The 144,179-nt window shown below is 39.7% G+C and overlaps 2 protein-coding genes, 1 non-coding gene and 1 pseudogene across 14 annotated transcripts; 1 reads left to right on the top strand and 3 right to left on the bottom strand.

Moving 5' to 3' along the window:
• Nucleotides 1-398: 398 nt before the first annotated feature.
• Nucleotides 399-1,802, bottom strand: KCNE5 (potassium voltage-gated channel subfamily E regulatory subunit 5). The gene has a single exon (XM_066249688.1). The coding sequence runs from the start codon at nt 1,677-1,679 to the stop codon at nt 1,266-1,268; it is 414 nt and encodes a 137-aa protein (XP_066105785.1). The 5' UTR covers nt 1,680-1,802; the 3' UTR covers nt 399-1,265.
• Nucleotides 1,803-18,683: 16,881 nt separating this feature from the next.
• TRNAS-GGA (transfer RNA serine (anticodon GGA)) lies at nt 18,684-18,759 on the top strand. Its single transcript has one exon. It is a non-coding gene; the product is annotated as a tRNA-Ser (tRNA).
• A 9,645-nt stretch (nt 18,760-28,404) lies between these two features.
• Nucleotides 28,405-134,336, bottom strand: ACSL4 (acyl-CoA synthetase long chain family member 4). Of its 12 annotated transcripts, none has more exons than XM_066248672.1 (17): nt 133,641-133,779; nt 85,749-85,798; nt 80,982-81,089; nt 69,734-69,973; nt 68,902-69,079; nt 66,250-66,359; nt 65,991-66,129; nt 60,216-60,366; nt 59,938-60,061; nt 56,088-56,159; nt 49,434-49,573; nt 45,401-45,573; nt 42,949-43,023; nt 40,636-40,827; nt 38,609-38,723; nt 38,081-38,238; nt 28,405-31,276 (listed from the first exon to the last, which is right to left on the bottom strand). In XM_066248672.1, exons 4-17 carry the CDS (start codon nt 69,959-69,961, stop codon nt 31,119-31,121), a joined length of 2,013 nt encoding a protein of 670 aa, XP_066104769.1. In that variant the 5' UTR covers nt 69,962-69,973; nt 80,982-81,089; nt 85,749-85,798; nt 133,641-133,779; the 3' UTR covers nt 28,405-31,118. The 12 variants fall into 12 exon arrangements, with proteins under 12 accessions (XP_066104769.1, XP_066104771.1, XP_066104772.1 ...); XM_066248674.1 differs by having other exon boundaries at nt 69,734-69,970; XM_066248675.1 differs by lacking the exons at nt 80,982-81,089; nt 133,641-133,779 and adding an exon at nt 134,280-134,336.
• Nucleotides 126,461-126,573, bottom strand: LOC136318010 (small nucleolar RNA SNORA28; annotated as a pseudogene).
• Nucleotides 134,337-144,179: the final 9,843 nt, after the last annotated feature.

The following is a 144,179-nucleotide window of genomic DNA, read 5'->3' as shown; positions in this document are numbered from 1 at the left end:
TTCTAACAATTAACTGGGATAATAGATATGATAGGTATGAGAGGTGTTTTATTTTTTTTTAAGTGTATCCTGAAAAAATGCAGAAGAAAAGTGGGAAATCCTTACTTCACATTTTGAAAATGTTTCAACATTAAGGAAAAAGAAGAAGAGAAGTAATAAAGTTGTTTTAACTTTTGAAACACTTGGGAAAAAAACCCACTTAGACATAAAAACCTTTTCTTCACCTATAATCACATCTATCCTATTGGAACTAGATATGTAGATCTAAATATCACCACAATCCAAACCCCAAATTTGAACATTATTTTCAAAACAAAACAAAACAAAATTCCTTTTCTAAATAGTACTGGGTCTCAAGGTTGTGATGTTTAAGAGAAGAGTCTTAGGTTATTGTTTAAACAACCTTTATTACCTGCCTCTCACATTCCCCAGGTTACAGAGCAGGGAACTTCTGAACTTTGTGTTCCATGGATGAAGCCGACAGCTGCCATAACAACTGAATCAACAGAGAAGCTTTTGGAGGTACTAAGGTGAAGCACCCAGCAATGATTACTTGTATCAGAAGATGGATGACAAAGCTATTAAAAATCAGGCAAGTTACCTACGGGGTGACAATTGGGTGCAAGAAAATCATACAGTTGGGTCATAGGTCTTCTTTTCCCCCTCTCTCTTCCTTCAGCCCCATTATGTCCATTCTACCCCACAGATTGGTCCTAGTGTCCTGCTAGCTCCCTGCTTAAAGAGGGAGAGAGGGAAATGATGTCCGAGAACTCTTCATTTTCTTGGTCTCTGCCCCTAAAGTCAGCGGGAAGCTGGAGCTGCTGCAGTTGGTCTGGCAGTGAGGGCAAGTCCATTGACTGCAGAGTGAGGGCCCCTGGCAGCCCCTGGCAGCCCCTGGAGCAGCTGCCTGTTGCACGGCCCAGAGTTCCGATAGACTTCACTGTTTCAGTTCAATGTCAAGTGTTGGACGTACTGGATTCAATCCCCAGAGGGCTGGAAAGTGGCCTGTCTTAAGACAAGAGAGCAGAGGCATTTTAATGCAGTTGGATGTGCAGGGTGGGGGTGGAAGCATAGGGAAGAGGAGGGAGAAGATGGAGAAACCGGCCTGGAGTGGGTAGGTGCTTCTTCCAGACAAGGCCTCCTCATCACTGTCTGGGCCTCGGGTGAGGCGTACCCTGGAAGGGGAAGAAAGGAAAAGACAGGAGTCCTGCATCCAGGAGCAAGAGAGATAACGAAGAGGGCGCGAGCGAACTGTGGCTGTGGTTCTAGACGCCCTCGGTGCCCTGAGCGAGGGCGAGCTGGCGGGGGCCCTCAGCCGGCGAGCCCGCTGCAGTCTCGGCGTCGGCGGCGGTCAGGGCGCCTCCCGCGGCCCACTGGTGATCCGGGCAGGCTTGGGACAGCTCATCCTTGGCCTCGACGAGCTTGTGGAAGCGAGTGTAGGCCAGGATGAGGCCTCCCGCCAAGCAGGCATAAAAGATCATGATGAGCAGAATGTAGAGATAGGCGTCGTCGCCCTTGGCACTGGTCACCTCGCGGTCCAGGAAGGGGTCAGGCACAGCCCCCATGCCTATGCTGGGGCCGGGGCCGGTACCCAAGCCACTGGCGTTGCCCCGGTGATGCAGATCCAGCAGCAAGCGGCTCAGGAGGGTTCGCAGCCTCTGGCTCTCGCTGCAGTTCATGGCTGTCAAGGACTGACCCAGCGGCCCCAGGACGCTGCGGACCTTTCCCTCTGGACGAGGGGAAGAAGCAAGCGAGCGACGGTGAAAGCACCCAGCTCTCCCTCAGGCTACGCAGTGGCTGGGGACGCCAGCCTCCCGGGCCTCCTTATCCCCGCACCCCCGCTCCTCCCCCCTTTCCCCACCACGCCCCCTCCCGCCCCAGGCCGCCTCTTCCTAGGCTCCGGCTGTCTCGCCGTTCTGGGGGAAGGGGACAGCTGGTCCAGGGAGGAGAAGGGGGCAGGGAGGGGGCGAGGCTGGGAGAGGGGCGGAGGGGGCGGAGGGGGCGGCTGTTCGGAATGCGCGAGGCCCCAGGCAGCAGAGGCTGTCAGGGCAGCTTGCTGGGGCCCAGCCTGGACCCTAGGCTTCGGAAGAAACTTCTCCTCAAGTTCTGCTCACCTGCCCTGCAGGCCCGGTTTTGCCTCGATACAGAATCTGGCCCCCCAAGGCACGCCTTGCCCCAGGTTTCATCACCTCTCCAGTGAAACGTTAGCCCAGACCACTTGTCCCCATCTTATGGAAATAATGCTCATAGACAAGGACCCTGGCCTAATTTTTTAGCTCTCATTCTTTCCCCCAGGAGAAGAGAGAATTATATTGAGAAGATGCTCAGACCAAATTCAGTGACTGAATGGTCAGGCAGTTGTAAGACCAAAGCAGAGTCTTTTGAGAAAGGTTTCTGATAATGTACCAACTTCCTTGGAAGGACCCCTGCTCTGGTCTCTTGTCACATTCTTAGAGGTGCCCACACATCTTCGCATGTGAGTGCACCATCCATGATTTGATCCTCTTTTCCCAAGCTAAGCCAACATCTCAGAAAGGAAACCGATTTTTCCATCAAAAGGAGCAAGGACAGCCTGATGAGGCGGTGGTACAGTGGATAGAGCGTCAGCCTGGGATGCTGAGGACCCAGGTTTGAAACCTTGAGGTCACCAGCATGGGTGCAGGCTCACTGGCTTGAGCATGAGATCATTGACATGACCCCATGGTCACTGGCTTGAGCCCAAAGGTCACACTGATTTGAAGCCCAGAGTAGCTGATTTGAGCCTAAGGTCATTGGTTTGAGCAAGGGGGTCACTGGCTCAGCTGCAGCCCCCTGGTAAAGGCACATATGAGAAAGCAATCAATGAACAACTAAGGTTCTGCAATAAAAAATTGATGCTTCACATCTCTCTCCCTTCCTGTGTGTCTGTCCCTGTCTGTCCCTCTCTCTCTCTTTCTACCTCTCTCTCTGTCTCTTGCTTAAAAAAAAAAAGAGCAAGACATTAAACGTGCCCTTTACTACACTCTCTAGATGTTTCAGGGTCTGAAAATGCCAGTTCTAGAAAATATACTTACTTGCCTATCCCTATTCAGTTAGGCCAGCATCCAGCTTTGTGCTTCTCTAGTGCCTGGCAATGGGTCTAGGCCCTGCTGGCTTGTGTGGCAGCCATTTTTATTCTCAGAGGGAATCTTCTTTTAGGGGGAAGCAAGGCATTAAAACAGCAAATCTACAGTATGTCAAACTGAAAACAGACTCAGCTTCACAAAGAAAAAGTGCTCAAAGAATTGATTTGTAGACAGTAGGAAAAAAATGAGGCATTTTTTTTGTCAGATCTGTTTGCAAGTGGTTGCCAAGTGAGAAAGAACGAAAGAAAAGTATACACCCTTCTGCACACCTTGAAAATCAAGCTGCCTGTGCCAGACCATGCAGTACAGGGGCCATTCAATCTGCAGATGCCGTGGTTTAAAAAGAAAGGTTTTCTAGTGCCTTTGCCTACCATCCTCTCATGCGCTACAGCCTTCCATTACTAGTGTGTGGGGTTGGTACAAACTATATTCAGGGTCTGAGACGGAGCCTTTCTTGCCTGACAGCCTCTCCACAGGTCTCAGAGACATTCCATATGACTCTGACCACTGGCTCCCTCCTAACCACTTTGCCTCAACGTCCTCTCGTTGGAGGAGCTCATGGAAGAATTGTTAAAGTGATTTGACATGACAAATGCCACAGGACACAGACAAGAAATTCTCAAAACAGTACCAACCTAGGGACAGAACTTTTAAGCTACCAGACTCCTCTTTGTGTGTTAAAACATGCCCAGAAATCTCTAGGGAATTATTTTGGCAGGTGTGAAGGAAGAAGCCCTTTCACTATAACAGAAAAATAATCACAGAAACTTCCATTAAACTTTTTTTGTGTGTGTGACAGAGAAAGAGAGAGAGGCAGAGAGAGGGACAGATAGGACAACAGACAGACAGGAAGGAGCGAGATGAGAAGCAACAATTCTTCACTGCAGCTCCTTAGTCTCCTTAGTTGTTCATTGATTGCTTTCTCATATGTGCCTTGACCGGGGAGCTGCAGCAGAGCAAGTGACCCCTTGCTCAAGCCAGTGACCCTGGGCTCAAGCGAGTGACCATGGGTCATGTCTATGATCCTACACTCAAGCTAGTGACCCTAGGCTCAGGCTGGTGAGCCCACGCTCAAGCCGGCGACCTTGAAGTTTCAAACCTGGGTCCTTCCATGTCCCAGTCCAACGCTCTATCCATTGTGTCACCACCTGGTCAGGCTGCATTATACTGTCAACAGTTTATGAGCTAGTGACATTGTTCCCATTTTCAGGAGTGTAAACCAGTTCAAATGCTTAAGTAGCAAGCAGGAATTGAATGATAAAGTTTGACCTTGTTCTTCTCAGCATTAGCACATTACTCACATCACATGGCTGGTATTCATGAGCTGCCTCTATTTCCCCACCTCTCTCTTCCCTGGAACCTTCTAGAGTTCAGAACTTTCTGGCAAAAATGCTCTAAGTAAGTTCAGTAATAGCCTCCTGGCCAAATTCAAGGATCTTTGCTCAGTTTGCATCTTTGACCTCAAGGATAAATTTGATACCATCAACCACCTACTCCTTCCTGTAACTGTCCTGCCCTTGGCTCTCATGCCATTGCATTCTCACTTTTCTCTTCTTATCTCTAACCCATCATTCTCTGTCTTCTTTGCTGGCTCATTTTCTTTCCTCCTCCCATTAACTATTGGCATCCCTGAAGACTAAACCCTCAGCTATTCTCTCTTAATGTCCATTTCCTTGGAAAGTGTCTCCTTACATGGTTTCCACTATCACCTGGCGTATATTTAAGTAAATTTGGATCTCTAGCTCTGATTCTTCCTTGGTAACATCTCTCAGATCCCTCTGCTCCTTCCTTTCTGGTTTTATTGCTACAAGTTTAATCCAAGCTTTCATTACCTCAGGTCAAATATGCAAACTGAGAGTCTCCTGGCAGATCTCCCTACCTACAACCTGATGCACGCTGCTATGGCTAGAATAATACTCTTCCAACTCCACTTCCATCAATTTGCCTGTTGTTCAGAAACTCAGAGTTGCTTTGCATTGCTTCTTTAGTGAAATACATTTTCTTTGGTGGGCCTTAAATCCTCACTACCAATAGATACCATCTTCTCTCCTTTGCACTTGAAAAACAGCATATTCCTGGCGTTCCTCTCCAATGCTCTTTGCCATTAACCTTCAAATTTCACTGGCTGAAGGAAGCCTTGCTTGAAATCTTTGTGCTCACAGAGTCTTCACTCTTCTTTGTAGTGTCCCAGTTTAGACTACAGCATTCAATGCACAAAATTTGGAAAATACAGAAAAATAGCAACAAAAAAACCCACCAATATGACACCCATATCCTGCATGCATGGACACACAAACACACACAGAGCCCACACATAATTTCATAGCCTATATTTTCACTTAATGAGTATTATGAATTTTTTTCTCTCAGTTACTATTTTTTATAATATAATTTATTGTCTAAACAGTATCCCAGACTATGGTTCTACCACTGTTTATTTAAATTACCTCATAATGTAAGACTTTGGGTTATATCTGGGATCTTGCTGTTAAAGATCATGTTGAAATGAACATATACAAGGATTAATTCTAATTCTAATTAAATAAATAATTACTAGAAAGAAAGCACATTACTAATTCACAGAAGACTGGCATCAGAGATGGGAGATATATAAAAGGGGGTAGAAACAGGAATGGAGAATAGTTATAAAATTTAAAAAGACCCAACCCAAAAAACAATAGATGTGCATGTGGGTATTCTGGTTTTGCTGCTGGGTGTCCATTCAATTCCCAGCCGTAGGCCAGCCCTGAATGGCTAAGATGCCAAATCCCTTATCTCCAGCACACTTAATGTAACTGCATATCATCAGACAAGGATTAAGTCTCATTCCCCTCTACCCTTCGATTCCCCTTCTACACCTGTCCTGTACCTGTTGAATAGTAACGTTTACCTATTTTCAGAACTCATTTATTTCTTAAATGGTGATCAAGTGTATTGACAAAGGGAAGTAATTTATAACTATGTATTTAGACTTTCAAAATGTCTCAGGAAAAGTTTTGTTATATGCCAATTTTGTTTTCAAAATACAATTGAGGCGCCACAGGCTAGGAAATGTTTTCATCATTCCTTGAGACTGTGAGTGCTTCCTGCCAATAGTGCAGCTCCATGGAAGTTGGTTGAGTTGAACTGAGTTGAATTTGGCTGGTTGCTAAAAGACAGGCGCAGATGGTAAGCACTGTTAGAGTCCAGGAGGCTGGCAAAGTCACAATGGACTCTGAAAGAGGGGAGGAAAGAGGCTTCAAGAAGCATCAATTAAAGACTGAGAGAAAGAGTAATTCATTCTTTCATTCACTTAAATATTTATTGCATGTTACACTGGGCAAAGCACTGTGCTGGGTCCTAGAGACACACTGGTGAACAAGTCAGATTGGTGAACTCTCTGAATCTTCATAACTCTCACAGTCACTTCCTTGTGACCTGGAGAAAAGCAGGGAGTGCCAGGCTCTGCAACAGGATGAGCAGTGAGTACAGAAGCCAATGAGAATTTTCATTTGGAGAAAATTTTGACCCTGGACTCAAGCTTTAAGCACTAGAGTTTAAAGTCCTGTTTGAAAAAAAAAAAAGCTCCCAAGTAGTCTGACCTCATTGCTGTTGCAACCCACGCTACTTGCACCCAACAGCACCATCTTGAAGGTGTGGTCTGCCAGAAGCCACCATAATAAGTCCATTCTCAAAAGCGGATCAAGAATAAATGGGACAGTTCCTGGGTCCAACTGGGGCTTCTCAGTCATCCCATGGGAATATGTGCAGTATTTTGAGGGATCTGGAGTTTGACAAAGATCATAATATTTGTGGTTGGAATGAACTTGAGGGGCTTTAAATACCTACCTTTCAGACTTCTTGGGGGTCTTGGTGGGCCTGAGATGAAGTCACCCTATATCCAGGCCACATACTAAAGAATCAAGTATGGTCCTTGATCTCATTTATCAAATACCTAGCATGTGCCAGGCATATTATGTGCATTATAATAATTAACCTTATGACAACCTTATGAGGTGAGTAGAGTTGATATAAAATATTTAACAGCAGTATGTCTTGGACATGGACCAGTCAGAACAAACTAACAATCAGAATAGATGTTGGCTATAAACAACCTGTATAGCTTTACAGAGACACAACATCATGGCGCAAAGAAGTAGGAAAGCAGCCTAGACTAAATAGCTTCTTCTTTCCTAGAAAGTGAACCCAAGATCTTATCTCCTTGAGCTTCTGAGCTCTCTTGAATCATTCGGAACCACTCTCCCCTTATGGACGCTTCTACCTGCTCCCTATGCTCATTACATTTAAGTGAAGTGCTCCTTTTGCCTGGCAATCCTTATAAAGCAATTATACTGCAGCCACACTTTTCTCCCAGCAATTTCTTAAGGCTTCCACTTGTTGGCTCAAAAATTCTCAAATGGGCGAGCAGAGTGTGGCCTTCAAAACAGAGTGCTCTCACTTAAAGATGCCTCCTGATTACATTTGGCCTAACTTGGCAGTGACGCAGTGGATAGAGTGTCAGACTGGGACGCAGAGGACCCAGGTTCAAAACCCCAAGGTCACCTGCTTGAGCATGGGTTCATCTGGCTTGAGTGAGGGCTCACCAACTTGAGCATGGGGTCGCTGGCTTGAGTGCGGAGTCATACACATGATACCATGGTCGCTGGCTTGAGCCCAAAGGTTGCGGGCTTAAAGCCCAAGGTCACTGTCTTGCAGCCCAAGGTTGCTGGCTTGAGCCCAAGGTTGCTGGCTTGAGCAAGGGGCCACTTGCTTTGCTGTAGTCCCCCCCCCCCGTCAAGGCACAGATGAGAAATGAGAAAACAATCAATGGACAACTAAGGTGCCACAATGAAGAATTGTAGCTTCTCATCTCTCTTCCTCCTTGTTTGTCTCTCCCTGCCTGTTCCTCTCTCTGTCTCTGTCAAAAATAAAATTTAAAAAATAATTTAAAAATAAAAGTAAATTTGCTATAAATGTTCTCATGCAGATCCTTTTGCAGGCATAGGTTTTCCTTTTTCTTGAATAAATACCCAGGAATGGGAATGCTGGATCACTGGGAAGACGTAGTTTGCTTTTATAAGAAGCTGCCAGACCATTTCCCAAAGTAGCTGTATCTTTGTATATACTTCCACCATCAATGCCTGAGGTTTCCAGCTGTTTGTTGTTATTTTTGAAACTCTCTAGTTCAACTGCATACTTAGCCTTGTGTTGTACCCATGAAATATTTACTCTTATACTTATGAAAGAGCCAAGCTTGAATGGCTATGGTTTATTATTTAAAATCCCCCTCCTATTTTGCTGATGACTAAATGTACACCCAAACTCTAGATAAAGTTGTCAAAATGTGAGCAGCAGCTCTATGTGATAATAGCTTTGACTGAAAGCTTGTATGCCAAGCACTGTTAGCACTACATATGCATTAGCTCACTTAATCCTTACAAGAACCCTGTGAAGTAGGTACAATATGATTTTTATTATACAGATAAGAAAACTGAGGCTCAGAGTGGTTAAGGAACTTGCCCACAGTTAAATAGTTTGTAGGTGCCCAAGTTGACACTTGAACAAGAGTCCGTAATCTTTATTACCATCACTCTATAATATCCTTTATAATATAATGTCCTTCTGTATAATGTCCTTTGTAGAAATGCAACCAGAAAAACAACGAATAGCTTTTGCATTGTAAGGCTCACTTTGACCCCTTTATTTTTCAGCTGAGGATACGGAGGTCCAGAAAAAAGGATCTCACCTGAAGTCCCCTATTAACAAATAACAGAGCCATCAGAATCCAAGTGTCCAAGCTCCCAGTTAGGAAACCTTTCCATTCCAATATACAGGCTTCGTTAATGCTTTGGGCATTCAGATTTTTTTCTAGCTTTTAAATGGCGACAAGAATCTGAGTATCACTTTGAGATCTTTGAAAGAAGTGCATGAATCTAAAAGGGTTCTGGGCCAAAACATAAGATCATAAATTAAATGGTCGAATATGAGTCAATTCATGCCTAAATATTATCTTGAAAATGTTTCTTCAAACCAATCAATCTTCTCTGGAAAGTGAAAGAAAACAATATGGATACAGTGGTCCCATGTCTATTGCAGGGGTTACCACGATAGGCAAAAATCCGCGAAGTAGCGACCTTATAGTTATTTTATTATTTATATATATTTTAAGGCTTTATAAACCCTCCCCACACTGTTATTAACCTCTCCCACATTCTTATAAATAGTTCCTATGCATTTTCTACACTCTTAAACCTACGTAATTTTAACAACATATAAAATTCTATATAGTACTCACCAGTGGATATACACTAATATTCCGTCAATATGTTTTAATATTTTTATATTGTTTCCAATTTTTTAGGCTAGAAAATGCTTTTATACTGCAAAAATAATTAAAATAATAAATATATAAAAATAACTATATACTGCAAAATCCCACAATATAGCAAAAAATCCACAACACAAAATTAGATATATACAATTTTTTTATAAATAAATTTTTATTATTTTTAATAGGGTGACATCAATAAATCAGGGTACATATATTCAAAGAAAATATGTCCAGGTTATCTTGCCATTCAATTATGTTGCATACTCATCACCCAAAGTCAGATTGTCCTCCGTCACCTTCTATCTAGTTCTTTTTGTGCCCCTCCCCCTCCCTTCCACCTCTACCTCCTTCCCTCCATGCCCTGTAACCACCACACTCTTGTCCATGTCTCTTAGTCTCATTTTTATGTCCCACCAATGTATGGAATCATGCAGTTCTTGGTTTTTTCTGATTTACTTATTTCACTTCGTATAATGTTATCAAGATCCCACCATTTTGTTGTAAATGATCCGATGTCATCATTTCTTATGGCTGAGTAGTATACCATAGTGTATATGTGCCAATCTTCTTTATCCAGTCTTCTATTTTTTTTACAGTGATTAAAGCGTTTAAGCAAACTCTTGGCCAATACAGCAAGAATACATAAAAGAGTAGTGTCCTTAACATGTTCACCAAGTCCAAGTAGGCACCAACACCATTCCAAATCCCTTCAAATGCAACCCAACCCCAATTCAGTCCATTAGGAGCTGTCACAAAGAGCAGGAGTCCAGGAAAAGTCCACATTCAGGAAAAGTCCACATGGCACTGGAACTGTTGTCACAATTCTATACTTTGCAGATCAGGTCCAAGTCCCAAAGACTGCTGCTTCTAGCTGGTAATGATTCAGGTAGACTGGAAAAGCCATCTGCACCATGTGTGGAGATGGAGCTTCTGTTCTCCTCTGCCTGAAGAAATGAGACCAGGTTGCTTTTCTGTGGGGTTCTGTGACTGTGGCATGGTAAAGAGAACCTTGGGATACACTAAGCTGGGTGGCAAAGGTAAATTCATAATAGAAGTTGGCAAAAGAGGGAAAGAGAGCAGAGAGCTCTAAATTAGTAGTAAGTTCCAGCCTGAAATATGAGTGGGGCATTGAGGTAGGAGGAATAAAGGAAACACAATATATTAAACAAAGCAGCAGAAAATAGAACTATCAACACCCACAACAGAGATCTTTGAAGGAAGAATAAAAAACCTGACTATTCAGGCAAGACATAGTTAAGTGGCCCTTGTGCAAACGAGATCAGTTTACCTGCTTCCTGGAAGAAATACCCTAGGCTTGTCCACAGTGTCGTAGATGGGGCCGAAGGTCCTGGGCATCTTCAGCCTTCAGTGGCAAACCCCAGCATTCTGGGCAAGGTTAGGTCATAGGTGGCTGGAGCAGGGCTGGAAGAGACTGAACCCTCCCTTAGAGGAGCGAGGGGGAAGCCTACCTTCCAGTGTCCCTTTTTCCTCACAGCAAAGGCATGTAAGCCTGGCAGGCTTTAGCTCAATGACCTTATTCACTATTGAAGCAGGAACCAGATGGAATCCTATGAGACCCCTTTGGGGCGTTGGAGCCTTTAAGGGCGTATCCTAAAAGCTAGTAGTTCACCTGATCTCTATTGGGCTTTTTCTGCCTCTTGGTACCTTAAAAGCCATGCTCAAAAGATCTCGCTGAGGGGTTTGAGGATCCCCATCCGCCTATATAAACCTTTTCCGTATATCTGGAGCTATTTGGAAAGATACAAAACAGTGGCATTAGCTGGATCAAATAAAAGAGGGTAGAAGTTTGCAGAAGAAAAAGATTTGGCATCTCTTGTTCATCAGCATTCAAAAGAAATTTAAAAATTTTAAAGTAAAAAACATGATATTGTAGACCCATCGGAGTTCCAGGATATGACTCCCCCCTTTTAATTTTTTTAAATTGACTTTAAAATATTTGCTGGGTACACTTTAATAATGCCTTAACTTTAAAGATTGTAAGAAATACCCATAATTCGAAAGGTTTGACAAAATACAGTAAATGCTTTTGCTACACATGCAGGAGCATTGTCAGTTTAACCAGTTTAGGAAATCCAATAATAGAACAATGCATACAAACAATGAGCTATAACATGCTTAGCAGCCTCTCCTGTTCTGACAGAGGTTACTATAAATCCAGAATAGGTATCCACTGTAACGTGAACATAGGACTGTTTGCCAAATGAAGGTATATGAGTAACATCCATTCACCAAAGTTGTCCTGGTCGGGGTCCTTGAGGGTTAACTCCAAATGAACGCAGAGATTGTAGTATAGGACCCCTTGGACAGGATTTACCAATCTGCCGTGATGCTTCCCGAGAAAGTTGAAACTGTTTACACAGGGCTGCAGCGTTCTGGTGATGAATAGTATGAGACTGAATTGCTCGATCTGTCATGGTTGCTCCAAATAATTTTCTTTTGGGTAGCTTGATCAACAAGGGCATTCCCTTGTGCTAAAGCTCCATGGAGCATGGAGTGACCTCAAGCATGTTCTATAAAACATGGAGCTCTATGTTGACATACAAGTCTTTGAAGAAGGAGAAACTGCTGAAATAGTTCATCAGCAGTTGTCCCTAAGACAGCAGTCTTTATAGTGGAAACAACCATAAGTAAATATTTGTTGTCTGTATATAGATTAAAGGAGGAATATGGCAAATGCTGAAAATCCATGATAATGGCATATAATTCTAGTCTTTGAGCTGATTTTAAGTTGACTGTTTCAGTATAAAGTTGTCCATTGATTTGCAAGAGCGATTTGCCATTTAGTGGAAGTTTCCCAGAGCCATTGTTGTTGATCCTTTGAAAAAAGGAACAACAATAATTTTAAGGCTCAAAACCTATAAACTGTAAGGGTCGTCTATGTCCCTTGATAATCCAGGAGGTGACAAGATCAAAATATGGAAGTGTATTCCATGGGCTATTAGATGGCTCAATGTGCCCAAGCTGTAGCTGCTCTTGTACCAATTGAGCAGCTGCCCTAAGTTTCTCCTGAGAAAGGGGCCATTGGTCTACCCATACAGGATTATCTGATTTCCAAGTAATTGGGTCTGCACAATGCATTGTTGGGGTAGCAGGAGCTACCAAGGCCCCTATGCTAAATTTTGATATCCTAATCCACACCTTCTGGTATTGGGAGCCACTTCTATGGGGGTGAGAATTCCTCGCTGTTCTTTCCCTAGTCCCTTAGTGGGCAAAAATCCCCGATCAAGCATCTGACTACTGACTAAACCATTAGGACTGACAAGCATCGCTCCCGTATTTTTCAAAACATCTCTACCCCACAAATTAACTGGTCATCCAGGGAATACATAAGGCTTAAAAAATCCAGAATGAGCCCTGGCCGGTTGGCTCAGTGGTAGAGCGTCAGCCTGGCCTGCCGGGTTCGATTCCTGGCCAGGGCACACAGGAGAGGCGCCCATCTGATTCTCCACCCCTCCCCCTCTCCTTCCTCTCTGTCTCTCTCTTCCCCTCCCGCAGCCAAGGCTCCATTGGAGCAAAGTTGGCCCAGGTGCTGAGGATGGCTCAATGGCCTCTGCCTCAGGCCCTAGAATGGCCCTGGTGGCAACAGAGCAATGCCCCATATGGGCAGAGTGTTACATCCCGGCGAGATAGGCCACAGCAGACACAAAGTGAATTTTATAAGTTTTATTGCAGACCTGTGCAGGGACTGCAGGTAACCCATGCAAGGGAGCACTGCAGCCCTCCAAACCTGCACAGGGATGCAGGTAACCCACACAGGGGAACACTGCAGCCCCCCAAACCTGCGCAGGGACTGCAGGCAACCCACGCCTCCGAAGAGACTGGAGCACTGCAGTCAACTAAACCTGCGCAGCCAACAAACTGTGCAGGGACTGCAGCCCCCCAAACCTGCACAGGGACTGCAGCTCCGAGCTTCTAAAATGGCTCCTTTTTATAGGGTGGCTGTCTAGGATGAGCAAGCATCATACAGAAGCTGATGTGGCTGTTAGTCATTGGCTAGGGAGGTCGTGCGCAGTTACGGGGGGAGGGGTATTACTCAGTGGAGAATTTCAAACATAAACTTCTGATAAGGGTCTCTTAACCAATAGAATGCAAACATTTGTCTCTTTTTCCTTTTTTTTTTCTCTCTCTTTCTTTCAGCCTCCCAGAGTCCCTATCTGTCTCTGCTTCTTGAACGACCTTGGGCATGTTATTCCTAACAGAACAGGAGCAGGACCTGCCTGTAACCCTTAAGTTTCCTGTTCCATTAGTGCCCTGCTTATTTTCTGATCTTCTCTTGGTCCTTACACAGAGCATCGCCCCCTGGTGGGCATGCCGGGTGGATCCCCGGTCGGGCACATGTGGGAGTCTGTCTGACTGCCTCCCCGTTTCCAACTTCAGAAAAATAAAAAATAAAATTAAAAAAAAATCCAGAATGACTTTCTTAATCTTCCCAATGTAAAAAACTAGAACTTTGTTGAGGGGATTTACTCTGCCCTATACCTTGTAATTCTGTGACTGCTGCATGAGTGGGCCAGGAAGGAGGCCAATGTAGCTTAGCAATAACATATACATCTGCTCCAGTATCTAAACGTCCTTTAAATTTATGCCCATGTATTGTTAGTTCCATTTCAGGGCGTTCCTGACCTATTTTTTTTAAAACCAATTGGCAAAATCAGAGAAGCCAAATCACCAATTTTCTTGGGGCCCCTTTTGCAGGATGTGGCCTGAGCAGCAGGATTACCATGCTTATACTATTCTTCTAACTGCCTGAATTTGCCGTAAGACAAATTCTTTCTTTTTTTTGATTAATTTTAATGGGGTGACATTGATAAATCAGGGTACATATGTTCAGAGAAAACATCTCTAGGTTATTTTGACATTTGATTATGCTGCATTCCCATCACCCAAAATCCAATTGTCTTCCATCACCTTCTAACTGGTTTTCTTTGAGCCCCTACCCTCCACCAACCCCCTCCCTCTCCTCCCCCTCCCCCTGAAACCTCCACACTCTTGTCCATGTCTCTGAGTCTCATTTTTATGTCCCAACTATGTATGGAATTATATAGTTCTTAGTTTTTTCTGATTTACTTATTTCACTCAGTATAATGTTAACAAGGTCCATCCACGTTGTTGTAAATGATCCAATGTCATCATTTCATATGGCTGAGTAGTATTCCACAGTATATATGTACCAAAGCTTTTTAATCCACTCATCCACTGACGGACACTTGGGCTGTTTCCAGATCTTCGCTATTGTGAACAATGCTGCCATAAACATGGGGGTGCATTTCTTCTTTTCAAACAGTGCTATGGTGTTCTTGGGGTATGTTCCTAACAGTGGGATAGCTGGATCAAAAGGCAGTTTGATTTTTAATTTCTTGAGGAATCTCCATACTGTTTTCCACAGTGGCTGCACCAGTCTGCATTCCTACCAGCAGTGCAGGAGGGTTCCCTTTCTCCACATCCTCGCCAGCACTTATTCTGTGTTGTTTTGTTGATGAGTGCCATTCTGACTGGTGTGAAGTGATATCTCATTGTAGTTTAATTTGCATTTCTCGAATGATTAGTGATGTTGGGCATTTTTTCATATGCCTATTGGCCATCTGTATGTCCTCTTTGGAGATGTGTCTATTCATTTCTTTTGCCCATTTTTGGATTGGATTGTTTGTCTCCCTGGTATTAAGTTTTACAAGTTCTTTATAAATTTTGGTTATTAACCCCTTATCAGATGCATTGTCAAATATATTCTCCCATTATGTAGTTTGTCTTTTTATTCTGTTCTTATTGTCTTTAGCTGTGCAGAAGATTTTTAGTTTGATAAAGTTCCATTTGTTTATCTTGTCTTTTATTTAACTTGCCTGTGGAGACAAATCGGCAAGTATATTGCTGCAAGAGATGTCAGAGAGCTTACTGCCTATGTTTTCTTCTAAAATGCTTATGGTTTTATGGCTTACAATTAAGTCTTTTATCCATTTTGAGTTTATTTTTGTGAATGGTGTAAGTTGGTGGTCTAGTTTCAATTTTTTGCAGGTAGCTGTCCAATTTTCCCAACACCATTTGTTGATGAGACTGTCTTTACTCTATTGTATGCTCTTATCTCCTTTGTCAAATATCAGTTGCCCATAAAGCTGTGGGTTTATTTCTGGGTTCTCAGTTCTGTTCCATTGATCTATATGCCTGTTCTTTTGCCAGTACCAGGCTGTTTTGAGTACAACAGCTTTATAGTATAACTTGATATCTGGAACTATGATACCTCCCACTGTATTCTTCCTTTTCAAGATTGCTGAGGCTCTTCGTGTTCTCTTTTGGTTCCATATAAATTTTTGGAATATGTGTTCTATATCTTTTAAGTAAGTCATTGGTATTTTAATCAATATTGCATTGAATTTATAAATTGCTTTGGGTAATATAGACATTTTAATGATGTTTATTCTCCCTAACATGAACACAGTATATGCTTCCACTTGTTTGTATCTTCCCTGATTTCTTTTATCAATGTTTTATAATTTTCTGAGTACAAGTCTTTAATCTCCCTGGTTAAATTTATTCCTAGGTACTTTATTTTTTTGGTTGCAATGGTAAAGGGGATTGATTCCTTAATTTCTCTTTCTGACAGTGCATTGTTAGTGTATAAAAATGCCTCTGATTTCTGAGTATTAATTTTATATCCTGTCACCTTGCTGAATTCATCTACCAGGTCTAGTAGTTTTTTGACTGAGACTTTAGGGTTTTCTATATACAATATCATATCATCTGCAAATAATGATAGTTTTACTTCTCCTTTTCCAATTTGTATGCCTTTTATTTCTTTTTCTTGTCTGATTGCTGTGGCTAGGACTTCCAGACTATGTTGAATAAGAGTGTTGAAAGGGGGCACCACTGCCTTGTTCCTGATCTTAAGGGGATTGCTTTTAATTTTTGCCCATTGAGTATGATGTTGGCTGTGGGTTTGTCATAGATGGCCTTTATCATGTTGAGGTATGTTCCCTGTATTCCCACTTTGCTGAGAGTTTTGATCATGAATGGGTGCTGGATGTTATCAAATGCTTTTTCTGCATCTATTGAAATTATCATGTGGTTTTTCTCCTTCCTTTTGTTTATGTGATGAATCACATTGATTGATTGGCGAATATTGTACCAGCCTTGCCTCCCCAGAATAAATCCCACTTGATCATGGTGTATGATTTTTTTCATATATTGCTGGATCCAGTTTGCTAATATTTTGTTGAGGATTTTAGCATCTAAATTCATCAGGGATATTGGCCTATAATTTTCTTTCTTTGTGTTGTCTTTGCCTGGTTTTGGAATCAGAATTATGCTCAGCTCATAAAAGGAGCTTGGAAGTCTTCTTTCCTCTTGAATTTTTTGAAATAGCTTGAGAAGGATAGGAGTTAGTTCTTCTTTGAATATTTGGTAGAATTCACTTGTGAAGCCATCAGGCTTAGGGCTTTTTTTTGGGGTGGGGGAGTTTTTTGATTACTGTTTCAATCTCATTTGTTGTAATTGGTCTGTTTAGGTTTTCTGATTCTTCCAGATTAATTTCTGGGAGATTATATGTTTCAAGGAATTTGTCCATTTCATCTAGGTTGTCTAGTTTTTTGGCATACAGTTCTTCATAGTATTTTCTTACAATATTTTGTATTTCTGTTGTGTCAGTTTTTATTTCTCCACTCTCATTTCTAATTTCTTTATTTGAGTCTTCTCTCTTTTTTTCTTGGTGAGTGTGGTTAAAAGTTCATTGATCTTGTTTACCTTTTCAAAGAACCAGCTCCTGGTTTTATTGATCCTCTGTATTGTTTCTTTAGCTTCTATGTCATTTATTTCTGCTCTGATCTTAATTATTTCCTTCCTTCTACTAGCTCTGGGCTTTGCTAGCTGTTCTTTTTCTAGTGCTTTTAGATGTAGGGTCAGGTTGTTTATTTGAGCTTTTTCTAGCTTCTTGAGGTATGCCTGTAAAGTTATGAAATTCCATCTCAGGACTGCTTTTGCTGTGTCCCATAAATTTTGAGTTGATGTATGCTCATTATCGTTCTTTCCTAGGAATTTTTAAATTTCTTCTTTAATCTCATTGTTTACCCATTTGTTATTAATAACATGCTATTTAGTTTCCAAGTGTTTGAGTATTTTTCCATTTTCCTGTTGTGGTTGATTTCTAGTTTCATGCCATTGTGATCAGAGAAAGTGCTCGATATGATTTCAATCTTCTTAGATGTGTTGAGACTGCTTTTGTGCCCTAACATGTGGTCTATTCTAGAGAATGTACCATGAGCACTTGAAAAGAATGTATATTCTGCTGTTTTAGGGTGAAAGGTTCTCAAGATATCTATTAAATCGAGTTGATCTATTATATCCTTTAAGTCTGCTGTTTCTTTGTTAATGTTCTTTCTTGAGGATCTATCTAGTGATGTTAGCGGGGTATTGAAATTCCCTACTATTATAGTATTGCTGTTGATCTCGCCCTTTATTTTATTTTATTTTTTTTATTTTTCCAAAGTGGAAACGGGGTGAGACAGCCAGACAGACTCCCACATGCACCCAACCAGGATCCACCCGGCACGCCCACCAGGGGGCAACGCTCCTCCCCTCTGGGGCGTCGCTCTGTCATGACCAGAGCCACTCCAGCACCTGGGGCAGAGGCCAAGGAGCCATTCTGAGCACCCGGGCCATCCTCACTCCAATGGAGCCTCGCTGCGGGAGGGGAAGAGAGAGACAGAGAGGAAGGAGATGGGGAAGGGTGGAGAAGCAGATGGGCACTTCTTCTGTGTGCCCTGGCCAGGAATCGAACCCGGGACTTCTGCACACCAGGCCGACGCTCTACCACTGAGCCAACAGGCCAGGGCCGATCTCGCCCTTTAAATCCATCAAAGTCTGCTTTATATATTTAGGTGCTCCTATATTAGGTGCATAGATATTTATAATGGTTTTATCTTCCTGTTGGATTGCTCTCTTTATCATTATGTAGTGACCTTCTTTATCTCTTACTATAGTCTTTGTTTTAAAGTCCATTTTGTCTGATATAAGTATTGCTACCCCAACTTTTTTTTAATTTCCATTTGAGTGAAATATTTTTTCCATCCTTTTATCTTCAGTCTATGTGCATCTTTTGTTTTAAGGTTTGTCTTTTGTAGAAAGCATATGGGTCCTGTTTCCTTATCCACGCAGCTACCCTATGTCTTTTGATTGGATCATTTAATCCATTTACATTTAAGGTTATTATTGATATGTAATTGTTTATTGCCATTTTACTCTTTAAAACTATATTCCTCTTTGCCCTGGCCGGTTGGCTCAGTGGTAGAGCGTCGGCCTGGAGTGCAGAGGTCCCGGGTTCAATTCCCGGCCAGGGCACACAAGAGAAGTGCCAATCTGCTTCTCCACCTCTCCCTCTCTCCTTCCTCTCTGTCTCTCTCTTCCCCTCCTGCAGCCGAGGCTCCATTGGAGCAAAGATGGCCCGGGCACTGGGGATGGCTCCTCGGCCTCTGCCCCAGGTGCTAGAGTGGCTCTGGTCATGGCAGAGCGACACCCCAGAGGGGTAGAGCATCGCCCCCTGGTGGGTGTGCCGGGTGGATCCCGGTCAGGTGCATGCGGGAGTCTGTCTGACTATCTCTCCCCATTTCCAGCTTTGGAAAAATACAAAAAAAAAAAAAAAAAACTATATTCCTCTTTTGCTATATTCTTTTTCTCCTTTGATCTGTTTACAACAGGCCCCTTAGCATTTCTTGCAGCCTTGGTTTGGTTGTAGTGAATTCCTTGAGTTTTTATTGTCTAACAAGCTTTTTATTTCTCCTTCAGTTTTAAATGATAGTGTTGCTGGATAAAGTAGTCTTGGTTGTTGGCTCTTGTTCTGCATTACTTTAAATATTTCTTGCCATTCCCTTCTGGCCTCAAGTGTTTCTGTTGAGAAGTCAGAAGTCATCCTTATGGGGGCTCCTTTGTAGGTGATAGTTTTTTTTCTCCAACAGCTTTTAATATTTTCTCTTTATCACTTAGCTTTGGTATTTTAATTATGATGTGTCTTGGTGTTTATTTCTTTGGGTTTCTCTTTAATGGAGTTCTCTGTGCTTCCTGAACATGTGAGATGTTTTCCTGCCTTAACTGAAGGAAGTTTTTAGCTATAATATGCTTGAACAAAGTCTCTATCCCTTGTTTTTTCTCTTCTTCTTCAGGAACCCCTATGATGCAGATGTTATTTTTCTTCATGTTGTCACAGAGCTCTCTTAGAGTTTCCTCAGACTTTTTGAGTCTTTTTTCTTTTTTCTGCTCTGCTTTCGTGCCTTTATCTATCTTATCCTCTAACTCGCTGATTTGATTTTCACCTTCATCCATCCTGCTTTTAATTTCTTCCATTGTGTTCTTCATTTCTGATATTGTATTTGTCATTTCTGACTGATTTTTTTTTATTATTTCAATGTCCTTTTTTATATTTGCTATCTCTTTATTTAGGTGTTCGTAATGACCATCTATTGTTCTAATATCTTTGAGCATCTTAACAATCATTATTTTAAATTATGCATCTGGTAATTTGGTTATATCTGATTCATTCAGGTCCTTTTCTGGGGATTTCTCTTGATTCATTTGTGTTCCATTTCTCTTCCTTCTCATTTTCTCTGTGTAAAGGAAGTTTTTGGCCCCTAGAGTCCACAGGTGTGGCGTCTGTTCCCTAGGTATGGTCTGTGTGCAGGCCCACCACCCCCTCTGCTGTTGCTGCCTAGGGCATTTGTGTATAGGCGCTGCTGGTGTCTGCCCACTGGGGCTGTTGCTGTGGTTTCCATCTCTCCTTCACGGGAGTGCCTGTGATCACGTGCTCGGGTGTACAAGCCTTGGTGGCCTTGGCCTTTGCCCCACCCCTGTGGGTGGCATTATGCTTGGCCCTGAGGGCAGTGGCGAGCACCTTTGCTCAGCTGCTGGTCTCCGCCTGTTTCCGAGCTTTCACCCCATCGTTCAGGAGGAGCCTGCTGATGGGACAGCTGCAAGCCTTGACTCCACAGGCCAGGTGGGACTGCGTGCCCATGCTCAGTAGTGGGACTTTGCCTGTTCTGGGTTTTTGGCTCACCCCTGCAGGAGGAGCCGGCTCCCAAGTCAGGCCACAAGCCTTGGTTCCACAGGCAGGATAAGGCTGTGCTCCTGCACCCTTGCTCAAAGGCTGGTCTCCACCCCTTCTGGGGTTTCCACCATTCTCCCGCAGGCTGTATTACAAGCTGCCCATGGCTGGGCTTGACTGCTTTTGCACGCCACCTTCTCCCCAGCCAGGAAAGACTGAGCTCACACCTGGGCCCAGTGGTGGCCAGCCAGCTTCCACCCTTGCCGACAGAACCACACTTCCGCGTCCCACCACCACCCACCCTCCAGTGCACCCTCAGCCCTGTGGGGTGCGGGTGCTGCAGCTCAGACTCTAAGGCTCACTACTGTAGTCACGAAAGCTCCCTCCCTCTAAGAGACTCTGCTCTGAGTGCCGCAGCAGAGCTTGTTTGGCTGGTGTCCTGCTTCCCTTTGCTGATATTGCTGTTTCCAGGGGAAATATTCACTTCAGATTTGGGGAGTGACTCGTCCCAGGGGTTAGGCTGGCTGTCTCTCTAAATGTTTCTCCCTGTGCTTCCTAGATTACACTCTCTTCCTGCTACTCAGATACTCTCCTCTCTCCCTGTCCCCCAGAGCTCTGGGTGAGTGGTTGTGAGAGAGGTGTTCTGCAACGTCCCTTTAAGAAGAATCCTGGGTTTGAGAAATCAGACTCTTTCTCACAAACAGTATCCTGACTTGTTTCCAGCTAAATACTGTTCATACGCCTCTTCTAGGCTCTCGGGCTGCAGGCTGGGGCTTTGTTCCTGGGACTCAGGACCCTCCCCTCTCTGCTAAACTCACTTCCCACCACATGACTCTCTCCCGGCTGCTGTTCACTCCGGGGAGTTGGGCAGCCCTCTCCACATTTCCACTTTTTGTACCAGTCTCGGTGTGGCTTCTTCAGTGTTCCGTGGTTGAAGAGTCCTCTTAGTTTAGCCCAAAGTTGGTTTTTCCAGATGATAGTTCTTAAAATTAGTTTGTAATCTACTTTGGTTTTGGGAGGTAGATGTTGGTACGCCTGCGTACTCCAGCGCCATCTTGTCTTCTCGATATATACAATTTTAAAATCCGCAATACATTGAGACCACAAAAAGTGAACCACAATATGGCCAGGGACGACTGTACTTGGGATGTTCTATAGGAAAGGAGTTGGAAAGAAAAAGACCTGAGGGAACTTTTCTCTTGGCCTCCCACAGTGCCATCTGGTGGAAGTCTGGGGATTTTGTTTCTTTTCATTCAGAATGCTTTTCTAGGTTGGGGAAGCTGTTAAAGGTCCTATTAAAGACACATTGTAAAGCATGGTGCTTACAAGCAGCAGGCCCAGCCTCAAACAGACCTGCATTTTAGCTCTGCCTTGGCTATCTGCTCGCTGTGTTACCTTGAGCAAAGTCACCCCACTTCTCTGCACTCCAGTTCCTTCTTCTTTAACAGGAAGTAATAATAAAAATACTCATTACAGGATTTCTGAGGCAAGGATTGAAAGAGTGAATGCTTGTAAAGCACCTAGCATAATGCTTTGAACACATTAATTGCTTTATAATGTCAGCTATGGTTATCTCATCACTAACAATAAGCAGATAGTGTTAGGGGAGCCAGAAGAGTGGCATTTACCTCAACCTTAGACCAGAGCAGCTGTTCCTGAGGATGTGACACTTAAGATATTTTGGAAGTAGACACTTGGGCCCTACTTCCATGTGGAAAGCAGTATCAGCAAAATAAGACAACAGGGTTGTCTGACCTATGGTGGCGCAGTGGATAAAGTGTTGACCTGGAATGTTGGGGTCGCTGGTTTAAAACCCTGGACTTGCCCGTTCATTTTATGAATAAAGGAATAATAATAAAAATACCTTAGTTGTGAGCATGGCCCCAGATGGGCGTTGCTGGTGAATCACATGCTGGAATCTATCTCTCTATCTCCCCCCTCCTCTCACTTGGAAAAGAAGAAAAAGAAAGGGAGGGAGGAAAGAGAAAAACAAAAAGAGAAAGAAAGACAAGAAATAACAAGTGTTAGGAAAGATATGGAGAAAAAAGAAACTGGTGCGCTGTTGGTGGGAATATAACTTGGTACAACCACAATGGAAAACAGTAGAAAGCTGACTCAAAAATTACAAATAGAACTATCATATGATCCAGTTATTTTCACTTCTGAGTAGTGGTCATCCAAAGAAGTGAGAACATTAATGTGAAAAGATGTATACACCTCCGTGCTCATTGCAGCATTTACAATAGCCGAGATAACACACACACACACACACACACACACACACACACACTGGAATAATTAACCATAAAAGCGAAATCTTTCCATTTGCAGCAACATGGATGGACCTTGAATGTATTATGATAAATTAAATAAATCACACACAGAAAGAGAAATTACCATGCAATCTCACTTGCATATGGAATCTAAAAATGAAGATGAACTCATAGATACAGAGAACAGATTGGTAGCAGGGATGTGGGGTTGGCAAAATGGGTAAAGGGGGTGAAAAAGTACAACCTTCCAGTTATAAAGTAAGTCATTTGGATGTAATGTTATGGTGCCTATAGTCTCTAATACTGTATTCCATATTTAAAACTTGATCAGAGAGTAAATCTTAAAAGTTTTTATCATGAGAAAAACCGAACTCTGCATGATAGACATTAGCCAGACTTATGGTGGTTGTTTCACAATATATACAAATCTCATAATATTGTATGCCAGAAACTAATACAAGTCGATTATACTTCATTTATAAAAATCATGAATAAATAAATCAAATGAATAAGAAAGTCTAAACCTTGAAGGATAAGTAAAATTTGGATAATGTGGGTTAAACATTTTCAAGGAAGAATAATATGGAGTCAAATACAGTCATGGCCTGTGCCAGGCACAGTTTGGAGAGCAGCCGACAGGCCCAGAACTGTTCATGTTTTTTTAAAACCATTTTTGATTCATCAATTATAGTTGACATACAATATTATATTAGTTTCAAGTGTACACCCTGATGAGTAGGTATTATTTAACTTTCTAAGTGATCATCCCCATAAATCTCATACCCATCTGACACCACACATAGTTATTAGAATATTACTGACTATATTCCCTATGCTGTACTTTACATCCCCATGACTATTCTGTAACTACCAATTTATACTTCTTAACTCTTCACCTTTGTTACCCATCTTCCTAACCCCTCCCATCTGGCAACTGTCAAAATGTTCTTTGTATCTCTGAGTCTGTTTCTGTTCTGCTTGTTGATTTATTTCGTTTTGCGGCAATGGGAAATTAGCAGGTCCCATACTTCCTATTTCACATAATGTGGATGAATGAAGAGCCACTGAAACATTATTGTCCCCAAAGTCATGATAAAAACAAACACGTGATAGTTGTTGACACCCTGGTTTGATTTTACTCTTTGTATCTAATTTCAAGTCAGCCTCAGCTTAACCACTGTGGCAACCATTTTCTCACTTGGTCTGGGTCCCAATTCCAGTAATTCCTTAAAATTTCCTCATCATTTTTCAGCTAGGGTCCTCACCATACTCATGGCACCCCAAAGTCAAAGGATGCTGGGCCATCCCTCATGATGTAGGGGTAAGGGTAGGTAAACTCTCTTGTTTAACTTTTTTTTTGTATTTTTCTGAAGTTGGAAATGGGGAGGCAGTCAGACAGACTCCTGCATGCGCCCGACCAGGATCCACCTGGCATGCCCACCAGGGGGCGATGCTCTGCCCATCTGGGGCGTCGCTCTGTTGCAACCAGAGCCATTCTAGTGCCTGAGGGAGAGGCCACAGAGCCATCTTCAGCACCTGGGCCAACCTTGCTCCAATGGAGCCCTGGCTGTGGGAGGGGGAAGAGAGAGACAAAGAGGAAGGAGAGGGGGAGGGGTGGAGAAACAGATGGGTGCTTCTCCTGTGTGCCCTGGCCAGGAATCAAACCGAGACTCCTGCACTCCAGGCCGATGCTCTACCATTGAGCCAACTGGCCAGGGCTAACATTTTATTTTATTGATTTTTTTAGAGAGAAGAGAGAGAAGGAGGAAGAGATAAAGACAGTGGTGGGCAGGAGCGAGGAGCATCAATTCATAGTTGCTTTTCATGTGTGCCTTGACAGGGCAAGCCCAGGGTTTTGAACCAGCGACCCCAACATTCCAGGTCAACACTTTATCCACTGCCTCATCACAGGTCAGGCAACCTTCTTGTCTTATTTCGCTGATACTGCTTTCCACATGGAAATAGGGCCCAAGTGTCTACTTCCAAAGTATCTCAAGTGTCACATCCTCAGGAACAGCTGCTCTGGTCTAAGGTTGAGGAAAATGCCCCTCTTCTGAGTCCCCTAACACTGTCTTCTTACTGTTAATGACGAGATAACCATAGCTGACATTATAAATAAAGCATTTAATGTGTTCAAAGCATTATGCTAGGTGCTTTATAAGCATTATCTCTTTCAATCCTTGCCACAGAAATCCTGTAATAAGCATTTTTATTATTACCTCCTTTTACAGAAGAAGGAACTGAAGCACCTAGAAGTTGGGCAACTATGCTCAAGGTAACACAGTTGGTAGATGGTTGGTCAGGCAGAATTGAAATGCAAGTTTGAGGAGCGGGAAGCATCAACTCGTAGCAGTTGCTTTTCATGTGTGCCTCTGCCTAAGGTGAAAGATCTAGAGAGCCATCCTCAGCACCTGGTGGCGCTGATGCGCTTGAACCAACAGAGCCATGGCTGTGGGAGAGGAGGAGCAGGAGACGGGTGGGGGGGGAGGATAGGAGAAGAGGGAAAGAGGTGGAGAAGCAGACAGTTGCATCTCCTGTGTGCCCTGACTAGAATTGAACACAGGACATCCACATGCCAGGCTGATGATCTACCACTAAGCGAAGTGGCCAAAGCTTCTTGTCTTTTTTATAATAGCTATCTTACATGCATGGAGTGATGGTACTCACTGAAGTTGTGACTTTCTTGAAGTATTTTCTGCAAATGTACTATGTTCCAGGCACACTGGCAGGCACTAGAGATTTAGCAGTGAATGAGAAAGACACAGTCTGGGACTATAGACATGAAAACAAAGCATTGTGACCATGTGTTAACAATACTTTTGAAGAAGAGGGATATATTTAGAATAGTGCTTTCCAATAGCTTTCACCACATAGCACATATATAGATAATATGTATGACTTCCTGGAATAAATGAATAAGAAAGCAACCTGCCAGGGAGCTCTGGCCACCCCAAAGGCAGAGGGCATTAATAATATCTCAGCACCCTGGCCAGTTGGCTCAGCAGTAGAGCGTTGGCCTGGTGTGTGGAAGTCCCAGGTTTGATTCCTGTCCAGGGCACACAAGAGAAGCGCCCATCTGCTTCTCCTCTCCTCCCCCTCTCCTTCCTCTCTATTTCTCTCTTCCCCTCCCACAGCCAGGGTTCCATGGGAGCAAAGTTGTTCCAGGCACTGAGGATGGCTCCATGGCCTCTGCCTCAGGCATTCGAATGGCTCAGATTGCAGCAGAGCAACACCCCAGAGGGGATGAGCATCGCTCCCTGGTGGGCATGACGGGTGGATCCCGGTCTGGGGCATGCGGGAGTCTGTCTGTCTGTCTGTCTGCCCGCCCTCCCCTGCCTCCCCCTCCCCCACTTCACTTCAGAAAAAGAAATCTCAGGCGCACCTACAACTTTTGAAGATCTCTCATCTAGAATTTCAAACCATGGCCCATGATATTGCTGCTGCTCTCAACCCATTTTGTCCTTGCAGACTGGTGGATCCTGGTCAGGGAACATGTGGGAGTCCAGCTCTTTATCTCCCCTCCTCTCACTTGGGAAAAAAAGGGTGTCATGTCTCAAAAAGTAAGCTCAATGGAGACTCTAAGTGGGTGTGAACACTGAAATATACTGAACTAAATTTGGATATTTTAAGTTCACCCAAGTTGTCTGGGCCTCTTTCTTCTTTTTTTTTATTTTGAAATTAAATTTAATGGGGTGATGCTGATCAGTAAGAGTACACTGTTACAATTCTTGCTATCTGCAAGTGTGGAGGTAGATATACACAATTGGTAGAGAATCTGAGGTTGAATTCTTGTTGACAAGTACATAGACTTTGTAGAATAGTAACTTTAAACCTGTCCATTCCAAACTGTGACTGGCCAGCTCTCTGGAGCTGTGCTGTCCAACATGGAAATGAAACTTAAAATTTAGTACCTCGGTACAATAACATTTCAAATGCTCAAGAGCCACATGTGGCCTGACTAGGTGGTGTTGCAGTGGACAGAGTGGCGGACTGGGATGCAGAGGACCCAGGTTCAAAACTTCGAGGTTGCTGGCTTGAGCACAGGCTCATCCCACTTGAGTGTGGGCTCACCAGCTTGAGCATGGCATCCTAGAGATGACCCCATGCTTGCTGGCTTAAAGCCCAAGGTCGCTGGCTCGAGCAAGGGGTCAGTTGCTCTGCTGTAGCCTGGTGAAGGCACATATGAGAAAGCAATCAACGAACAACTCAAGTGCCACAACGAAGAACTGATGCTTCTCATCTCTTTCCCTGTTCCTCTCTCTGACTCTGTCTCTGTCAAAAATTTTTTTAAAAAAGCCACATGTAGCTAATGGCTACTGTGATGGATAGCACAGACACAGAATAGTTCCAACTTCACAGAAAGTTCTATTGGACAACATTATTTTGTGAGGGCACGAACCAAACTGAGTTACAAAGAGCAATTAAATAAATAAAAAATAGAAAGTCAGTGAGCATTACATTCATTTTTCCACATAAACACTGTCTCAAAATATTTATATAAGCATCTGTGCACAGCATGATGAATCACAGCAAAAAAAAGTTTGAAAGAACTGCTTTAAATCATGTGTGCACAACCATGTTTTTTGTTTTTTTAAAGAGAGAGAACATGGGAATGACAGGGACTCCTTGTACTTAGTCGAGTTCTCACTTTTTGTGATGAAATCATCCACAGCCTCGTATTCCTACAGAAAACCTGGGGCCCAGATCATCATTACCAAAGTAACAACCTTGGGACAGCAAAATTACAATATGAAAGCTAATCATGATGGACCTTAGGGACTATTACTATATTCCTCATATCTTGTCATTCATCTTTCTCTTTTTGCAAAAGGTATCTTTTTTAAAGTACAGTTTGTTTTTTTCCTTAAATAAAAGGGAAGAAGAAACTAAGGTTAGGAGGGTGAGAGGGTGTTAATGAGATTTGTACATGGTTACAAAAAGAAAGTGATAGAATGAGCCCAGGCCTCCTCATTTCTAACACCAGAATTATTTCTACACAGTCCTCAGGGGCAAGCAATCATCCTTTATGGCCCAGAATGTGCTAGCCAATACATTAAACAATCTGACTGATGAATACTGCCTAGATATGATGATAATGGTGGTGATAGCTAACATCAGCTTGCTATGTTTTAAACACTTTATATGGATTAACTCATGTTACCTCACAGCCATCCTATGAGCTAGATCCTATCATCAGTCAAGCCTACTTTTGAGATGGAGAAATGCAGCTGAGGATGCTAAGTCATTTGCCCAAAGTCACAAAGCTAGTGAATAGCAAAGCCAGGAAATAGACTGAGGAAGTCTGGTTCTAGAGCTCTAACACCAATTAATATCCACCCTCATATAACTCAGATAAATTAATTTCTCCATAAACTTTAATTAAGAGTATACATGACAGGTATCATTTATTATCACCCACTAAGAGTCCACACAATATGATTATGTTCTGTCCCACAATATCAGCATTAAAGGGGATCTACTCTATTAATTGCATCAAAGTAACAGCTTTGGGTTCAAATACTACAAACTGGAATATGGCTGGGCCTTATACAAGCCAGGTTAACTGCTTAATGCAATTCCAAAAGCTTAAAGACGAGTCCTTTAAATATATGTATTTAAAAGTTTGACTAATGTTCTTCAAACCTGTAGATTTTATCTTGGCATATAATAAAACACAAATTTGCTTGATAACATGGGTGAATTTATTTCTTAAGATTCGAGTACAAACTTAAAAACAAGAACAGAGCTTTTCATCAGGAATAAACACAAAAATCTCAGTCACAATACTGTAATCGTGCACTTAAACAGAAATTACAAATATGAATACATTCTAATTTATAACTACATTTGAAAATTAAAATATTTCTTTCCAAACCCCAAATACCACACAAGTCTTTAACCTGTTTTTTATCTTAAGTCAGAAACATTTGTCCTATGCTATCAAGAAAATATAGGTGAGGATTATTAATCAATCTTTATGACCAAAGAAGCATTTACTTTCCTGAACTTTTGACTTTTTAAATCATTCACCTGTACCTCAGTTCTGAAAAACCACACAATTAACCTCCACTCTAGAAAAAAAAAAAAAAATGAATACAAAAATCAAGGAGGCAGGAGACTTTCATGTAATTAAAGCAAAGGTCACAAGTGTTCGACTAAGAAATGTACATAACTAGTAAATTTTTTAAAGTACACTTTATTTGAATGGCTGACATGTAGTAACAACAGTGAATGATTTAAACAGGTATAAAAATGTAGAATCAAAATTTTTAGGCTCAAGTACTTGAAAAGTCACTATGAATATGGAAATATCTGTTTACATAAATATGTATATTTCATAATGAAAAATCAGGGGGTAGTGGCATCTCCCTGGTCCCTTAACAATATTTGGATTTTCGCAAAGAATTAGCAGCACCCAACCTTAAGTGTTGATTACGTGTCTCTAAGGACCTATGCAACAGATTAGTTGGCAGTGTTCTAGCTTTCGGGGAGATGGAAGTGGGTGGGGTGCAAATATCTGAATATGCATGCACTCACACATTTAAAATCATCATTCCAAATGGGGGGGAGTCACATATTGAAAAAATCTAAGGAAATCATTCCTGAAGGATCAAGAGTGGGCCTGGAACAGTAGAAGCTGAATAGTAGTATACTTGATAATAATGGTTCGTCACTCTTCAAAGGCAAGTTGGGAAGAAAGAGAATACTCACATATACATAACTGCAGGGAGAACTTGCCTCGAATTTTACACTGCAGAACACTGAACAGAAATCTTTACAAAAACCTTCATTCTTGCTTATAATAACACCAGATGATTTTTTCCTTTGTACCACCATATACAAACATTTAAATAGTTTCCTTATAAATATTTTAGAGCAAAAAGAATGTATTTTGTTGCAGTGGTGGTGGCCCACATCTGTACAAACAATATAGGCAACATATATATACACATATGTATGTATATATATATATATATATAATGATTCAGAAACAAAGTGCAAAGAATAACAGTATTAAGAATTTTTGCTGTTTATAGTAACCATGGTTCAAGTGTGAATATCTATCGGGGATATAAAATCCCTGATTTTAATTAAATATTCAAAAGGAGCCCACGCGTCAAGTTACTGCACAAATATCACTCACTCCCTTATTAAGTAACTTCCCTTCTCCCAAATCCAGCATTTTCCAGTTTCTAAGCTCTTTCCACAAACAGGGAAAAAGTAGTAACAGTGTGTTCTTCCCTTGACTTCCCCAAACATCCAAGTTAATCAATCATTCATAGATTCAAAGAAAATATTGGGAAGTCTTTCATCATAACCCGCTTTGCTAAAATTAAAGCAAAATGAAAGGCTTCTGAAATATGAACTATTGCTCAAGAATCTAACCAGCAACCGCAAATAGACCTTAAATCCTAGTGTAATTTAACATGAGCACATGTAAAAAGCCATCCTGCTACTGAAGAGAAATTCAGAGTCTAAATCCTTTCCAGGTTCAGCGCTGTGTAAAGGGGCTTAACTCGAAACATGACTTCCTCATCTTTTCTAACAGAGAAAACGCTGCCTGTGAACATTTTATTAACTTCCTATCATTTCACTCTTGCCCTCAGTATATTTTGAACAGAGAAAGGCAATTTTCAACATTTTTTTCAAATGTATTTAAGTATTCTTAAGTCATTCGAATAATTAACAGTTACTGACTTTAGACTTCCAAGTTTCAAAAAAAGCAGTTCAATTTCCCTTTAAATATATGACTGGATATTTTTGGTGTATTTATGTTGTTTAATTCTTACTTCAGGCACTGCAATTATTCACAATATACAACAATTCTATGTCTAACCTAGGCAACAATTATCAATCCTAAAATGGTTTCCAAGGTGTTCTTTGATTCTCTGTTATATTATGATTGAATTTTCCCTTCAGGATAAATGCTTGGAAAAGAATTTTAAAGGACTGTAACATTTCTGCTTTGAGTAGTGTTAATACATATTTTTTGTCATGCTTAATATTTTTAAGCTTCTTCTGAACTAGGAAGACAACAGACATTGGAAGATGCAAATTTCCTCAAACTACATTCTACTCCAACTCTAATTTATTTTGTTCAACATTTAATATTTTCTCATAAAAAGTATCAGGCTAATTTTTAAAAACAGAGTATTTCCTCTAAAATTCATAACACAGCTAAAGAGAAACAACATTTCAATTTTAGCTTTACTAGAACTATGCAAAACTAAGTTAAAGTTTACTCAACAATTACTTGAATCACTTTTTTTTAATTACCATGTCTTTAGAATGATATGATATACTTTACATTCTAACACACAGCTCAAAAAGGTGTAAAACTCTAGAACTGAAGAACCGCCAGCCACCTCCTGCACAACTGGAAAGAGAGCGCTTTATTTGCCCCCATACATTCGCTCAATGTCTTTGAGGTAATGGTTCTTCAGTTCCTTCCTTTTCAGTTTGAAAGCATCAGTGACCAAACCAGTCTCAGGGGTCCATGGCTCTGGGCTTAATCGAACCTTGATTGGAATTTCAAAGCGCTCCAACTTCACTGAAATGAAAAGGGGTCAGGAGCAGGGGGTAGGATTTGGGAAAATGGGGGCAGAGTGGGAGAGAAACAATTAATCAAACAAGAAGTTTGCAGGATTTACCTAGATGATGAAGGCGAGGAGACAAACATGTAATTGTGTGTTAATAACCGATACCACTATCTAAAAATTTCCTTTCATATTTCTCAGAGTATATATAAATTGCTTCAGTTGGATTGTTTTGGTCTATGCAATTCTTATTCAAATATATATGCAGACACCCTCCCTATTCAGAGTCTTTCTACTTCCTCTGCCTGGAGTGTCCTCCCCATTGCAGATGCACAGCGCCCTTCCTTACTTCTGCCCGTGCCTGCTGGAATGCCCCTCCTCGGAGAGGACTTCCCTGAACAATCACAACAAAACAGAAGTTTCTCTGTCTCTCTGTATCAGGAGTCAGGAACCTATGACTCATGAGCCAGATGTGGCTTTTGATGGCTGCATCTGGCTGGCAGACAAATCTTTAATAAAAAAAATAATGTTAAAATTATAAAACATTCTCATGTATTACAATCCATTCATTTCCTACCACTCATGTTCATGGTTGCAGGTGGCTGGAGCCAATCACAGCTGTCCTCCGGGACAACACCAACTTTGTATTGGATAATGCATATGGTACACGGGTCGTTGTATGGCTCTCATGGAATTACATTTTAAAATATGTGGCGTTCACGGCTCTCTCAGCCAAAAAGGTTCCCGATCCCTGCTCTATATCCTCTTATACTATGTTTTCCTCAAAAAATACTTAACATCTAACATATTATATATTTGCTTCACCCAGTGGTGGGATTCAAATAATTGAACAAACGGTTCTCTGTCCTAATGAACATTTCCAGTATAAAAACAATATACCAAAAGGCAGTTTATTCTTTCATGCATTTAATACTTAAATAAGAATAGAAGAGATATACAAACCTAGATTATGTTATAAGAGTTTTAAAATATTAATGAAAAATAGTAAATAATACCTGACCAAACACAATAAAACTGTTATTTAAGATATTTCCATATTGTTTCTTGATTGGCATCCTCACTTGCAATATTTTCCCTCTATGGACGGAATGGACATTACTACGAAAGCTTTAAACAGGGGTCCCCAAAGTACGGCCCGCGGGCCACATGCGGCCCTCTGAGGCCATTTATCCGGCCCCCGCCGCACTTCTCAAAGGGGCACCTCTTTCATTGGTGGTCAGTGAGAGAAGCATAGTTCCCTTCGAAATACTGGTCAGTTTGTTGATTTAAATTTACTTGTTCTTTATTTAAATATTGTATTTGTTCCCATTTTGTTTTTTTTTTACTTTAAAATAAGATATGTGCAGTGTGCATAGGGATTTATTCATAGTTCTTTTTATAGTCCGGCCCTCCAACGGTCTGAGGCACAGTGAACTGGCCCCCTGTGTAAAAAGTTTAGGGACCCCTGGCTTAAAATATGCTGTTGCACAGATGAACGTTAAACAAGAGTAAGGAATGTCAATTTGTGATTTTGACATGGGCTACTGCACAGGCACCCACTTTAGAGAGAACCCTGATGACAAGTGACATTTTAACCAGTTTGCCGAACTCAACAAAAAATTAGGCATTGGTTCTGTCGAACTGGTGCGAACCAGCTGAATCCCACCACTAGTTTCATCTACTGGAATGTAAGCTCTATGAAAGCAGTTTTTCTTTTGCTCACTGCCATCCACAGGGCTACAATGAGAGCCCTCAATAAATATCTATACATTTATGCATTCATTCTACAAAAAATTAAGCCTCTAGACAACTGTTCTTCACAAGCTTTATTATATATCCAAATCAGAAACAAAAAGGGTATTGTGAATTTCATACTTTTAAATAGTATAAGGTGCATCATATATATTATTTGAGAGACAACTCAACATACTGAAAGAAATTAACAAAATAAGGACACAGAAGCAATTGATACAGTATTCCATAATTTTAAATTCAATAAATTTACATGTCACCAAGTTATTTATTATTAATACTAGCAAATTCTGAAGGCCCATTAATAATAATGTGAATCTACACTTGAGCTTTATTTTATACACAATTACTTAAAATGGCAATTTTGAAGCAACAGATATCTGCATGTTAAGAAAGTACTGCTAACAGTCCAGGTGACTTTATTATTTTGTTTTGTTTTGTTTTTTTATAGAGACAGAGTCAGAGAGAGGGATAGACAGGAATGGAGAGAGATGAGAAGCATCAATCATCAGTTTTTCGTTGTGAAACCTTAGTTGTTCATTGATTGCTTTCTCATATGTGCCTTGACCGCGGGCCTTCAGCAGACCGAGTAAATCCCTTGCTCGAGCCAGCGACCTTGGGTCCAAGCTGGCGAGCCTTGCTCAAACCAGATGAGTCCGTGCTCAAGCTGGCAACCTCTGGGTCTCGAACTTGGGCCCTCCACATCCCAGTCCGACGCTCTATCCACTGCGCCACCACCTGGTCAGGCCAGTCCAGGTGACTTTAAAAACAACTTGGTTTCAGTGACAAGTATAGAAGAAAACAAATTTATGGAAGTTTTTGTTCTAGTCTGTGTTTTACCAAAGCTTGGTTGAATTAGTGAGTTTCGTATTAAAATGAAGAAAATTGTAAAGCTGAGTGTGAAAAATAAACACACACACACACACACACACACACACACACACAAAGCCTTGCTCACATTAACCATGTCTACGCTGTTGACATATGACAGCTCATTACACAGGAGTTCCTGATATAAGCTTATCTACTCCCACGGTCACATTTAGATCTTAAGGAAATAGTTAAATTCTCAACTATGGATTTGGCTCAACATTTTATTTCATATTATTGCCCCTACTTACACAGGTTCTGTTCCAGAAACACTAACAAAATTGGGACAAATCAGGCACATTACTTCAATTGCACACAAGAAAATTCAGCATATTTATTTTAAAAAACTCCTATATTTAATCTTTATTATTTAAATTCCTCTTCAACGCCAAAAAGAATGCATCAGAGGTTTCATTTTGGGAAATCCTAAACATTACCTAAATCCTAACCATAGACTATAGAGAGCAAAGAGCAATCACACAGTTTCCTATCAACAGAATAAACTGCCATGCCAACAAGTAGGAAAGATTAGGGGAAAGAAAAAAACAAAAATTATTTTATCAATGCTTGTGTCATTTTCATCTGAATTACCCAGAACACTATGAAATGTGATCGGTAGGTGGCAGCAAAGGGCAATGTTTCTAGCCATTTGTAGCTGTCAGATCATCCCAAAACATTTCGTGATACTACATATACTTCACATTTATATTTAAAATATGAAAAGGACTGCTATGAAATATGTATAATTTCATACCGATATACTGAATACAATCCAGACTATTTTATACTTTTTGGCATAAGTGTTGAAATTATTATTTCAAAAACAGTTGGCAAGAGAAATCTTTGTGGCATAGAAAAGCTTATGATTTATACATTTAGCTCATATTTAGTTCATTATCTAATCCTGAGTTGTTCAATTTCACTCCTTATTCCAGCACAGAAAAGTTACAGGGACCTAGCAGGCCCTAGAATTTTATTCAATTTCTACCTGATGGTGGTACAGCTTGATTTTTCCCAATGATTGCTTTTCACACATATGCAATGACAAACTATTCCAGTATTATTCTACTTCATTAGCACATTCAGAGAGTGACTAAGAATAATAGTGTACTGGCCAAAATACTTTACGAATTGCTACATTTAAAGGAAAGAATCAGAATTTGTATCAATAAAACTTTAGGTATCCTGGTAAAATCAATATAAAAAGTGTGCTATACCAATAATACCATCATTAACAAAATCATCAATTGGCCACTTTCTTTACAATAATAAAAGGCAACTGTTACTTAAATAACTGTAGAATATCCCGAGTTGACTGTAAGAATGTTCTTCTTGAGGAAAAATAGTTTTTCAACTTCAACCTTATAACTTATATAACTACCTATATTTTGAAACCAAAATGAAACTTAAATAGTTAATTTAAAAAATAAATATATATATATATATATCCTTTGATTCAGAAATTCCATTTTAGGGATTTGCACTAAGACAATCATTACATAAGAAAATAACTGCATATACCAGATGTGTGTTATATTTGTTTACAGTCGGGAAAAACAACAAGAACTGAAATGGATATGCTTATACTGGGATACTCTTTAGTTATTAAAATTATAATGCAATTCTTCTCTATCGACTGACACAGAAAAATATCAATGAAGTTGCTAGGTAAATATACATACAAGAATGCAGTGTTACCAACCAAAAATAACTACTATCAAGTTATTTTTACATCCTCCTTTATAATTTTCTGTATTGTCCAATATTTATAATGAATACAGATAACCTACAATCAAAAAATGATACTTTGCCTAACTGGTGATGGTATAGTGGATAGAGAGTCGACCTAGGATGCTGAAGTCCCAGGTTCGAAACTCTGAGGTTGCCAGCTTGAGAAAGGGCTTGCTCAGCCAACTGAGCAGACTCAACAGCTTGGGTGCGGGGTCACCAGCTTGGCTTGAGGCCCCTGGTCAAGGCCCATATGAAAAAGCAATCAATGAATAACTAAGGAGCTGCAACTATGAGTTGATGCTTCTAATCTCTCTCAAGAAAAAAAAGAAAAGAATAGAAAAGAAAAGAAATAAAAGAAAGAAAGAAAAAAGAAAAGAAGAGAAAAGAAAAGAAAGAAAAGAAAGAAATATCATTATTTTTAGGAGGGAAATTCAACAGTTTAAAACTAGGTTAACAGCCTTTAACTAAACATGAAAGTGACACACAGTTCAACTCCGCTTCCCCTGGAGAATAATAATTTAAACAGTTAAAATACTTTTAAAATTAAAAAGACATTAACCCCAAGGAAAGATAAACTAAAACAAAAGAAAGAGGACACTGGGTTAGAGAGTTCAACTGAATTTAGAAGACCGAAAACAAATGGACTAGCAGTCACTGAGTGGGAGCCAAGAGAGCTAAAAGCTCACTGCAAACTAGGAGCCCAAGAAGGAAACCAACCTCCCGAGACAGAAGCTCGGAAGACAGAGCTGAGCAGTACACTGTTTGGAGAACAGTCCTCTTCATCCTGCTCTTCCCCAACGAGGCTGGAGACAGGTCTACTGTTTGGAAAACTATGAACTTGAGACTTTCGACTCAAGGACATAGGTGCAACAGAGAGAGGGAATAAAGATGGGGATAGAAGAATTCAGGGAGGTTAAGGCTCACTCATCTCACCCCCGCCCTTTCCCAATTTCCTCTATTTGGCAACCAGAATACTGGCAGTCAGGCTAATAACTGATCCCAGGCAAGAGAATGGAGAAGTCATCTTTTGAGAAATGGAATGACCCAAGACGCTAACATTTAAATAACTTTTCAGTGAAGCCCAGTAAAATTTACAAACAGGTTTTCAATACCTCATTCTCAAATGTGAATGGACAGACAGGGTCAGCAGATATGTGAGAGGCCATGACCAAAGCAAGCAGACAGCGGAACTTAGAGAAACTGCCAATGACAGAAGAAAACATGAAAGGAATCCTTTCAACGTTCTCAGAGGAATAAGAGATAACACAATGACTAAATTCATGGAAAAGCAACCGGATGTTATTGAAAAAACAGTGCAAAAGCAGGAAAGAGATGAAAGAACAGTGCAAAAGCAGGAAAGAGACCTGGAAAAGAAAACTATGATGATGGAATTCAAAAGATGTAAGATGATGGCGGAGGACGCTGCCAGAATATAAACAAAAAGGATGATATAGAAAACCAAAGAAAAAAGAATAAAATGAGAGGATTAAGGCAGGAGTCCAGCCTCCATGTCAAATGTCCCAGATGAAAACACAAACACAGAATATGAAGGGGAAAACTGAAAGAGCAGCCAACAAAGGATACACGGTATTTCCAGAACTGAAGGGCAGAGACCTCCACAATAAAGAGCCCACACACTCATCACACACAGTGCTAAACAGTAAAAGACCCAAAGAAGGATACATCATTCTGAACTATGAGAACAAAGCTGGACCATTCCGAACACAAGCTAGATGACCACTTTATTTATTTAGCAGGGATGTTGTAACATGCAAATAATTAGATAGGTTATTCTACTAATGTAACACTTAAAAATTCTTCCAACATTGAGACCAGGTGGTGGCGCAGTGGATAGAGGACTGGGATACCGAGGACCCAGGTTTGAGACCCCAAGGTCGCCAGCTTGAGCGTGGGCTCATCTGGTTTGAGCAAAAATTCACCAGCTTGGACCCAAGGTTGCTGGCTCAAGCAAGGGGTTACTCGGTCTGCTGAAGGCCCACGGTCAAGGCACATATGGGAAAGCAATCAATGAACAACTAAGGCAGCGGTTCTCAACCTATGGGTCACGACCCCGGCGGGGGTCGAACGACCAAAACACAGGGGTCGCCTAAAGCCATCGGAAAATACATATTTATTTATGTATGTCGCGACCCACAGGTTGAGAACCGCTGAACTAAGGTGTCGCAATGTGCAACGAAGAACTGATGATTGATGCTTCTCATCTCTCCATTCCTGTCTGTCTGTCCCTGTCTATCCCTCACTCTGACTCTCTCTCTGTCTCTGTAAAAAAATAAAATAAAAATTCTTCCAACATCGAAATTCATTATACATATTTAAGAGGTAGGTTTTTAAAATTATCCATTTTATTAAAACAAAACAAATAAACAGACATCTTGAAGAACCTCATGCACAAGACACAATGAAATGAATCTAATGAGCTTAAAGTCAAGCAATTTCTTACTTACTGGCATTTGCAGCTTCTCTAATTTCTTTCAGTATTTCAGCCTCCATGGCAGGGTTATTGCAGATGTCAACCCAAGTTCCTTCCACACCTTTCTGTTGTGCCAAAAGGGTCAACCTTTTCTGATTAGGAACCACAAAACTAATCACATAGGACTGGTCACTAGAAAATTAGAAAATAAAACAAAAATAGAAATGAAAGCACTGAGAACAACTATTCTTAATTTTTAAAATAAAATAATACATTACAAAGTAATTGCAAAGACACATTTCTTTTTATTACAGTTTCATTAAGAAGTAATAAAGCCCACACTACCGGCATAAAGACAGATAATATAGACCAGTGAAACAGAATAGAGAGCCCAGAGAGAAACCCTGCATGTATGGTCAAATGTTCTTCAACAAGGGTGCCTCGACCAGTCAATGGGTAAAGGACAGTTCAAATGCTATACAGATGTTTACTGGAAACCTTTGCATTCTTATTGACCAATGTCACACCATTAAACTTAATTTCTAAATTAAAAAAAAATTACCTTTTGGCAAAAGCACAGATGTTGTCAATAAGCGGACAGTTCTTCAATGCCGCTTCCACCTTCCCCAGGGATACATACTCTCCAGCTTGTAACTTCACCAGATCTTTCTTACGATCTGTAAGTCATGAAGAATGTTCAGTGATCTATGGTCCATTTTATTAAGGTCTGTACAATTCTGATTTTCTTTCAATCTCACTGCTTTGAACTTCATTTACAAAGATACTTCTAAAATCTTGTTATACACAATGCTTGCCTATACACGTCACTCAAGAAAATGCCTAGTTAAAATAAAGAAGTACTACAGGCCCTGGCCGTTTGGTTCAGTGGTAGAACATTGGCCTGGCATGTGGATGTCCAGGGTTCAATTCCCAGTCATGGCACACAGGAAAAGTGTCCATCTGCTTCTCTACTCCTCCCCCTCTCACTTTTTACTTCTGTCTGTCTGTCTGTCTGTCTCTCTCTCCCTCCACTTCCCCTCCTGCAGCCATAGCTAGATTGGAGCAAGATGGCCTTAGGTTCTGCAGCCTCTAAGAAGAGCTTGGTTGCTGAGCAATGCTCCAGATGGGCAGAGCATCGCCCCCTAGTGGGCTTGCTGGGTAAATCCCGGTCCAGCACATGCAGGAGTCTGTCTCTGCCTTCCATCCTCTCATTTAAAAAAAAAAGCTATAATAATATAAAGAAGTACTAGCTGAAATGTTACTCACTATACTGAACACTTTAATATTTTATCATCTTAAACATTATAATGAAGTTAATAGAATAAACAGGACTTTGGGCCCTTCAATTTGAATGGCAGTTCTGGCAGTTGTGACCCTGGGTATGTCGGTTAACCTGTCCACCTCTCGATTTTATCAGGGGTAATGATGCCTTCCTCATGCAGGCATGTAGTACAATGTCTGCACAGAGAACATGGTCAATAAAGGTTAATTTACCATTTTCCCTATGTGGCATTATCTTGTTAAAATGACAGCACTCTAAGAATGTACTGACACAAAGGAGTGTGGCATGAATAAACCAATCACCAGGTTGCCTCATGACCTTTGCATGAATGTTGACTTGCCAACTCATAGCCTGGGAACCCACTCTATGTGCCAACAGAAACAATCTTTGTAAGGATGAAGAAAAAAGTGGGGATAGTACTAATTCAAAATTGAACCCAATTTCTGTTTCCTGGAAATTTTCCCAGCAGCTCAAACTTCTAGATAAAAATATCAAATTTCCCCAGAAATCTTTAACTATATTCAGGTTAGATACGGTCCCATGGACAGATTTACATGGATCACTAGAAATATGACTGAGGAAATGTTATGGCTTTAAAAAGGACCTGACCGGGATTCTACAGGTTAGTCCTTATCAGCAAGTCAAATGTTTATTTTAACTTTTGCCTGATTAAAGTGAATAGCATAAGCGCCATGTGGAATAGCTTTTTGAACTTATAAGTCTGTTTCAGTAGGCTCAAAAAGAACAGACCCAAACCAACTGACATTCTAAGAAGAACAGATTTATGTTGAGGATTGACAGAATTTTCTAAGGTTCAGGACTAGTTAGAGCCGTACAAATGGCTGCCAGGGTAAATGCGTCCACGCTGCCTCTTGGGTGGGGAGGTAAACGGTGAGGATGGATGAGAATAGGGTGTTTATAGTAGATGGTTACATAGAACCATGTGCAGTTGACCCAAAAAATACCTCTTCTGAGCCATTTTGCTTCTAATTATTACCTATCTGCTATTTTCCTGCCCGTCCTCCCAGCCCTAACACTGCTGCTACCCCTGACTTAGTAGAGGCAGGCAATGCCCTACTCTAAACATTTGACAAAATCAACTCATTTAATCCTAACAAAAGCTACAGCAAGCCAGTATTCTTGTCCCTGTTTTACAGATGGAGAAGCACAGATGTAAGTTAAATACCTTGCCCAAAGTTTAAACCAATGGAATCATCACCCCTATTAACGGCTTGACTAATGTTATCTTTTATACATGTTGAAGTTGCAAAACCTAAGGAAAACCACAGAAAAGGAAAAACACTGACCAATAATCTGCAAACATCCATCTGGGTGGAATTCTCCAATATCACCAGTGCAAAACCACCTTTGGCCATTTTCGTCCACAGAATAATCCTCTGCCGTTTTCTCTTCATTTTTAAAATATCCCATAGAGATATTCTGTCCACCAATTACGATTTCACCTCTGGGATTTGGCTTGTCGTGAATTGTATAACCGCCTGGAAGGAATTAAAACACATTAGTTACTATTTGAAAACAAAAATTTGCTTGCCTTAGTTCTTAAAGCTCCTTTGCAAGTATTTTCCTGCTGATCAAATTATACATCAATTTATGGGAGAATATCAGTTTGTACTTATTCAGACTTATGTGACAATAGTGGATGACTATGATCTCAGAAATACCAGTCTCAATGACAATTACCAACCATCATCCATCCTAAACCTTCCCATGAACATAAAATTACACACTGAGAAGAACATCATTAAAGCTTAAGGTTCAAAGAACTCTGTTAAGAGAAAATTGTTCCCAAGGAGGGTAACACTGGGAGCTGTTAGAAGTAAATTAATAATACATTGATAACAACACATTTCGGATTTTTCCTAAGGATGTTTTAATCAAAGGGAGCAGGTAGTAAGTGATTACCACGGGCAACATTATTAAGTCAGAACGGGACACAATGGGAAACAGAAGAGAAATTTCATTTTCTTCATTTTTCCTATGGCTAGTTTATTACTTTAAAAATTAAAGCACCAAATTAACTGATAATAATTATTAAAATATTTCATCACAATTAATTACCTATTTATTATTGAATAAAGCTTACCTTGAGAGAAATATATAAAAACCTGTATTTATAAACTGATATGCTGATTAGATTTTATGGCATACAAGGATTAAAAGCAGTCTTCACCCTTTAGTTGTTAGATGCTCTTTAAATTGAAAACTATTCAATATTTAAACAGGACAAAACCCACTGTATGTAAAACATTAAGATTCTGCTTATTATATAAAGCAAAGGTTCCTTCATAGCAAGGAAAACTCCAAATAAATACATATCCAAAAATGGACCCACTTCCCAAAACTGACATTGAAGCACACCACCAGGAAATCAGAAAATAAAAATTCAAGTTAAAATATTCCGTACCAAGTTTTACTATATTCCTTGTTTCTGTGATTATACAGCCTAATAACCTACTTCATAAAACAATTTTGAAGCTGGTACCCAAAACACAAGGATACATATAGTATCCTTAAGTATAAGAAACACAGTTTGTTCTTGTATTATTATTTCTTGTTATATTATTAATTGTATTATAACTGTAAACCTACTTTTGGCTACCCCTCTACTATCTATATTTTCTTCAGTTTTCATTCAAGAATTGGATGGGCATTATCATGGGAGAAAGAACTTATTCCCAGGATGTCAAATTCTTGGGAATGAAATCGGCTCTTCGATGTGTTTTTTTTAAATGGTTCTTTGCTCATAAAGTACCAACAATAATGCATATAATGAGCAAGCCCTGTAGGAGAAACACTGTTAGAAACTTTTAAGTTTATGCCAGATAAAGCCTATTCAATTTCTGGGTTGAATCAACCTAAAGGATATCCTATAAGCTGATCCCTTAAATTCTCAGTTTGTGGCTCCGTCACAATCTGCGTATTCTTGTTTAAAATCTTAAATTTTTATTCTTCCTTTATCTGGTAAGGCTAGGTTGTTAGGTATTTGCTAATTTTGTAGTAATGTATATGGTTAGTACTTTTTTCATGATTTCAAAATGAAACGTAGGAAGACAAAATGGTTTCCTTTTGTCTTCAACTGACTTGTAAAAAGAATGATCGCCAATGTCCATAAGGAGCAGGTTTCTGCTAAGTGGCTTGCCTTGGCAGTTACATGTAAAAATCCGACTATGGAAATTGCTAGACAGCTGAGTCTCAACTATGAAAATGTTTGCTGGGCTCAAGATCTAAGAAGAGGTGTGTGTGTGTGTGTGTGTGTGTGTGTGCGCGCGCGACACGAGAGAGAGAGAGAGAGAGAGAGAGAGAGAGAGAGAGAGAGAGAGAGAGATATGTCACTCAATCCCCTGAAAATGACACATATCCTTCTCCTAAACCAGGATTGCCTCACTAAGAATTGTTTCCCCTTTACAATCGAGTGTTCCCAAATTCGGAATCATCATGACTAGAGTGGCGAGATTTTCTCTGACGGTTGGCAACCTACCAATGTTGCTGAGGAAAAGGAAAGCGCAGGGAACAAGCAACAGACAACCTAACACTTTAAATAAATGGAATCATAAGGCTCACAAAACTAGAATCACTAGCACTTGTCATAAAATTCTTACCTTCCTGCCAGTCTTTTAGCTTAATTTCACAGCAAATGAGAGGGGCTCCCACTCTGCCAGTAGTATAGTCGGTCACTGTGAGGGGGAAAAGTAACAAAAATATTATTAGCAAACCACATGCCAGACTCACACCAATGTCATAATAGGAACAGAGGAGCTACAGCCAGATTCTGAAAGGTGGCAATAGAAAAGAACCCAGCAAAAAAGGTACCAAGTGTGATCAGTTTTCAATGTCAACTTGGTTTCAACAGTGTAATTGATTTCAATGTTCTTACATCATTTCTGTTTGTCACGGCTATATTTCAGATTTTTAAGCACAAACATCTGTTAAAGGAGAAGAGCTGGCTCCACCATTATCTGTGTGGATTCTGATAAGATAGATTCTGATTGGGATTCCTTCTCTGCCATTCATTGATCAGCTGTGTTACTTTAGAGAAGTTATTTAATCTCTCTAAGTCTCCATTTCCTCATCTATTAAATTGGGATAGTAACGGAACCTATTTCATATAGAAATACACTGTGAGGATTAAATGACATCAGACATGGGCAATACTTAACACTTCTTGGCAAAAAATAAATTGTTCAGTAAATGTTAGCTGCTTTTGTAACCTGTGATTATTACTACTAACATCAAGTATTTATCAACAACCTATTATATACCTAGCGTTATATTAAATATTGTGAGGACAACCTAAGGATAAGACCCTGCTCTCAATGAGTTTATGAACAAACTACCTGGGAAGAAATGCATGTGAAACAATTCAGAGCACATTTAAATACTAAACTGCATGGTACCGACGGTGATCACAATGGTGCATTAGAAATTAAGAGAGATTTATGTAAAATGAAGCAGTTCGGGAAGGCTTAAGTGTCGCAGTGGATAGAGCTGGACTGGGATGCAGAAACCCCGAGGTTGCCAGCTTGAGCGCGGGCTCATCTGGTTTGAGCAAGGCTCACCAGCTTGAGCCCAAGGTCGCTGGCTTGAGCAGGGTGTCACTAGTCTGCTGTAGCCCCCTGGTCAAAGCACGTATGAGAAAGCAATCAATGAACAACTAAGGTGCTGCAATGAAGAATTGATGCTTCTCATCTTTCTTCCCATCTGTCTGTCCCTATCTGCCCCTCTCTGTCACACACACACACACACACACACACACACACACACACGGGAACAGAAAATACAGAGATGAGACTAAGAATGCCTGTATGAGAAACAGTGAGAAAATTGGCTTGTTTGGAGAAAAGAGCCAGGTACAGATCGTGTGTAGGGAATGGAAAATCATAAATGGTAGGTACAATGGTGTCAGTTTAAAGATGTCTTGAAAGATAAGCTCACCAGGCGTGAAGTAGTGTTTGAGGTGAGGTGGCTGACAGAAGTATACAGGATGAATCAGAAGGTATGTATTAGAGGCGGACACAGATGTCAAAAGGTAGACACAGCCACTGAAAGCTTACTGCCTCCCAGCAGTATGAAGTTTTATAATAAAAGGTTAGACGCCAAAGGGGGTATGTCAAGAAGGGAGTGAGCCAATAAAGAAATGGGAAGATCTGATAAAAATTTAAAGATACTGAAAATAATCAGAGGACTTTAAAGCTAATACCTTGAATGGCTTTAAGGGTGATAACACCACTGTTACATATACTTTGGTAATGGAGAGAGGGTTTGGGATAACAGCATTTGAACACTGTGTTCAATGTTGCACACAGTGAGTTTAAAAGTGAAAGTAGGATGATAATCAACAAAAATGCCTATACCCACTGCTTTACAGCCTGGGATGATTTTGCCACTCAGAGGATATTTGGCAATGTCTGAAGATATTTCACTGTCACATCTGTGGGTAGTGGGTAGTAACCAGTATCTAGCCGTTCAACATTCTACAATTCACAGAAGAACCCCCAACAGGAAAGAATTATCTGGCTCAAAATTTTGATAGTGCCCATGTTGAGAAATCTGCTATAGGCTGTTGAAAATAACAAAAGAAAAACAAACAAGTCACGGCAGGAATGTAGATTCAGGACAGAGCAAAAAAAGTGACACTTTGTTCCAAGAGTGCAGTTCTCCAAAGAAGAGATCTTTTAGAAAGAAAAGGTTATGGGACCACGGTGACCATTCTGAGGACTGACAAACATGGAATACAGGTGTGTGCAAATGTAAGTTTACAGTTGTTCCTATGGAAAAGAATACAATAATTAGTACATAATAATACAAGAATAAATTCTATGTGTTACATACTTACAACTGTAAACCTCCTTTTGCTCACCCCGTATTTACAAGGCTTAAAAATAAGGGTACATATGATGCTGAACTAAAAGTTTCTAAAACTAAAACTATTTAAGTTTGCCTTGAATCCTGACACTACTTAAGAGGTATAATATGACCATGGTTCCCAAAGGCAATGTAAATGGGCTTTCTGAGTAGTGACTAACACAGGACTGCCACATTAACCATGCTTACCTTCAGTAACTGTCCCAGCACCACACGATTCCGTCAATCCATAACCCTGACCAACGGGGCAACAGAAGCAGACATTCATGAATCGGTGTGTCTGAGGTGACAGCGGAGCGCCACCAGACAGCATCATACGGACATTCCCTCCTAACAGAGCCTTCACCTTTTTAAATAGTATCCTTAATAAAAGAAGGGATAAAATAATGTTATTCTTGGAAACACTAATTTACAAGCTCTAGGAAAGATTTCTCAATGTTGGTTGAGACACTTAAATTTCAAAACCATGGTAATGAGGAGAGGTTAACCAAACAACAAGTAGTAACACCTTGAAAAAATGTCACGTAACAGTTTTAAAAATACAAAAAAAAAAATGCAGTGTTGGGAAATCGCTTAGATGCACAGTAAATGAAATAAAATGATGTCAAAGGAAAAAATATTTTAAGTTATCTTGGAAATATTTAGTCATCTATCTTTTCTCACTTCCAAAGAAAAATGTTTCCCCAGCTCCATGCCCTAGGACTGCATTTAAACTATTGTATTCATATACTTACTACACTATTTTATGAAAACAGTAAGTCAGAAAACTTCATGCAGAATAAATCTTTCTCTAAATCATTTTTATTTTTTTAATTATAATTGACATATAGTATTATATTACTTTCAGGTGTACATCCCAGTGGTTAGACATTATATAATTTACTAAGTGATCACCCTGCTAAGTACTGAACCCATCTGACACCACATATATTGACTATGTTTCCTATGCCGTCCTTTACATCCCCATGACTATTTTCTAACAACTAATTTGTACTTCTTAACCCTGTCAGATTTTTCACCCATCACCCCCAACCATCCTCCCATCTGGTAACCTTCAAAATGTTCTGTTGTCATGAATTCCTTTAAATTATCTTCCTTGTAAACTTTGTATCTGTCCTTCAATTCCAAATTACAGCATTGCTTGGTAAAGAAATGTTGGCTAGAAGTCCTGTTTTTTATCACTTTGACTATTTCCTGCCACTCCCTTCTGGTCTGCAGAGTTGAGAAATCAGCTCCTTTATAGGTACTTTTTCTCTTGCTGCTTTTAACTTCTGCATTTTTTTATGATGTATCTTGGTGTGGGCCTCTTTGGGTCCATCTTGTTTGGGACTCTCTGTGCTTCCTAGATTTGTATGTCTACTACCTTCTCCACGTTAGGGAAGTTTTCTGTCACTATTTTTTTAAATAGGTTTTCAATTTCTTGCTCTCTCTCTTCTCATTGGCACCCCCATGATGCAAATGTTGGTACATCTGAAGTTATCCTAGAGACTCCTTACACTATGTTTATTTTTTTTAATTCTTTTTTCTTTCTGCTGTTCTAATTGTGTTCTTCATTTCCTTATTTCTTAAATTGCTGATTTGATTCTTGGCTTGATCTACTCACTGTCAAGTCCCTGTAAATTATTTGTCATTTCAGTTAATGGAGTCTTCATTTCAAGTGTTTATTCTATCTATGTATTTTTCTGAAGGGAGAAGCAGAGAGGTAGAGACAAGACTCCCACGTGAGCTCAACTGGGATCCATCCACCCAGCATGCCCACTAGGGGGCGATGCTCTGCTCATCTGGGGCATAGCTCCATTGCAACTGGAGCCATTCTAACACCTGAGGTGGAGGCCATGGAGCCATCCTCAGTGCTCGGGGCCAACTTTGCTCCAATGGAACCTTGGCTACAGGAGGTGAAGAGAATGAGAGAGGGGGGTAGGGAGGGAGGGAGGGAGGGAGGGAGGGAGGGAGGGAGGGAGGGAGGGAGGGAGGGAGATAGGTAGTAGATGGGTGCTTCTCCTGTGTGCCCTGGCCTGGAATCGAACCTGGGACTTCTGCACACTGGGCTGACACTCTACTACTGAGCTAGCTGACCAGGGCCTTCAAGTGTTTTTTTTTTTTTCTGTTTTCTATGTCCATTTTATGCTTATTATTTCTTTGTTGAAGTTCTAAGTTCTTCGACATCCTCATAACCAGTGTTTTTAGCTCTGTATCTTATAGCTTGTCTCCATTCTGTTTAGTTCTTTTTCTGGACATTTCTCCTGTTCATTCACTTGGGACCTGTTTCTTTGTCTCCATATTCTGACTGCTCCACTGTGTTTGTTTCTATGTATTAGGCAGAGCTGCTATGTCTCCCAGACTTGGTAGAGTGGCCTTGTGTAGTAGGTGTCCTTAGGGCCCAGTGGCACAGCCTCCCTGGTCGCCTGATCTGGGTGCCTCAGGTGTGCCCCTGTGGGGGCTGTGTGTACTGTCCTGTCATAGTTGAGATTTTGTTTTTAAGTTTTATCTATTGACCTTAGAATAGAAAAAAAAAAGGGAGGGCGAGAGAGATAGGACAGAAACATCAATCTGTTCCTGTATGTGTCCTGATTGAGGATCGAACTCAACACCTTTCCATCTGGGGATGATGCTCTCACCAACTGAGCTACCTGGCCAGGGCTATAGATGAGCTTTGATTGCTGTTGGCATCACTGGAAGGGATGGACCACCAGGCTGGTCAGCTTTGAGGACTGGCTGCAACTACAGAGAAGCTGCTGTGCAGGGGTTCACTCCATGGAGCAGGACTTGCTTCAGTGGGGCTTTGGTGCTCACCAAGTCCGCCCCTTGACTGTGTCACTCACAGAGGTGGTAGGGTTGTAATACAGCATGGTCTAAAGTTGTCCACTGGGTGCATTCGCTCTGGGACCTCCCAGGAGGTAGAGATCAGCCATTGCCTGTACCCTGCCTAGGGCCACCAAGCACAAGCTACAGAGTGATGTGCATATTGCTGCTACTTGTACTGGGCTTGGAGGTACTCAGAAAAGGCCAATAGGAGAATCAATTCTGGCTGCTGCTAGTGCTGGGCCTAGGGCCACTTAGCAAGAGGTATACGATATGCAAAGGCCAGATACTGCTTGTTTGAAGGATTTTAGGAAAGTCCAAAGCGTGAGGAAAGAGAGACTATTTGTATGGAAAAGCCACAGCTTGAATAGGCTTGGAAATGGGAGGGGGGGGGGGCTAGATTCAGGGAATCTCTAGGGCAGGGCAAACAGTGTGAACCAGGTTGATGGAAACTCAGATATGGTGCCCACCTGCTGGCTCTGTGGGGGTGGGGGTCTTAGAAAAGGACCAATGCCCTCAGCTAGCACGTCTCTCTTGCAGAATGCTATCCCCCGTCAGCTCTTGCCTTAATGCCTACAATGCAGTTTCTCTTTGTATGTATCCCTGGTTCCTTTTAAGCTGCTGCACCTGCACTGGAGCACAGAGGGGGTGAGTAAAGTAAGTCCCTGCATGGACCCTTTAAGAGGAACACCTGGGTCTCCAGCAGCCCTCCAGCTCACTCAACCACAATCCTCATTGGTTTCACCTCAGAAGTTAGGGGACTTCTCTTCCTGGTTCTGAAACTCTGGGCTGGGAGGCCTGTGTGTGTGTATGGGGGGAGACCTCCACAGAGGAGATATCCCTCCCAATTTTAAACCTCCACATGTGTGTGTGGGACCACTCTGTTCCACATCTATGCCCCTCCTACCAGTCTCAATGTGGCGTTTTCTTTAAATCCCTAGTTGTAGGACTTCCATTCAGCCAGATTTCAGGTGATTCTGAATGACGGTTGTTCTGTAGTTTGGTTGTACTCTGATTTGATTGTGGGAGGTTTCAATTACTGCATTTACCTATGCCACCATCTTGACTACCAGAATAAATCTTGAAAATCACTTTTAAAATGAGAAATTACACCATTTTTAAACTCAAATGTCTTGATTCAAAAGTGTATTTTAGTTTTTCTTTGAGACCAAATTTTATAATTAAATCTTTAAATATTTACTCAAATATTAAAATTTGATAAGTTGCCAAGGTCAGAGTTCAGGGTCCTCTGCTTGCTTTATCAGCAATGAGACTTAAAAGTAAATAAAAGAAAAAGTCAACCTAATGATCATGGTGGTGATGCTGAAATTATATTAAGTTGCCATTTATTTATTTATCTTCCAGATATAAAAACACAAAAAGATCTAGACTTAAAATATACTCTAGAAAGTATACTTACAGATTGCAAAGTGGTGCATCATATCCCTTTTTGATCTGTTCCAGTTTGTAATCATAACCTATCTTGAACAGAGTTTTCTGAATATAATTCATCTCTTGGACTTTACTCATAACATTCTTATAAATTCGATCCATGATTTCCTATATAAGGTAAGCAAAATATGCAGCAGTCTGAAAAAAAACTGGACCAACACTGAGACAGTCTTTAGTTGAATATACCTGATTTGCAACATCTTATATAAATACCTTTAGTATAATTCACATCTTTATTATGTAATTCATTTCACTGACTTGTCTATTTCAAAAAGACTAAAGACAAGCATAAGGGTCTCTTCAGTTCTATATGCTTTATTTATCCAATTTTTTAAAAAAAATATTAACTTCTTATATAAAAGTAATTTTTCAAAATTCTTTTCTTCAAATATATTCACCTGTTTTCAAATAGTGTCAAACACCCAACTATGTTGACTCTAATTCTGATGTTTTTCTCTTTATTACTACTACTTTGTGACTCTTAAAGCATGGCAGAGTTTTACAGTTTCTTAAAATTCTTATGTTTCAGTAACTTAAGTCATTTCTATTCCATGTTTCCCTTTTACTAAAATTATTGGGGTGACACTGGTTAACAAAATTATGCAGGTTTCTGGTGCACAATTCCACAACATATCATCTAACATGGCATCATGCACCCATTTTAATAGAAGCTCAAATGACCAAAAAATATATATATAGCAGGATTCTTCATCACAGCTCCTTGGAAACTTAGAAGTAGGACTAGGTTTGGGATAGACTGACTCCCACAGTAATACATACAAAAAAAAAAGCCTACACTATCACTAAATTATGTTTTCTTGAAATTGAAATTACTTAGCATAAATGAACAGATTATATAAAGCACATCTATTTATAAATACCTATTTTAAATAGTGAAAGTAGGCATTAGTTTAAATTTAGTTGTGTTACAATGGATAACTTTATGAATGGCTCTTAATAAAAGCAGGGACAAAGATAAAAAGCCGTTCACAAATGAAGACAGCAGAACCATCCCTTGGTATTACGCTAAGTCAAATAAGTCAGAGGAGACAGATAAATACTGTATGATCTCACTTATATGTGGAATCTACAAAAGCCAAACCTAAATCAACACAGAATAGACTGGTGGTTGCTAGGAGCTCAGTTTGGGTAAATGGGAGATGTTCATTAAAGGGAATAAACTTATAGTTAAAAGATGAGTAAGTTCTTGGAATTTAATGTACAACATGCTGACTATAGTTCACAAGACTATACTGCATACCTGACAGATGCCTAGAGCAGCAGTTCTCAAAGTGTGCGCCAGGGTGCACTGGTGCACCCTGGAAGATTTCCAGGTGTGCCCTATGGGATTCCAGAGAAATATATGCCTGTTGGGGACCAAAAAACCAACAGGTTTTGGAGTTTATATTTTTGGGGGACAGAGGGTGTGGGGAAATGGCTGTAAGCTGACAGTTTGCCCAACCCCCCACCTCACTTGCCTGATTAGGTTGCAAAAGGCTGTTAAGCTAAGCTGTGGTGCTGGATTGTTTACACCAGTGGTCTGCAACCTTTTTTGGGCCACGAATCGGTTTAATGTCAGAAAATATTTTCACAGACCGGCCTTTAGGGTGGGATGGATAAATATATCATGTGACCAAGACAAGCGTCAAGAGTGAGTCTTGGCCCTGGCCGGTTCGCTCAGTGGTATAGCGTCGGCCTGGCGTGCAGAAGTCCTAGGTTCAATTCCTGACCAGGGCACACAGGAGAGGCGCCCATCTGCTTCTCCACCCCTCCCCCTCTCCTTCCTCTCTGTCTCTCTCTTCCCCTCTCGCAGCCAAGGCTCCATTGGAGCAAAGATGGCCCGGGCGCTGGGGATGGCTCCATGGCCTCTGCCTCAGGTGCTAGAGTGGCTCTGGTCGCAACAGAGCACCACCCCCTGGTGGGCATACCGGGTGGATCCCGGTCAGGCGCATGCGGGAGTCTGTCTGACTGCCTCTCTGTTTCCAGCTTCAGAAAAAAAATACCAAAAAAAAAAAAAGTGAGTCTTACATGGATGTAACAGAGGGAATCTGGTCATTTTTTAAAAATAAAACATCGTTCAGACTTAAATATAAATAAAACAGAAATAATGTAAGTTATTTATTCTTTCTCTGTGGACCAGTACCAAATGGCCCACAGACCGCTATCAGTCCATGGCCCAGGGGTTGGGGACCGCTGGTTTACACTAACCCCCATGTTCCCCGGAAAGACTGGAGGCAAGTTTCTTCTACGCTTTGTTCTATCCTTTGTTTGGTGTAAAGTTGAGATGATGTGCATGGTGGGGGTTTGAACTCAATACAATTAAGAGTAAAAAGAGAGGAATTCTCCAATGTATTGACAAGGAAATGAGAGTTTGCCTTTCAAATATATGCCCAAACATTGAAGAAATCATTAGGACACATCAGGCTCATGTTTCTCATAAACACAAGAATGGAAAAACTTAATACATTTGTGCTGGGACCTGCCAAACTTACTAAATCTTACTAAGAATGTATCTATATATATAAAATATAAAGATAACTTGTCATTTTTTTATTTTTTAACACTTTTTACGAATTCTAAAAAGCGTAACTCAAAAAATGTAACATAAAAATGTTCTTTAATGTCAGAACAAATTTAATTTTGTTGTATTTATTTCGTTTACCATAAAAGCACACTTGGACTTTATATTTTTTTCTTTAATATTTGAGTTAATTATTATAACATATTTCTCAGGAATTTGTATATAGTGTGCCTACAATTATTTGTAGGATTTTAAATGCACCCCGACTTCAAAAAGTTTGAGAACCACTGGCCTAGAGTAAATCTTAAATGTTCTCACAGCAGACCAGCACACGCGCGCGCGCGCGCACACACACACACACACACACACACGCTTAACTTGGTGAGATGATGAATGTGTTAACTACTCTTAATGTGGTAATCACTTCACAATATATAAACATATCAAATCATCATGTACATGTTAAACTCACACAATGTTATATGTCGATTATATGTCAATGAAGCTGGTTGGTGGGGAGGCAACTATGGCGCTCCAGCATGGTATAATGTTCTCTTCACTTCCACCAAAGGCATCACTATTGTATAACTAAAATACTTCTCTAGATCCATGACTGACATATCCCAAAAGGACTTTAACAGCCTATAACTGCTCTTCTTAAGAAAGTGTAAGGGATTTTAAGGTTAAAAAAGCATGTGGGAGGAGACCGATATGTGAGAACTACTTCCACTGCTCCTTTCAACACTAGATACCAATCACAGAAAGGTCTTAATGAGCAGGGAACACACACCACTGCAACAAATTGGAAGGATTTATTGTTAGCACATTAAGCATTAAGTCACCCTTTTACCTCAACCTAATTACCTGTTGTTCAATTAAGACACTGCTTATAAGAAGTAGTGATTTATTCTGAATTCTCACAATGTGACTATTACAATACTAAGTGGATCTTTTATTCTGACTTAGGAGAAAAACAAACCCAGAAAATAAAACCTACCAAAAACAATTCTCAATTAAAAAAAAAAGTGAGAGGAGGGGTAATAGAGTGATTCCTGCATGCACCCAGATCAGGATCCACCTGGCAACCCCGATCTGGGGCCCATGCTTGAATCAACTGAGCTATTCTAAGCACCCAGGGCTGAGGCCTGGACCAATGGATCAAACCCAGAATTTCCACATGCCGAGCCAATGCTCTATCCACTGAACCAACCAGCCAGGGCCAAAATGTTTTAAAATTGTGAGACACTAAAGGAATCAACAAGGTCTGGTGAAGCATTAATGAACTAGCATTGTGGGAGATTGTGTACTCTCCCTAAGCCTGAAGAAGTATACAAAGAGAAATGTTACTGAAACCTGAATGATGACTGTAGTCAGGAGAAACACCTATTTATTGTCAGTGGGAAAGAGGCTGTCCAATGGATGCCTATAACAACTCCCAAAACCTGAAGCCCACTGGGGAAGGAGCAAAGACCTAGAAGGAGTATGCAGAACTCTCTCAATCTTCCTACCTTCTGATCTCTTTCAAGTGCCAACAACTGGCTGAACCCAATTAGAAATCAGAAGCAGGCAAGCCTGGTAATTTATTAACAGAAATTAACTTCCCAAGACACAAAGTAAAGAGGAATGGACAATGACAACTGGAAAATGCACAGCCTATCAGCTAACTCCTGTTTATCCTGCAGGCCTACATTCATACATTCCTTCCTAGATTTCTCAACCCTGCCACTCCGTAACTATGTCCTGTGATAGGATTTTCTAGGAGGAACTCCTGTACTTTGCGTAATCAAGTTATACTATTTCACAAAATAACAGAAACGATCCTAAATGGACAGCCATTGCAATTAAGATTCTGGAATCAGATTGGTAGAGTTCAAACTTTAATTCTACCACCTATGGGCCATGTGACATTTGGCAAGTATTTTTCTTTATAAATTGTACATAACAAGACCTACTTAGCAGTGCTTTATGGAAAACCGAGATAATCTACCTAAATAAAGCACTTAACATAGTGCCTGCAACATAGTGAGTACTACCCGACCTAATGTCAGCAACATTTTCATTTGCAAACTTGCTGAATTCTACAGCACCTCTAAAGAAAAGGGAAAATAGCCCTGTCCAGTTGGCTCAGTGGTAGAGCGTCGGCCTGGCGTGCAGGAGTCTCAGGTTCGATTCCCGGCCAGGGCACACAGGAGAAGCGCCCATCTGCTTCTCCACCCCTCCCCCTCTCTTTCCTCTCTGTCTCTCTCTTCCCCTCCCACAGCCGAGGCTCCATTGGAGCAAAGTTGGCCTGGGCGCTGAGGATGGCTCTATGGTTTCTGCCTCAAGCACTAGAATGGCTCTGTCATTTATTGTCAGTGGGAAAGAGGCTGTCCAATGGATGCCTATAACAACTCGCAAAAACTGCAGCCCACTGGGGAAGGAGCAAAGAAGCCCCAGATGGGCAGAGCATCGCCCCCTGGTGGGCATGCTGGGTGGATCCCGGTAGGGCACATGCCAGAGTCTGTCTGACTGCCTCCCCGTTTCTAACCTCAGAAAAATACAAAAAAAGAAAAGTGAAAACACTACTCTGACTTATTCTAATTCTTTGGTTATGTGGTAATTTTTTAATTAGAAGCTTAAAAAAGTATCTTCCATTTCTAATTAGCAAAACTTACACTTAATACTTCATTATTTAAGCTTAGACTTTCCGTGTGCAAAAACAATTCTGTGAAAGATAGTGGAATAAGATTTAAAGTCTGATCATAATACAAGCAGTAGTAATACCCAGCCCCACTGGAGTTTCCAAAGCCTAAAAGCAACAGAATACGTTTGATTATAAAAGTTTGAAACATTACATTAAATGTTTCAAATCTGTCATTATGAGGCTATAAAATATAAGGTCTTATTTTTCTAAAAGGCAGTATTTCACATAAGGATTTTGAATAAGGACAATTAAACTAGTTTCTTTGGGAGTTCTCAAATGGCAGCTTTCTTAGTCATCAAAAGAGTCAAAAGCTTGGATTCTAGACTCAGTTCTGTCTTCCAGGCCTAGATTTCCCATTTTTAAAATTCAGTGCCTATTGCTGGCTGGTTGGCTCACTGGATAGAGCATCAACCCGGTGTAAGAATGTCCCAGGTTTGATTCCTGGTCAGGGCACACAAGAGAAGCAATTATCTGCTTCTCTCCCCTTCCCTCTCCATCTTCTCTTCCTCTCCTGCAGCCAGTGGTTCCATTGGTCCACTGTTGGCTCCAGGCACTGAGAATAGGTTGGTTGGTCCACAAGCATCATCCTGAGATGCTAAAAATAGCTTGGATGATTCAAGCATCAACCCCAGACAGGGGTTGCAGGGTGGATCCTAGTCTGGGTGCATGTGGGAGTCTGTCTCACTATCTCTCCTTTTCTCATTTAAAAAAAAAATTAAGCCCTGGCTGGTTGGTTCCATGGTAGAGCATCGGCCAAGCATGTGGATGTCCTGGGTTCAATTCCTGGTCAGGGTACACAGAGGAAGCAACCACCTGCTTCTCCACCTCTCCCCCTCTTGCTTCTCTCTCTCTCTCTTCTCCTCCTCTCCTATAACTATGGCTGAACTGGAGCAAGTTGGCCCTACGCACTGAGGATGGCTCATTGACCTTAACCTGAGGTGCTAAAATGGCTCCAGTTACAATGGAGCAAGGGTGCCAGATGGGTGGAGCATCACACCTTGGTGGGCTTGCAAAGTGGATCCCAATCAGGGTGCATGCAGGAGTCTGTCTTTGCCTCCCCTTCCCTCACTAAAATATAAATAAATAAATAAATAAATAAATAAATAAAATTAAGTGACTAAACAAAACTTTCTTTAGGGGTATATTCTACATTTAAAATACTATGACCAATTCCAAGTAATTTGAACTTGGTCATTTTCATCAGCTAATTTTCGAGGATCACCAAACACTACCAGCTGTACATTTCAGAAGTTTGCTACTTCATCTTTCCCCAATACTTAGCTGAGGTTTCCTGGAACACACTTGCCATAATATCTACAAGGAAAAATTATTTTTAAAATGTACACAAATGTCTAAGAATAGTACTTTTGAAAGAGTTTAAGTACAAGCAATACATGACATTTCTACTCTGCACTCACCGGAACAGCTGCCATGAGCGTAGGCTTCAGTACAGTGCAGTCTCCTTTACTTCCTTTTTTAATTTTGCTGGACTACATCAAAGGAAAAGGAAAAAAGAGAATTAGGACAACTAACAGCAAAAAATGTTATAATTCATGTGTTAACAATAACAAAGGCAGAAATTTATACATGGAATTTGATCTACTGCTCTGAGTTATTGATTAGAACTTTTCATAACCTATAAAATGTAATTGCTTTTAGTATTTTATCCCTTAGGTTATTTGTTCTAGCACATTTTAGCCTTCCTGAGAGGAGAAACTATGAGGCAGAAGAAAGGAGAAATGGGTATTTTGGTAAATCAAGCATTCCTATTAATAACATTACCATCAAACATAACATTGACCATCCATTTTCAACAAAACAAACCCTCCAACTAAAGTAGATTAAACAATAAAACAAAGTTGAAGGTAATTTTAACTTCCTTTCTTTAAAAGCAAAGCCATCATCTCAAAGTCACCAGTATGAATATCAATTAACATACAGAAATACTAATTTGATAACATTTTGGTTGACAGAATATTAAAGACACTGCCAGTGACCATGTGGAGATATGCATGTATATTTTTTAACATGTGCAAATTTTTCTTCTTGATTCTTTTATTTTCTTTCTTACACACATAAATACTGAGATTTTATGTGTGAGAGCATTAGGTAGAAAAACTGATAGTAGTCCACTGAAAGAGGTAGATAAAAATAGGAATCAGCTATAAAGGTGTGAGTCTGAAAGTTTAGCTGCATCAGATGTTAGCTGTGGCCAACACAAGCAAAAAGAAAACGAGCTCTTAAGAAGCAGTGGTGGTAGTGAAGTGGACAGAGCATCGGACGAGGATGCAGGGGACCCAGGTTCAAAACCCGGAGGTTGCCAGCCTGAGTATGGGCTCATCTGGCTTGATTGCGGGGTTGCCGCCTTGAGTGTGGGATCACAGACATGAATAACCACATGACCCTGTGGTCTCTGGCTTGAGCCCAAGGTCACTGGCTTGAGCAAGGCGTCACTTGCTCTGCTGTAGCCCCCTGGTCAAGGCACATATGAAAAAGCAATCAATGAACAACTAAGGAGCCGCAACAAAGAATTGATGCTTCTCATCTCTCTCCCTTCCTGTCTGTCTGTCCCTATCAGTTCTTCTCTCTGACACACACACACACACACACACACACACACACACACACACACAAAGAAGCAGTGGGATCCTCTGGTAGCACCAGCTCTGCCACATAGAAGGTTCTGCTGGTAGAACTTAACAGACTTCATCCTGCTTTCCTTTAAGATGACTAGAGGAAATAAAACAACTCCATGCAGGTGCCAGTGTGCACATTTGCGAGTGGAAACCTACACCCGCACACGCCCATCACACACAGAGGGCTGCTCTTTAGGCAGAAAGAGGGCTTCTTATGTCCTGTAAGTCCAAGCTGATCTCCACGTGCTGCTCACCCACTCCTGCTAAAGAGAGCAGTTCCAGGATAGCAGTCGCCCCAAAGAGTCCTTCCTGCCTTTCTTAATTATTTTTAGTTAATATTTCAGTTGTTTTTATTATGATCACAGTAAACTGTTTTGACATCATTATCATCTGCTGGCTTTAAATGTGGTCCCTCTGGTCTCCCATCATTTTCTGATTCCCTATGTAAGGGAACCTCCTCGGTTTTAGATTCCCAGTTAATTTGAGACTCCTTATAATATAGTTATAATAAGGTTTATTTAAAAGGTAGGCATGAATGCCCTTTAAAGTTTTCTAACTGGCTTCTAATGTATTACTTGACCTGAGAGGCAGCAAGAATGAAGTCAGACTAGCAACAGACTCCCAACTGCCCCCTGCCCCACAGTGGGGCTATTATTTGTCTAAAAGGCAGCAGAAGAGCTTTCTGTACTTCCCCACTGGGTGGCAGGGAACCATAGCTAGAGCTTATTAAAATGTTTTTCACATTCTGAAAACATCTCTGAACATAAGAAAAAGTCGCTACAATGCATCAAATGTAGTCACCACAGATTTTTCTTTAAATTTTTTAAATAATTCAAGCCCCAGTCTCAGTCACAGGTGTATTATAACTTCACTAGATCAAGTGCTGTTCACTACTTTACCTGATAGTTTACTTATTTTACTCATTAGTATTCTAGCGGGTTTTAAATGTGAATTTTTTAGCTGAGTAGTGAAATACAGCAAGTTCTCCATATTGCAAAGAGGTTGTGGTCCTTAAAATACAAAGCAGATAATTGTTTGAAACAGAAAAATTTCTCATGGTAAAGCCGCCTAAAAGATGGTTGGGTGGTACTTGGGAGTAAGGTAGTAGTAAAGACTAGGAAAGGACACAGGAGCATTCTGGGGTCAAGAAATGTTCTTTTTTCCCCCCTTGATCTAGATGGTGATCATTAGAAAAGTCTATATATGTATGTGTGTTAAATTTAATTACGCAGTACTCTTAAAGTTTGTGCAATTTAAGTTTACATCCAGAAACAATCCCCCCAAAACAAAGAAACAAAAAAGATGGTTGCAATCTCAAATAAATATAAAATTATCTATTTAACTCTTTTCTTGGTATTTATATTATACAACATACCTAAGCTCTACCTAAAATGATATTTATACCGAAAAAAAAGTACTATAATTTCTAAATGTGAACATCAAGGGCACATCTTCTAACCAAATACCTGCTCCACCAAGTCTCACAAATGAAAGGTTGCAATGCCTGGGGTTTTGAAATATGGCCCGCAGTGATGAGAGTGCCGGAAGCCACACAGAGAATCAAGTCACTCCTACCCATACTAAGCTTATCTTTCAGCATTCCAAACCCCACAGGTCCCTTAGAAGCTCTTTCTCCCACTCCAGTGTCAGGCTGAAACTTTTCTATAGCCAAAGAAGAAATTAAACAGAGCTACGAAGACTAGGTATTAGACGCCTGATTTCAAATGGGCTTAAAATATATTGCTCACAAAAAATCAGGGGATATTTCAAAATGAATATGAAGCAATAAAAGAAAAGCATTTGATTTTTTTGTTTATTGAACAAGAACAAAAAAAAAAGCAAAGGACAAGTCAAAGAAAGTTGTTTGATTATGCAAATGAGAACTTTTATTTCATTTGCACTATACAAAAGGCTGAAAGTACTGCAGTCTCTGCACGTTCCCTGAGCCCCTAATTTTTGTGAGCAGTGTCCATGGATTGCCCTATCCATTGCTGCGCTTCCTCCTGTGAACAACAGGGAGAAGGGAGGAGCCTGAATCAGGGTAGAAACCAGGGGGCTGCCTTTGAACGTGCTGCAATGCTGTCCAATAGAACTTTCCACAATGACATAATACTCAAAATCTGTGATATCCATGTGGTAGCCACAAGTAACATGTAGCTACTGAGAACTTGGAATGTGGCTAGAGAAACTTAAAAACTAATTTTTTTATTTAATTTTAATTAATCTGTATTTCATTATATAGCTAGTGCTACTACCGTATTTGATAGCATCGCTCCAGAGAAAACTCAGTACAAAACTGGGCCCAAATCCTACCACCTCATCTCTCAAAAAACCCACCAATGTTCATGAGTAAAATGTCAAAAATAAAAGGCTCTATTTTAGCTCTCTGAAATAAGAAATCTAATCAAGAGAAGATGAAAGAAATTATTCTTTTCAAAATATTTTTTTAAATATGTAGATAAAGCAATGTAAAAAGTTTATTTACTACAGTTACACACTGCTCATGAGCTGGATTTTTGAAGTCATGAAAAAAGGTTTCAGTGAATTAAAATATCTTATGTTTTAGTATTATGTTCTCAGCAAAACAGTGGAACTTGATACAATCATGCCATTAAACTAAAAAGCTTGTCACCTGATCAGAGAGTGTGAGTGGAGAAGAATATCCAATCCTACAGCCATAGGTAAAACATGATATCTCTGCTGTCAATTCTAGGACATGAGCCAAAGGCAGGTAGCCTATGTATGTGTCCTTTGGTCTAAAACAAAACAAGAGAAACATTTTAGCCAATCTTAAAAAGACACTATGAATTAGAAATGTCCAAAACCTTATCATTTTTATATAGATTAAGTTTAGAGAATACCAATATGAGCTCTGATTTCTAAGAAAAAAGTTGGATGATTAATTCTTACCCCAGTCCAGGAATTCTCTCACACTGGCCTGCCATTCCAGCTATCAAATTGCTATGATGCATCATGACTCCCTTAGGTCGGCCAGTAGAACCACTGGTATACATGACGATAGCCATGTCTGAAGGAGTTGGTCTATTTCGAGGAACGCTCACTAAATGAATGAAAAAGCACCACATTAATGATTTGAACATACACAAATATCCGTGATGCCATCACCACAATCAGGGTAACAGAAATACCGATCACCTCCCTGCATTTCTTTGGGTTCTGTTGTTGTTAACTTTAAGGTGATTTCATCGCTAAAATTCTAACATGGTAAATTTTAAATAGCACACTGGGATTTCAAATAGTTTATCATTCTAACGTAGTAACCTCTTTTCCATCCTAGAATATAACAAAATGTCTAGGAAGACATAGATATATTATCAGAATTAAATAAAAGTTTAACAAGATTCTTGGATTTTTAAAATCAGTTTATTCTCTGTATGATACTATAACAGTAGATACATGCCATTAGACATCTGTCCAAACCCAAAGAATGTACACCATCAACAGTGAACCCTAACGTAAACTATGAACTTTGGGCGATTATGGTGTGTCAGTGTAGACTCATCAATTAACAAATGTTCATAGCGGCAGAGGCAGTGTGTGTGTACGGGCAGAGTGTGGGTATATATGAACTCTGTACCTTCCTGTCAATTTTGCTGTGAATCTATAACTGCTCTACAAAATACACTTTATTTAAAGAAAAAAAAGTTTATGAAAATGAATTACATATTATCACAAGTTAAAAATTGTAAACAGGGTAATTTTACCACTGAAATAACTGAAGATACAGTTATACTTATATTGGCTAATGCTAATGCTCCTTAAAGATATCTACTGTCAAAGTTTACAAACCAAGAAAATTGGAACTGTATCCTTCATTTGATGACTAATGGATTTAGCAGCAGTATATACAGGGCAGGACAAGAGTAGGTTTAGAGTTGTTTATATGGGAAATAATACAATATAATACAAGAATAAACTCTGTGTTTCAAATACTCACAACTTGTAAACCTACTTTTAGCCCACCCTGAACATTAAGCTTTTCTCAGACTACAACATACAATGTGACACTTCACTTATCATCCTAACAACAACTATCTATTCAGATAAAGTATTACAAGAAAACTTGTCTTATCTAATGTAGAGAGATGAGTGGATCTAGGTGAATATAAGAAGCAAACAGAACACCTAGTTAGCTCAATCCAAAGAGGCCTTCTCCAATGCACATTGTATTAAAACTGCCAAAAATTAATGACAAAGAAGAATTCTCAGGGCAGCCAGGGAAAAGAAGAAAGAATATAAAGGTAAACCCATTAGATTATCATCGGATTTCTCAGAAGAAATTCTATAAGCCAGAAGGGTGAGGAACCAAATATTCAAACAACTGAAGAGAGAGATTACAAGCTAAGAAGAGTATTTCCAGAAAAAATATCATTTAAATATGAATGAGAAATAAAGAATTTTCCAGACATTCAGGAGCTAAGGAAATTTATCACCAGAAGACCTCCACTGCAAGAAATATTCAAGGTGGTTATTCTGACTTAAGTAATGAACATAAGGTCACAAAGCTACAATTAAAATCACCAACAAACATATAGCATGTACAGGGATATATGAAACAACAAAAACAACAAAAGGGAATGTGGGAAAGGTTTGAATTTGAAAAGGAAGATGGAGATCAGATGCATTCAATATAGAAAGGACTACTGTATATATGTCTTCTTTTTTCGTAAACCTAATGGTGACCACATATATAAAAAAATAGTGAGAGGCATAGTTTAAAAAAAAAAAGAAAGAAAATAGAGGCAATGGTAATGGAATACCACCAAACAAAAACAACATACAAAAACACAAAGGAAAAGAACCAATGGAGACACAGAGCTACCAGAAAACAAAAGATAAAATGGCTATAGGAACTCTTCATGCATTAATAATTGCCCTAAATATAAATGGACTGAATTCACCAATAAAGAGGCACAGAGTAGCAGCTTGGGTCAAAGTAAAACCCAATTATATGCTGCCTTCAGGAGACACATTTCAGCTGCAAAGACAAAGTTAGACTCAAGAGTGAAAGGGTAGAAAATTATTCTCCAAGCAAATAACATCCACAGAAAAGCAGGTATAGCCATTCTTTTACATATACATATATGTCTATGTCACACGAAATTCAAGAACCTAGATGAAATGGGTGAGTTCCTAAAATATGTATCAACTTCCTAGACTGAATCTTAAAGAACTGAAAAATCTAAATAAACCGTTCAATAGTAAGGAAATTGAAACAACCATCAGAAACCTCTCAAAAAATAAAGTACAGGACCAGATAACTTCACTAGTGAATTCTACCAAACACAGAAAGATATGATACCTATCTTTCTCAAACTCTTACAAAAAATTGAAGAGGAAATACTTCTAATATATAGATAGTATTTTATGAGGTTAACATAACCCTCATACCAAAGCCTGGCAAGGACAACACACAAACACAAAAAGAAAACTACAGACCAGTATCTCTGATGAATAAAGATGTAAAATCCTAACGAAAATACTAGCAAATCAAATATAATAATATATGAAAAAATAATAAAAGGCAAAATATTTATATACTTGGAAGAGAAACCAGAGCATAATAAACTATCAAACAAAAGAGAAACTGACTCTCAAATACAGAGAACAGACTAACAGCTGTCAGAGAGGAGGTGGATTGGAGGCCTGGGTGGAAAAGGTGAAAGGATTAAGGAAAGGGAGGAAAAAAATCACAGACACAGATAACAGTATGGTGATTTCAAGAGGGGAAGATGGTGGAGGGATGTAGAAGAAAATAAAGGGGGAATAAATGGTGATAGAAGGAGACCTGACTTGAGGTGGTGAACACACAATACATTATGCAGATGCTGCATTACAGAATTGTACACCTGGAACCTATATAATTTTATTAATCAATGTCAGCCCAATAAATCCAATGAAATAATAAATCAAATAGGATTCATTTCAGGGGCACAACATATACAAATTGATTAATGTAACACAACACAATAATAAAATAAAGAGTGAAAATTACAGGATAGAATCCAGAGATGCAGAGAAAGCATTTGATAAAATTCAACATCCATTTATGATTAAAACACTCAATAAAATAGATATAGAAGGAAAGTACCTCAACATAGTAAAGGCCATTTATGACAATCAGCTAATATACTCAATGGTGAAAAATAGAAAGTTTTTCCTCTAAAATCAGGAACAAGACAAGGCTACCCACTCTCTCCACTCTTATTCAACATAGTTCTGGAAGTCCTAGCCAGAGTAATCAGGCAAGTCAGAGAAATAAAATCACCCAAATTGAAAGGGAAGGAGTAAAAGTGTCACTGTTTGCAGATGGCATGATTCTGTATATAGAAAACCCTAAAGACTACCAAAAAACTATTAGAAAAAAAGAAACAATTACAGTCAAGTTGCTGCATACGAAATCAATTTACAAAATCCACTGCTGTCCCATATTCTAACGATAAAACTTCAGAAAAAGAAATGAAAACAAAATTACTTTTGCAATTGCAACCAACAGAATAAAATACTAAAATATCTAGGAATAAACTTAGCAAAGGATATAAAAGACCTATATATTGAAAACTACAAAGTATTATTAAAAGAATTTGAAAAAGGCACAATGAAATGGAAAGATATTCTGTGTTCATGGGTTGGAAGAATCAACATAGTTAAAATGGCCATATTACCCAAAGCAATATACAGATTTAATGCAATCCCCATCAAAATCCCAATGTCATTTTTCAAAGAAATAGGACAAAAAATCAGACAGACTGAGCAATAAAACAGAATCGAGACCCCAGAAATAAAACCACATATTTATGGACAAATCATCTTTGGCAAAGGAGCCAAAAACACACGTTGGAGAAAAGAAAGCCTCTTCAACAAATGGTGCTGGGAAAAGTGAAAAGTCACATGCAAAAGAATGAAACTTGACTACAGTTTGTCCCCCTACACAAAAATTAATTCAAAATGGGTCAAAACTTAACTATTGGATCTGAAACAATAAACTACATAGAAGAAAACATAGGTTCTTCACTTATACCTTGGCTGTAGAGAACATTTTATGAATTTGACCCCAAAGGCAAGGGAAATAAAGACAAAAATAAATGATTGGGACTATATCAAATTAAAAAACAAAAAACAAAAAACAAAAAAACTTCTGTACAGCAAAAGAAACCTACAACAAAACCAAAAAGGCAACCAATCAAATGGGAGATGATATTTGCAAACAACAGCTCCAAAAAGGAATTAATATACAAAATATATAGAGAAGTCGAGCAACTCAACACCAAGCAAACAACAATCCAATTAAAAACTGGCCAGAGAAACTGAACAGACATTTCTCCCAAGAACACATACAAACGGTCAAAAGATACAGGAAAAGATGTTCTACTTTACTAAGTATTAGGAAAATACAAATTAAAGCTACAGTGAGATACCACCTCACACATGCTAGATTAGCTATTATCAAGACAGGTAACAACAAGTGTTGAGAGGCTGCGGAGGAAAAGGAACCCTCATACACTGCTGGTGGGAATATAAATTGGTACAGCCACAATGGAAAAAAGTATGACGGTTCTTCAAAAAATTAATAATAGTGTTAACATATGACCCCCAGCAATCCCTCCTCTAGGTATCTACCCAAAAACTTAAAAACTTCTATTCACAAAGATTTAGCCACCCCTATGTTCATTTTAGCATTATTTTCAGAGACCAAGACATGGAAACAACCAAAGTGCCCTTAGATATAGGACTGGATAAAGAAGATGTGGTACATATGCACTATAAAATACTACTCAGCCATAAGAAAAGATAAAATACTGCCATTTGCAGCAACACAGGCAGACCTTGACAATATTATGCTGAGTGAGATAGGTCAGTCAGAAAAGGCCAAGAACTATAGGATGTCACTGATATGAAGGATATAAAACTGAAACTCGTAGACACAGACAACAGTGTGATATCTACAAGAAGGAAGGGTGTGAGGTAGTAAGGGATAAAGAGGGACAAACATCTGATGACATAAGACGATTTGACTTCAAGGGGTGGACACACAATTCAATATATTGATCATGCATTATAGAAATATACACTTGAAACCTATGATCCTATTAAGCTATGTCACCTCAATAAATTTAATTTAAAAACACTAAAAGTAAGCATTAAAAAAAAAGTTTACTGAATAGAAGCCCTGAGACCTTTCCTTACGTGAGGTCCAAATTGGAAGAGTATAGTAGGTTATTTGAATAAAAACAAAAAAGGCAGCAACCCCATAAAGTCTGAATTATTGTATACATCTCTACTACTAAGTAAATTTTAAAAACAGTGGTTATCTTTTAGAGCAGGGGTCTCAAACTCGCGGCCCGCATGCGGCCCGCATGCGGCCCGCCGAACAATTTTGTGCGGCCCGCAGACTAATCCACGGGCTTACTTAATTTTATCCAAAATATTTTGAACTTCGTGGATTAGTCTGCGGGCCACACAAAATTGTTTGGCGGGCCACGAGTTTGGGACCCCTGTTTTAGAGGATAAAATCAGGGAAAACCTTAATCATATATGATGTTGATAATTTAAAAAATCGTTTTTAATCAGAAAGACTGCACTTTTCACTCGCATCATTTCTTCTCTAACCTACTGAAATAACCATTAATAGATGAATAAATTTGTTTTAACTGCTTTACTTACAGTTTTCTGGCTTGGATCCCAACTCTTCTACTGATTGCATGCTGTGAATCTCAAATCCTTCAGGGTATTCTCTTTTATTGATAGTCTTATTGTCCACATAAATGATATGTTTAACACAACTGATGTCTAATAATGCAGTCTGTTGAGTAGAAAGAAAATCCAGTTAGTCAATATGGGCCTGCAGTAAACTCAACCATGGGACATTTTCCCATCCTGTTAGGTGACAATACTATGAATTACAAGAAAATGTCATACTTACCTTAAGTTTACTTTCCAGAAGTTCAACACTGGTAATCAGATAGGCAGCCTCAGATTCATTTAACCCATGAACTACAGCTTCTCTGCCAAGTGTGGCATATAAAGTCACAACTACAGAATAAAAATTAAACACAAAAGTTAAATAATAAACATTTATTCAGTAGATTATTTAAATAAGCCTTTAATCATAGGTATACTGAGAGATGTAAAGATATGTCATAGTCACCCTCGCCGGTTGGCTCAGTGGTAGAGGGCCTGGCGTGCAGAAGTCCTGGGTTCGATTCCCGGCCAGGGCACACAGGAGAAGCGCCCATCTGCTTCTCCACCCCTCCCCCTCTCCTTCCTCTCTGTCTCTCTCTTCCCCTCCCGCAGCCAAGGCTCCACTGGAGCAAAGATGGCCCGAGCGCTGGGGATGGCTCCTCGGCCTCTGCCCCAGGCGCTAGAGTGGCTCTGGTCGCAACAGAGCGACGCCCCCGAGGGGCAGAGCGTCGCCCCCTGGTGGGCGTGCCGGGTGGATCCCGGTCGGGCGCATGCGGGAGTCTGTCCGACTGTCTCTCCCCGTTTCCAGCTTCAGAAAAATACAGGAAAAAAAAAAAAGATAAGTCATGGTCTCTGCTATATTGTCTATCAACTTTGCCTCAAATTTCCTGGTAGCGCAAAATTTTCCTCACAAAGTCTCAGGATTTTAACTTTCTAAACCTGAAGAAATCCAGAAATACAGGAAGCACCGCAACTGGTCAAAAATCAGTCAATTAAGATTGTCAAGGCCAATAGGATTTTGGCTGAAGCTTCTTTTTTTTTAAACTGGCACTTTTAATATTCTTATTTCTTTCAATTATAGTTGACATTCAATATTATTTTGTATTAGTTTCAGGTGTACAGCACAGTGATTAGACAATCATAGACTTGACAAAGCGTTCCCTCTGATATTTCCAGTGCCCACCTGGCACCGTACGCAGTTATTACAATATCACTGACTATATTCCCTATGCTGTACTTTATATTCCTGTGACTATTTTGTGACTACCACTCTGTACTTCTCAATCCCTTCACCTTTTTCACCCAGTCTTCTAAACGCCCACCCTTCTGGCAACCATCAATCTATATTCTGTATCTGAGTCTGTTTTGTTTGTTCATTTATATTGTTCTTATGATTCTACATAAGTTTAATCATATGAGAACTTGTCTTTGTCTGACTGACTTATTTCATTTAGCTAATACTCTATATAGGTCCATCCATGTTGTCGCAAATGGTAAGATTTTATTCTTTTTTATGGTCTGGCTGAATTCTCAAAGCAGGTCAGAGCTATCCCAACCAAGCATGGGTTCCCTTGTTACACATACTTTCATTGGTCATATCACTAAAGAAAGGATAAGACCATGAGAATCCTCACATTTTGAGGATCTCAAATCATAAGATAGACCATGAATCAGTTCTCACTCCTTCTAAGAAGATTTTATAGCGGCTCTTATGTCCATGCTGACTGGTGGGTGACCTCCAAGCCAAACTGAGTGGACAAGGAGGCATGCTCTTTAGGATTTAACAGACAAAGATACATAAAATAAAACCCAGATGAGTTGAAATAAGAGGAAATCTGCTGACCTTAGATAGGCTTAGAAATTCAGCTCCTGACTGGTAACCAAAGCAGCGATATGGTTAAGAACTGCTACTTTTGAGAAGCTGTTGACTGTTAAAGTTGGGTAATGTATATATAGGGGATTGTTTTTATATTATCTATTTGTTTGTTTGAAATGAAAACCTTTGATTTCTACAACACACCTATAGTGTTTTATGTCTTTCAACAAATAACTAAGTGCTTAGTCCAGAGATTGTCTGGACTATTAATTTTTAGAAATCATTTCTTGCACAATGGTTAGAGAAATATACCCAGGCACTGGCCAGTTGGCTCAGTGGTAGAGCGCCAGCCCAGCATGTGGATGTCCCGGGTTCGATTCCCAGTCAGAGTACACAGGAGAAGTGACCATCTGCTTCTCTGACTCTCCTCACCCTTCCTTTCCCATAGCTACGGCTCAGTTGGTTCAATCGCATAGACCCCGGGCTCTGAGGATGGCTCCGTGGAGCCTCATTTCAGGCACTAAAAATAGCTCAGCTGCCAAGGACGGCTCTAGATGGGCAGAGCATTGGCCCCACACGGGGATTGCTCAGTGGATCCTGGTTAGGATGCATGCAGGAGTCTGTCTCTCTGTCTCCCCTCCTCTCACTTAAAAAAAAAAAAAAGAAATATGTATACTCAATTTTACTTTTGGCCAACATATGTAATGCCAGTTCAAGCTACCACATGTTTGAACCTTGAAATAAAACAATGAACGAGAATTATCTTAAGCATTACTTTTTTGATTTTGTCGGTCACATCCTAAAAAATGCTCCCAAACCTCAAATCTTTCAAGTCCAATTCATTTCCAATTAAAAGTAAAATTCTAAATTCTATCCATTGAGCTGCCAAATCTCACACTAGCTCTTAGAAGTTATCTTTAATAGGATTTATCAGATATCTTCTAAGTACATTACATACTGTTTTACAAACATAATTTATGCAACTAAATGACTACAGAAAAAACTTGTAGATCTCAGAACAATTTCCAATGTAATCAAAACTCGTCCTCTCCCCCTTCAAAAACAGAAGGCACTTACGAGGGAAGTTGTGCTTAAAGCAGGTCTGCGCTGCAATCATCCATTCGGCCCTGGTCTCACAGAAAATGGCAATAGTGTTCTTTGGTTTTAATCCCAAAGCAGTGAGTCCGCTACCAAAATTATTCACTCTGTGGTTCACTTCAAGATAGTTCATCCATTTATAATTTCCAAGAATTAACTGTTAAAGGAGACATTCCCGAGTATTAGTATAGTACGTCTATTCAAACAAGCAATTGAAAACAATTCAAAATGTGAAACTCTAAAATTGCCCTTAAGTGAATATGCAGAAGCTATGGGTGCCTTCTGAGATTTAGTTACACAGCACCATAATGAAATGCAAGGATATTTTAAAAGATCTTAATTTGCCCTGGCCGGTTGGCTCAGCGGTAGAGCGTCGGTCTAGCGTGCGGAGGACCCGGGTTCGAATCCCGGCCAGGGCACATAGGAGAAGCGCCCATTTGCTTCTCCACCCCTCCGCCACGCCTTCCTCTCTGTCTCTCTCTTCCCCTCCCGCAGCCAAGGCTCCATTGGAGCAAAGATGGCCCGGGCGCTGGGGATGGCTCTGTGGCCTCTGCCCCAGGCGCTAGAGTGGCTCTGGTCGCAACATGGCGACACCCAGGAGGGTCGCAACATGGCGACGCCCAGGATGGGCAGAGCATCGCCCCCTGGTGGGCGTGCCGGGTGGATCCCGGTCGGGCGCATGCGGGAGTCTGTCTGACTGTCTCTCCCTGTTTCCAGCTTCAGGGAAAAAAAAAAAAAAAAAAGATCTTAATTTATGACCAAGTAAAACGTACCCGCCCCCTTTAAAAATAAAAGCACAAAAATGTTTTACCTTCTTAAAAACCTTTCCATTTGGCTGCATTTCATTTTCTTCACTTAAGATCTCCCTGGTTCCAAGGCTGTCCTTCTTCCCAAACTTGGAGACGGCATAATCAAATAGCTTATCAAGAGTGTCTGCTCCCGGGATGTCTATGACAGCTAGTGAGTCGAAGTGCGTGACAGAGCGATATGGACTTCCAGGTTTGTCTGAAGTGGGCTTAGCTTTTATTCTCTTTGCCATAGCGTTTTTCTTCTTGGCATTGGTAAGAAAATACCATGGAATAAATATAAGGGCACTGTATATTGTTATTAACAAGTGGACAGGCAGCAAAATAATGGTGGGCACATTTAGCTTAAGTTTCATAGTGGCAAGGCTTCTAAAATGGTGTTTATTTCTTGTTATTCTTTGGCTTCGGAAAGCCTTATTTTGCTGAAGAAGGCAATAATGGAAGCAGCAGTAAGAGGAGCAGTATAGCCAAGGCAGTTCAATTTTAATGATACAGAAAGAAGTTAGTAATCTTTGGAAGCCGACAATAAAGTACACCTGCAGGTGAAGACAGTGAGTAAGGCAGAGAGCAGGAAAAAAGACAAAAACAAAAACAAGAGTATTAACAAGTTGATAGCACCATTGATTTCAATACTCAGGTCTTTATTAGTTTATATAATTGATTTGGTACAGAAAGCTGAAATAACTGGTCTGAAAGACTGGCATTTCCCATTTTAATCATTATTGCCATAAACTTCAGAAGTTCATCTTTTCTAGGATTTTAGGTATACTGATAGTCTGCACATCATCCCGTAAGTTGAGGAACGCTAATACTAACTCAAATGCATGAATATGATATTTAAGTTTGACTAACCTTTGGGAAAAAACTAGGGATGACAATAAAAGAGTTTGTCTTAAATACATTTATGCAAACCAGACAGTTTTAAATCAGATTTGGTTTTGAATCCAAAAGGGAAAATGAACCCACCTTTTTAGGTTTATTTCTTAGAATAAGTAAGTTCTGAGTTCTTCATTAAGGTAAACCTCTGAGATAATGTTACTATCTCCTATCCCCAAAGTTAGAGCAATACAATCATAAAATCATTCCCTAAGTTTCCACTTTGTGCTCAAAATTGCACCAGTTGCCTGGGAGGTAGTAGTATTAAGTCTGAAGCAGTGTAAGTCCTGGCCCGTGCCTGTTGCAAGGTAACTCTTCTAAGGCAATCAGCCCACCAAATAGAGCCAATTTTTTTCAAACGCTTTTTGAGGGGAGGGGCAGCTAAACCACTTCTTCAAATAAAAATCCACAGATTGCCCTTACACAAAACTAAAATGGGATTGTTCTGGTTGAAGCAAGGACTGGAGGTATCCAGAGTCCCACCCTGAACCTCCTAGAACCTTACTCCCGAGGCGAACAATTCTCATTGGAAGTAATTCCAATGAAAAGCCCCACAGAAATACAGTGCCGTGGTGTGCAGGCAAAGCAATGAATACAATAGGAGGAGTTCTGAGGAAGTGCAAAATGACCAAGAGTAACTAGTAAAGGACCTGAGGAAATTAGACTTAAGCTGGACTTTATGTTGGGACCTAGAAATGAAGGAGAAAGAATGGATAGCATTTCTAGAACAACAGGAAGATACAGAGGTAGGAAAGAAAAGACTTTGGGACAGTAGAGAGTGCCGAGAATAAGGACAGTAGCCTGGCTGAGGCACAGAGTACTCGTCGGCTAAACAGGCTACAATAGTACAGGATCTGACGAGTCAGGCAAAGCAGCTCTGATTTGACTAGGCAGAAAACTGGCGGCCACCGCAGGTAGAAGAAGGACAGCGCCAACAGGACAGGAGCCACAGAAACAGCATCCAGCACACTATCTTTCAGGGAGCATGCCTTCAGCCGAGAAAGCTATATTGGTGTCAGTGTATTTTAAATATAAAAATTAAAATTGGCCAGACCTGTGGTGGCGCAGTGGATAAGCGTTGACCTGGAACACTGAGGTCACCAGTTCGAAACCTGGGCTTCCCTGGTCAAGGCATATACGGGAGTTGATACTTTTTAATCCTCCCCCCCCCTTCTTCTCTCTCCCTTCCTTTCTCTCTCTCTCTCTCTCTCTCTCTCTCTCTCTCTCTCTCTCTCTCTCTCTCTCCTTCAGAAGAGACACATTAAAGTGCACCCTTCTGCAACTCTAGCGGAAACAGGCAACTTCTGACCCTGGGATAGTTGTTTTTTACCACAATTTCTTAATTCTGCCTCTGTTTTTGTTCATGTCCTTCGATTGAGAGTGGTGAAATGAACAAGAAACTGTAAGTGAAAAGACCTGAATTCAGTCCCCACCTTGTTCACTAACTGGCTGTGAAGCCTTTAGAAAAGCAGTATACTCGAGCTTAAGATCAGACTAGATCAGTAGTCCTTACTTACAGGCGATGTGACAGCCCTCTTTGAGAATTGAGAACTACGAACCCAATTCACAAAAGAAGGATATGCAAAACACTATACACAATTTCAGGGGATTCACGAATTCTAGAAATGCATCCGTGAACCCCAAAGGGGGACACCAACCCTGAACTAAGAACTTCTAGCCTAGATAATTTCCTGAGGCCCTTCCAACTTCAAATGTTATGATTTAGCCTCACCTAAAAATGGACCTCTCTGTCTCTCTGACAAGTCTGCTCATTTATTTCTTCAAGATAAGGTATGTCAAGGGTCTATCACAGTGTCTGCTCCTCAATATGCAAGATCCCCTCTAACAATCTTCTCTTCTATCAGACAGTTCCTAACTATTCAAACCCACAAATCTTTGCTAAGTTCCTGCATCACTTGAAATGTCTACCACTCATCTGATCCTGGATTATACCATCATTTCCAAACAGCTAAGCACCCAAGCATAGAGCACAGACCAGCAGCACCTCTCTCTTATACCAAGTATTATATAACACGCCTGTATAAACTTTAAAAGGATAGTTACAGATGATAACCTACACACGTAATTTTAAAAATCCCTTACTGATATTATAAAGGAGTATCAAAAATGACTAATTACAAATGAAATATTTATTTCAAAATATAAACTCTCAAAAAAAATACTACAAAGTAAAAGTTTGCAATTGATGACATGCCTCTAAAAAGTGAGCAGCACTTCTTCATTTGAGAAATTGTCAGACTTGGGGCTGAAGATATATAAACAAGTAGAAGACAGCTTTTGAAGGGCTTTATAATCTAGTTGGATTTAAACTATACTGTATGTTTTTGGTCATTCATGTCGCTATATACACTTAAATGTTTTATACATGTTTGCCTTAAGCCTCGGAGGTAGGGAAATGTCTTCTACTTAATCTTCATAGTATAGAGACACATACATGCACACACACACACACAGTAGGCAAGGCTCAAAGAACATTCAGGTGAAGAGAGATCAGACAGATCATTTAGTCCAGAGGTTTTCAAATTCTTTCTGGTGGTGGTGCAGGTCATGCAATTGATTACATTTTTATTATAAACATGAAAATACAAGTATAGATAAAAACAAAAAGCAGAGCTGCTTTGGTGGGGGAGACTGTGACAGCCCCTGAAGGGACTCCTTGGAATCTCTAGTTCAGCTGATTATTTTAACCACTGATATTGCCTGATCCCCTATTCCACAGAGAAGCAAATAAGGGACAGTGTAAATCGTAACTGAGGCCCATCCCCGAGTCTTGTGCTATTTCAAGCTCACCAGTCAGCCTCTGCCCAGATATGCCTATCATCTTAAAATCCTTCCTTGTTAAAAGTTCTCCAGGGTTATACTCACGTGTATTGATCAATTCCTTTAAAATTAAGATTTGGAGGCCCTGACTAGTTGGCTCAGTGGTACAGTCGGACCGGCATGTGGATGTGCTGGATTTGATTCCCGGTCTGGGCACACAGGAGAAGCAATCATCTGCTTCTCCACCCTTCTCCTTCTCTCTCTCTTCTCTCTCTTTCCCTTCCTCAGCCATGGCTCTATTGGTTCAAGTGCATCATCCCTGAGCACTGAGGATGGCTCAGTGGAGCTGCTGCCTCAGGCACTAAAAATATGTAGCTCAGTTGTGAGCATAGCCCCAGATGGGGGGCTGCCGGGTAGACCCCAGTCAGGGTGCATGTGGGAGTCTATCTCCTCTCCCCTCACTTGGAAAAAGAATGAATGAATGGATGGATGGATGGATGGATGGATGGATGGATGGATAAATGAATGAATGAATGAAATGGACACTTATTTTGAATAAGTTCTGAGCCCTTAACACAAAGATGAGTAAAACATGGCCTTCATTATTTGTATGCATATATATGTGTACATAATATAGGAAGGGGCAGGGGCATCAGTTCACAATGTATAAGATGGAATGTGATAAATCCTGTAAGAGAAACAAGAATAAATTGCTAAAGATATTCAAAAGGGAGGGACTGCGTCCAGTTTAGGGAGGAAAGAAAGATAAGGGAGAGGGTAGAACTATCCAGAGAGGCTTCACAAAGAAACAGCATTTGAGGTGGCTGTGAAGGGTGCCTATGCTTTCAAAAGGAGAAGGCAGAGACCGGGAAACAAAGTCCTATCAGAGGTCACAAATGGATGAGCAGGCAAATGTGGCAGAACATTGCAGGACCTGTAGGGAGAAGCAGCGGTAGTGTAGCAGATGCTTTAATGCTCTCTGTGTAAAGTGCTGCTCCAGTCTTATGATCCAAAGCAAGGGGGAAATTGAATTACTTCAGAGTCAACTTTACTAGATTACAACTATACTCTTAGAGACACATGCATATGACAACTTGTTGACTCAAGATCAAACTTCCTGCTATTGTATTAAGGGAAAATGAATTGTTCCTCCTGGGTGGGAAATGAACTGGGGTTTTTACCCTCAGAACCTCTGGGGTCTACTCTCAGTATCAGCTATTAAGTGTGACTTTGAACAAGTTGTATGACCTCTCACTGAAAAGCTCTGTATCAGCGGCACCATACGTAAAGCAGGAATACCACTTGTAGTAGCTCCTTCATTTTAACCAGCTTAAATTCCATGGGCAAAAATAATCAGTCCCTGGAATATACTCTCAACACTCTTGCCTCTCTCTCACTTTGTTGTGCTTACTTGGCTAACCCAGCACTTGGTTAAGCCCAGTTCTCCAATCGGCACCTGTGTCCACAACTGAATTTGGCTGAAGAAAAATCTGACTGTGCTAAATGTCTCCGTTTAAGTCTGTGATTGTTTCAAGTGGGTCATAAGGCACTGCACTGGTCCATGCACACTGGGCCACTCTCCAGAGTTTCAGGCCTTCTTCTCTCTCCTCAAACCACCAATACTTCCCCCCCCCTCCATCCTCATTCTCAGCTGCCAATCTGGCTTACCATTTTGATGAGAAAACTGAAAAAAGTTTTAAGAGAACTTATACAGACTTCCACCACCCATTATGCCTTCTACCCACCTACATACTAGCATATGCTGGTCACATGCACTTTGCACTCATGAGACAACAAATGAACTGGTAATGTTCCCAGGTAAGTCCAACCCCTTCGACCTCATGCATGGTGCCTTGTCTATACAATAAAAACTTGGAGGTGCTTCTCTACAGATTCCTCCCTGGCTCCCTGTCTCATTAATTTTCCTTGCTCTGATGAATTGTTCCCATCAGCATTATAATGCACTATTATTTCTTTCATCTTAAAAACCATTCCCTAGCCCTGGCTGGTTGGCTCAGTGGTAGAGTGCTGGCCTGACGTGTTGATGTTCTGGATTCGATTCCTGGTCAGGACACACAGGAAAAATGACCATCTGCTTCTCCACCCCTCCTCCTCCTCCTCTCTCTCCCCACCCCCCTCCCGCAGCCATGGCTTCATTGGTTTAAGTGTATCGGCCCTGGGTGCTGAGGATGGTTCTGTGGAACCCCCACCTCAGGCACTAAAATAGCTCAGTTGTGAGTATGGTCCTAGATGAGCAGAGCATCAGCCCCAGATGGGGGTTGCCAGATGGATCCTAACCTGGATGCATGCAGGAGTCTGTCACTCTATCTCCCCTACTCTCACTTGGAAAAGAAAACAAAACATCTCCTAAGAGCTGAAGAAGACCAAAATGGGAAGAAGCAAGCTGATATATCCTGACAGGGAGTTGTTGGTGAACCACTGAATTTTGTAAGAAGGTAGTAACATCACCAAATATGTTTTATAAAGATCAGTCTGAGAGCAAAACAATAAAAACAAAAAACCCAACACCAAAATAAAAACGAAAAATGCCACCATTCCTTCTCTTGTACCTTCATCTCTAGCTACAGCCCCATTTCTTCTCTTTAGGACTACTCAAAAGATGTCTATGACGTTTCCCAGTTCTCTCCTAATTTCTCTCGAACCCACTACACTCAAGCTTTTGTCACCTGCCTCTCCACAAAATTGCCAAAATCAAAATCACCAATGATGACCATGCTATTAGATCCCAAGGTCAATTAAAGCTCAGTCCTCATTTCCCCTGACCCACCAGCATACTTTAACACTGTTGACCCCTCTTTTCCAGCTTGAAACTTCTTCACTTAGCTTCCAAGAAACCAGGTTTTCTTCCTCCTTCTCTGGCCATTCCTTCTCAATTTCCTTTACTGCTTCTGCCTCAATTCCTTTACCTCTAAAGGCTATAGTGTTGAGGTCTTGAGCCTCTTCTCTTCGTTACCTACAATCACTCCCATGGTGCTCCCATTGAGTCTCACAGCTAGTTTTAAGTAGCACATATATGGTGATGGCTTCCTAATTTCTCTCCCTAGCCTGGAGGTCTCCCTTAAGCACCAGATTTGTATATCCAACTGTTTCTCCAACAGATCCATTCAGATAATCAGTTAAGTACCGCAAAATTACTATCTTCAAAACTGAGTCACTGATCATCCTTCACAAACATTTTCTACCCAGTCTTGCCCATTTCTGTAAATTAGTCATTTTAATCAAAAATCTTAGGTTCACTCTTTCACTCCCCTCTCTCATAAATCCCATACCTAGTTCATCAGCAAATCCTACTGGCAGCTCTACTTACAAACCAGATACCAAATTTGATATCTCACCACCTCCACTGCCACTATCCTGGCTCAAGCCACTACCATCACGATCATCTCTTACCTGGATAAATGCAATATCTAACTTGATCTCCCTGCTCCTATCTTTATAATAAACTCTAAACTCAGCAGCCAGGGTGTTTCAGTTAAAATGTAAGTTGGAGTATGCCATTCCTCTGCTTAAAACTTTTCAAAGAATGCTCATTTGACTCACTCAAGAAGAAAAACTAGTCTTTACTATGAACTATGACACTACAGAACTTTCCCCTAGCTCTGAAGTGTCTGACTTCAACTCCTCCTGTACTTTCCCCTGGTTCATCCTGCTATAATCACTTTTTCCTAGCTGCTTCTGGAACATACCAAGCATGATCCTGCCTCAGGGTTCTGTACATGCTGTTCTTTCTACCTGGAACGTTCCTCCAAAATACCTATACAGCTTATGGTTTTCACCTCCTTTCTGCCTTTACTCAAATATCACCTTCTCAGTGAGGCCTTTTGCAGCCACTCCCTCTAAAATTGCACCCTGACATTCCAACCATTTCCTCACTTTATTTTTTTCCTTAGCACTTATATGCTTTATTTCTCATGCTCACTATCAATGATCCCATTAGAACAAAAGCTCGAGGCAGAGTTCATTGTTTGCTGCTGAATATTCAGCAACTATAACAGTATATCCATGTGTTAGCTGTTCAATAAATCTGTAGACTAAAATAAGAACAGCCCTGGCCAGACAGCTTGGTTGGTTAGAGCATCATCCCGAAGCACAGAGGTTGCTGGTTCGATCCCTGGTCAGGGCACATACAGGAACAGATTGATGTTCCTGTCTGTCTGTCTGTCTGTCTCTTTCTCTCCCTGCCCCTCCTTCTCTCGTAAAATCAATCACTATTTTAAAAAAAAGAAATAAGAACATATATAAAATTGTTCTGAAATTATAAAGTAAGAATGTATGCAAGACAATACCCTAAAACATAATCAACCTTCCTTATCTTAAAAAAAAAAAAAGTTGGCCCTGGCTCACTGGCTCAGCAGTAGAGCATCGGCCTGGTGTGTGGATGTCCCAGGTTCGATTCCAGGTCAGGGCACACAGGAGTAACAACCATCTGCTTCTTCACCCTTCCCCCTTCTCTCTCTCTCTCTCTTTTCTCTTCTATTCTCTCTTTCTCTCTCTCTCTCCCCCCGCCTCCCGCAGCCATGGCTCTGTTGGAGTAAGTTCGCCCCAGGTGCTGAGGACGATTCCATGGCCTCCACTTCAGGCACTAAAATAGCTCAGTTGCCGAGCAACAGAGTAACGGCCCAAGATGGGCAGAGCATTGCCCCATAGGGGGCCTGCCGAGTGGATCCCAGTTGGGGATCATGTGTAAGTCTGTCTCCCTGTATTCCCACTTCTCACTTAGGAAAAAAAAGTCATTTCTCCATGCCAACACTCTAGGAAATAGTATAATTAGAAAATAATATAGTCTTAAAATCCCTGGTACTTAAAGTAAATATGAACATATTTTTAGTTGCTTAATAAAAAATGTTAAAATGAAACTGTTTCACAGAGGGAAAAGATTGGTATTATAAAAGCTTGAGTGCTATACAGTTTGCAATACGTGCTTTTTAATGGATGTCTTTCACAACGGTATGTTGTTCTTCCATGTATGAAGTGTAACACTACTGTGCTATCATTGATAGGACATGAACACTGAGTTGTGCTTCCTTGGAATGAAGTAATGCATATATTTCTACAGCAACTGAAAAAGGGCAGGACGTTATCTTCAGTCATGGAGTAGATGATTGTTTGTGTTGATGTTTCCCATCCCATAAAGAAAGCATATTAATAACCAGTTACTAAGCATCTACTATGCACTAGGCACTGTGCTTAATCCTTTAGATCTGTTCATTCATTTAGTTCTTCAGGAAATCCCTTTAAGGTATTATCCTCATTATACTACTGATGTAACAGTCTCAGAAAGATATAATTTGCCCAAGGTAACATAGCTATGTCGGGATTTTTGACCCAGGTCTATCTGATTTTAAAGTCCACACTTTCAGCCACATTGTCTGTGACCCTGATCATACTGTATAATCGAAATTGGTGAGTGACACTCTCTGTCTATAAAGAAATCATGGCAACAATTTTGAGCACTAGTCTGCCCTCCATACTAATGTATTTTTTAATAGGAATAAAAGTCATTTCAATGTCTAGTAAAGTCCTTGAAGTTTTAGTGAAAAACCTGATGCAATTTTATTTTTGTTTGTTTGTTTTGAGGCCAAGTTTAATGATAACTATTTCATTCCAGTTACTTCAAATGCTATGACATAATTAGGCTAAACACAAAAAGCATTAGTGATACATTAAGCTCTAGTATACAAAAGAAAGATATGCTGCATATTGATTAAAGTCTGAATTTAAAAGAAGAAATCATCCCAGAAGCATGTGACAGACATATGATCAATTTAAGAATGAAAGAGAAAAACTAATAAACTAAATTCATATAAGGCCAAGACAATTTTTTCAGAAATTTAAGAAAATGGACTGAACCAAACAAGGATCCATGCATCCACCAAGTTGAAACACACAGTAAGGACAAATTAATCTGTCCTTGACATAAAACTTTATAAAAATGTAAAAATATATAAAAATTTGAAAATCATGATTAACTATGAAAGTACTACTTTAAGAAATCACATTTTCAAGTCACATATTTAAAAGTAATTTAAGTAACAAAGAGATAATTTGCCTTCTGAAAAGGATTAGCTATATCTAGTAAATAATAAGTCAGAAAATAATTATAAAAGTTTCAAGAGATTAAACAGATAACCAAACCTGTTGCACTTTAAAAGACCTTATTTCTACATAGATGTTACACCACCAAGGACTTTTGTAAAGGGTGGAGTGCTTTTTTAAAAATCCTATTTTCTTTCACACATTATTAAAAAGTTTCAAATGATTTTAAAACATACGGTAGAAAGCTCAAATACTATGTTTTTTAAAAAAGAGTGGCTACATTTGGTTACTAAATATCAAACTTTACAGGAGCTGTATTACAGTGTAATTAATTTTACATTAATTAATAAAACTTATAACTTAATATTTTAAGAAAACAAAAGGCATTAAGTATAGCTAGAAGAATTTTTACTATCAGTCTACAAGACTGATCATGTGAAATACACTGCAGTCTGCCCCTTGTAAGTCTCATCTGACTCAGATTGGAAGACCAATCTAATCAATACGAAATAGCTTGGACAATCAAACTTTTAACCTGTTATTACAATAAATAAATTTGAAAATTATAGTAAATACATTTATTTATTGTGATAATAAATTATAATAAAGACACCTGGAAACTGAAAAACAAAGCCCAACCTAGGGTGAATAATATAGATGTCCTATACCAACACATTGCACCTGTGCCTAGTTATTTTTGACTAGCAGTATCTCACAACTATAACTGATCTTTGGGTGCTTCTTAAGATTAACCACACCCATTGACTTTATCACCTGCAGAGGTATTAACTGCTGGAGTCGCCATCCTGCCAGTCGTTTCCCAGCTTTTCCCAGCAAAGAAAGCACTTCAGCTGCCATGTTGAAGATGATCTTTCCAGAACAAGTTCCCTCCCATGCCTTTAAGGACATCCCCAGTGTGCATCAGATAATAGTTTTTTCTAGGTCACTGAATGGTATAATTGGGATCCTATCTGTAAGTGTTGAAATGAGGAGATCTAGGAGACAGTGTTGCTGCCTATACACTTCACATACACTGTGTGTACCTATTTCCTCATTTCAGTAATCACAACACGATTTGTAAATACGCAACTCTCTAAAGGCAGGAGTTAACTATATGTAATTTAATCTAAAGCTTATACTTAAGGAATTTGAGGATAGATCATGATAGAAGTGGTACCTACTGACAAAGTTTGATGTTACAATCCAACTTTATTAGATATCATGAAAGGGAGAAAACTAAATTTGGGGAGTTATATGTTTGGAGAGAAATATAAAAAGTTTTGTGCTATAGACAGGGAACCAATAGTACAGTGATGATTTCAATGTTCAGCAGCTGCAAAAAAAAGTGCAACAGGCTCCTGCAGACAAAATCTTGCTGCTAAATTAAGACAGACTATCACATCATGATGCAGACTCTAAAACTGTCTGTCAACTCTTCAATTTATCAGGTATTTTTCTCTATGAGAACACAGTTGTGATTTTAACATAAGCTAACCAAAAATAATTGAGTTACAGAACTTAACTTTAAAATTAACTCACTGTTATAATAAATGTGTTTTGTCCCAGTGATGAATAATATGGTAGGGTAGTCCCCCTTATCTGCGGTTTCGCCTTCTGCAGTTTCAGTTACCCACGGTCAACTGTGGTCTGAAAATATTAAATGGAAAATTCTAGAAATAAACAATTCATAAGTTTTTCATTTGTACCATTCTGAGTAGCATAATGAAATCTCCCACCTTCTCGCTCCATGCTTCCCAGGATGTGAATCATTCCTTTGTTCATCGTATTCAAGCTGCATATGTTCCCACCCCTAGTTAGTCACCTAGTAGCCACCTCAGTTATCAGAACAATCTCAGTCTCACAGTGTCTGTGTTGGAGTCACACTTATTTTATTATTATAACTGTTCTGTTTTATTCTTATTGTTGTGAATCTCTTACTGTGTCTAACTGATAAACTTTATCATTGGTATGCATGTATACAGAAAATCAAATGTCCGTCTCTACAGGGTCCGGTACTCTCTGCAAGTTTCACACGACCCCTGCAGGACTGGGAATGTATCCCCACAGATAAGGAGGGACTACTCCACAGACTATACTATCTCCTGCCATCTTATCATTTTATCTAATTATTATAATACAGTAATTCAACTGTGGGCTGCCAATCATGAGTGCATTTTTTTTTTAATCTGTCACTAGTAGTGACACTTCCCACAGTAATTATCTTTGCGTTGCAGGAAGAATTTATGCAACTATACCTTTTTGCCACATGACCTATCCCTTATATTTGCTAGAGGAGGAACCAGTTTAATAGCTGAGCTCCTTGTCAATGGTTCCCAGTCTTTCATACTGTTAAAAATCATACAACCAGGTATTCTTAAACCGTTTCTTACAAAATGACCTAATAAGTCACTAATAAGTCAGCTACCTGGCCAACATAATATAAAATTAAATCATGGTTTAAAAAAAACAAAAAACAAAAAAAAGCTCACTCTGCTTTTCAGTATTAACCCTTGGAATAGTGAACTTTTTCATTTTTTTTAAATGAAATTAGTTATAGTTACAGTTTTATTAACTTAAAATCATGTTTGATAACCAATTTATGGAAAGAAGAACATACATTTGCATTTTTTAAATGCTGCCTTACACATTTTTAAAATAAATCGATCCTACTCTGGATGGTCAGGAGGCATGAGGTTATACATGAACGTTCCTTCTACGCCAAGGGTTAAATACACCTTGTAGATAAGACTAATAAGAAGACTCGAAGGCTGATAAATGTGTTGAAGATAATAATCTTATGGCCATGCAATTAACCCTCAAATATCAGCACTAATAAAAAGAGAAGAACACAGATATTTCAAAGGCAGAAGATAAGTCAAAATATATTATTTTGTACTTTTATTCTTAACATTTCATTAGGGGTGTGCCTAATGTTTCAGAAACGAAAGAATTCTGTTTTTAAATTTATTGGAATGAGAGCATTTTTAGCTGAAGAAGAAAGCCACGTGAAGCCGAATATAAGTAGTGATGGAAAAGGGCTCCCAGAGTTAGTATCTACAGGTTACTGATGGGGAGGTGACTTTCCATTGTCTTCTCTCTCTTCACTTTCATTTGTTTACTTGGCCTAGGTATGCTTCACTAAATTTAAGTTAGACAAGAGAGATAAAAGAATTACAATATTTTTCCCTCCATAAGACGCACTCCCCCTCCTAAAAAAAGTGGATGGGGAAATGCCCCTGCATCTTATGGAGCGAAAAATCCAGTATTTTATTAAATATTTTAACACACCATTTGGTTCAGAATATCTTTTTTCTTATTTTCCTCCTTAAAACCCTAGGTGTGTCTTATGGTCAAGTGCATCTTATGGAGCAAAAACTACAGTAGGCATTTCTATTCTGAAGTATATTTGGGGATAGCAAAGGCAAAGCTATGCTAATGGAGTTTCTCAAGTGTTACAGATACAGATACTCCACAGTGGCTTTTAAGTCCTGTAAACATTGATCAACTGATCAGATATTCCTGATAATACTTCTGCTAAATCTTACTCCTCACCTTTGTAGTTTTTTTTATACATCCCGATGGGCTGCAGGCCAACCACTATAAATGTATGTGTGTGTGTGTGTGTGTGTGTGTGTGTGTGTGTGTGTGTGTGTGTGTGTAGAGGAGGGCACATAGAAAGAAAGAGAGAAAGAGAGCAAGCACAAGGAAGTAAGCAGAATCTCTGTGGGTAAATAACTTTGGAAGCCTGAATACTATGGCCTTCATAAAGACACCATCGTCCCTTTCCCAAAGGAAAGGCTAACCTTATTGATACTATGCCCCTCTGTCAATCATGGGGTAGCATGCTGCCTAAGTAGCTGAATTCAGAAGCAGCTAATTCTGGCCTGCTGATAAAAATATTTGGACATGTTTAAGATTTTTCTGGACCTGGCCGGTTGGCTCAGTGGTAAAACATAAAAGTCCAATGTGTGGATGTCCTGGGTTCAATTCCTGGTCAGGACGCACAGGAGAAGTGACCATCTGCTTCTCCACTCCTCCTTCCCCTTCTCTCACTCTTTCTTCCCCTCTCACAATGACTCCACTGGTTAGAGCACAGGGCATTGAGGATGGCTCTGTGGAGCCTCTGCCTTGGACGTCTGCCTCGGGCGCTAAGAATAGATCGGTGGTGAGCATGGCCCCAATGGGCAGAGCATCAGCCCCAGGCAAGAGTTTCCTGGTGGATCTGGGTCAGGGCTCAAGTGGGAGTCTCTCTCTCTCTCTCCCTTCCTCTCACTTGGGAAAAAGAGAGGAAAAAAATAAAAAAATAAAGATTTTTCTAATGCAGGCTAATCACTAGACTTTAACACTCAGGGATACAAGAACATTAAGTCTTTCAAATTTCTTTACTTAGAATTCAGGATTAGTTATGAGCACATATAAACTACTATTATAATGAAAGAAATTCTCAGAAGACCAGACATATGAGAGAAGGCAGCAATGTATACAGTTTGGGTCCCGGTTCAGTAGCTTGCTGAGCTTTAAGACCTGAAACAAATTAAATGACTCCTAGTCTGTTTCCTCATCTGTAAAATGAGAAAGTTGGATTAAGATTTTAAGATATCACAGACCAGTAAAAAAAATTACAAAGAAAGGAGGATGGTGAGGGGAATAACATAGCTATCAAGTTTATGCCAGGTATGAGCATTTAAAAACAAAAAACCGGCCCTGGCCGGTTTGGCTCAGTGGTAGAGCGTCGGCCTGGCATGCAGAAGTCCCGGGTTCGATTCCCGACCAGGGCACACAGGAGAAGAGCCCATCTGCTTCTCCACCCCTCCCCCTCTCCTTCCTCTCTGTCTCTCTCTTCCCCTCCCACAGCTGAGGCTCCATTGGAGCAAAGATGGCCTGGGCGCTGGGGATGGCTCCTTGGCCTCTGCCCCAGGCGCTAGAGTGGCTCTGGTCGCAGCAGAGCGACGCCCCGGAGGGGTAGAGCGTCGCCCCCTGTTGGGTGTGCCGGGTGGATCCCAGTCGGGTGCATGCAGGAGTCTGTCTGACTGTCTCTCCCCGTTTCTAGCTTCAGAAAAATACAAAAATAAATAAATAAAAATAAAAACAAAAAACCCAAAAAACCTACCACTTACTATCACAATCATTTCATAAAATACAGAACATGTTTAAATCCCCCAAATTAGAAGAATATGTCTTATAATAAGCAATTCTTTAAACAGAAACCAATTAGCTTTAAAACACTCATGCCTATTGTCCTATTTTCCTCACTGATCAAAAACTCAATGCTTGGGAACTACTAGACTAGGCAATTTTTAAGGTCCAAGACTCAAACACTATGAATCTAATTTTAGGTGCTCTGTTGTATTTCTCTTACTCTATATTATTCTTTAGAATAGATGCCTCCATGAAGCACAGTACTAATACTTAAATTTTTGAAGATCATAGATATATTTAAGCCTCACAAGGTGGTGACACAGTAGATAAAGCATTGGCCTGGGACACAGAAGACCCAGGTTCGAAACCCCAAGGTTGCCGTCTTGAGCGCGGGCTCACCAGCTTGAGTGCGGGATTATAGACATGACCCCATAGTCCCTGGCTTGAGCCCAAGGTCGCTGGCTTGAGCAAAGGGTCACTGGCTCTGCTGAGGTCCCCAGGTCAAGGCACATAGGAGAAACAATCAATGAACAACTAAGGTGCCACAACAGAGAACTGATGCTTCTCATCTCTCTCCTTTCCTGTCTATCTGTCCCTATCTGTCCCTCTCTCTGTCTCTGTCTCCCACTAAAAAAATTAAAATAAAAAAATAAATATATTTAAAATCAGTTCAAGAAATAGTAACCAGAATTAGTTTCAACTTATCACGGGAAAGTGTACACTACTGCAGATTTAACATCATCAATGATAATGAACCATTCACTGGACACTTACTATTAAGCCCATTTTACAAATGAGCAAATTGAGACAAAGGGATGCTAAATGCCTTGTCAAAGACACACACAACCTATAAGCCTCAGTAAATTGGAACACCAATCTGCAACTCCATTTTTGAAGTATTATTCAAAGAAAATGATTTTATTTAGATTTTAATTATCACTTCCCCTTTTATAAATGAGTGATAGTTTAAATCTTAGGAGTTGCACAGGGTAAAGACTTTTCCTATTACTTTTCCAAATACTGCCTCTTTTTCTTAACTTAAACATAAATATTGGCAAGGTTTGTCCAGTATAAAAAGAGTCAATATGCATGTTATTATGGACAGCTAATTTTCTCCAAAAGCTGATAAAATTACAAGTTTAGAATTTTTAAAGGATGAATACTTACAGATTTCCTCTTTTTCTCTTAAGAACACGTAAATCTTTTGTGATTTCAATCTGCAACAGGAGACAGTATTTATGGGTACAATAATGACATTTAAAAAGAACCCCTTTTAAAACAAACAAACTTCAAGCGCTGTTTCATATTTCCTGTGTACCTTATGTCATGATGAGCCATGTACCAAAGGAAAAGCAAGAAATTACTCAAGCGAGATGAGTGTCTAACCAGAAGTTTTGTTATTAGGATCTCTGGAAAGTATCTGAGCCTGACTCTTAATAAAAATCTATGGGAAAATGATAAGGTTAAAAAATAATTGGAGGAACTAATAGATGTTTTTCCAAAGAAGACATACAGATAGCAAAAAGGTACACAAAACATCACTAACCACCAAGAAAATGCAAATCAAAACCACAATGAGACAGCACCTCACACTTGTTATAATAACTGTTGTCAAAAAGACAAAAGATATTAAATGTTGGCAAAGATCAGGAGAAACGGGAAGGGAATCGTTGTGTGCTGTTGCTGGGAATGTAAATTGGCGCAGCCACTACGAAAAAGAGTGTGAAGATTCCTCAAAATACTAAAAATAGATCCACCGAAGGATTCAGCAATCCCTCTTCTGGGTATATATCCAAAGGAAATGAAAACTGTATATTAAAAAAAAAGATATCTGCACTCCCATGCTCATTGCATCATTTTTTCACAATAACCAATATATGAGAACAAACCTAAGAGTCTGCCAACAGATGACTGGATAAAGAAAATGTGGCATAAATATACAATGGAATATTATTTAGAAATGAGAAAGAAGGAAATGCTGCCATTTGTGACAACATGGATGGACTTTCAGGGCACTATACTTACAGTGGAATGAGGCAGACAAATATTGTATGATACCACTTATATGTGGTATCTTAAAAAGCCGAAGGCACAAAAAGAGAACAGAATGGCAGTGAGCAGGCACAAGTGGTTAGGGGAAAACAAAGACACCTTTTTAAAGGGGACAAATTTGCAACTAGAAAATGGATAAGTTACGGAGATCTAATATAGCACAGTAGTTGCAGTCAACAATGCCATGTTCTGTTCATCAAAACTGTTAAGAGACTAGATCGTAAATGTCCTCAACACAAAAAAGAAATGATAGTTATCTGACATGGAAGTGTTGGCTAAAGTTATGGTGGTCATCATATTACAAGATATAAATGACACACACACAGAAAAAGATATAAATGTATCAGAGACACAGTGTGTACCTTAAACTTACACAATGTTATGTCAATTATATCTCAATAAAAATTACAAAGAAAATACAAGGAATTGTAGTCATATTCTTAAGTTTTATTTGTGCCTCTTATTCCTCCACAGTTAGGGTAGGAGCCAAGTTCAGAGACAAAGACATGGGCTGACCACAGGAAACTAGTCAGATACTCCCAACCCAAAATGCCTGCAGGCACCTACTTTCCCATCAAATTGAAAACTGAATAGTTTCCTTTAAATCAGGGGTTGTCAACCTTTTTATACCTACCACCCACTTTTGTATCTTCATTAGTAGTAAAATTTTCTAACTGCCCACCGGTTCCACAGTAACGGTGATTTATAAAGTAGGGAAGTAACTTTACTTTATAAAATTTATAAAGTAGAGTTACAGCAAGTTAAAGCATATAATAATAATTACTTACCAAGTACTTTATGCCAGATTTTCGCTAAGTTTGACAGAATAAATCTTCATAAAACTTACTATAGTTAAATCTATCTTTTTATTTGTAGTTTGGTTGCTCCACTACCACCCACCATGAAAGCTGGAACGCCTACTAGTGGGTGGTAGGGACCAGGTTGACTAACACTGCTTTAAATAATGCAAGGTCCTGCCCTGGCCGGTTGGCTCAGTGGTAGAGTGTCGGCCTGGCATGCAGAAGTCCCGGGTTCGATTCCCGGCCAGGGCACACAGGAGAAGCACCCATCTGCTTCTCCACCCCTCTCCCTCTCCCTCCTCTCTGTCTCTCTCTTCCCCGCCCGCAGCCAAGGCTCCATTGAAGCAAAGTTGGCCTGGGCACTGAGGATGGCTCTGTGGCCTCTGCCTCAGGCGCTAGAATGGTTCTGGTTGCAACAGAGCGATGCCCCAGATGGGCAGAGCATTGCCCCCTGGTGGGTGTGCTGGGTGGATCCCGGTCGGGCGCATGCAGGAGTCTGACTGCCTCCCCATTTCCAACTTCAGAAAAATACAATAAAAATAATGCAAGGTCCTTTCCAAATTTTCACTGGTCTCAGTAGAAACCTAGAGATACTTTCATCCTTTTTCAAGTAATACACAGATCAGTTTTGTGACATTCTTCGAAATATATACACCATGAAAATTTAGGTGTTGATTTACAGTTGAGAAGAAACCTATTTTGCAACATGCAGGAGAAAATGGCTTACCATTTACATACTCAGAACAGTAAAAAAGCCCTTCAATATTTTGATATTGCTTACTGACATTTCAACACCCCTTGGGTGTCCTGGGCATGATATTATGATTCTGAAGAACTAAGATATTATTTCCATTCAGTAGTACTCAGTACTACTTGCATATAATTATGAGAATAACCGTTCATTTTTTAAAAATCTAGACAGCCCATTGAAAGTTGTAAAACAAATATCCACGTAACTTAATCAGCATACCAGATTGTATTAAGACAGTTAATTTTCTCCTTTACTACCATTAGAAGCATGAAGGAAACAAATGATTTATTACCTGACCTATTACTATCTAACTGAGTGTGACTCTTGCTTTTGTTTAATAGAATTTCTCTTCAACATCGTTACTATCCACAATCTACTTTGGGGAAAGGGGGTTCTGGCAACAATATCAGTACATGTGTGAATACAAATGGTTAAGACTACATATAAACAGAAAGCATGCTATTTAATATTTTCTCTCCCAGAGGGCTAATTTTTTATATTAAAACAAAGAGGAGGTAACTTCATATGTGCTACATTTAACAACATTTCGGTTAACAACAGACCACACATACAATGGTGGTCCTATCAGATTATAATGGAGCTGAAAAATTCCTATCACCTAGTGATGTTAAAACATTGTGACATCAGTCTGACCAGGCAGTGGCACAGTGGATAGAGCATCGGACTGGGATGTGGAGGACCCAGGTTCGAGACCCCGAGGTCACCAGCTTGAGCACACGCTCATCTGGTTTGAGCAAAGCTCACCAGCTTGGACCCAAGGTCGCTGGCTCAAGCAAGGGGTTACTCAGTCTGCTGAAGGCCCACAGTCAAGGCACATATGAGAAAGCAGTCAATGAACAACTAAGGTGTCGCAATGAAAAACTGATGATTGATGCTTCTCATCTCTCTCTGTTCCTGTCTATCTGTCCCTATCTATCCCTCTCTCTGACTCTATTGAAAAACAACAACAACAAAAAACACTGTTACATCAAAGCAATGGTCCCGTGCTTGTGGGGATGCTGGTGTAGACAAACCCACTGCACTGCCAGGAGTCATACAAAGTGCAGCACATACAGTTCTAACCAGTGCAGAAGATAATAAATGACCATGTTAACAGTTTATGTATTTACTATACAATACTTTTCATCATTATCTAGAGTGTATTTTTTCTACTTACAAAAAAATTTTTGCTGTAAAACAGTATGCTGTGTTATGTCCACAGCAGCCTCATACATCTTGTGTTTACGGTGTCTGCTGGTTGCATCATTTTCTCTTGTACTAGACCTAATCTCGTGTTTGTACAGTAACATGCTGTACAGGTTTGTAGCCTGTACACAGCCTACGTGTGTACTAAGACTTACACAAACTCTAAGTTTGTTTAAGTACACTCTATGATGTTCCAACAATGTTGAAATCACCTATGACAGAACATATTCCTGTCATTAAGTAGCTTATGACTACATATTAAAATAAAGTCCAAAGACCTTACAAAGAAAATGTTGAGGGCAAAACTTAGTATTTCTACATACAAATGTTTATATTTCTCCCTACCCCACAGATTAATTCAGGTAACTGCTGATCACCAAAAACCAACCATCTATGAAATCCTTTAAAGACCTACTGGCAATAGGACAGGGCTGGTATGGGTCTACAAAACTATTCACGAGTTAGCTTAATTTGGAAAAGAATATCCTTATTAAATATTGGCAAAGGATGGTTAACACTTGGTGACAGGTACTGTGGAGGTAGAAGATGGAGAGGAGAAAGCTGTAGAGGATAATACAGGTGTCAGAGAATTCTCTCAGCGGGGTGAGAGCACCCACTTCAACCACCTCCTCATTTCCAGTCTCACAGGCTCTCATCAGCTAGGGAGGATGAAGCAACTCAGAAGTTCTTTAATACAAAACAAAGACACAATTTTTCTCAGTTCCTATAACCTCAAAGAACATTTCTTTCATCAGGGTAGAGAGAGAGTGAGCATTGGCTGCCTAGTAAATAAAAGGGAACCAAAACACATTTTCTAACCTAGAATAATGAAGTCTTTCTACACAGCAGAAAAACTGACCCTACACTTGCCTCTCTCCTAACCTCCCTACAAAATAGCACCCTCCTTTTAAAGTCATTCTACTCAAATCTATTGAAGAAATAACTTAATAAAAGAACTAGCCAGATTATCCACATCCAAGTTCTATTTGCAGTTACCGGGGAAGAAGGATAATCTTGCTAAAATCATAATGTAAATTTTAGTCATACTTTTCATTTTCACATATACACAAGTTTTTGTGATATAAGACAGTTGGAAATTCTTAGCTTAGCAAATTTTTACCAGACTGAGCACATAATAAGATTTGTTTCTACTTAACAATCAATCACCTGGTAGTATGAAAAAAAGAGATAATACAGCATCTAGAGTTTATCATCTTTCAAATAGGGAATGAAGAAGCAGCCCTGAGAAAAGCATTCTCACTGTAGAATACCAGGCAGCAAAACAGCATCCATGAAGCTAACAGAGTGACAGAGGAAAAAGTGATCCAAGTCCACGGCAGTGCTGTTCATCTTCAGACAACCCTCATAAATTGAGACAAAGTTAATAACAAGCCATTAACGTGCTTACTTTTTGCCCTCTCTGCAAATGTTACTCTATTAACAAATATTTTGAAAACATTCTTTTACAAGTAAAGTAAATACTAAACTTGTGATACCATCTGTTGGAAATATTTCAAGCATGATGAATCTTCCTCCTGTAAAGTCCAAGATCAATCCTAATGAATTTAAAAACTAATGTTTCAGAAAAGAGTAGAAAATATTAACAAAGCCCTAATCCCTTAGTGTTCAAATCGAAAAGTAAATTCTGGTAAGTCCCTTACAAAACATTTCCCTGAGCAATGGTCTTTTATAGGTCTTGTTTCAAAGATAAATATGTATGCTAGGACATAGCTATTTGGCAAGTATTAGTAGATGAAAACTGCCATACGATAATATAGTTCAAAGATTAGAAACGTTGCAATCAAGAAATAACACAGTGCCTGACCTGTGGTGGCGCAGTGGATAAAGCGTCGACCTGGAAATGCTGAGGTCGCCGGTTCGAAACCCTGGGCTTGCCTGGCTGAGGCACATATGGGAGTTGATGCTTCCAGCTCCTCCCCCCTTCTCTCTCTCTATCTCTCTCTCCTCTCTAAAATGAATAAAATAAAAATAAAAAATTAAAAAAAAAAAAAGAAAATATGTCTTAAAAAAAAAAAAAGAAATAACACAGTGACAAAACAGTATGCGGGACTCCATTATAAACACATACATTCATAAACAATCAGTAAGATGTGAACCAAATACTAATGCTAGTTAATGCAATGTGGTACAAATACAGGTGAATTTTATATGTTTTTAAATTTTGTATTCTTTGTGCTGATTTAGTATCTTCCAAAATTTCCATAAATAAAAATTATTTAATTAAAATATGATTTAAAAATCACAAAGGAACAAGAAAATGAGTCATTTAAAACAGGCCTACAGGGCTGTCATAAGCCAGTTAAGTACCTCCTGGAGATAAGCGCTCAGAATTTAAGCCAGAGCAGAATCCTTTCCTTTCCCCTTGAGGATCTGCATGAGTGTACGTGGTCCAAAAGTCTTAAATGGTCATAAGATTGTGAATCAGTGGATTTGTAAATGTCATAACCTAAGTTAAACAGCCCAATATCTATTTTGTGTAGTAGTGTAAAAGAGTATGGAGATAATTCCAGACTGTCATAGGCTAGAATGCTAGTTTATGGAAAAGTTAGGTAACCTAAAACAAAACAAAACAAAAAAGGTTTTTAAAACCTTCATGATCTCTTAACAAAGCTGTTTAAAATTTTGAAACATTACAAAATAGAAAATACAAAGTGAAAATATCTATTTTATTCAATCCTGTAAATATAACAACTTTTAAGAGTTTGATGGTTGTCCTTGTGGGCTTTTAGAAGCATATTTTAATACATACACAGGTTTGTAACTTTCTTTTTTAAAAAAATGACTTTCTTACATGTCTTTCCATGCCAAAACACATATACCTACCGAATAATTTTTAACGGTCCTATGGTATTTCATTGTTTGAGCATATCAAAATTAAGTCTAACCAATCTTCCCTATTGGTGGACATACTGGACTTCTCTAATTTCTCATTAGAAATACAGCAGTGAACATCTTTAGCATATATTTATGCCAGTGCTTCTATAGGACACATTTCTAACAGAATTACTGGGCCAAAAAGGTAAGAACAAACGCAACTTGAGCCTAGTATCATTTGGAGTGAGAAAGTAAGGAAGCGCTTTTTAAAAATGAGCACATGTGAAACGGACACAGGGGCCAACCCAAAACAGCTTCCAATGGGCAAAGCTCAGTCACCTTGACTAAAGTAAATGATAGTATTAGATTATATCCCAAAGAATAAAATAAACATCGATGGGCCCATACTCATACAAACGATTGATTGAATAAATAAATAAATAAATGAAGGAAAAGGGACCAATGTTCCTTATGAAGAATTCTGATTAATATGTGTGGAAGTAGAAAATCTCCATAGTAATAACTGCTGCAGGAAGAACCCATCAATGGATGCTAACAGTGGTGAGTAAAAGTTGAAATTTGATCTGGATATATCCATGGTCTCAAAGCATCTCTCCCAAATATGTATTAATGCAATATAATACAATATAATTACTAATATTTATTAATTGCAAAGAGAAAAACTGTAACTTCACTGTAGTAAAATGCAGCTGACATCACTTCAACCAGGTGATCAAGATTACCATCAGAGCCCTGGCCGGTTGGCTCTGTGGTAGAGCGTCGGCCTGGCGTGAAAGGGGTCCCGGGTTCGATTCCCAGCCAGGGCACACAGGAGAAGCACCCATCTGCTTCTCCAACCCTCCCCCTCTCCTTCCTCTCTGTCTCTCTCTTCCCCTCCCGCAGCGAGGCTGCATTGGAGCAAAGATGGCCCAGGCGCTGGGGATGGCTCCTTGGTCTCTGCCCCAGGCGCTAGAGTGGCTCTGGTCACAGCAGAGCGATGCCCCGGAGGGGCAGAGCATCGCCTCCTGGTGGGCGTGCCGGGTGGATCCTAGTTGGGCGTATGCGGGAGTCTGTCTGACTGTCTCTCCCCGTTTCCAGCTTCGGAAAAATACAAAAAAAAATACAAAAAAAAAAGATTACCATCAGAAAATGACACAATTTTGCTTCTGTGGTATTCCAGCCCAAATTGCACAATCTCAACGTAACCATGAAAAAACACTGGATAAAATCTAAATTAGGGTCACTGTACAAAGTAACTGACTGGTGTTCTTCAAGGTTGCCATAGTCATGAAAAGACAAAGGCTGAGGAACTGTGTTAGATTAGGGAGACATGACAACTAAATATAATGTGGGATCCTGGATTGGATCCAGAACAGAAAGAGATTAGTTGAAACACTAATGAAATTTGAATAAAGTCTGTAGATTAATTAATAGTATCGTAGTACCTATGTTAATTCCTTAGTTTTGGTAATTGTACTATAACATAATTACGTAAGATGTTAACATGGATGGGTTAGGTGAAAATTCCATGGATGTGGTATATACTGTTTTTGTAACTCATGTATACCATTTCACATTCCCACCAGGAGTGTTTATTTCCCCACATCCTCTCCCACACCAGACTGAACTCTGTTTGACAGAGGACCAAACACACTGGTTTAACTTTCAATGAACATATAAGAACATTTATCTATATCTGAATGTCTTACATGAGTGACCTATTCAAGTCCTTTGCCCATTTTTCACTTGGTTACTCATTTTTCCTTATTGATTCATAACAGCTTTTTGTCTATTTTGGAAAGAAGATTTTATCTAATGCACGAGAAATATTTTTTCCCAATGTAGCTTTTTTTCTTTGTTTTGGGTGCTTTGGACCATATATTGATTTCTAAGTTTTAAGTCTCCTTTGAGGCTTCTGGATCATTTTCCCACTTTAACATTATATAAACCATTCCCTCATATTTCCTAAAAGTGTGATGACTAGGTCCAAGATAGACGTTCTTTGAGTGTGTGTGGGAGGGTGCGCCTGAGAAAGGAGGCTCTTAACATATACCACAAAATTACTTTCCAGAATGTCTGTACCTATTTATACTCCCGAGAGAAGCATTAAATATTTCACTATAAAATGACTGTATGAATTTGATAGAAAAATTATCTACCTTACCTGTATTCTACCCAAATATATACCGTTCATTACCTTACAAAAACAGTCATTCACATTGTCTGAGGTTCACGTGGCTCAGAAACCTTATTCATTTTCTTTCTATCTAGAATTCTGCTCAAAGCCCCCTTTTTTGGAATACCTTCACCATATTGAGCCAAAATATCTAGCCTTCTTTTGAACTTCTATAAAGCTCTTCCCTAACAGCTCTAAAATCAAATGACTTTTACCTTTTATTATTTATAAATTTATAGTAATCCTTTATTTAAACTGTAAGCTCATTCAAGGCAAAAAAATGTGTCTTATTATGTCTGTATCCCACTTTAACTTGGAAATAGCATCCACTATTTGTTGGAATAGATAAGAGAAATAACACTTGTCAGAGAATATGGCTTAAGTCATTATTTTTCCTTCACAGTATCACCCTTCATTTCATTTGTTTATAATAGTTTTTAAGGTAGTATTTTTTTTGGATAAACAATTTTATTTGTAAGTTTAGTCAACCTACATAATTGACCTAAAAACTTCAAAAACAACTTGTAAGACCATCTCCATAAAGTGATTTTCCAGGATCATATACCAGAAGATGGAACCTAACTAGACATCATCTTAACTTACAGAGGTTCAATAAACAGAAGCTGTGTGCCCGTCCCACACAGCAAATTTACTCTAAGGTTTATTACAATGCAAATTCTACAAGAAAAAAAAACTTCGGTATTGTTTCCTCTTGATAGAGAAAAATTCAACCTAGTTATGAGATCTACCATAACACAAAGACAAGCTGCACTATTTCAGAATATTTGCCACAGATTATATTGGTGTGAATAATTTGTATTATATTCTAGAGCCCTTATAAGATCCCCATTAGTGTTTTCATTAGTGTTAGTTAACATGAGAACTTATGCAAGGTATAATTTGCAAAGAACTTTACTACTATGAAAACAAATGCAGTCTAGTGAGAAGAAAACCAACTGAACCCTAAATTACATACAACGTAATGAAAAGACTCCCCACATGTGAATGTACATTTAATTTAAAAACATTGACACTAGCCCTGGTCAGGTAGCTTAATTAGTTACAGTGTCATCCCAACATGCCAAGGTTGTGGGTTCAATTCCCAGTCAGGACACATACAGGAGTCAACTAACTGAATGCATGGATAAGTAGAACAGCAAACCTCTCTTTCTCTTTCTCCTTCTCTCTAAAATCAATAAATAGAAGTATAAAATCTTTTGAAGTATTATATACAAAGTAGCTATTATAAATGCACATGGTGTATTCTGTATCAGTCATTTTTTTTGTTTTTGTTTTTGTTTTTTTTTTAGGAAACTAACTCAAACTGTGGTTAAGACTTGTATCTTCACCCTTGAAAAGGCCTACATTCTACCACAGTGACACATGGCAAGACTTAACAGCCCCAATTATTAAACACTTGGATCAAGCCATAGCCAGTTTTATTGCAAAAGGACCCTGTATGTATCAATTCCAGTGCCTTCATAGCTACCTAACAAGTCATTAACATACAGAAACAAAAAAGCAAGAAGTATCAACCACCCATCCCCTTTGCATGTTAGCACCTTGTCACTCCTGAGCAACAGTGTTCACATCACTGAGGTCTGTAAACAGTCACTTTTCACATTTATCCTGAGTGAAAATCTGAATGACTTAAGTACAATGCAACATATTATATAAACAATTTCTAACAACAAAAAGCTCACATATTAAACCAAAGTATCAAAGAAAATTTACTATAACACAGGGGTCGGAAACCTATGGCTCACGAGCCAGATGTGGCTCTTTTGATGGCTGCATCTGGCTCGCAGACAAATCTTTAATTAAAAATATAATAACATTAAAAATATAAAACATTCTCATGTATTACAATCCACTCACTTCCTACCGCTCATGTTCATGGTTGCGGGTGGCTGGAGCCAATCACAGCTGTCCTCCAGGACAACACCAAATTTTTATTGGATAATGTATACTGTACACAGGTCGTTGTATGGCTCTCACGGAATTACATTTTAAAATATGTGGCGTTCATGGCTCTCTCAGCCAAAAAGGTTCCCAACCCCTGCTATAACACCATAAAAACTGATTTCACTTAAACTCTCTCTCTCTCTCTCTCTGCATCCGGGGAGCCAACTGGATGTCTTTGGGAATGGTGGCGACTCTCCTCTTCAGGAATGATGGGGACTCTCTCAGCATGGATGGCACACAGACCAGGTACACTCCGCTAGTCTCCTCCAGTGCACCAATGGCAGCACTCTGAAGGCTCAGTCAGGTTGGAAATCATGGGCAATCTCCCTTACCAACCTCTGGAAAAGCAGTTTTTGGATCAGAGGCTAGGTTGATTCCTGACAATGATGGATTTCTCTCAAAGCGCAGCAATGGTCCTGGGCCAGTGATGACCAGGGTTTTATACCCCACTGGTAGACAGGGTGCTTTCCTTGGTAGCTTTAGTAGCACCTGCACATTTGTGAGCACTCTTCTTGGTTCTGGCCATTTTTTTGCCCAACACCAAAGTCTTAGGCCACTTCTTGGACCACCGCGCACCACTTTTGCTGCCCAACGAAGAGTCACAGTTGCCAAGCAAAAGAAAAAAGCTAGAAAGAAGCTGCTCTAACATACAAGCAAACAGCCTTGCTGATTTTTTTTAAAATCACCAACAGCAGACATTTTGGTAAAGTGCTTATAACAAAAAGCTGCCATTACATTTTAGAATGGTGATAACAATTTTAGCCAAACATAAAATGTTCAGTTCTATGCATAACTCAAAGCTTACTTTCAGTGCTAGAAGAACATATAAATTGAAGGACAAAAGTGAATATTTTTCTGCATAGTTAAAACTGCAGTTTTCTGGGGTCATTAATACTACACCCATTCCCTTTATCCAATCTCAGAGAGTTAGTTTGAATATCAAGAGAAATACTCCAACTCTAGCTAAGAATTCTGTTATCACCCATTTTGTTATATAACTGCTCCCTTATAAACAGCATGGCACACACACACTCTTAGTTTGTGAACCTCAAGGAAGAATGTCTCTTTCAAAAAGGACTCCTGGTGGTTATCCTGGCCCAAATTCATAACCAGAAACTAGCAACCACCACTTGCAAAAGTGTCTCATGCATTCTGCTTCTGCCTGAGTCGATCCTTATAAGGAAGTTCCTGGAATCATCTTTAGATGATTAGGGTTGAGACCTGCCCCATCCAATCAAAACTGCGCAGCTACATCCTAATTTGCATATACACTGTTCAGAGTGGCTACATAGTAACCAATCAGAATGTGTGAAGCTGATCAGAACAGTTCTATTTGGAGTGGATCAGACCATGCAAATTTTGATTCCTCATTTGCATAAAATAGATTAATAGGGAACCAGGGCAGGGATTTTTTCTATAAAAGGTGGCCTTGGCCCTGGCTGGTTGGCTCAGTGGTAGAGCGTTAGAGCGTTGGCCTGGTGTGTGGATGTCCCAGTTTGATTCCCAGTCAGGGCACACAGGAGAAACAACCCTCTGCTTCCCTACTGCCCCCTCCGCCTTCTCTCTCTCCCCCCTCCTCCTCCTGAAGCCATGGCTGGATTGGCTCAAGCGAGGTGGCCTCGGGTGCTGAGGATAGCTCTATATGGCCTCAGCCGCATATAATGGCTCCACTAAATAATGGCTCCAATTGCAAAGGACTATCGCTCCCTAGTGGGCTTCCCTGGTGGATCCTGGCAACATATGCAGGAGTCTTTCTGCCTCCCCTCCTCTCACTAAAACTGAGAAGAAAAAAAGGGAAAAAAAAGGTGGTCTCTGATTTGTCTGGGTGGAGTATATTTTCCATTTCCACCAGAGGCTGCCTTTCCTCAATTTGGAAACTATTCATCTGAATAAAGTTTCTCTGCTTTCCCCACCCCAAACTGGAGACTCTTATGAGCATTAGGTTGGTGGCAGTGACCTTTTGTTGACAAGTTTCCCCATTAGTATGGTAAATTATACACACGTACATACATATGCATAAACATACATACATACATACATACATATATATACGTAAATTGTGTGTGTATAAACAAAAGTACCTGATCAATATAAGTACCAAACTTCACCTGGGACAGAAAGATAAACCATACACAAATTTATTCCACTCCTTACTTACAAAGTTGTAGGTGTTCAGGGCAAAGTAGGTTTTGAAATAAGAATAATGATCACGCCTGACCTGTGGTGGTACAGTGGATAAAGCATCGACCTGGAAATGCTGAGGTTGCCAGTTCAAAACCCTGGGCTTGCCCGGTCAAGGCACATATGGGAGTTGATGCTTCCTGCTCCTCCCCCTTCTCTTTCTATCTCTCTTTCTCTCTCTCTCTCTCTCTCTCTCTCTCTCTCTCTCTCTCTCCCCCTCCTCTAAAATGAATAAATAAAAATTGAAAAAAAAAGAATAATGATCTGAAGATTATTATGCTAAGTAAAATAAGCCAGGCAGAGAAAGACAAATGTCATATGATCTCACTTATAGGTGGAATCTAATGAACAAAGTGAACTGAGGAACAAAATTGAGGCAGAGGCAGGGTCACAGGGAGCAGAGAGACAGCTGTCAGAGGGAAGGGGGATGAGGGGATGGGATCAGAGAAGGTGAAGGGATTAGTGAAATTATATATACATAACACAGAGATACAGATAACTGGGCAGCAAATCCCAGAGGGAAGGGAGAGGGAGTTTAGAAGAGGGGGCAAAGGGGGTGTAATGGGGGACGCGAGAGTGAGGGTGTTATATTGAGTAGGACATGAATCCATGTTAACACAATAAATTAAAATTAATAAAAATTACAAAAAGTAATGAACTGCTCTCTAAAAAGAAACTTTTCTCAAAAGAGTCCAAAAGACTATAGGAGCTAATACAGGGTTTACTTTCTAGAACATGAGGACCTTATGTGCTTCCCTATACAGCAAAATTAAGAACTTCTTTCTAATCAATATAGATTAGTTTTACTCTTATGGTGAATGTTAGAATATTAGAAAACAACAAAAATATGCACTATTCCTATTTTTTCAGCTACCTAGGGTTAAATTAACAACAGTATCAAGGGGGAAAAAAGTATTTGTTTAAAAATTGTCAATATATCAACATCATTTAAATATGAATTTTTTTAGGCATGGCCAAGTAGCTTGGTTGGTTTGAGCATCATCCCAAAGAGCAGAGGTTGCCAGTTTGATCCCCAGTCAAGGCACATACAAGAACAGATCGACATTCCTGTCCCTCCCTTTCTCTCCCTTCCTCTCTCACTAAAATTAATAAATAAATGTCAAAAAATAAAATAAATAAGATTTTTTTAAAAGTCACAAACATCAATAAATCCTACTTGTAAAGTCTGCCTAAGACACAGCTTGACTGTTATGAAACAACCACGGGGGAGGGGGGTTTAATAGAGGAAAATTGCTGTCACTCTGGTAATTCTTGAATCAGGACCAACAATCTGACACTACGTTTTTAAAATATTTTAGATAACTAGATTACATAATACCAAATATTGGACTTATCAAATCTCTTTCTTCCAAGTTTATTCAAGAAGTGTGTTGAAACATGGATTGACTGAATTTGCAAGGTTTTCATTAAAATATTAAGGACCTGAACAATACTTGAAAGAAGTGTTTGTTACTTTAAGTGATTTTTGACCAGAAAGTCCTCCTATGTGACAATCAAAACTTTCCAAAATTTTGTGCAATTTTTGGCAGAAGTTACATTTTGATTTTAAAGACAGCAAAATATGAGTCAAGAAATATATGCACAGCCTGACCAGGTGGTGGCGCAGTGGATAGAGCATCAGACTGGGATGCAGAGGACCCAGGTTCAAAACCCCAAAGTTGCCGGCTTGAGCGCGTGCTCATCCAGCTTGAGCGCAGGGTCGCTGGCTTGAGCAAGGGATCAATCCTTCTGCTGTAGCCCCCCTCCCCCATCAAGGCACATATGAGAAAGCAATCAATGAACAACTAAGGAGACTAAGGAGCCACAGAAAGAACTGATGCTTCACATCTCTCTCCATTCCTGACTGTCTGTCCCTATCAGTCCCTCTGTCTCTCTCTCTGTCTCTCTCTCTCTCTGTCACACAGACACACACAAGAAATATATGCACAGAAAGGACTAACACAATGAACAATTAAGAACTCATGGAGCAATAATTTTAAGAGGGAAAAAAATCAGCACTTTCCATTACATTAAAGCTAAGATTGACAAACTACTTGGGAAAGGAGAAAATATATTTTTGTAAACACCAAATATTACAGCTAAAATATGGCCTGTTTCGAAGACTCTCAAACTACCTGGTGCCTCCAGGTCTTTGCAGCACTACTGTTTATAATAATACATCCACACTTCATTTCTGCCTGGAATAATTTTATTTACTAAAAACACACAGCAAAGCACTGGGGTTTCATCAAGAATAGTGCCAATTAAACAACAAAGAAATTATTTGCGCTGTCAAATGTGTGTAAAAAAGGCACTTTATACACTGCTGACAGAGTATAATAGAAAGCAATTTGGTAATTAATATGCATCAAGAGGTCGTAAGTCATATTTCACAGCCTAGTAATTTCACTTTCTACTTTTATCCTAAAGAAATAATCAGAGATGCACACACAAAAATGTACACAAAATGTACACAGTAGTCATTATTGTAATATAAATTAATAGAAAAGTTAGAAATAACTTTGAATGCCCAAGAGGAGATTAGTAAAATAATAAGGTATCCATAAGATTAAATGTCCTCAAATGAACAGTATAAATCAGGGGTCGGGAACCTTTTTGGCTGAGAGAGCCATGAACGCCACATATTTTAAAATGTAATTCCATGAGAGTAATACAACGACCCGTGTATGTTAGGCATTATCCAATAAAAATTTGATGTTGGACCGGAGGACAGCTGTGATTGGCTCCAGCCGCAACCATGAACATGAGCAGTAGGAAATGAATGGATTGTAATACATGAGAATGTTTTATATTTTTAACTTTTTTTTTATTAAAGATTTGTCTGCGAGCCAGATACAGCCATCAAAAGAGCCACAGGTGGCTCGCGAGCCATAGGTTCCCGACCCCTGGTATCAATGAATATTTAAATATATGAGAAAATATAAAGTGAAATTAGTTTAATGTGAAACTTAAAGTGCAGTATCCCCTTCTTCAAATAAATACACAAAGTCTACAAGACAAAAATGTTCATCTCTGGCTTGTAAAATTATAGGTGAACTCTGGTATTGTCATTATTTTTCCAACTTTTAAAGTGAATATATTACTTTTACCATTTAATGAGTAAGTAGAAAATAAAGTACCAGTCTTTCAATCAATTCTAGTGTTTGTGTATATCAGGGGTCTCAAACTCAACTCAGCATGTGGGCCGCAGAGCAAGATCACAGCCGTTCGGCGGGCCGCACTAGGTCTACAAAAGGCAACTGTTACACAACACTTTTCTCACTGCAGTTGAAAACAAAAAAAAATCAGTACAACAAGCACAATCGTACATGCAGTTTACTCAGTGTCACAAAACGACCAGAAACTGTAGTTCGCATCACAACTGCTGTTAACTAAGCTAATATCTAGCTAGGATGCTAGAGAAATGAAAAATACAAGTAGGCCCCTAGGCTTACTTAATTTTATCCAAAATATTTTGAACTTCGTGGATTAGTCTGCGGGCCGCACAAAATTGTTCGGCGGGCCGCATGCGGCCCGCAGGCCACGAGTTTGAGACCCCTGGTGTATATTAATAAGTGACAATAAGTATGACTGTGTCTTCCTACTCAAGTGGCAAAGCGATACTGTAAAATTAGCCACAAGTTGCCTGACTAGGCAATGGCACAGTGGATAGTGTGTTGGTCTGGGATGCTGAGGACCCAGGTTCAAAACCCCAAGGTCATTTGGCTTGAGTGCAGGGTCGCTGGCTTGAGCCCAAATTTGCTGGCTTGAAGACCAAGGTTGTTGTCTTAAACCCTAGCTCATTGGCTTGAGCAAGGGTTTACAGGCTCTGCTGGAGCCCCAACCCCAACCCCCCCTCCGCCCGCTCAAGGTACATGAGAAAGTAATCAACATACAGCTAAGAATTGATGCTTCTCATCTGTCTCCCTTCCTGTCTGTCTGTCCGTCCCTGCTTATCCCTCTCTCTGGCTCCTTCTTTAAAAAAAAAAAGGTAGCCACAACTTGACTTTAACTGCTATAGAAAGAAGATTTTACACTTCTGTTTTTTTAAACTCAAAGGAAAATTAACTTCTTTTGCTCATGTACTATAATCTATGAAGCTAAATAAAGTTATGCTTCTTTTTTCTTACTATCACTAAAATATTAAATGCTTCTTTGTGGTTGCCTATGTCAAAATGTGACTAACAAAATTTGACTGCTACTAGCAAGTGAATAGACAATATCAAACAGCCAGACAATAATTAGGGGTTCTGCATGATGGAAACATAACTTAAAAAAGAGAAAAGAACTCAGCAGGACCTGTGGTGTCACGAAGGATAGAACATCGACCTGGAAATGCTGAAGTTGCTGGTTCAAAACCCCGTGCTTACCTGGTCAAGGTACATATGGGAATTGATGCTTCCTGTTCCTTCCCCTTCTGTCTTTCTCTCTTTACTCTCTCTTTAATGAAAATTTTAAAAAAAGAAACCCCTGGCTTGTCAGATCAAGGCACATACAACAAGCAGTCAATGACCTGACTAGATGGTGGCACAGTGGATAGAGCATTGACCTGGGAAGCTAAGGACCAAGGTTCGAAATCCCGAGGTCACCGGCTTGAGCATGAGCTCATCTGGCTTGAACGCGGGATCATAAACAGGATTCCATGGTCAATGAATGGCTTGAGCCCAAAAGTCACTGGCTTGAAGCCCAAGGTCGCTGGTTTGAGCAAAGGGTCACTGGCTCAGTTAGAGCCCCTAGTCAAGGCACATATGAGAAGCAATCAATGAACTATAGTGCCACAACTATAAGTTAATTCTTCCCATCTCTCTCCCTTCCCATCTGTCTGTCCCTGTCCTTCCCTGTCTGTTCCAATCCCTCTCTCTCTCTCTGCTTTGCTGAAAAAAAAAATCAGAACACAACTAAAGTGAGGAAATTAGGATCTTAATCTCTTTGTATCAAGTTAATAAATAAAATCCAAAAAAAATTTCTTTTAAAATGAAGCCCAGAGTTCCACTCACTTATCCTATTAAAAAAAAACGGGAACTCAAATGTCAGAGCCAGACAGTATCTGCATAAGATTTTTTTTTGTGAGAGAGAAATACAGACAGACAGACAGGAAGGGAGAGAGATGAGAGGCATCAATTCTTCGTTGTGGCACCTTAGTTGTTCATTGATTGCTTTCTCATATGTGCCTTGACTGGGGGGCTACAGCAGACCGAGTGACCCCGTGCCCAAGCCAGCGACTTGGATTCAAGCTGGTGAGGCATGCTCAAACCAGATGAACCCACGCTCAAGGCAGCAACCTCGGGGTTTCAAACTTGGGTCCTTGTATCCCCGTCCAATGCTCTATCCACTGTGCCATCACCTGGTGAGGAACTGCATAAGATTTAATAGGTACCATGTCACTTGCAATTTTCTGTTCCAAAAGGAAAATGTTTCTCAGCTGACCAGAATCAGCTCCCTGATGGTAAGTGAGGGTTGCCACCGGAAAAGGTATCACAGGCCAAAAGGCACCAAATGTGTTATCATTTATTTGGTTTGTACTCGAGTGATAATAGAAATTATGAAATGAGGGGATTTCAGAAGTTACTTCTCTATCAAAATCTGAACTCTGGGAGCAATTACTCAAACTTCAGAGGGTATCTATCTTCTTACCTAAGACTGCCTTGCTTCAGACATTACAATCAACTGGAACATCATGTTACAAATGGGTAAGAGCTAAACTAACGTCTAAGAGAAGTAAGAGTCAGAAAAGGCTGAATCATTTCTTTCCCTCAAAGTTTTCATTTCAAAATGGTGTGGGCCAGGGTAAGGTATCATTAAGTAATCTCACTTCCTATATGACCCACACAGTTCTGAATGTGTCTGTCCTTCAATAACCTCAACGGGTGTCACAGCGTGGACTTAACAATGCCAAGAATTGTAAAAAGAATACAGTTGCTACCCATACGATTCCACTGCAATATGCAATTATAATATTTACTTGACATTTTATGATTTTGCTCCAAAGTAAAGGGAAATATATCTGTGGCTCCTGGGTTGAGCCAATGCTTCTGAGGCTAAGTTTACAAATTTGACCCCTGTATGAATTGATTAAAATGTGGGTGATCACAGTGCCCACCTTGCCAAAGTCTGTTTCATGGTTTACACCTATTGTTCCAGTGTAATTATTATCAGAGCACCGACTCTTTTTTTTTTTTTTTGCAAGAACACCTCTAGTGATAACCCTGGTAATACCGTATTTCCCCATCTGTAAGATGCATCATTTTTTTAAAAATTTAGGATCTAAAAACTGGGTGCATCTTACACAGTGATGGTACATTTTTTACTTGCATTTCCCATTTTTTCTCGCAGATGAGGAGTTGTATGAATTTTATGATGAATAAAACTTCAGTTCAATAACTTTATGTGATGCATTATTTTTTAAATTCCGGGCCCCAAAATGAAGGTGCGTCTTATACATGGAGAAATACATAACTCTAATGCTGGTCCCACAGAGAACAAGACAGGAATGTACGGCTACATCAGCAGAAGCCAACCCTCTCTACTAGAAAAGACATTTCCAAGTACTAGCTCCTGATTGAATCCACGTCATATACAAATGGGCAAGTAAAAGAAAGCACCAGTTTTGTGCCGTTTTAACACATTTGTGCACACACGTACACATGACTCTCTGTTCCATGTTCCAACCTCCAATATCAAATTATAACAAGCTTAAATAGTTTATGTACAACTGAACATCCAATTTCTAAAGCCTAGCATAAAACCTTAACTGAGCCTGACCTGTGCTAGTGCAGTGGATAAAACAATGACCCGAATGCTGAGGTAGCCAGTTAGAAACCCCAGGCTTGCCCAGTTGAGGCACATACAAGAATCAACTACTATGACTTGAAGTTTCTCACTCCTCCCCCCCTTCTCTCTCTCTCTCCTCTCTCTAAAATCAATAAAAATCTTTTTTAAACAGACCTTAGGCCCTGGTGTTTGGCTCAGTGGTAGAGTGTCAGCCTGGCATGTGGAAGTCTCAGGTTCGATTCCTAGCCAGGGTACACAGGAGAAGGGCCCATCTGCTTCTCCACCGTTCCCCTTCTCCTTTCTCTCTCTCTTTCTCTTCCCCTCCCACAGCCAAGGCTCCATTGGAGCAGAGTTGGCCCAGGCACTGAGGATGGCTCCATGGCCTCGACCTCAGGTGCTAGAATGGCTCCAGTTGCAATGGAGCAACAACCCAGATGGGCAGAGCATCACCCCCTGGTGGGCATGCCAGGTGGATCCTAGTTGGGCGCATGCGGGAGTCTGTCTCTCTGCCTCCTCACTTCTCGCTTCAGAAAAATACAAAAACAATCAAACAAAAACCAGAACTTAAATGATAACTTCAAACTGAAATCAATTCCTTCTCTTACAAAACACACACTTTTATTTTAGGTACATAAAAGATAAGTCAGACCCACTGTAAGCAAATATCTCCATGTAGAGATTTTACATTTGTATGACTTTTAAAGACTATGGACCTATTTTAAGAAGTTGTGTTTACCATTTCACTTTAAAGGTCAGAGAAAAAAATATGGCCAAGGTCACTTGAGCATTCTGAACAAAAAGTCTAGCTTTGTAGGGAGTACAGATTTTATATTCATTTTTTAAAAAACAAACTTCCAATCAATTATGTCTTCCCATCTATGATTTTCTGGAAAATACCAGTTAGCTAACTCAAGAGTTGCAAATCAAATGAGGTATCTGACTTCTAACCAGTGATAAAAAAAAATAAAAACTAAATAAAGCAAACCAGGGAGTTTCAGGGCTAACCCAATACTATAAGCTTAAGGAATTTTTCACATATTCATAAGGTCTAGCTCCTGCAACAGTTTGTGACTAGTACAGTTTATTAATAAATATTTTATTTAACTTGGCCCATCAGGGAAAAAACATGGTCACAGATGAACAGGATAAGACGCTATGCTTCATGGAGGTCTAAAGAAGTGGTGTTGAACTCCAACATAACACAATGCCCCATTGAGAGGCCATCTACTGCGGTAGTTAGGGGCCAATATCCCAGAGCCAGATGGCCTGGGTCCAATTTTGGGCTGCCACTTCCTAGAGTTTGATGAGTTTGGGCAAGTTATTTAATCTATTTCCCTCATTTGTCACAACTCTATGGAAGGAATAATACTACTACCTACAGGGACTATTATGAGGCTTACCTGACTGACCTTAGGGTTCTAGCCATCGTAAGTTTCTTCCTTTTTTCTGGCTTCCTTTAGACCTTAGCATAAATGACACTTCTAAAAAGTGAACATTCTCTTCCTTTTTTCTGGCTTCCTTTAGACCTTAGCATAAATGACACTTCTAAAAAGCCTTCCTGACCTCCCCACATCATGCCAGGTGCCTCTGCTAACCTCCCCACATCATGCCAGGTGTTTCTGCTATTTGCTCTCTAAGTGCCCATAGAGCACAGTACTTACTTGTTCAAGTTTCTAATCCATCTGACCAGGCGGTGGTGCAGTGGGTAGAGCATTGGACAGGGACACAGAGGACACAGGTTTGAAACCTCGAGGTTGACGGCTTGAGCGCGAGCTCATCTGGTTTGAGCAAGGCTCACCAGCTTGAGCCCAAGGTCGCTGGATTGAGCAAAAGATCACTCAGTCTGCTGTAGCCCCCCCCACACCCAGTCAAGGCACATACAAGAAAACAGTCAATGAACAACTAAGGTGCTCCAAAAAAGAATTGATGCTTCTCATCTTTCTCCCTTCCTGTCTGTCTGTCCCTATCTGTCTGTCCCTCTCTGTTTCTCTCTGTAGCAAAAACAAAAACAAAGAAAAAATTTCTGATCCCCTGCTGGACTTTAAGCCAATTAAAAGCAGAAGTCAAGTTTGTCCTAATCACCTCTATAATCTTCAGACCCTAGCACAGTATAGGTACACAGCAGGTGCTTACTAAATAGTTTCTGAAGGAAGAAGAAATGAAATAAGTCACATGCAGGAGAAAGAAAACCAAAGAGTGTTTTCTGAAATATTTCACTGTAGGTAGAAGTGTATGCCACTTCACATCTGAGATATATGGGAGTGCTTCCTTTTATATATTGAGAAGCTTGAATTTAATGTGAGAATTGCCATATTCTGACAGACTAAAAACTTCACACCCATTTTGGGTAGGAATAGTGGCTTCATAGCAGAGAAACAGCAGTGGATCCGGTCGGTGTGTTTACACTTATTTCATGTCTCATATTCCTAAGCCTTTATTTAAATAAGGATATCTTGACGTCAGAGAAATGGCGCTGTGAGGAGCACGACTGACAAATCTCTCCAAAATTTCAACAAGTTCATCAACCAGAGACAGAAAAATCTATCCTTGGAGCATCCAGGAGTTTCACACACTGAAGGCGAAGGTAGGATCGAGCAAAAAATTGACTAAATATATAATCAACCCTGATGGAAATAAGTCAGACAAAGGAACACTCTGCCTTCCTCACTAACCTGAGCAAAGGCTGCTTTCACTTGGAACTGAGAGCCAGGGGGCGGGGGGCTAAGGGTGTGGAGGAAGCTAGGCTGCAGCACGGACGTTCGTTCAACACTAGGAAAGAGAGTGCCTGTGCTGGGTCAGCCCACGTGAGCAAACGCCCACACACCGCGAACAAACGTCCACGCGCTGCAAGCAGCAGCTGCCAGCGGCGCACGGGGAGTGCACCAAAGGGTACTTCCCTACACCCCAGCTTCTCTAGGCAGGCGGGGCACCTCACCCAGCCATTCAAGGTAACAATCAGGCATCTGGGAGGGGCACCGCAGGCAGCTTGCAGTCCTTTCTGGAGCAGATCGACAGATCCAATCGCTGAAATTAGCTTAACTCACCTCCCAACTGACCTACGCGGCTCTAATTGACAAGATCTCTCTCAGCTCAGCGATCTAAGACAAGAGGCGTGATATTTTTTAGTGCCTCTTGATAAAGGGGTGAGGGCAACTTCTGATTGGCAGAGCTTTCATACTCAGGGATATAAGCTAAAAAAAGGGACTTTTCAGATGTTAAGACCTCCTGTACTGCAGGCAGTGACTAGGGCATCTTCTTCCCAGCCAAAACAGGTTACAAAGTGCAGAAAGCCTGGGGAGAGTGGTCCCACAAGAGTGCTAGGCATGCTGAACAGGCCTGGAGGCTCATAGAAAGTCACCTTGAGAGCAATTGGCTCCCAGCCCCACCTGATTACGCTGGCAGCTCTGACTGCCAGAGCATTACCCAGAGCCCTGCATTGAGTGGGGATAGAGTGGGGATTTCCCAGCTCTTTGAGCCTCTTACTCCCCAGGCAGAGGCAGTGGCAGCCTCATAGCTGGATCATCAGGCTGCTAATTCAGGAAGGAGAGACTAGGAGAGAGGCTCCGGGAAAACAGACTCTCTCATGGTTGGAGCCTGTGAACACTAAAAAGCCTTGACTACCAACGAGACTGAAGCCTAATATATAACATCGCCGTAGAGTCTCATCAAATCTCTACCTAAGCATGCCACAGGGGCAGAGCCTGGTGTACAGAGTCACCGATCAGGAAGAGGGAGAGGAAAGAAAAAGGAGGAAGAAGTTAACTCTCAAAATCAAGAAAAATCCAGACTTTATAACTTGTTCCACTATTTTTTTTGTTACTTTCATCTTCTTGCCTTTATTATTATTATTTCTATTTCCTCCACCTTGGTCCTTTTACTCTCTGACCCTCTGATTCTTACCTCTTCTTGAACTACACTACCCATAAGAGTTTCATTTTATTTCTTTTCTTCTTCCTCACTCTCCATGAGGGTTACACTCCAAAACCCTTAACTCTCTCTCTCTCTCTTTTTTTGTTTTTTTCTTTTTTCTTCATTTCCTTTTCCCCTTTTTCTTATTTCTCCCTCTCTATTAGTTTCTTCTTTTCTCCTTTTACTTTTCCTCTCATTCAATACTCAATCACAAACAAATTAATTTGGGACTCAAGTTTTTTTGTGTGTGTGTGGCATTTTGGGTGCTTCTTACTTCGCTTTTTAACTCATTAGCATTCCTCTAAATCAAGGATCTCCACTCTATTTAGTTTTTGCTCCACTTAATACAATAGTTACTTTTTTTCCCTTTTTCCTGTTTCCCTCTTATCCCTCTCATTTTACCTCTTAGTCAACCATCACTTACAAGCAAATCATTTTATACTTGACCCAGATTTTTTACTATTTTGCATTTTGTGTGTCCCTACTTCCTTTCTTGCCCCTTGAACACTTCCCCCCAACTCAGGTCCTCCATTATAGGCAGTTTTTGTACCATTTTGCACAATATAATTCAAAGTTCATAATGATATTTTCCTAAGGAGGAGGGGAGAGGAGGGGAAGAGAAGAAAGAAAAGGGGGGGAAATAATAAATTATAATGGTTTTTTTGTGAGTTTTTTCCAAAATTTTTTCCATTTTTTTACTTTTTTTAATTCTTTTTTTACTTTTTGTTCTTTATTAATTCTCATTAGTGCTATCAGCAAGACCACCCACAGATGCCATTAAGAAAAAGGAAATCGAATATCATGGATACAAAAGATAGAGAAGTAGCACAGATAGATGTAGAAAAAATTTATGGAGAAAAAATTTAATATAATGCAAACCTTGGAGCTAAATGACAGAATTTAAAATAGAAATCCTAAAAGTAATCAGAGATATACAAGAAAAATCAGAAAGGCAATTTAGGGAGCTCAGAAAACAACTCAACAAACAAAAAGAATATATTACCAAAGAAATTGAAACTATAAAAACAAATCAAACAGAGATGAAAAACTCAATTCATGAACTGAAACATGAGGTAACAAGCTTAGCTAATAAAACAGGCCAGATAGGCCCTGGCTGGTTGGCTCAGCGGTAGAGCGTCGGCCTGGCGTGCGGGGGACCCGGGTTCGATTCCCGGCCAGGGCACATAGGAGAAGCGACCATTTGCTTCTCCACCCCCCCACCCCCACCTTCCTCTCTGTTTCTCTCTTCCCCTCCTGCAGCCAAGGCTCCATTGGAGCAAAGATGGCCTGGGTGCTGGGGATGGCTCCTTGGCCTCTTCCCCAGGTGCTAGAGTGGCTCTGGTCACGGCAAAGCGACCCTCGGAGGGGCAGAGCATCGCCCCCTGGTGGGCAGAGCATCGCCCCTGGTGGGTGTGCTGGGTGGATCCTGGTCGGGCGCATGCGGGAGTCTGTCTGACTGTCTCTCCCTGTTTCCAGCTTCAGAAAAATACAAAAAAAAAAAACAACAAAAAAAAAAACAGGCCAGATAGAAGGTACGATTAGTGACATGGAAGACAAGCAACCTCAGGCTCAACAGAAAGAAGAGAGACTCAAAAATTTTAAAAAATGAGAAATCCCTACAGGAATTGTCTGACTCCATCAAAAAGAATATCAGAGGGAGAAGAGAGAGAAAATGGAATGGAGAATATATTCAAACAAATAATAAACGAGAACTTCCCAAGCCTGTGGAAAGAACTAAAGCCTCAAATTCAAGAAGCAAACAGAACACCGAGTTTTCTTAACCACAACAAACCCACTCCAAGGCACATCATAATGAAAATGACACAAAACAACAACAAAGAAAAAATTCTCAAGTCAGCCAGGGAAAAGAAGAATACAACATATAAAGGAAGGCCTATTAGAATATCAGATTTCTCAGCAGAAACTCTACAAGCTAGAAGAGAGTGGACCCCAATATTTAAAACCCTGAAAGAGAGGAACTTTCAGCCAAGAATACTATACCCATCAAAACTATCCTTCAAACATGAAGGAGAAATAAAAACATTCACAAATACAGAAAAGATGAGGGAATTTATCATCAGAAAACCCCCACTCCAGGAAATACTAAAGGGGGTTTTCCAACCAGATTCAAAGAACAAAACAAAACAAAACCACAAGTAAAAGCTCCACCAAGAACACAATAAAACCAAATTTAAACTGTGACAACAAAATCAAAAAAAAAGGGGAGAGGACGGAGATTAACAGTAGCAAAGGATGACAAAGTGCAGAAACACTCATACGATAGGGTACTACAATGAATATGGTAGGTACCCTTTTCATTACTTAATGGTAACCACCCTTAAAAAAACCATCACAGAAGCACATGACTTAAAAAAGGTAGCAGCCCTGGTTGGTTGGCTCAGTGATAGAGCATCAGCCTGGCGTGCAGAAGTCCCGGGTTCGATTCCCGGCCAGGGCACACAGGAGAAGCGCCCATCTGCTTCTCCACCCCTCCCCCTCTCCTTCCTCTCTGTCTCTCTCTTCCCCTCCCGCAGCCGAGGCTCCATTGGAGCAAAGATGGCCTGGGCGCTGGGGATGGTTCCTTGGCCTCTGCCCCAGGAGCTAGAGTGGCTCTGGTCGCAGGGGAGCGATGCCCCAGAGGGTCGGAGTATCACCCTCTGGTGGGCAGAGCGTCGCCCCCTGATGGGCGTGCCAGGTGGATACCGGTCAGGCGCATGCGGGAGTCTGTCTGACTGTCTCTCCGCATTTCCGGCTTCAGAAAAATACAGGGGGGGAGAAAAGGTAGCAACAGAGGAAAGAAGTATGGAATACAAACAAACAAAAGCAAATGATAGAAAAACAAAAGAGAAGAATCAAACAAGATACAAAACTAACAGAAAGCAATTAATAAAATGGTAATGGGGAACCCACAAGTGTCAATAATTACAATAAATGTAAATGATTAAACTTACCAATAAAAAGAAACAGAGTAGCAGAATGGATTAAAAAAGAAAATCCAACTGTATGCTGCCTACAAGAAACACATCTAAGCAACAAGGATAAAAACAAATTCAAAGTGAAAGGCTGGAAAACAATACTCAAAGCAAATAACACCCCCCAAAAAAACAGGTGTAGCAATACTCATATCTAATAATGCTGACTACAAGACAGAAAAAGTACTCAGAGACAAACATGGTCATTTCATAATGATTAAGGAAACACTGAATCAGGAAGACATAACAATCCTTAATATATATGCACCAAAACAAGGAGCACCAAAATATGTAAGACAGCTACTTATTGACCTAAAAACAAAAACTGACAAAAATACAATCATACTTGGAGACCTCAATACACCGCTGACGGCTCTAGATTGGTCATCCAAACAGAGAATCAACAAAGGTATTTTGGCCTTAAATGAAACACTAGAGGACCTGGATATGATAGACATCTACAGGACACTTCATCCCAAAGCGACAGAGTATACATTTTTCTCTAGTGTACATGGAACATTCTCAAGAATTGACCATATGTTGGGCCACAAAAATAACATCAGCAAATTCAGAAAAACAAATTGTACCAAGCATATTTTCTGATCATAAAGCTTTGAAACTAGAATTCAACTGCAAAAAGGGGGAAAAAAAAACACAAAAATGTGGAAACTAAACAATATACTTTTAAAAAATGAATGGGTCAAAGAAGAATTAAGTGCAGAGATCAAAAGATATACACAGACAAATGAAAATGACAATACGACATATCAGAATCTATGGGATGCAGCAAAAGCAGTGATAAGAGGGAAGTTCATATCACTTCAGGCCTATATGAACAAACAAAAGAGAGCCCAAGTGAACCACTTAACTTCACACCTTAAGAAACTAGAAAAAGAACAAAGACAATCCAAAACCAGCCCAAGAAAGGAGATAATAAAAACCAGAGCAGAAATAAATGAAATAGAGAACAGAAAAACTATAGAAAAAATTAATAAAGCAAGGAGCTGGTTCTTTGAAGAGATCAACAAAATTGACAAACCCTTGGCAAGACTCATCAAGAAAAAGAGAAAGGACTCATATAAACAAAATCCAAAATGAAAGAGGAGAAATCACCACAGACATCATAGATATACAAAGAATTATTGTAGAATACTACAAAAAACTATATGCCACCAAATTCAACAATCTAGAAAAAATGGATAAATACCTTGAACAATACAACCTTCCTAGACAGAGTCATGAAGAAGCAGAAAGCTTAAACAGACCAATTAGCAGGGAGGAAATAGAAAAAACTATTAAAAACCTCCCCAAAAATAAAAGTCCGGGCCCAGACGGTTATACTAGTGAATTCTATCAAACATTCAAAGAAGACTTGGTTCCTATTCTACTCAAACTCTTCCGAAAAATTGAAGAAGAAGTAATACTTCCAAACACATTTTATGAGGTCAACATAACCCTCATACCAAAACTTGGCAAGGATGGCACAAAAAAAGGAAACTATAGACCAATATCTCTAATGAATACAGATGCTAAAATACTAAACAAAATACTAGCAAATCGAATACAACAACATATTAAAAAAATAACACATCATGATCAAGTGGGATTCATCCCAGAATCTCAAGTACAGTTCAACATATGTAGAACGGTTAACATAATACACCATATCAACAAAACAAAGAACAAAAACCACATGATCTTATCAATAGATGCAGAAAAGGCATTCAATAAAATATAACACAACTTTATGTTTAAGACACTCAACAAAATGGGTATGGAAGGAAAATATCTCAACACGACAAAGGCCATATATGATAAACCATCAGCCAACATCATATTAAATGTCATAAAACTGAGGACTTTCCACCTTAAATCAGGAACAAGACAGGGTTGTCCACTCTCTAGACTCTTATTTAATGTGGTGCTAGAAGTTCTGGCCAGAGCAATCAGACAAGAGAAAGAAATAAAAGGCATCCATATTGGAAAAGAAGAAGTAAAGGTATCACTTTTTGCAGATGATATGATCCTATACATCGAAAACCCCAAAGACTCCACAAAAAGATTACTAGAAACAATAAACCAATACAGTAAGGTCGCAGGATACAAAATTAACATACAAAAGTCCACAGCCTTTCTATATGCCAACAATGAAACATTTGAGAACAAAGTCAAAAAAATAATCCCCTTCAGGATTGCAACAAAAAAAAAAATACGTAGGAATAAACATAACAAAGAATGTAAGGGACCTATATAATGAAAACTACAAAGCATTGTTAAGGGAAATTGAAAAAGATACAATGAGATGTAAAAATATTCCTTGTTCTTGGATAGGAAGAATAAGTATAATCAAAATGGCCATATTACCCAAAGCAATTTATAAATTTAATGCAATTCCCATCAAAATTCCAATGACATTTTTTAAAGAAATGGAACAAAAAATCATCAGATTTATATGGAACTATAAAAAAACCCCGAATAGCCAAAGCAATCCTAAGGAAAAAGAATGAAGCTGGGGGCATTACAATACTTGACTTCAAACTATATTATAGGGCCACGACAATCAAAACAGCATGGTATTGGCAGAAAAATAGACACTCAGATCAATGGCACAGAATAGAAGGTCCAGAAATAAAACCACATATATATGGTCAAATAATTTTCAATAAAGGGGCCAACAACACACAATGGAGCAAAGAAAGCCTCTTCAACAAATGGTGTTGGGAAAACTGGAAAGCCACATGCAAAAGAATGAAACTCAACTACAGCTTTTCCCCTTGTACTAAAATTAATTCAAAATGGATCAAAGACCTAAATATAAGACCTGAAACAATAAAGTACAGAGAGAAAGACACACGTACTAAACTTAGGGACCTGGGTTTTAAACAGCATTTTATGAATTTGACTCCAAAGGCAAGAGATGTGACAGCAAAGATAAATGAATGGGACTACATCAGACTAAAAAGTTTTGCTCAGCAAGAGAAACTGACAACAAAATAAACAGCCAACTAAATGGGAAATATTTTCAAACAACAGCTCAGATAAGGGCCTAATATCCAAAATATACAAAGAACTCATAAAACTCAACAACAAAAACAAACAATCCAATAAAAAAATGGGAAGAGGACATGAACAGACACTTCTCCCAGGAAGAAATACAAATGGTCAACAGATATATTAAAAGATGCTCATCTTCATTAGTTATTATAGAAATGCAAATCAAAACTGCAATGAGATACCACCTCACACCTGTTAAATTAGTTATTATCAACAAGACAGGTAATAGCAAATGTTGGAGAGGCTGTGGAGAAAAAGGAACCCCCATTCACTGTTGGTGGGAATGTAAAGTAGTACAACCATTATGGAGGAAAGTATGGTGGTTCCTCAAAAAAGTGAAAATAGAACTACCTTATGACCCAGCAATCCCTCTACTGGGTATATACCCCAAAAACTCAGAAACATTGATACGTAAAGACACATGCAGCCCCATGTTCATTGCAGCATTGTTCACAGTAGCCAAGACATGGAAACAACCAAAAAGCCCTTCAATAGATGACTGGATAAAGAAGATGTGGCACATATACACTATGGAATACTACTCAGCCATAAGAAATGATGACATCGGATCATTTACAACAAAATGGTGGGGTCTTGATTACATTATACAGAGTGAAATAAGTAAATCAGAAAAAAACAAGAACTACATGATTCCATACATTGGTGGGACATAAAAACGAGACTAAGGGACATGGACAAGAGTGTGGTGGTTACCTGGGGTGGGGGGGGGCGTGGGAGGAAAGGAGGGAGAGGGGAAGGGGGAGGGGGAGGGGCACAAAGAAAACTAGATAGAGGGTGACAAAATCTGACTTTGGGTGATGGGTATGCAACATAATTGAATGACAAGATAACCTGGACATGTTTTCTTTGAATATATGTACCATGATTTATTGATGTCTCCCGATTAATATTAATAAAAATTTATTTATAAAAAAATAAAAATATAAATAAGGATATCTCAGCAAAATCATATGGCTGGTATAACTTCCTGAATATTATTCGCTGGGTCAAATGAAACCCATAAACGCCATTGGCATAGGTGAGGAGAAAGGGAAGGCGAGCCCATGAACATGGAAGAGCAAAAAAGAAAGGAAAAGAAGTGAAAGTACTTGAAATATTGGATAGTATAGCAATATCAGCCAATCTTCTGTAAGGTGCCACTGGATGGTGCCAGCGTCCCAGTTATCCAATACAGATATGGAACCAGTAGACAGCCACTGGTCCACCTTTTAGACCTTAGGTTGCATGCTCAGAAGTCTTCTTTCAATATACTAATGGGCAGATGTAAATTCACTGGAGTATAGTCCCCTACATATATCATTGACATGGGCATAGGTCTTAAGGATGTTTTGTTTTTCAGAGCCAACTGGAAGGTGTGTGTCAACATTTTTTTCATGGCCAACATGTTTCAGAATAAGCTCACCATTCCAACATTCAGAAACTCTCAGTAGAGTGTGTGGCCAGGGGTTCTCAATGGACTTAGAAGTGGGGAAGAAGATCAGAACCCAGAAAAGTGTTTCCAAACTATTAGGTTGAACCATATCAAACTGCCAATAGTCACAAATCTGTTACATACAAAAAACAGTAATTTGAAATGGTTCAACCTAATATACACATATTTAGAATCACTGACTTAATGAGCTACTTTTACTGATAAGAGTGCATCATACTTTCAGATATGTTGGGGGGGTGAAAGGTTAAAAACATCTTCATAGTTTGACCTTAAGTAACAAAAAATTAAATAAGCTAAGAAATGTAAACAAAATGTCTAAGGGTAGGAAATAGATTAAAACTACATAACTGCCTGACCTGTGGTGGTGCAGTGGATAAAGCATTAACCTGGAAATGCTGAGGTCACCAGTTCGAAACCCTGGGCTTGCCTGGTCAAGGCACATATGGGAGTTGATGCTTCCAGCTCCTCCCCCATCTCTCCTGTCTCTCTCTCCCTCTGTCTCTCCCTCTCCTCTCTCTAAAAAAAAAAATGAATAAATAAAAAAATTTTAAAAAAAACTACATAACTACATTAAAAAACAGAAGACATGGAAAGATATTCACAAAAAATATAAATGCCACATTAAGTATAAAAAAGTAAATTACAAAAAAAAAGCAGTGTATAAACACATTTGTAACCTGTCTTTTAGGAAAATCCAAATAGTTTTTTTGAAGGGATGGAATTATATTCTCTATAGAAAAAAATATGGAAGGATATATACTAAAAATTTCAGCAGTAGTTTCTGGGTATAATTACACTTTTTCTATTTATCTACATATGTTTTCTAAAATAAACATGCATGACAATTTTGGATCCTGTAACAGAAAAAAAAAAGACTTTGGTAGAAAAACTGGGAAAATCTAAATAAATTCTATAGTTTAATCAAAAGTACTGCACCACTGTTACATAAAATATTAACATTGAGGGTGCTGGGTAAAGATACATAGGGTCCCTGAAGTATCTTCACAAATTTGCTGTAAATCTAAAACTATTCAAAAATGAAATACTCATTTTAAAAATAAGCCATGTATTATAATCACATTTTAAAAATCTAAAAGAAAGAATCCATTTGGTTAAGAGATCTCTACAAATCAGCAATGGTAGAGTACAACTTCTCTGGTAGTAAGTCACTAGAGTTTCTAGCATGAAAATAGAAAGCTGTAAAGACTGTTATATAATATGGTCTCTCCAAAATATGAAAGTGATGTTACCCTACTGGGCATAGACTTATTGAAGCAAAAAACAAATGGTTGTCTTTATTTTCTTTGGTTTTGTAAACACCATTGCTGAAGACTACCATAATCATATTTTTATTTGAGGAAAGGAATTAAAAATAAGTATAGCCATAACAACCCTTTCCCCCTTTATAATATTTTCTGAAACCTAGTTTCCCAAATAATGGGCAGCGAGAGGGTTAAGTATATGCATTTGTCTAAGAAATATTCTGTGAACATATATTATGTCCTGTCCTTATGAAGCTTACTACTCAATAGATAATATTTTTAAGCGAACATTATACTAACACAGAGAGCAAACATGTATGTAGAATAGGAAAGGAGGGTCACTCATGAGGCAACCCTCAACCCTGTAATAATAAAATGCCAAACAGACAATTATGTATTTTTAAAAAGCTAATAATAATAGCTAGCCTCTGTGATTATCCAGTTATACCTGTTACTGCTGAAGTATCAGCTGGCTTGCCTAAACACGATTTTTCTTAAACTTCCTTCAAATAGTGGGGAAAGGAAATGTATACAGAGCTAAAGAACACAATCAGAAATCTAAAACGACTTGATCAATTTCAACTGTAGGCTCCTCCGACCTATTACAAACAACACTGCTTTCTGGTTATAACACTACTCCAGCAAGTGTAAGTTTGGAATAGGTTAATTCCACTGTGGAACTCATCCAATGGAGGTTTCATTACTTAAGTATTTAAAATGTCTCAATATGAGGCTTTTTTGCAAATGATGAGATCCAAAGCAAGAATTTCCAGAACAGATTTAAAGAAGCACCAGAGTACTAAAAACTCCCCAGCAGAGCAGAAGTCTTGCCCATCTCAATGCAATCATGTTTAAGGAAGGCCTTAGTATTTATTCCCCTACAAAGGTCAGCCAAGAAACTTGCTAGTTTCAACTGTGTTGCTATTGCTTACTAGTAGATATGGTCCATTCATCCCAAAGGCATTTAACTTCTGATGCACCTGCAATGTAATTTGCCTTTAAGACATTTATTTGCAGTTATTTCTGTGAATATTTAAATTAGGTTATAATTCAACCTTCCTGGAAGCATTTGCAACCAATGTGAGCAGCAGTAAAAGATAAGTTGGTTTGCTGTCTCAAGTCTATGAAGTCTATAGGGCAATCTGCTGGTTTCTTCAAAAGCATAACTCAGGACAACACAAAGGAAGTTTCGAAAGCAAAAGTTGTCCTTTGCCATACATCTCGAGGTCTGATGCTTATGTGACAGTGCCATAAGGTATTATCAAAATACTTCCAACACCCCCATCTTATGGGTTCTGGCACTGAAAAGAGAGGGGAAAGACTGGTTCAGTCAGTGCCTGGTGCCACGCTCAGGCAACAGCCTGATCCTTCACAGCGATGGGGCAGTGCCGCTAAAAGCAAGAAAAATTAAAAAACAAAGGGGGGGGTAGCAATAGCAGAACATGGCCCCAGATCTGGCCACGTACCAAACTCCACCCTAAACAAGTTCCTAATCAGTCCTCCCATTGCAAAAGAAATGATCTCATGAGAGAGAAAATGTTATGACTTCTAAAAGTGAATGGACAAATAAAATTACCTCAGTGTTACATTATCTGGGAATGATGCAAAGTTAGAGAAATCAGCAAGGTTGAAAAAGACTTCTTTCAACCATAATGAGTTGCTTCAAAGCGAGTAGCCTGCATCTCCTTAAAGTAATTAAAGTCAACATATGTATGCTATATAACAACAGCCCCACCTTTGAGAACTGTAAATAGAGTTTTGGCTCAGTATTGCAGATTTCCACTGGAGACTGATACCATTCAACACTGCAGGGCTTCTCACTACATATACAATAAATCCTCACTTAACATCATCGATAGGTTCTGCTACTTGAAGCGAATCCATGCATATGCAAAATCACTGTTATCATAAACTGATTGATAAGAGTTAAGTTCCACCAGCAACTCACAATGTTATAATGAAATGACACTGAACTAAGTGATGCTGTTTAAGGGCCTGCTACACACTTAAGGAACCCCACAGGCTATAACTTGTGTTTAAAATAGGTTTCTAAAGTACAAACTAGAGTTGAGATTCCTGGTTTTCAAAACTCCAACTCCAGTCTAGCTACAGACCACTGCCACCTGCTCCCCCTTGGGGAATGCCTAAGCATCTTTCTCCTCTTTCCTGCCAGAAGTGCCCTAAATAACATGGGCCTCCAAACAAAGGCAGGGTAGGAGCTGGTCAACGATCTTCATCAGTTCAGCTGAATTAAAAACAAGATTGTAAGCACGGACTATCTATCTCTGTAGTGAGATTTGAAAATTAACTGTAATCTTTAGGTTCGCGGCTCTGTGAGAAAAAGACCAGCTGTCTGAAAATTGCATTAGGAACAAATTTCCCATTTTACCAAAGGTTATCATTGTGACCATAAGCTAATCATGCCACACCATTTTATGTAACCAAAGAACAATGGCCCACATGCAGGGCACCACAGGGATAAGGCAGGAATTGGGGGGCCATCTGAGCACTGGAATGTCATCCCAAGGACCAGAGGTGCCGCCTTTGTAGAGCGCTTATGCTAAAGCGGTGACACGGTGACCCCGTGGAGCTAGGATTCAGGACAGCTTAGCAGGGCTTTGTATCCCAGCACTGACTATTTGGTATCCCGGGGTCATGAGCCATCACCTCATTCAGTTCTCCCCACTCAGTCCCAAAAGAAATGCTTTAAAAGTGATGTGGGGAAACTCCATTTCAAACCAGAAATAAAAAAAAGGAGATGGAGGCTTCACCATGAAAGTTTCTATTTTGTAGCTATCTCTCCTAAAACTGCTGTAAAGGATAGCACCTGAAAAGAAGTAAATTGGTAGTGGGGAGGAATATTTTCTAAACAAAGCTACACCTCCACAAATATTTTCATATTCAACAATCTCTTGGTAGTCAAGAGAATATTAAAATTAATATAAACATGTATATAAACTAAAAATCTACTTCATAAAATCCTGACCTTCAGACTTGACACTAAAAACAAAATCTAGGTAAAAGAATCCAAAAATTTGATGGTGCGGTATTTTAGTTTTATAATATCATTCCAAGTTCAGTCATTTTGCTTAAAGGTATGCAATCTATAATTATAATTTAATGAACTATATTTACATTTTCTTTCTATTGGGGGGAATAAACACTACATAGACTCCCATCAACAGGTTGCTATAATTCACCAGCAGTGAGCCTGAATCCTGACTGTTCTAGTTTCCACATTACGAAAACTACCTCCTTTACAGAAAATCTAACCTACTCCCATAGGGAGCGGCAAGGGAACAGAGAGAATCCGAAATATTCTACTTTAAACCATCCTAGACTAACCTTGCACTTTATCAAGTCCTGAAGGTTGCTGTGGTCCCAGGTATAAGAAGAATACCAGGACCTCTGAGGTTTTTTTTCTGTTCTATGTTTGAAACATATTCATCTGACAATTGTTTATGGCTAATTCTACCCAGTTCTACGTCTCAGTAAAGTTAAGATTTCTCAACTATTCTTTTAAGCTACTTCTAAACTTAATATCTTCAGTGGCTATGTGGAACATAACATCTTTCACTTGGATCCATCCCATTAGATATTAATGCTAATTCTATTCCTCCTTCTGCTTTCAAAGCCACATTTTGCTCATTCACCAAGTTCCCGTTTCCGGTCCGAGGGAAGTTTTCAGCTTTCAGGTCATTTGAGAAGCAGAAGAAATGACTAATATGCAGATGTCCTCCACTTTTTTTTTTCATACTTTTTCCATTTTTTTTTTATTTTACTTAGACAATTAATTTTAACGGGGTGACATTGGTCAACTAGAGTACATAGATTTAGAGAAAACATCTCCAGATCATTTTTGAAATTCGATTATGTTGTATACCCATCACCCAAAGTCAATTCATCCTCAGTCACCTTATATTTGTTTTTCTTTTTGCCCCTCCCCTCCCCCCACACCCTTTTCTCTACTCCCTTCCCCTCCCCCTGGTAACCACTGCACTCTTATCTATGTTCATGAGTCTCAATTTTGTGTCCCACCTATGTATGGAATCATATAGTTCTTAGCACTTTCTGATTTACTTATTTCGCTCAGTATAATGTTATCAAGGTCCATCCATGTTGTCGTAAATGATCCGATGTCATCATTGCTTATGGCTGAGTAGGATTCCATTGTATATATGGACCACATCTTTATTTAATCCTCTATTATGTCCTCCACTTTTAAAGAATTCACTTTTTGCTTTTGTAGAAGACCTACAATAGTACCTGTTTTGCCAACAGAAGGAAATCCAAAGATTTTTGCTTTTACGAAAAAGGGCAAAGTGCAAAAATAGCGTTCAGTGCTTTGCAGTGAGTCCTTCAGAGGCAGCAGGCAGCCCCAGCAGCAAGAATGGCCCAACCCAGCTCCTTCCTGGGAACTTGACTCAGCAGCACAGCATCAAGCTGCCAAAACTTTGAACTGTGTTAGCATCTGTGCTTTATCTTGGTTTATTCTGTGCATCTGTTAGCAAGATGCAATTGCTTCTTCACTAGACACAATTTCACCTTAGAAAAGTTTTCATAGAAATGCTCTCCTTTCAGATAGCAAGGGAAACCTGTATTCGGAACACGACTGATCACCATTTCAGTGTCAAAGGTTCTACCTATCTCTGGGTTTTCTTTGGTGACTCATCCTTCAGGTACCTCCAGGGGAATGATCCTTCCAAACATTATCATTACTTTTTCTTACAGTATAAAACTACTTTAAGCACATAGGTAATAAACAGAGCACCCTCAGAGAAAACAGGTATTTCACCATGCCTTCCACTGCATTAACTGCATAACCAACTAGATTCCACCATTAATGTTTACCACATCTCTCTGATAGTCTAATCTCATATGCTCCTCTCATCAATCAAGGGAGAAAGGGGGAACCTCCTTCTTCACTCCCTGTAAAATCTGCTAATTCGATAGTAACTACAAGAGAAAAATCCTCATGCTGTGAAGTCAACTCCAAAAAAGGCCAAGCAGCACAGCCCTGGAGACCAGAGATGCCCTTTCAACCGCTGTAACAAAAACACCAGCAACCACACCAGCCTTCACATTGACACCACTGTTGAATCCATGGAAAAGGATTAAAGCATCAAAAAATCTTAAGTGTAAAGTAAGATAATTCACCCTTAACACCCACAGTATAAATCTGAAGATTTTATACCGAGTCTCCAGCGGATGTCCTGAATAAACATTTCTATTTGACATGAAAGCAGAATACATACACACTTGCCCAAATCAAACCAGGTTCTCCAACACAGTTCTCTTAATATCCAATAGTATATGCTATAGCCTGAAATACCACAAAGATTCATGTTGCTATAGATACCTAGATTCTCTTTACTTTCTTAAGTTATAAAAAAATACAAGTAGGCCCAAACCTTTAACAAGATTTAGAGAAGCTGCTTTTTCTTGAACCCGAAAAACTGTTACAGCTCAGTTTTAAAATCTTCATTTATGCCTGACCTGTGGTTGCACAGTGGAGAAAGTATCCACCTGGAACGCTAAGGTTGCTGGTTCGAAATCCTGGGCTTGCCTGATCCAGGCACAAACAGGAATTGATGCTTTCTGCTCCTCCCTCCTTCTCTATTGCTTTCTCTCTTTCCCTCCTCTCTAAAATGCATAAATAAAATCTTTAAAAAAAAAAAAACCTTTTAAAAAAAATCTTCATTTAGGCCCTGGCCGATGGCTCCGTGGATAGAGCATGGGCCTGGTATATGGACGTGCCAGGTTCGATTCCTGGGCAGGGCACACAGGAGAAGCGACCACCTACTTCCCCCCTCCTCCTCTTCCTCTTCTCCAGCAGCCAGTGGCTCTATTAGTAGGAGCGTGGCCTCAGGAACTGAGGATAGCTTGCTTGGTACTTGATACTCAAGCATTAGCTCCAAACATGGCTGCCAGGTAGACTCCCCCAAACAACATTTTAATACTGATACATTGTACTTACTCATTATAACCAATAACTACAATTTAAATAACATGTTCATAGTTAAATTCAAATGAGACTGAACTGACTCACAGCAAGGAATTAAAAGTTCCTTGGTTATTTACTTTTGGTGACCTTCATTTTTTTTTAAAGATTATATAGTTTGTTCTAGAAACCAGTTATTTGAATTAGAACATTTTATTTACACAGCACTATGTTGTTCTTTTCCCACAAACATGTATTTTTCCCTTATTCAGAGTTCCTAATCCTGAAAGATTTTCACAATGTAGTGTCAAATTAAAGGAAGCAAGATACAAATCATTGTGTATAGTAAGAACCCATTTTGTAGAAGGATGCATGTTTGCACATGTGCGTGCCCATGTGTATTTATGGGCATGTAAGGGTCCACACATGCAAGCAAACAAACGTGTGTGCACACACATATACACTCAAAGCTGAAAACAGATTTCCCTGGGTATGGGATTCAGTGTTTTTATTTTTTTAAACTTATGTTTTCAACTTCGAATATTTAGAAAATACAAATAGGATTTTTAAAAAGGAAGAAAAGTATTTTGAAAAACTACCTGAGTGATCATTAAGTACAAGGCACTACATTTTTAGTAGTGTCATTGTATAATATATAATGAAGAAATCGCATTGGAAGTGCCTTCCAGTGTGTAAATGTTTTATATTATTAATATGTATGGTAAATTCAGAAATACACTATGGGATTGTATAGGATAAAAAGCAGGCCCTGGCCGTTTGCTCAGTGGTAGAACGTAGGCCTGGCGTGCAGAAGTCCCAGGTTCAATTCCCGGCCAGGGCACACAGGAGAAGCTCCCATCTGCTTCGCCACCCCTCCCCCTCTCCTTCCTCTCTGTCTCTCTCTTCCCCATCCGCAGCCGAGGCTCCACTGGAACAAAGATAGCCCGGGCGCTGGGGATGGCTCCTTGGCCTCTGCCCCAGGTGCTAGAGTGGCTCTGGTCGCGACAGAGCGACGCCCCCTGGTGGGCAGAGCGTCGCCCCCTGGTGGGCGTGCCGGGTGGATCCCGGTCGGGCGCATGCGGGAGTCTGTCTGACTGGCTATCCCCGTTTCCAGCTTCAGAAAAATACAAAAAAAAAAAAAAAAAAAGGCAAAAGCATCCCTTAAATGGGCTTCCTCTGACACCACCTCCTTTTCCTCTAGAGATAGCTACCCATGGTATGTATCCATTAGACCTTTTTGTATTATCCATAAACATTGGAAGGTTGTCTTTTGTTTTGTTTTTTATAAGTGGAATAAAGGTATATGGACTGTTTTGTCACTCTCTCCCCCAATCCTCATCACCCCTTTAACAATGCTTTAGAACTCTTAGGCCAGTTTATATAATTCCAAAGGGTTTCTTTACTCTAAAAGCTCTATGGTGTTCCACAGAACAGAGTATTATTGAAATCACTCCGCTACTGATGAACATTTAGGTCACTTCCAAATTTTCACTATTATGACCTCCTTCACTACAGTAAAGTTATATATATACATACACACACACACATATACATACACACACACACACACACACACACCTTTATACACATGTTCAGATACTTCCCTATAATAGTTTCCTAACAATTGCTGGGTCAAAATACATGTTCATTTAAAAAATGAAAGGGTTCTGGTATTCTTTATCAAAACGTTTTTTAAAAATTGCTCTCCGGCTTGACCTGTGGTGGCGCAGTGGATAAAGCGTCAACCTGGAATACTGAGGTTGCCAGTTTGAAACCCTGGGCTTGCCTGGTCAAGGCACATATGGGAAGCAGCTACTGTAAGTTGATGTTTTCCATTTTTCCTCTCTCTCTCTGTCTCATCTATCTAAAAATCAATAAATTTAAAAAATAAAAAAAAATTGCTCTCCTTAACAGTGAATGACACTACCCAGTTCTTTCTAAAAATGGGTATTATAGTGTTTGCCAATGTATTTGGTGAAAATGGTGTTTTAAAAAAAGGAAAAAAGCACCCAAAATAGTCATTTCTGCGAAGTCTCATCACCAAATCAAAACTTAATACCTACCCTAATTGCAGTTTCAACCTACTATTCCAAGAGTGGAAATTCATACCAATAAATCTGAAATTTCCTGATCAATATCATCGAGGTAATCTGTGAGATAAAATCTCTGCCATCCCCTCCCCCCAAGAAAAATAATCATTTCTTTTCTTTTCCTGCCACACCTTTCTTCCTATAAAAACTTTCCACTTTTTGCAATCCCTTGGAACACTCTGCCAGTTGCTAGAAGGGATGCTGCCTGAGTCATAAATTGCTTAATAAAGCCAATCACAGCTTCAAATTTACTGGGTTGAATTTTGTTCTTTAACAATTGTTTTTCTTTTCTTAATTACTAGAGTGAATTTGAGCATCCTTTCTTTTTTATTCTTTTTTTTTTCCTGGGAAATGCCAGTTCATAACCTCTGTCACTTTTTATAATGGGTGTCTTTTTTTCTTATTACTTTGAAGGAGCTCTTTACATATTATGGATATAAAGTAGAAGCCTTTTTTTCTTAATTGTCTAAGTCTATATAATGGCTTGACTCACACATAAGAGAGTACTGGAATAGACTAGACTTTGTTGTTATAGCAAGCTCTAAAGTAGAAGCCTTTTAATGTAATGTTATTTGGAACAGTTGATTAATTGAACAGGTCAGTTAAGGTGAATAATAAAAATGCATATAACAAACATTTCATTTTATCAGTAGTGAAATGTACACTCATTCATAAAACTTTTGATATAACGCCAAGAGGCCAAAACTTTTTTCTTTAACTCCAGGGCCACTGAGTATAAAGAAATTTACACAGTATTCTTAGATAACATAGACTGTCAAAGAACTTAAAAGACATTTGCAAGGCACCAAGTGAAGAACCTTTTTAGATTTTTATATTTAATCTATACAAATCCTTTATTGTCTTACCCTAATTAGACAATAACTTGCTTTCACCAACTCTTTCCAAAACACTCAATTTTGCATGTAAAAAGAATGAATTTAATATAACTATCACCCAACATCAAAAATTATTCACATGTGCTATACTTTATTTCTTTTCTATCTCTACACACTCCACACCTCCACCACTCCTAATATCAATTGAGGCAAATCCCAGACGTCATTTCACTTCATCCATACAATTTCAGTAAGAACTTCAATTCTTCCATATTTTACCATTAAAAAATATAGAAATAAATTATATATTTACAAAAACAAGAACAACCAGCATATATAGGCTCAGCGATAAAAGCATCTGGTCTATCGATGAGTACACAAGCATATTGGCATACTGGAGACCAGCTTACTAAAAGCAAGTGTTCGCTGCACAGTTTATTTTACAAAGGAAATAAAGAGCATCATTTAATGTGGTGAGTGGTTCAGTGGAAGTCAATTAAATATTCTACTGCCTATGTAGAAGCCATTTTCTCCAGCCTGTGTTTTGCCTTTTTAATTTTGTTATGGTTGTCCAGACTTTTTAAAATATATGCTTAGATTTTTTTTAAAATATATCCTTATTTTATTTTTGTGTATGATGTGAAGTGGAAATTAATTTCTTTCCAAATGTATGGCCAAATGTCCTAACTCAATTTCCACTTTCTACATCACACATAGGGCATTTACAAGAACTAAAGTGTCCACTTCTAACTTATAAAACAAAGCTATGTCAAAATAAATAAATAAATAAACCAACAGTCTAAGATCTGCTTGATAGGCTCAAACTACTATCTATTTAAAAAGCCCACAGCAGTTCTCGGAGAGGGACTAACAACACTGCCACTCCTGCTCTCCTTTCCACTCTGGCAAGAACCAAATCACCAAAGGACCACACAGGCCTCTTTCTGACTCTCATTAGTTGCTATACCTGAACATTTACATTCACAGGGAAATAGCCTGCATCTGACAACAAAGTTAACCCTCTCCATCCATTCCTTAATGCTGCTCCTAGAGGACAGTGCCCTGTGGACTTAGTAAAGAAAATGAATATACTCTTCCCAACCACAATTTCCCATAGAAATATAACTAAAACGTCAAGGCAAAAATTTTGTTCAGTTTCCTTTATATCAGCCCTGGCTGAAAAGCTCAGTTGGTTGGAGCATCGTCCCAAAGCACAGATGTTGCTGGTTCAATCCCCAGTGAGGGCACATACAGGAACAGATGGATGTTCTTGTCTCTCTCTTGCTCTCTCTAAAATCAATAAAATGAACGCTACAAAAAAAATTATTAAAGCCCTGGCCGGTTGGCTCAGTGGTAGAGCGTCGGCCTGGCGTGCAGAAGTCCCGGGTTTGATTCCCGGCCAGGGCACACAGGAGAAGCGCCCATCTGCTTCTCCACCCCTCCCCCTCTCCTTCCTCTCTGTCTCTCTCTTCCCCTCCCGCAGCCAAGGCTCCATTGGAGCAAAGATGGCCCGGGCGCTGGGGATGGCTCCGTGGCCTCTGCCCCAGGCACTGGAGTGGCTCTGGTCGCAACAGAGCAACGCCCCGGAGGGGCAGAGCATCGCCCCCTGGTGGGCAGAGCGTCGCCCCCTGGTGGGCTTGCTGGGTGGATCCTGGTCGGGCGTATGTGGGAGTCTGTCTGACTGTCTCTCCCCGTTTCCAGCTTCAGAGAAATAAAAAAAAACAAAAAACAAACAAAAAAAATTATTAAAAATAATTTCTTTTGTAACATAAAGACTCAATGATTTATAATGTTGTTTTGCCTCTAGTCAAATTTCTTCTGTAAAGCTCCAGGGATTAAATAGGCTTTTAGGTCCTTAAATTGTCTGTTTCAACTCTAACATTGGATTTTGAATACAGCCAGGCAATACAGAAATGAAATAAGGTGGCTGTCTTACAACAGAAGTGTGTTTGTGTATTTTTGTTTTCTTTTGTTTTATAAACAGGCGGTGGGCAGGACTTAGCCATTGGCAGTACTTTGCTGGTCCCTGCATTATACCAATTATTGATCTTTTTCAAATATATAGTAATCTACTACCTTAGCTGTACATTTATTTGAACAAATATGGTGACACAGAAGGGATAAGTAATCATTTCAGTACCAACTTACAGAAATAAATCATCTCAAAGTTAATTACTAACCTTCTCCTATAAGTTCTTCTCATAATATGAGCACATACATTTTTCAAAATATAAACTTGCTAGTCACCTTAAAACTGATGTTTATTTTGAAATGTAATTAAGATGAACAGTAAGTAACTACTATAAAAGGAAAACACAGTCTAGACACACAAATTCAATAGTCTTGTATTCATTATTCTGATAATCGATAGAGTACTAAAAAGCCTACTAAAGTACATGGTCATGATTCATAACTTCACTACTGAATATGCAGAAGTAAATTTCCAAAGTATACTTAATTGAGAACACAAATTTTTTTTGATTTACCAGAAACCTTTGTAAAAAAGAAATGTACAGTTTTGCCAAAATATTTTTAATTTAGAAAGTGAAACCAAAAATCCCCTTGGCATATCGTGTGCCTATTTAATTTATAATATTAATTTTAACATTTTACTTGAAAGCCTGGTAAGGCAGAAATTATATTTTTAAGGCACAAAAGGAAGCAGCCATTTTAATATGGCAAGAGCATGAGTGAGTAGGTCTTCACATTCTAAGCGATAAAGAACACTTGTTCACAGGATACACTTGAACTCCAGGACTGTGAAAGAAAGTATGTTCACATTACTTACAGAAATACTGAATGCTATACAGGAACAGCAAGGAAGAAATTAACAGGAAGACCTGTTGACACCAAAGGCTGATAGATAAAAAGGAAAAATGGATAAACTGGGACTCATCAAAAACAATTTTTTTGTTGTTCTGAAAAACCCCCTGTGAAGTGGATGAAAAAACCAAGCTCCAGACTGGAAGACTATATCTGCAAACCACATATACAACAAAGAACTAGTATTTAGAATATATAAAGAACTCTTAGAACTCAACAGTAAAAAAAAAAAAAAAAATCCAACTGGAGAATGAACAAAAAGATATGACCATACATTTCTCTAAAGAGGATACAGAGATGGCAAATGAGCACATGAAAGATGTTCAACATCATTAGCCCTAAGGGAAATGCAAACTAAAACTATGACAACATATCCTTAGACACCTATCAGAGTGGCTAAAATAATAAAAAAAAATAGTTCTACTACCAAATGCATGAGGAGTATCCATACATTGCTGATGGTACTGCAAAATGATAAGCCACTCTGGCAAACAGTCTGGCAGTTCTTCATAAAACTAAACGTGCAGCTAACATACAGCCAACACTGTATTCTTAGGCATCTGTCCCAAGAAATGGAAATCTATGTTCATGTAAAAACCGGTACAGGGAGTTTTATTCATAACAGGTTTAAAAATAAAAACAGGAAACAGCCAGATGTCCTTCAAAGGGTGAATGTTTAAACAAACTAGTACATTCAACACCATGGACTATGATTCAACAATGAAAAGGAACTATCAATACATGATAAGTTCCCTGCATTATCTCCAGGAAATCATGCTGAGTGAGAAAAAAAGGAGCCAATCTCAAAAACTTCCATACTTTCTGATGCCATTTATACAGCATTCTTGACATGGCAAAAGTATAGGCATGGAAAAAAGATTGCCAGGGCTCAGGGATGCAGGAAGGGAGTGGCTATGGCTACAAAATGATGATGGGACAGTTCTGGATCTTGACTGTGGTGGTGGTGGTTACACGAATTGAATCATGTGATAACACTGCATAGAACTAAATACGCACACAGATGGTGTATGTAAAACATGATCTCTGAATCGGGTGGATGCATTGTATCTATTTCAATTTCCTCGCTGTTATACTATACCACAGTCATGCAAGATGTTACCATTGGGGAAAACTAGGTAAAGTTCATTCTTTTGGAACCACTGATTGAGAACCTACAACTATCTCAAAAGAAACAGTTAAAAGAGAAAGAAACAGAGTATAAAAGATTAGCCAGTGTTAGGAGTGGGGGAAAAAAAACACCAAACACTTTTACTTTTGCTAAACTCTCAGCAATTTAAAGTTAAGGAAGAGCCCTGGCTGGTTGGCTCAGTGGTGGAGCGTCGGCCTGGCATGCGGAAGTCCCGGGTTCGATTCCTAGCCAGGGCACAAAGGAGAAGCGTCCATCTGCTTCTCCACCCCTCCCCCTCTCCTTCCTCTGTCTCTCTCTTCCTCTCCCGCACCCAAGGCTCCATTGGAGCAAAGATGGCCCGGGCGCTGGGGATGGCTCCATGGCCTCTGCCTCAGGTGCTAGAGTGGCTCTGGTCACAACAGAGCGACGCCCCGGAGGGGCAGAGCATTGCCCCCTGGTGGGCAGAGCCTTGCCCCCTGGTGGGCAGAGCATCGCCCCCTGGTGGGCGTGCCGGGTGGATCCCGGTAGGGCGCATGCGGGAGTCTGTCTGACTGCGTCCCGTTTCCAGCTTCAGAAAAATTAAAAAAAAAATAAAGTTAAGGAAGAAAAAAAAGGAATGCCAAGAAGAGTTTACAGGGTACAGTTAGTACAATCACCCCCTCTTCCTTCCCAGTAGAGCTTCAATATACTCAGGAATTCATGTCCATGATTTGACTGTTATTGTTAATAAAAATAAAGTGCCCAAACAGCTATCTCTCCACAATCCCCAGTACTATCACTACCATCCCAGGCTAAACTCTTAGGGTAGGGCTTGTCTTAAGTCATACGCTGGTGGCCTGGCACAAAATAAGTGACAGAAGAAGGAAGAAGAGAAATTAAATGAACAAATAATGAATGAATGAGATGCCTGCATATTCTTTCAAAGTTCTTAGTCAATCATAGTTACAAGGGAGTAACTACACATTACCTTACAAATTTCTAAAAGCCATGGACATTTTTTTAAAAAGTGTGTGGTATGTAGATATTTTACTTACAAACATAAATTAGCAATACCTGACTTTTATAAAATGCTTCCCAATTTAGAGACTTCTACATATAGTATAACTATTTGATAAGGATGAATTAAGAATTATGTATATATAAATTGGAACTAGTATATGCAAATCTTTGAGGAAAAAGCAAACATTCTAAACAACTACAGCTGGTATGTGTGGCACAACCTTGACACAAATTGTATCAGACAGATACATAAAAAACCATTTTTTCAGTATAAGAACAAAGAATTCAAATTGGTGGAACTTATGGGTCATTCTGTCAATCATCAAGACGCTTTCACAGATGCAAAAAACTAAGAGAGGTAAAGTGAGTTGTTCTGGTTATAAAATTAGCTAGCTGGAACTGAACCCTCAGCCTCTCCGGCATCCCAATTCATTTCTCATTGAACTGGGCAAGACTCTCCTTTCTCCACCCATCTACCCTGACCCAAAACAAAAATGTTAAGATAAATCGCTTATTTTTTAAATAGGGTTTCTAACGGGCGGGGGGTGGGGGGGGGACGACTTGATTTTACTCAAGCTTTTCGTTGTCGCATTACACCTTCCGTAGACCTTTAGGTGTCAAATTACTTCTCCCAGCACAACAATAAGGTACTTTATTCTATGGTGCAAGTACTATGCCACCAGTTTAATGGTTCATCCTCCAACTAAATGGCACTGAGAGTGTTAATTCTTACACTATCGCAGCTTCAATGAAAAACATGAACTATTTTACAATTCAAGGAGGTTTTCACTATTAAAATCTTGACCGATATCTCATCGACGCACTGTTAACGAATCTCCACTTGCATGTAGCGTTGTGTATCAAGAACAGTTAAAAACTATTTGTTAGCGGCAAAATAAAAGAAAAACCAAAGTAACAAGCAACTACCGGGAAATAGCTGATTAAACCATAAAGCAGACTGCTTACTTTTTCAAAGGGATTCATTTAAATGCCATTTTGCCCTTGTTCTGCACCTCACCGCACTGATGACTGACTTTTTTAAGGTCAAAGAGTGAGTAGAACAAATTCATTACAAGAGGGTGAAAAAAATGCCTTTGAAGGAGGAGATAGATGCTGGAGCGGAGAGGAGAAATGACGTCTTAATTGAAATATGTAACCCCTTGATGGGGGTTAGGCAATGAATCATATTCTCCTCAATTTTTCTATGTGCTATAGACATCAGCCACAGTTCTTTCTGTAAGGCAGTGAAATGAGAGGAAGAGGAAGTGAATGAAGCTAATGCTAAATATACACCGCGCACTGAGGACATGGATATAGATAGATAGGAAGAACAGGGAAAAATAAGAACATGCTTCTGCTAAAATCCAGCTGTTTCCTAACATACGTAAAGATACGGAAGCTAAGAAGATACCGAAAGCCCGAGTTATCCCTCACATTTGAAGGGCGGATGCCTCAGAGAGACCCGCTTACCCCGGGATACGGAGCGAGCCAGAGGGTACAAAATGGAGTTGAGGTCTAGGGGCACCTTAAAGGTCGTTGGGAGCCTGGCAAGCTCTTTGAGAAAAGGTCCTGGCAAAGGGTAGTACTCCGATCAGGAAGATGCTTCTGGCTCTCCGGGGGCAGTAAGCGGCGCAGGAGTCAGGCTAGGGTCTCCAGGACCCCAGACTTCAGTAAAGGGGAAGATGCAGATGTAGAGATCTCGGGGATCTTCCCGGCGCCAGAAGAGACGGCCGGGTAGATCGCTCGGGATCAAGAAGCAAGCAAGCCCATTCCGGGAACCGGGACGCTGTCTGAACCGCCTGCGGGCTCAGGTGTGGGATGACGGCGCCGCGGGAGCCGGGCCCGAATACTCACCGGAGGCGGTGCCCACGGCGTCCTCGCAGCCGGCCGGCGCCTGGCCCCCGGGAAGCTGGCGGAAGGGAGCCGCGTGTCCGCTAGCTCAGTGGCGAAGAGGGGCGCGCCGACGAGGCCGGAGAAAAAGCCGCAGCGGCGCGCGCACCCCAACGAGCGGCGGGGGCGGAGCGAGCAGCGGCGCGGCTCGAGCCCGGAACAGACGCGCCCGGAGGGGCGGGCGGAGCCGCGGCGCGCGGTGGTGTGGCCGAGCCGGCCGAATCGCGGGCGGCCCACGGCTCGGCCCACCCACGCGCCCGCCTCCGCGGGCCCGGGACGTCAGCCGAGGGGGCGGCGCCGGGCGGGCTCCGAGCGGCGCGGGAGGGGTGCTGCGGCGGGGCCGCGCTGGCTAACGGCGCCCAGCCGGCTCGCCGCAGGGGATGCGTCCCGCTTCCCGGCACTTTCTGCTGGGCTGGCGGGCGGCGCGATCCAGTGTTTTCAGGGTCTGCGCGGCTTTAATTTCAGCGAGGTGCGAAGCCCGGCCAGGCCTGCACCCGTGCTGGCTGCCCAGGAGGAAAGTTCCCCTCAGGTCATTTTCCAGCTGCCCTTTAAAGAGAATTCATTTTTGTACATCACTGCCCTTCCTTTGGAGAGAGATCTTACCGATCTGATTAAAGACACCTTGCTTCTCCAAGCCTGACCTAATGACTCTATCTTCCCATTATCTCGACCCTGACTGAGTTAAGACCCCCGCTCCCTTCCGCTAATGAAATATCGAAAGGAAACAGATTTTTCACTTTATGCCTTCCATTTCCACAATGGTGTAACAGCAAGAGAGCCCACGACTGATAAGGAAATGTCACTGCAGCGCTGTGACATCTCACTTGACGTGATCGTTGCTTATGAGCCAGTCCTACAAATACTATTCCCAAGAGATTCAAGAAATTGCTGTTAAAAATAAAATTCCAGCAAACTGTCTCCGACCTTCAAAAGAGACAGACCGAAAGTGCAAATGAGCCACAACGAACTACCAAGAATATATCACCAATAAACAAGCAAATAAAGCGCTAGTACTCTTCCAGTTCCCTGATGCATAATGAAGGACTAGCTTCCTCTTTCTGGTAGTAATGGACATTTCACTTCACTTGCTGTATTTCGTTTTCCCATAGAATTACCGGAGGTAACGATGTGCGGATGTGTCTCACCACCTCAGATTATGGACTACAGTAGTTTTAAAACTTTAGTTTGCATCTGAATCATTTGGGGTGCTTGTTAAAATTGGGAGCCTGGAGCTACAACCCCCAAGTATTGTAATTCAGATCTGAGTGGGGCTGAGAGATTTGAATTTTTAATAAGCATTCCAGGTAACACTATATAGGTGGTTGGAGGCTCACAATTAGAGAGCACGGAGCTCTAGTTTTTGTATGTTACTACTCTGAAGTGGGATCACTCACCCAATTTTCAACAGGCCCACCCACTCTCTTATAACATACCTATAATTATTGCTAGGGCAGTCCCCTAACTTCCTTTTTTTCGTTTGACCTACAAAGATCAGGACTTCAAACAACAAGTTTAATTGCCATGTTTATTTTACGACATCTTGTAACATCAGAAACAAGTAATCATTTGTCAGCTATATATTCACTAGGTACCTATAGTGTATAGTAGATTCTCAGATAACGTGGTTTGTTCAAGTCCTATCTTTGAACTTGACGAGATGCTGTAGGAACCTCATTCTTGTTTATATCAATTACCCTAGGTAAAATTGGTTTCTATACTTCATTTTGCTGCAGAACTTATAATTGATGAAGTTTAAGTGAGGGCTTACCGAGTACAGAGAGTACTGCCACCTATAGTCACGTTAACACAAATGAAATAAAAGAAACAATGATCCCTGCCCTCAATGAATTTAGTGTCTAGTTGTGGATTTAAAACACAGACACAGTGCAGACCCAGTGTAACACATCAATCTTTTGGACTGAGATGAAAAAGAACTTCTAACTAAAGAGTGCTTTCATCAGTTTCCTTTACTATCAGTCACTTGGCCCAGACCTTTTCAATTAGGTAATTTCCTCTGAACGCTGAGTACTCAGCTTGCTGCAACTCCTCCAAGTCTACAAGGTATCAAGGAAAGAGCCTAAACTCCCAGTTTTTGTTTGTATGTCTCTGTACATACATACCTATGTATAATATATACATGTGTGTACACTAGAGATAGATTTAGCAAGCCAAGAAACGACTTGCATTTTCAAGATCTTTATTATATACTTTAGCTAGTCATTAATGCTGACAATTCTGACTTTTTATCAGCTACCATAACTCACCTCTTCCTCTACAGTTAATCACACCCTGCATGTAGGGGAAAGAGGAGCTCCATCTCTAAAAAGGAAAACAACTCTATCCACACTATTTCTAACTTTTCCTTTTTCCATTTTCAGGATCAAAACACATTTTATTTAATGTCTTGTCATCAGAAACCCTCCAGAACTACTACCCAGGAGCAAAACATTCCCCCTGTTCCCCCTGCCAGCTGTCTGACATTTTAGAAAGAACATTTGCACCATTGTTTACTAGTTAGGGAGACAGGGGATTATTTATTTTACAGATGGAGAATGTAATGCAGGTCAAATGACTTCTCTAGTCACACACCTAATATCAAAACCTGGATTTCCTACCACATTTATGACGACAACTTCTAGACCAGGGTGCTAGCCACTACCTTAGGCTTCCTCAGTAATAAGTCTTCCACAGAACCACAAATCCAATTAGAAACAGAACAGAAAAACATGGAAATTGAAAAGAGCTAGAAAGTTGTACAGTGCAATTGCAGATTCAAGATACAACATAAAAAGTACTGAAAGCATGAAAATTAAATTGTATTAAACCAGACAAAATTGAACAGGACAGCTCTGTTAGTAGGCACTGATATTTAGGGCCTTGCCCCTTTTACTCTCCTGTAATAAGAAGCTGAAACAGATAGCCAAGCTGCTCCTGGCATTAGTTATTTATGGAAGGACAGAAAACAACAGTTCTACACTGACTGAGGAACAAACCTTTGCATGTTAACCATATTTTATGGGTTTATAAAATAATAATTTCCTCCTGTGGAGGAAATTACAAGCAGCAGGAATTTATAATAATATTTGCATAGTCCTGTTATATTTTGCCATTAAAAAGACTTTACTTTTTTAGACCCAATAACCAGGCTTCAGTGGCGTGACTGAAACAACTGGTGAAATCAGAAACCTTGACAGAAAATGATCTCACTGTGAGCATAAATAATAACCCAAGCTACGCTTTTAAAAGGTGGTCAAACACATAGCAGTTAGAGCTAAATCTTCTTCTTCTTTTTTTTTTTTTTTTTTTTTTTTTTTTTTTTTTTTTTTTGCCACAGAGACAGAAAGAGGGACAGACAGGCAAGAAGGGAGAAAGATGAGAAGCATCAATTTGTTGTGGCTCCTTAGTTGTTCATTGATTGCTTTCTAATTTGTGCCTTGACAGGGCGGGTGGGGGTGCAGCAGAGCAAGTGACCCCTTGCTCAAGCCAGCAACCCTTGGGCTCAAGCCAGGGTCCATGGGATCGTATCTATTATCCCATGCTCAAGCCAGCAACCCTGCGCTCAAGCCAGATGAGCCCGCTCTCAAGCCGGCAACCTCAGGGTCTCAAACCTGGGTCCTCTGCATCCCAGTCCAACACTCTATCCACTGTGCCACCACGTAGTCAGGCTAAGTATTCTTTTTTGAGAAATGATTATATTATCTTTTCAAATAACCATTTCTTTTTATTCCAGTTCATTTTACAAGTTTTTTTTTAATTAATTGAAAAACCAAAACAAATGGAAAAACCATCTAGTGCATCTGGATGGGAAGAGAGAGTATTGTAAGGACTCGGCTCTTTCCAAATTAATCTATAAAGCCAGTGCAGTCTAAATCAAAATCCCAGGAGGGTTTTAATGGAACTTAATTTCAGTATCTCTCACTAACTCATTCTTTGTCTTTTTAAAAGCAAAAAAGACTTTATTTGGGGTGATGAGGACATGATGTAGTATATGGATGATATGTTATTGAGTTGTACACTGGAAACCTATATGTTAAATTATAGGTGACATATTAAATAATGCCACCCCAATAAATTCAGTTTTTTAAAAGCAAACTCATATCCCCTGTAAATAAAATCCTCTGCAGTATCCTTGCAAATTGCTTTACCAACTTTCCCAAAAAGGAAAAAAAAGTACAAAATATTCATATTATCCATAAGGCCAGAGGCAAATGAAATGAGCTGTGATTGTTAACATGTCTGCCAGAAAGTTACCCTAGGTATATACTTTTACCCACTTTCTGTAGTGATTCTAGCCTAGGTTAGGGGAAAATGTCTTCAATACCATTACTCACCTGAAGTCTCTCTCATTTTTCTTTCCTTTTCACATACGAGAACATTCTATTTCATCTCTCATTTTTAAAAGACAAGTCAAATACCAACAAAATTCAAAAATGCCCCTTATTCAGAATCATTAACTATATATTAGAGTTGGAAAACCACATATAGGCAGTACTCAGGATAGAAATTATTTGGGCTTAGAACTTGGGCCACATTACATTACTTCTTCAGAACTTCAGCTTCCTCATTTGTAATTTGGGTATAATAATGTTATCTCACTCACAAGGCTTTGCCGAAGGAAGATTAAATGAAGAAGCCATGCTCATAAAATGCCTGGTTGATGGCAAGTGTGTAGTAAATGGTGCCTACTAATTACCAAGTCCAATCTCCTCATTTTACAGATGAGAAAAAAAAAAGGAAGCTAGAAACAAAACTCATATTCTTTCATTAAACTATACCATTTTTCTCCAGATTCCCCGTTTCATTGAGTGAGTTTCTTTAAAGCCAAAAGCTAAATTTCTTAAGAAGTGATTTACAACCACCACCTTCACTTTCATTCATTAAATTAGTCTATGACCTCCAAGCTAACCTTCATTCTCTTTAATCCTCTAAATACATCCTTTGATAATGTATTTTATGAAATGGGCACACCACCCCATCATTATACTTAGATATTCATTCTGCATCAACCTATGAACATTTATTCAAAGCAATCCTTCTTTAAACTATCGTATTTCCCCGTGTATAAGACTCACCGTTTTTCAAAACCTTTGGAGTCTAAAAACTGAGTGCTTCTTATACAGTGGTTGTGGCATTTCAAATGCCATAGGTGAAACTGAGGACGAGGCAATATATGAAGACAGTGATTTGTCATCAGACACAGATGAGGACAAGTTAATGGGTGGGAGTTTTGACAGTGATGAGGAGTTGTATGAACTTCATGATGAATAGAACTTGAGTTCAATAATTTTGTGTAATAATTTTTTTTTTCAAATTTCAGGCCCCAAAATTAAGGTGTGTCTTATACATGGGAACGTCTTATACATGGGGAAATATGGTAAAATGATGCAACAAATCAGTCTCCTTCAGATGGCACTTGGACCCTATATGGCACCTGCTATTGGCCAAGTTGTTTTTCAAATGGAAAATAATTAGCAACGTGTTTGAATAATAATGACCACTGGTTATTGAGTACTATGTGTCAGGCACTGTCCCTGAACACTTGACATGAATTATTTCATTTTTATCCTCACAATAAGCCTATGAGATAGAGGTTATTATTTCAGAGGAGAATGTGCATACAGCTGAATAAGTAACATTTCACATGCCTATCTCATTATCACATAAAACCATCTAGAAGAAAGCAAAATCTCATTATGGAACATCCTACTTGTATATTCAACCCAGGGGGAACATCTCCTATGAAAAGACATTTAAAACAATTACCTTGAAGGTAAACTCATAGATTCTGAAAGTCACATTTAGCTATAATATGTAGCTGATCCATACTGTCTATAGAGGTAGCTTTAAGAATCGGTGGCCAGCTTCAACTTTCTGCAAATTCCTTTCAATGTATTTATGAAATCATAAATTTCTGATTTTGTTGCCACTGGGAAAAAGTTAAGCATGGCAATCTATATCAGCTTTTGAATAACTTCATCTCTATGACGATTCTCTCTCTTTATTGAGCCATGGTACAAAGTAGGTCCTATGTAAAGGTCTCTAAATTCTTTGTAAATATACATCACTGTACATGTGTTAATATATTCATGAAAGACTGTTTACAAAGCAAATTTTCACACAGTAAACTTTACTTTTCTACTGACTGTCTTTTTATTATTTTTTTAGTACAAAAGAAGTACATGGCCTGACCTGTGGTGACACAGTGGATAAAGCCTTGATCTAGAATTCTGACGTTGCTGGTTCAAAACCCTGGGCTTGCCGGGTCAAGGCACATAGGGGAGTTGATGCTTCCCACTCCTCCCCCCTTCTCTCCCTTTCTCTCTTTCTCTCCCCTCTCTGAAATGAATAAATAAAATATATATTTTTAAATGAAGTACATGTTCACTTCCTTTGTTGAAATGGAAATGAATAACGTAAAAGAATCTCTGATCCCACTGTACGGAGATAACAACTGTGAACAATCTGGCATATAACTTTCCAAATGTTTGCCATACCCATATATAGTCATATACACTTCCTTTTTATTTTTTTTAATTTTTTTTAATTTTTTTAAAAATTTTATTTATTCATTTTAGAGAGGAGAGAGAAAGGGAGAGAGAGAGACAGAGAGGGAGAGAGAGAGGAGAGAGAGACAGAGAGGGAAGGTGGGGAAGAGCTGAAAGCATCAACTCCCATATGTGCCTTGACCAGGCAAGCCCAGGGTTTCGAACCGGCGACCTCAGCATTTCCAGGTCGAAGCTTTATCCACTGTGCCACCACAGGTCAGGCACTTCCTTTTTATTAACAGAAAAGAATATATGATACATACTGCTCTACAAATTGCTTTTATTCACTTAATAATATATCACAAACATCATTTCATATCCTTATGATTGTATGTAGATACCTAAAGAATTTTAATTTATTTTTTACTATTATATAGTATTCCATAGCACAGATATGCCTTAATATATTAGTAATATCTGTATTGATGAACATTTGGGATTTGTCCCTAATTTTTCACACTCTAATTAATATCCCTATCCATGTATCTTTGTAAATTTGTTCAAGCAGCTATATCAGGGGTCAGAAACCTATTTGACTGAGAGAGCCATGAACACCACATATTTTAAAATGTAATTCTATGAAAGCCATACAACGACCCGTGTACGTTATCCAATAAAAATTTGGTGTTGTCCCGGAGGACAGCTGTGATTGGCTCCAGCCACCTGCAACCATGAACATGAGCGGTAGGAAATGAATGGATTGTAATGCATGAGAATGTTTTATATTTTTAACACTATTTTTTATTAAAGATTTGTCTGTGAGCCAGATGCAGCCATCAAAAGAGCCACATCTGGCTTGCGAGCCATAGGTTTCCAACCCCTGAGCTATATAAAGGAGTCCTATAAGTGGAAATGATGAGTCAAAAAGTATGTGCATTTAATTTTTTTTTGACAGAGACAGAGAGAGTCAGAGAGAGGGACAGATAATAACAGACAGGAAGAGAGAGAGATGAGAGCATCAATTCTTTGTTGTGGCTCGTTAGTTGTTCCTTAATTACTTTGTCATATGAGTCTTGAATGGGGGGCTACAGCAGACCAAGTGACCCCTTGCTCAAGCCAGCAACATTGGGCTCAAGCCAGTGACCATGGGGTTATGTCTATGATCCCATGCTCAAGCCAGAGACCCCTCACTCAAATCAGATGAGCCCATGCTCAAGCTGGTGACCTTGGGGTTTCGAACCTGGGTCCTCTGCATCCCAGTCCAATGTTCTACCCACTGCATCACAGCCTGGTTAGGCTGTGCATTTAAAATTTTAAAAGATACTGCCACTCTGGTGAGATAGCTCCTTTCATTGGAGCATCCTACAGGAGTGCAGAGGTTGCTGGCTCAATTCCCCAGTCAGGGCACATATAGGAGCTGCTTGATGTTACTGTCTGTCTCTCTCCCTGCATCTCTCAGACAACAACAACAAAAACTGTGAAATTGTCTTTTAAAAGGGCCAAACCAATTTACACTCCTACTTCAAGTATGAGTGCTGTTTTCCTCATATTCCTGAAAACATTAAAGATTATCAATATTTAAAAATCTTGCTAATCCAATAGATAAAAAATGCTATTTCATCATCTCATTTGCTTTCATTAAAATATTTGATAACTTTTAATATCTTTTTCTAAAAGTAATAAGTATTATATAGAAAATATGGAAAACACTAAAAATAACCAAAGAATGCTTTTTGTGTATGTGACAGAGAAACAGAGAGAGGGACAGATAGGGACAGATGGACAGGAAGGACAGAGATGAGACGCATCAATTCTTCGTTGCGGCTCCTTTGTCTCCTTTGTTGTTTATTGATTGCTTTCTCATATGCGCCTTGACCAGGGAGGGGGAGTGCTACAGCAGAGCCAGTGACACTTGCTCAAACTAGTGACCTTGAGCTGAAGCCAGTGACCTTGTGCTTCAAGCCAGCGACCTTTGGGCTCAAGCCAGTGACCATGGGGTCATGTCTATGATCTCATGCTCAAACCAGTGACCCCACACTCAAGCTGGATGAACCTGCACTCAAGCCGGTAACCTCAGGATTTCTAACCTGGGTCTTCTGTGTCCCAGTCCGATGCTCTATCCACTGTGTCACCGCCTGGTCAGGAAAAGAATGCTTTTTAAATCCACATTTGCTTCCTTTAGAAAGCCACTATTAATATTTTAATCTATTTTACTAGTTTCTCCTTGTGCATATTTTTCCCCAAATTGAAACCATTATATATATAAAATATTGTGTGCTTTTCCTGTTGACAGTTAACATGAGCTTTCCCTCATGTTATTAAAAATTCTTTGAAAACTATGTTTAGGGATACATAATATTCTAGTAAATATATGTAGCAATTTATTTAACCAGCCATTATTGTTTGTGGGACATTTTGGATAGTTTCAAAATGTATCCAGTATTGTGAATGATGCTGTTTTGAACATTTTTTATTATAAATTGGTGTTTCTCTCAAATTAATTTCTTAGACAACTCCTACATGTAGACTTGTTGAATCATATGCTACATTACAAGGTAATTGACTCATATTATCGAAACACTTTTTCCTCTGATCTTCAAAACAAATTGAAAATAATTTCTTTGTAATAATAGTCTCATTGATTTTTTTTAAAAGGCCCGAATAAGACAAATACATGCACTGATATGCTGCAGAAACACAAAGTTTATTTTATTTTACATTTTTAAAATTTTTGTTTTATTGGTTTTCGAGAGAAAGAGGAAGGGAGAGAGAGAGAGAAAAACATCGATTTATTGTTTCACTTATTTATGCATTTTTTGTTTGATTCTTGTATGTGTCCTGACCCAGGATCAAATCTGCACCTTTCGCATATCGGGACAATGCTTTAAGCAATTGAGCTACCCGGCCTGGGTTACAGAGTTTATTTTAAACTGAATTAAATATAATGACTCTTGAAATAAGTCACCAACACAAACTCATGTTTAATTCAGGGTTGAGAGGTTTCTTTTGTTTAGGATTGGAGTTTGGGAAAGTTTTCTGGCAGGAGTACAGTATTTTAACATTCTACTGCAGAGAGAAAAGTCAGGGGAGAGACAGCTTAATTGAACGGAACACATTACCTTAAAAGTACCTTTAGTTTCAATCATACCTCCCTTCCCCACACTCATATTCTACCTTGTTTTCCAGCATTTTGCAGAAGCTGCTTTTTTTTTTTGAAATAAACTTGCTGAACTGGGACTGAAAGAGAAATAGATACAAAAACCTAAGGAAATCACTGATGCAAAGTACACCTATAAATTTATATAAAAGAAATAGCCGAGGTTATAAAGAGTATCAAAAACTGGTATTTAGATAATGCAGATCAGATCAGCTCTGTCATAAAGCTCTATAATTGTACATTTTGATAGAGCCTTTGTCTTATCGACTACAGTTTTTAAACATTAGAGAACCTCCAAAATTGGAAATAAATACTAACACAAAGACCATGTCAGCTACTTTCATCTAAAATGTCCAGTCTCACCTTTTTTCATTGCCTTTGTATTTTAATCCTAAAATTATCAACAAGTTCATGCTTTGCTGTACCTAAATGTAACATAATCTTTCCCAGATAGATTTTAAGCTCTCAAATCATGAGGGCTAATGTTGGCAATTGTATTCTGGCAATGAGATGACCCAGAGCTCTCTGGGTCCTGTGTTAGAAGGCCTGGAGGGAAACCTTTGTGGTGGCAGGGCAGAATTACTTGACCATTTATTATAACTTTTCCTACAAATGAATGAGGGGAAAGTTTCAAAACCCAATATCTTCCTTCAGATAATAAAATGCATCATCAGATTGAGTAAAAGTCAAGGTGTCCTCATTTGAGGTCAGAGAAGTTATAAATTGTAAGACTGAAAAAGTTCAGGAAATTGAGAAGTGTTTTAGCCACTGACTAAGATATCACATTGTGTCCTGTCTGAGCCAGTAGTGCTCCGTTTGATAAACAAACATATAAGACACACATTGCAAAATGTAGATTAA

Source organism: Saccopteryx bilineata, chromosome X (assembly GCF_036850765.1).
Source record: "Saccopteryx bilineata isolate mSacBil1 chromosome X, mSacBil1_pri_phased_curated, whole genome shotgun sequence".
NCBI lineage: Eukaryota > Metazoa > Chordata > Mammalia > Chiroptera > Emballonuridae > Saccopteryx > Saccopteryx bilineata.
Note: the sequence above shows the minus strand (reverse complement) of the source record. Positions and strands in the feature narration are given on the sequence as shown.

What these genes read in the sequence shown, in the direction of transcription:
- KCNE5 (XM_066249688.1), bottom strand. Translation starts at nt 1,679, where the DNA reads ATGAACTGCAGCGAGAGCCAGAGGCTGCGAACCCTCCTGAGCCGCTTG.
- ACSL4 (XM_066248670.1), bottom strand. Translation starts at nt 70,084, where the DNA reads ATGAAACTTAAGCTAAATGTGCCCACCATTATTTTGCTGCCTGTCCAC. An exon ending in ATGGAAAGGTTTTTAAGAAG is followed by an intron (nt 69,080 to 69,733) that starts GTAAAACATTTT and finishes CTCCTTTAACAG; the next exon opens with TTAATTCTTGGAAATTATAA. An exon ending in TTCTGGAAAGTAAACTTAAG is followed by an intron (nt 66,130 to 66,249) that starts GTAAGTATGACA and finishes TCTACTCAACAG; the next exon opens with ACTGCATTATTAGACATCAG.